Here is a 141,494-nt window from a genome sequence, read left to right on the forward strand (position 1 = left end):
CCCCTCACGCAGCCCGGGGGCGCCGAGAGCGCGGGGCGAGGCGGGGCCGTGCGCAGAGCCCGCCCCGAGCTCGCTGCCATTGGCCGCCGGTGCCGTCAGTCGCGGTTGCGGCGCGCTGATTGGTGGGAGCGGGGCGCGGCGCGGCCCCGGCGGCGGGCTGAGGGCGGCCGTGGCCGCGCAGCGCCGCCATTGGCCGAGCGGCTGCGCGGGCCCGGCAGCGGCGGCAGCGGCCGGAGCGCGGTGAGGCGGCGGCGGCGGAGCTCGGAGGCGGCCCCGGCGCAGGTGGGAGCCGCGCTGGGCTCTGCGGGGGCTCGGGGCTGGCTGCGGGCGGAGGGGGCGGCAGGGGGCTCCGGCGGCTCGCCGGTGCCGTGTCCGGCCCGTGCCGGCCCCGGGCTGAGGGCGCTGCGGGAGCGGCTGCCCGCGATCTCCTTCCCGCCGGGGCCGGGCAGGAGCCGCTGCCGGAGCAGCGCTGGCTCGGCCCGGCTGCTGTGGGTAGGACAGAGGGGCTGCCCCGCGGCCGGGAGCGGGCGGGGAAATTCCCGTCGCCGGAGGTTCGTGTGCCCGGGGCAGAGCGAGGAGTCCTGTCAAAGTGACTTTATTGCCGAGCAGGGGCAGAGGCCGTGGGGCATTTGCCGTGCGCTCTCTGCCGTGGCTGTAGCCCGCAGCCTCCTTTTTATCCTCATTTTCCCGGCCGCATCTCCCTCTGCCTTTGCCCACCGGCTGAGTTCCTTGGAAGGTTCCGACTTCCCGATGCGCCTGGAGCCTGTCCTCGTTAATGTGCACCCTCCTTTTGTATAACAGCCGGTATTCATGGCTCTGTTAAGTCTTTGTTCTCCTCCTCGAAGTTCGGGAATGTAGCGGGACTTTGAGCAGCGCTCTGGGTCAACTTGTAACATTTATTGGAACTGATGGTTTCTCCCCTTATCTACAAGTGCCTGGCCCTATCTCCAGGCAGATTCATTCCTTGACTCTGTTTTGTTCTTCCCGGGTCCTCTTTGGTTTTGGGATTATTCTCGGTGCCCTCATTCCCTGTCCTTTTGTAGCCGTTTGTGGATCAGGAGGCCTGGCTGCCACCTGCATGCCCTGGCTCACCTGCTGGATGAGCTGCACTGCCAAGGTGTGGAGCATGGTAAAAAGATGAGAGTTGCTGCAGCACAGAAGAGGAGAAGCAGCATTCCTTTATCCCCTGGTGTGCTGGGGAGCCAGGAAAGCGTGTCCCATTCCCATCCTTTCCATGTTTGGACCAATACATAAACTGCTCTCCTATTTCCTTTCTTATAATTTTTAGCAGTTTTCTCGTCATCTCTTTGCCAACAGCAGTTTGAGTCATTTAGTTTTCCACAAACTCCTCCTTTTTCTGTTCACAGATAATCTGATCCCGTCCCCTGGTGAAATGTTGTGTTCCTCATTTCAGTGGCTTGGTCGGCAGGAAGGTCAGGAGCTGGAGCTGTCTGGTTGATTCTTATTCCGAGGACAGCTTGTAATCAAACTATGCCATTCAAATGAAAAATGGGTTCTCTGTCTCCTGATATGAATTTGTGAGAAACGCCAATCACTTGGTTTTTAAAATGTTAGAAGTTTAATACTAGTAAAATGGTTATAGAAGTAGAAATACAATTAGACTAATAAAAATTTAGGGTTAGGACAATTGCAAGACATTAAAAAGCAAAGACTTACAGCTGTACAGATGCTCTCTTGGGCGCTTAAGCCACAACAAGCATACCTTGTGAATAAAGGAATCACCCCTAAAAAAATAAACTGTTGCATATTCTTATATCCTTCATGGTTATGCATACATTTTATTTAAAACAAGAAACTCTGTCTGTTGTATGTCAGCTGTTTTTTTTAATCCCCATGGCATCCTCCAGTCTGAGCATGGCTTGAAGAAATTAACTTCTTCTAGTAAGAAATCCATAAATTGCTCTTCTCTGGAGAATTTAGGTGTTCCTTGAGCGAATTTAGGTGTTCTCATTCCTTAACCACCCCCCCCCCCCCCCCCACACACATGCATATTTTCTCTTTTAACTACTAAAGCTTAATTTTATCTACAAAGCTACGTTTACCATACTATTAAGATGTTCATACAGCACAAGTTATCATTATAACATAATACATGTAGTAACTATCTGCACAGAGCCATATAACATGCATTTTTCACAAAATCATTTTGGTTCCCAGGGGCTGGTCCATGGTGTTGTAGGATTTGTTCTGGTGGCCGTTCATCTTTTCCCCATGTTGGGGCGCTCCCTCAAGCTGGGGCTGCATCAATTGACCATTTTTTTTCTTACTCCTTCATCATATACTTGAATTCCAACTGATTTTCCTGAACTTGTTCTAGCAAAACCCCCAGTGCTCTGATTCACCCTGTACAGCACAGTCAGGGACAGGAGATGTTGGAGTGGGCAGAGGGATGATCCCCCCCTTATTTTAGTGAAGTTTTCCCAACATTCTCCATTTGCTGTTTCCCTTTGCAGCTTCAGCCATTTCTGTTGCAGAGTCAGAGATCCTCAGCATGGGCTCTGCCTTCAGCTGTGCAGATTCCATCTGTGCAAGCAGGCAGAGCTTGGGGTGAGGGGCAGAGGGAATCAGCCAATTCCTGCCCCAGGCAAGAAGAGCCAGGTACATTGTCCCCAGTTTGCCCCAGCAGTGTTAATTTGCATTTCTGAAGCTTCTCCTGGGTGCCTGGAATGCAGCTTCTCTTCCACAGCAGCCTTCAGCAGCCTCAGTTGTGCCCCCCCCACAATCTGCTGCTTTTTTTTTTTCCCTTCAAATCATCTATTTATTGTTTATGAGTTAAAGCGTCACCTTTAAATCTCATCTAGTTTTGAAAATTTTGAAAAACTCTAATCACTTGGTTTTTAAAATTTTAAAAGTTTAATAATAATAAAATGGTTATAAAAATAATAATACAATTAGAGTTAGGACAATTACAAGACAAAAAGAGCAAAGAATTACGGACGTCCGGATGCTCTCGGACACTAAGTCAAGAAAAGCTTGACTTGTGAACAAAGGAATCACCCTTAAACCAAGACACTTGTTGCATAGTCATACATCCTTCATGGTTATGCATACATCCTATTCTAAACAAGAAACTCTGTTGTATGTCAACTGTTCCCTTTAATCCACTGGCATCTTCAAGTCTGAGCAAGGCCTGAAGAAATTAGCTTCTCCTGATAAGAAGCAATAAATTCCTCTCCTTTGGAAGATTTAGGTGTTCTTCGAAGGGAGCATCTCATTCCTAAAAAGAAACCTCCCCCCACATACATAATCTCTATTTTAACATAATGTTGTAACCTAAAACTACACTTAACACAATACGTAAGGGAATTAATACAGCATAACTTTCTAACATGACACATATAATATTCATTGTAACATTTGCGAAAAGCCAATCATAAATATGCGTTTTTCACAATCCCACCTCTTACTGCGCAAGCCAAATGATTTATAAAGAATATTTCCTGTCCTCTTGCATTCTTTGGACTCTGTTGGTAATCAAATAAAACATGGGATTAAACAAAGAAGAAATATCAAAACACTTGTAACACATAAAAGGAAGAATCCTAATTTCTTCCACCATCCCATTCTCAATACATTACCCCACCTGCTAGTTTTTAACATTATTTTCCCATTTTTGGACTGATACCTGGGTCATAATTTTTTTCTGATATCCTTTGTTTTTTCCAGGATGACATCCTCATTGCCATCTATTTTCAACAATCTGTACACCCCATTCTTTAGCCAATAAATAGTGTAAAGCCAACCTATTTTAATGCACTGCAGGTGATGTTTGGCTTTGCAGACTCAATATTAATTCCAATGCCTGAGCAGCTTTGTTTATTATCTTCTCTATAACTGCTTGGAGTCATTTAATGTGACTCAGGATATAATTTGGGGTTAACACAGAGCTAGACTGCTGTGCTTGTTTTACCTTTGTTTTTTACTAACTGTCTCTTTACCGAATCTTGGACTATATTTCTAAGATCAAATGTAAAACAAATCCATCTCTCTCCTTTTGGACATTCCATGCCCCAGGTATTACTACTTTTTCCTAAGTTCTTTGTAATGTGATAATTTTCCCCCTTTTTCCTGCAGGTACTTAATTTGGATGGGTTATAACAGTGCCTGTTGAGGTGGGTGTGTGTAAGAAAAAGGAACTTTGGTTTCTTTCCATGTGATACTTTCTGTAGCATTTGTGACACGATCTTGCTGCTATCTCAGAAGGGAAAAGACAACAAATGAGAGACAGAAACAGGAATGACAGAGGTCTGGCTTGGCTTATACCCCCACCTCCCCTGCCTGTGGGGCTGCTGCCCACAGCAGGTACGTGTGATCTTCTCGCTGCTGAGTACAGTGCTCAATCCAGGCTTGCCCTCTGTTTCCCTTGTCACTCCTTTTTTACTCATTTCCAGGCAAATTGTTTTTGACACCTTTTAACTGTGGTTTCCCACCATTGCTCAGGTATCTCTCAGTCCACAGGCACTGATAATTCCCATCTACAAAAACAATTTATTACTTCAGTTTTTGAGGTCGTTCTATATAGGGGATTGATTCAGTACTCAATACTTCTTGCCACGAGAACATAGATTTTGTGAGCTACAATGCCAATTATTCTCATAATTTAACCATTCACTTATAACCCAGCTGCCATGTCCAATATGGGGATGAATCAAATAAAGTATACAGCATAGTATTAATGGTAATTTCCCTTTTTGCCTGTACAAGCCACAGGCTAAGGCCAGACTATCAGAACTCTTTGACTCAAACACTCCCGATCCTCCTGTTTGAAGTGGCAGTGTTCCTCTGCCAAGGAGGTGTCGGAGGCGTCTCAGGGCTTATTCAGGCAGGGCTTAGAACCAGTGATGCAAGCTTTGCCTTATTTCTCAGTTAGGTGTTATTCTTTGTACCTGCCTTGGATCATTTGGGTCTTCCCAAACCATTACCACCCAGTCCTGGTTGAAAGTCAATTTGGTGTCACCCGGTTTAGATGTGATAGTCCATTCCTCACGTTTTTTCACAAATTCTTTTATTTTGCTGGCATGAATTCACCCTCTTTTCCATGGTTGGGATTGCTGCTTTAGTAGTACCTGGAAAGGACTTCTTAATAACACAGTGTTAAAAGAAAAACAATACTGCATTAACTTTCACCATTAGTTTTCTTCAAAACTTTCTGGGTTTAACTAAAAACTTTTTCTATAGCTGCTTCTTCTTCTTGTATCCAGCTGTGCTAATTACTGCAGAGGCCAATTCTTCTTCTTGTGAGCTATAATTAGTTAAATAAAAAAAGACTAGCCCAAATTTAACACAAGATGTATCACATCTCTTGGTTTTTTGCTTTTTAGGCAACATCCAACTGTTTTAGTCTTACAGACCCATTCTTCAGAACAAAAGCCTCCTTTCCTTAACAACAAAAATCAGAAGGAAAAAAAAGAAGTCTTGTTTAAAAAAATAAAGCACATTGTGAGAGTCAGCTATCTCTGCTTTGATCTTATCTCTATTGGTGGTCCAGCTCTCCCTCTTTTTCACAGCTTTGCCTTTGACTGTACTTCCTCACTCCCCTCCCCTTGTTGTCACTCTGTCTAGCAGGAATGGGGGAGAACTTACAAATAGCTACGGTATGGGGACTTTGGGGTGTATTTCGCTCTTTCTCTTTCCCTTTCTCTCTCTTTCTCTTTTTCTCTCTTCTTCTCTCTTCTCCCTTTCTCTCTGTTTCGCCCTCTTTTTCTCTTTTCACATTTCAACATCCACATTCCAATATCAGTCCACTTTCTAACATTAGTCCTACATCCTGGAGAGGTGAGTCTGCCAATCACCCCTCCCTCCTTTTTCAACTTCCTTACAAATTTAATTACTTTTGTTATGTATGTTCTGCAGGCCTTTAATTCACGGCACCCTCCACCAAGGGCTACCAGCTACCCACAGCTGACAGTGCTAAAACTAAAGACTTATTTTGCTGTCACAATTTTCCATTCACAAGCTTGAAAGGGTTGTAGGAACAAGGTAAACAAAAACTTACTTCTGAAGTGATCTTGCCTGCAATAAAAAATTTAAGGCAATCCTTGTTAGTGCAATATAATTTGCAAAGAAGCCAAGGTTTGATTTGGGAAGGGCATCTGAGGACACAGAGCATGAGTTTTACAAATCTATAATTTGAAGAGGGAATAGACAAAATGTGGATACAGTGGGGGAGACAGCAAGTAAGGAATTTATCTCTGCGATACTCTCTTTTTGACTGCCAGGAGACACTCTCTGAAGAGGTTCTTACGGTACAAACAATAACTGGATGGGAAGAGGCACTCCTGAATTTAAGCTTTGGTGTCAAAATAGGAAACTGCCCCTGAGCACTGCAGTGCTGGAGCACCTTGCCTGCAAACTCACCAGAGGCAAGCCACTGCTGCCACGCTGCAGGGCTGCCTGCAGCACAGAGGGAACCATGGCCAAGCCCTCCCTGCAGGCCTGGGTAATCCACACAAGGAATCACAGTTGCTTCATAGCTCTCTAACTCATTCAAGAAATAGGAAACTGTAGTAAACAGAGATCTCCCTCACCATCTTTTTCATATGTGTGTGTCACACACCCACTGTGACGCTGGAAGTAACAAACTGTTTACATTAGAAGATACTGAAACTTTTTCTTCATCTAGCTTTGTAGTTTCCCTTTTCTATATGTAGCCACCTCCCATTCTGGGAAAAAATGAGCCCTATGTTTTTTACAAGTGTTTTGTATGCACAATTTTAATTTCTGTTCTAGATACACTGCAAGTAGTTAGCACTTCCAGAAAAAACAGCAAACAAACAAAACAAAAAAACGAAGAAAGCAAAACACATTTGGGTACATGAAAAAGGACTGGTTGGAAGGAAAAATGTTTCTCATTGACCTACAAAGCAGCTGGTGTTACCTTTAGTTTAACTTTACACACTGAGAACACTTGATTGAACAGCCTGCATTGACTCAAATTAATAGCAGGTTTTGCTATGTCACAGCTGTAAACTAGTTTTTCAAAGTTAGTACAGTAAGATATGTATTTCAAGATAAAAATCACAATGCAAATTGGAAGAAATTTAGTACTGCATGAGGTGTGCACACAATTAATTTACCTCTAGAAGTCAGTTTATTACTTTCCTCTACCAGGATTGCAGTAGCTGCTGTAGCTTGAATACACACTGGCCAGCCTTGATTTACTGGATGCCACATCTTTGATAAATAAGCCATGGGTCTCTTTACTCCTCCCCACTCTTGAAACAAAACCCTATTTTGAGCTACCCCCTTTTCTTCATTTACATACAGATGAAAGGGTTTTGCTAGTGAAGGTAAGCTTAAAGTTGATATTGGGGCTAGTTTTAACTTCTTTTTTCTTAGTTTTTCATTATCCTTTTTGATCCATTTTATATCATCTCCCTCTGTCAGTTTTTTTTATTCAAAAATTTTACTGCCTGTGTATATCCTTCAATCCACAATCTATAATATCCCAATAATCTGAGTATCTTTCTGATTTCCCCCTTTGAAGAGGGAGGGGGAAGGGATAGAATCCCTGTGTTTCAGTCTGGGTTGAGCTTCCAACTACCCTTACTAAGCAAGTGTCCAAGATATTTTACCTCTGATTCTACAAATTGCAGCTTCCCTTTTGATACCCTTAATCCTTTTTCCCCAAGAAAATTCAAAAGCTTTATAGTAGCCTCTCTAACTTCAGCTTCAGCTTCCCCAGAAAGTAAAAGATTATCCACATATTGGATAATTTGTATTCCAGGGGGAGTGGGGAAAGTTTGTAGTATTGTTTCTAAAGCTTGTCCAAATAAGTTTGGGGACTCTGTAAGCCCCTGTGGTAGTTTTGTCCATCTTAATTGCTGTTTTCTCCCAGTTAGTGGGTCCTTCCATTCAAAAGCAAAGATAACTTGCTCTCCTGGGCTAATGGGCAAGCCCAAAAGGCATCTTTAAGGTCCACTACACTAAACCACTGATGCTGGGGAGGAACTTTACTTAAAAGAGTATAAGGATTTGGTACCACTGGATAGCGGGTCTGAGTTCCTTTGTTAACCTCCCTTAAGGCTTGTACCAGTCTATAGCTCCCATCAGGCTTCTTTACTGGGAGTATTGGGGTATTATGGGGAGACATACAAGGTTCTAATGTCCCATCCTTTGTTAGTCCTTCTATTACTGGCTTTAAACATTCCCGTCCTTCTAAAGATACAGGATACTGCCGTACATGTATGGGACAATTTTTTTTTCCTAAGTTGTAATCTTTATGGGGTCAATATTTAATCTTCCCCTATTTCCCTCCCCAGCCCAAACTTCCTTGTTAATTCTTCTTCCATCATCCTGGCCTAGTTTTAAAAGTCTAGCTGTCATCTTCCCATCTTCTGGAACAACCCCTATTCCTAATTTCACCTGTAAATCTTGTCCCAATAAATTGCTACCTGCCCCTGGGACCAAGAAAACATCCCTCATCCAAAATTTAGTTTCTCCCTCTATTACCACATTTTTAATAACGGGTACTGTGGAACTCTCTCCTTTTGCTCCTGTTACTATTACGGTATCTTTGCTTACACTATAACCTTTTGGAATATTTAACAGAAAGGTTCATTCTGCCCCTGTGTCTACCACAAATTCCAATTCTTCTTCTTGGGGACCCACTCTTAAAATTATCTCAGCATTCCCCACCTGGACCCCACCTGCACCCCCCCTCGGCCCCATGGCCCCGCGAGGGGAATTTGGGGAGGTGGGAGTGGGGCAGCGCCAAGGCCGGGCCCCCCCGCGCTGTCCTGGCGGGAGCGGCTGCAGTGGGGACCGAGTGCGGGCGGGAGCGGCCGAGAGCCCAGCGCTGCCCCAGCCCGACCTGCCCCAGCTCCATCCCTGCCCCTGCGCTGGGATGCTGTGGGGCTGGGGGGAAGAGGGAGCCGGCAGTGGGTGCTGGGCCTGGGGGCAGGAGGAGAAGGGAAGGAGAAGCAGGCTTGAGGAACAGAATGGTCAAAGGATGCAGGTGGCAGGAGAGGGTGGGATTGTGCAGGAGAAGGAGGAATAGCAGTAGGAAGAGGAGTGTGAGGAAGAGGAAAGACACAGGAGGAGGAGGAGAAGGAGCAGAAAGAGGAAGCAGCAGAAGGTTCCACCCCTCCCTGTGTCTGCAGCCTCCCCCCAGCCCCAGGAGCGCTGCTCCCCCCACATGCAGCAGGTGACTGTGGAGGGGGATCCACGATTTTCACAGGGTGAATCTTGGTGTTTCTGTGCTTTCTTGGGCTAAATGTTGGTGCTTTGGTTTTATGTGGCAGCTGAATCTTTATCTTTTGAAGGAGGTTTTTGCTGACTTGTGATGTTCGGGGAGTTTTTGATTTGTGTCTTGAAGTTTGTGGTGTGTTTGGTCTGAATCTTGGTGCTTTGGAGGTTCTTACAGACACAAGATTCCCAATGACTTCCTGAGATGAACTTGGGCAAGGAGGAACCTCCAGTCCAAGGAGCTCTTCTCTTGTTTTTCCCTCAAACCAGGATTTGTCTTTGCCAGGGCTTGGCTGGATGGAGGAGGAGGGAAAGCCCCGGAGATGCTGCAGGAGGAGGAGCTGCAAACCCAGCCCAGGGAGCTGCGGGGAGGAAAGAGCCCCCCTGAGCCAGGAAGGCGGGCAGAGATCCAGCCAGAGCTCAGAGCTGGTGGAGAAGCCTCATGACAGGGAGAAGCCCCACAAGTGCTTGGAATGTGGGAAGGGTTTCAGCCGGAGCTCCCACCTGATCGAGCACCAGAGGATCCACACTGGTGAGAGGCCCTACGAGTGTCCCCAGTGTGGGAAGAGGTTTCAGAGAAGCTCCCATCTCCTCGTACATGAGCGGATTCACACAGAGGAGAGGCCCTACCGCTGCCCTGACTGCGGGAAGGGCTTTCAGCACAACTCCAATCTCACTGTGCACCGGCGCATCCACACTGGGGAGAGGCCCTATGAGTGTGGGAAATGTGGGAAGGGCTTCAAAGACATGTCTGGCCTGATGGTGCACCAGGTGATCCACACCGGGGAACGGCCCTATGAGTGCTTGGAATGTGGGAAGAGCTTTGGGAGGAGCTCAGGCCTGAGAACACACCAGCGCATCCACACTGGGAAGAGGCCCTACGAGTGTCCCCAGTGTGGGAAGAGGTTTCGGACCAGCTCCAATCTCCTCAGTCATGAGCAGAGTCACACCGAGGAGAGGCCGTTCCACTGCCCTGACTGTGGGAAGGGCTTCAAGCACAACTCCAGCCTCACCGTGCACCGGCGCATCCACACCGGGGAGAGGCCCTACGAGTGTGGGAAGTGTGGGAAGAGCTTCTCCATGAGCTCAAAGTTGATCAGACACCAACGGAGGCATCACTAAAGGAAGTCCTGTGAGTGCCCCGAATGTGGGAAGAGCTTGGAGTGAGGGAAGAGAGTGAGGGAAGAGCTTGGAGTGAGGGGAGAGCTTGGTGTGCTGCTGCAGCTCCATCCCCCATGGGAGGATCTGGGCTGGATGATCCCCAGTGACCCGCGTTGGGCAGAGCCCTGGTGCCCCCATATGGGGAATAAAACAGAGAGTAAAGCAATGGAGCTGATCAAGGGGCCCGATATCTGAGGCCTGACTGAGCAGAAACTGTGGGAGACACAGACACAGTTTCAGTCTCCCTGGGCAAGAAGTGACCAGAAAAAATGGTGTGAGTCTTTGTGATAAGATAAATGTTCCCAGGTTACTGGATGTCTCGAAGAATGTGTAACCAATGGGAAATTGTTACCAAAAACAGAGCCCTCTATAAGCACCATACAAGGAAATCCCTGTATAAACACCTGGTACACTCAATAAAATTGGCTTTGGTCTAAACTCGTATGTCCCCGTCTCTCCATGGTGGATAACCCTGTTGTGGGTGATCCCCGTTGGGTGGGGGAAGGTGCTGGAGGGATTTCTTTCCCTTCTCCTGGTGCTGCCGTGGTTTGGTTGGTAATAAATTCCCTCCCTGTGCCCAGGCCGGGTCTGTTGTCCCCGTGCCGGTGCTCGGGGCGGGATCTCTCCCGTTCCTTCTCTGCACTGCCGGGCCTCTCCTCAGCCAATGAGAGAACGCGGTGGAGAAGAGTCAGCCAATCAGCGAGAGCGGGGCTGATGACTCACCAGTTGCCGGGCAGACCCGCAGCAGGCAGTGTTCCCCACCTGGACCCGCCCTCCCTGCCCAGGGCCGGCCCCGCCGTGGGGTCCCCCCAAGTCCCTCCCCAGTGCCCCCAGGAACTGGGCTGGGTTTAACTGGGAAGCTTTACTGGGAACACTGGGAGCAGGCGGGCAGGGGCAGAGGGACAGCAGGGCTGGGGGACACTCGACCCCCCCCCAAAATGAGCGTGGGGATGGAGCGGGGGTCCCGGCCGGGCCCAAGACCACAGGGAGTGGCTGCGGCCGCCGGCGGCTCAGGAGCTCTGTGGGCAGAGAAAAGGGGGTGACACCTGACTGGGGGCCCCAGGGGAGCACCCACACACTGGGGGAGGGAGGACACGACCCCCGGGACACCCCTGACTTTCCTGCACAGGTAGAAGCTGAGCACCAGAGCCAGGAAGACAAAGCCGAACTCGGAGTCTCCAGTTCCTGACAGCATCTTGCTGTGGCAGCATCCGGCAGCATCTCTGGTGCGTCCGCAGGGGTCAGGACCCCCCAAAAACTCTCACAGGTATCCAAGCCCCTTCAAGCACCCTCCTGGTCGCTTCCAGCCCACTCAGGATCCCCTGAAACCTCCCTCTTGATTCTGTCCTAACCTCCCCAGGACCCACTAAAGCCCCTCCTGTCCCTCTCAGGATCCCACAGCCTCCTTCCAGTCACCCCCCACTGCCCTAGGACCCCCAAACTCTCTCCCAGTCCCTTCTCAGCCCCACCAGAGTTCCCCCAGACCCCTCCCAGTCTCTTCCCAGCACAACCAACCTCATCCCAATCTCTGCTTTTCCATCCCCAATCTCCTTCCAGCTCCTCCAGGCTCACTCACATCACTCCCAGTCACACCCAGCACAACCAAACTCTCTCCCAGTGTCCACCAGGACCCCCAGAACCTCATCCCACCCTCCCCAGTATCCTTCAAACACCTTCTTAGCCCTTCCAAACCCCAACCTCCTTTCCCAGTTTAAACCAGGCTCTCTCCAACTCCTTCCCAGTTGCTCCCAGCACATCCCAGTTGCTGTCCCAGCACCCCGAATTCCTCCCCTGTACCACAGTTCCAGCTCAGGGAGTGCTCCAGGCTAACGTGCTCCACCTGGCAGCTGCAGGTGAACTCGCCCCGGGTTTGGGTTTTCAGCAGCACAAGGAGCTGGTGGGTCCAGTCCCCGTTGGGGACCACATCAGTGGCCACCACAGAGAGCTCCTGCTGGCCCTGGAACCACCTCAGCTGGGTGTGGGCAGGGTCGAAATCCACCAGGGAGCAGAGCAGGCGGCCGGAGCTGGGCTGGGAGCTCGAGGGCACCAGCGAGATGGACACGCTGGGGGTGACTGGGAGAGAGCGGGAACACACTGGGATCAGCTGGGAGAAAGGTGGAGAGAGAGAGGAGGGGTGTTGTGTCCATGGGGCAGAATGGGAATGGACTGGGAGGGACTGGGAATGAACTGGGCAAGACTGGGATGATACTTAGAGAGAGGGGAGGGGATGGGGGGCACTGGCAGAGAGGGTGGAGATCTCGGAGTGAACTGGGGAGGAATTGGGAATGGGCTGGGAAGGAGTGGGAGGGACTGGGGCGGCACTGGGAGAAACTGGGAATGGGCTGGGAAGGAGTGGGAAGGACTGGGGCGGCACTGGGAGGAACTGGGCATGGGCTGGGAAGGAGTGGGAGGGACTGGGGCGGCACTGGGAGGAACTGGGAATGGGCCGGGAAGGAGTGGGAGGGACTGGGGCGGCACTGGGAGGAACTGGGAATGGGCTGGGAAGGAGTGGGAGGGACTGGGGCAGCACTGGGAGGAACTGGGAATGAAGCGCGCGGCACTGGGAGGCCGAGTCCAGCGCGGGGCACGCGGCGCTGCGGGTCTGCCTGGCAACTGATGAGTCATCAGAGACTCGCGCTCTGATTGGCTGAGAGGCGGCAGCGCCACGCCAGGCTGAGATGGACAGCCGGGAGGCACTGGGAGAGACTGGGATGGACTGGGAGAGCCACGGGGGTCAGTAATTAGTTGGTTGGTCCGTCTTTGGGATGCTGCAGGCGAGGCTATAATTCTGGATGGCACTGAAGCGAGACATTTGGGATCCCTGTCACATGATCCTGTCATTGATCAAGGAATGATGAGGGGGGCTCACCCTCACAGCCTCTGGGCACGGGTTCTGGAAAGTGTAGCACAAAGATACCTGTGTGCAGATGATCTTTATATGCAGCAGACCCAGTGGGAGACTATAGAACACGGGATCCAACGTCTGAGAGAAATGGCAGTGGCAGAGATTATCTTCTCAGATTAAATAACAACTAGAAATCCAGGCTTGGTACCATGTACGTCTGTGATGTGGTGAAAACTTGTACGGCTTGGGCCACATGAATACGCTTCTGCTTTAGCAATAATGAAGCGGGAGGAGAGGGATGAGACCATGCTCAACATGGCAAGGAAACTCCGAGCATATGCAGATGCTGTATATGGTCCAACCCATGCCAGAATTGCAGCAGTGCAAACACGTCTGCAGAAATTAGAAGATAAGATAGAGGAGAATCATAAGAGACTCAGGGAGGAGATTAAGGAGGACCTTTTCCAAATCTCAGCAGTACAGATCAGAGGTTCTGGTATCCAACATAGACGTTCTTCAGATGGTGAGAGAAGGTACACCCCAAGAGCTGAGCTGTGGTTCTTCCTGCGCGACTGCAGAGAAAACATGAGGAGATGGGATGGAAAATCTACTGCTGCTCTGGCACAACGGGTGCATGAATTGAAGGAAGGCAAGACTCAGAGAGGAAGTGACACCAAAAGGAGAGCAGCTCCAGTTGCCCGTAGCCAAACTGCCAGGCATGATGATGATGATGACATGTCCGATCCTGTCACCCTGATTCTTAAGACTTCCTAAAGCCTTCTGAGTTTACATTCCTTTGGAGAACTTTCCCACACAATTTCTGTAAACAACGTATTGTTTACATTCTTTTATGGGGGTGGAGAAACACTTGATGTACTGGTGGTTTGTCCAATGTCTTTGGAGAGGTGGCCCGTTCACTCTCCAATCCAATGTCACCCTTGGGAAGGTATAAAAGACAGAGTCAGACAATAAACGTTCCTTTTTTACCTTGCAAGCAGCAGGTGGTCCGCGTGGTGCTTTCACGTGTCCCACAGCGACATCTGGTGACCGCCGACGTGTATTGCAGCTTAGGCTGAAAGCACGCGGGTGAGGTGTTTTTTCTCTCTCTGTCCAGCGCTCTGCCTGTCGCTATTGTTGGTAATGGAGAGTTTTGAGAGCATCAGGGAGGAGTCAGTGGCTTTGAGCGTTTGGAGGGAGGTGTTGAAGTGGAAACGCGTTCTTTTTTATTGGGATGATTTTGAGAGGCTGTTTTTATGGGCAAGGGAACAGGGATTCTTTCCCAGTCTTGCCGAGGCTCTGTCCTGGGAGAAATGGGCTCCTGTGGGAGAACGCCTCATGGATGCCCTGCTTGATAATCGTTTTGAAGGCATTGGGCCGCTGATGATGTTGTGGAAGAGATTGGATGCCATCTGGCAGGGCTCTGACACTGGTGGCTCTCGTGATTCTCTGAGAAATTTTTCTACCTCTGATGTTGGGGAGGCTGAGTCCCTGGGGCGTGGCCCGGATTCCCCTTGTGCCCAGGAGAGTGAGTCAGAGGACGGCTTCTCCTCTGGGGAGCCCCGGGCTCCCAGCCCGCTGGCTCCGAGCGTCCGGTCGGTGGAGCAGGTCCGACCGCCCCGCCCCGCCCCGCGCCGCCGGCGTGGTGGGACGAAGGGGAAAGCACTTCCTCTTTGTGCCTTCCCGGCGCTCGGGGGCGAACGGGGGCTTGTGGACCAGCCCTCGCCTCGGGTTGCATCTGGCTCAGTGAAGGTGAATTGCCCGAATTGCGGGGTCACATTCCCCTTGAAAGCGACCCAGGCGGATTCGCCCGGATCGGTTTCGGGTTCATCTTCCGAGGATGAGTCAGCTCCAATCCCTGAGCCTGCGCAGCCTGCTGGGCGTGCGCAGGCGGTGGGGGCCGCCAAGGACGGGGCGTTGGTCTCTGTTCCGTCGGGCTCCGCCCCAGCAGGCGGGCAGCCCGTCCGGTCCCGCCTGATGGGGGCGATGCCCGCCGGGCGGTTGCGGGTTGCGGGTCCGAAGCTCCTTGGGGGCGTGCCGGCCTCCGTTGTGTCGTCCCGCAGTGAAATGTCTCCGCGCTCCGCGTCTCCCTCTACATCCCGCCTTTCCCCTGCCCCGGGGGACAGGAGTGCTGAGCTGGGGTTGCGGTCCGCACCGCCGCCTGCGTCCGCCGCAGTGTCCTCTGCTGATGGTGCGGAGGGCACTGCTGGGACGCCGTCTGGGTCGGCTCCATCTTCCCCGCCTGCCGCAGGGGCTGGGACTGCTGACGTGGCTGGCGGGAGACCGGTGACTCCCCGTGGCCGTGGATCCTCCCCGTCGTCCTTGTGGACCCTCCCCCCTTGCCAGGTGACCGTGCGCCCGAGAGACCACGGGCGGTTCTGGCAGGAGGTCCTTGATAAGGCTGAGGAGATGTGTGACCTTGGTCCCTCGCAGAGCCTGCCGGATTACGGGGAAGGCTCCTCTGGCTCTGCTGATGCTGCAGGGGGTGTGGTGTCCAGTGATGTCGCACCGCCTTGCAGCCCAGGAGCTGCCACTGTCCCAGAGTCCACGGGACATGAAACAGTGGATGATGCAGCCTTGCCAGGGGGTCTTCAGGCTTTCCCTGTGCTCAGGGGTGTTACTCACAACACTCATCAGCCCTTTTCGTTTAAAGTGTTGAAGGAAATCCGAGACACTGTGGCACAATATGGTCTTGGGTCTGATGAGGTTATGCACACGATTCGGCTACTTGTTACTGACCTGCTGACGCCTTTTGATATTCGCGCTGTGGCACAGGCTCTTTTTAACCCTGTGCAGTTTGACCTGTTTGAGGACAAATGGGTTAGTCTAGTGGCCAGTGCAGTGCGGAAGAATGCTACATGGGGGCAGCAGGATCCTAGGCGTGTTGTTAACGCTGACATGTTGATGGGCACAGGAAATTATGTTGATCCTCGGGGGCAGGCTGGATACGATCCTCTTGTGCTTGATCAATGCCGGACGTTAGGCTTGGCAGCTATAATCCAGGCCCTAGAAATGGCTGCTCCAATGAAGCCCTTTCTGACTGTTGTTCAAAGGGCTGATGAGCCTTTCATAGACTTTGCATCGAGGTTGACTGCCTCTGTAGAGCGGCAGGTGGTAGAACCTGAGCTGAGGCGAATGGTCCTTGCAAGATTTGCTAGGATCCATTGTAACGCAGAATGCAAAAGAGTCATACAGGCTCTTCCTGAAGGGGCTACCATTTCACAGATGGCAGCAGCCTGTGTAGACATAGGCCCGTCGGTTCGGAAGGTGGATTCTTGGGCTGCTGCCGCACAGCCAGTCTGGAAGCAGCCGCAAGGGGCTGCTCAGACAAGCACCAAACGAGGGAAGAAAACACAGAAGGGAAAATTTCCCTTGTATGTGTGTGGCCGGTGCGGAAGGCCAGGCCATCTATCAGATGTTTGCAAGGCGACTCTTCATGCAAGTGGCCAGGCAATCCCGAGCTCGGGAAACGGGAAGCGGAGCGCGAAAGGGGGGCGCGCTCAGACACAAGTTCCTCTCCAGACCCCGGAGCCCATGGAGGTCTGCTCAGCCAGCTCGTAGCCAGCACCTGCGGGTCAGCAGGTGTGGATGTCTGCACAGCAGCAACAGTTGTTTTAGACTCTTGCAAGGTGCACAAGGTTCCCCTGGACGCCTTTGGTCCTTTTGGTGAGGGCATGAGTGCCTTCCTTATGGGGAGGTCTAGTGCCACCCTTCAGGGCATCATTGTGCATCTGGGTCTTATAGATGCAGACTTCACAGGGCAGATCTGTGCAATGATCTCCACGCCCACCCCCCCCGTTACAATCCCAAAAGGGACATGGCTTGCTCAACTTGTGCCTTTTAAGTCTTCTGTTCGCAGGACGGCTGACCAGTCATGAGGGGATGGTGGTTTTGGATCCACTGGACCGCCTCAAGTTCACTGGACCGCTGTCCTGACTAAAGACCGTCCCGAGATGCTGTGTACCCTGTCCATCCCTGGTGCGACGCCGTCAGATATCCGCCTGCGCGGGCTCCTTGACAGCGGCGCTGATGTCACGGTTCTCTCCCTTGCCGCCTGGCCTCCAGATTGGCCCCTGGATCCAGTGGAGACGTCTGTTGCGGGCCTGGGAGGAACAGAGCGATGTTATGTGAGCCAGCGGCCCGTGCTGGTCACAAACCCAGAGGGACAGACGGCTTGGATCAGGCCTCATGTTACTTCTTCTCCTGCTAACCTCTGGGGGAGGGATGTTTTGTCTGCATGGGGGGTGCGAATCGGGACGGGTTTTTGATGGGGGCCACTGCAGCGAAGGGCGAGGAGTGTCCTACGCCTCCTATACGGTGGCTGGTGGATACACCTGTTTGGGAAAACCAGTGGCCCCTCCCTCAAGATAAACTGACCACCCTTCAAAATTTAGTGCAGGAACAGTTGGACCAGGGTCGTCTGGAGCCTTCCAGGAGCCCCTGGAACACCCCTGTTTTCTGCATCAAAAAGAAGTCTGGGAAATGGAGGTTGTTACAGGACCTCCGGAAGGTCAATGCTGTCATGGAAGGCATGGGAACATTACAGGCGGGCATGCCATCGCCTACCATGCTTCCTGCAGGCTGGCCGATCTTCATCGTGGATTTGAAGGATTGCTTCTTTACAATTCCTTTGCATCCCGATGACAGACCAAAATTTGCCTTCACAGTACCAGCAGTTGACAATGATGAGCCCGCACAGCGATATCAATGGAGAGTTCTGCCACAGGGGATGCGCAACTCCCCAGTTATATGCCAATGGTATGTGGCTCGTGCCTTGTCTGGAGTTCGCAAGCAGTTCCCTGATGCACGTGTATCATTATATGGACGACATCCTGGTGGCTGCGTCCACTCAGGAGGAGCTGCTGAGGATTCAGCCTCGGTTGCTCGATGCTTTGCATGCTCATGGGTTGCAGGTGGCTCCAGAAAAGGTTCAGCAACAACCTCCTTGGAAGTATTTGGGGGTCAAAATTCTGGAACGGACAATCCAACACCAGGAGGTGCAATTTGTGCATTAGGTGAAGACACTGAATGATGTTCAAAAACTGATGGGTGTCATCACCTGGTTACGTCCATACTTGGGACTAACCGACGCACAACAGTCTCCTGTGTATGATCTGTTGAAAGGAGACCCTGATTTAAAATCACCTCGCACATTGACCCCTGAGGCACGTCAGGTGCTGGAGGAGGTTCAGCAGGCTGTTTCTGCCCGTCAGGTTTATTGCATTGATCTTTCCGTTGATGTCACTGTGTTCGTTACCACTCCAGATTCGCATCCCACAGGTATCATTGGTCAATGGAGTGACAAATGGTCTGATCCCTTGCACATTTTGGAATGGGTTTTCCTGCCCCATCAGCCGCAGAAGACGGCAACGACATTGGCTGAGTTGATTGCTCAGTTGATAATCAAATGCCGGCAACGGTGTTTGCAATTGATGGGTGCGGATCCTGCAAAGATCGTACTCCCAATATCCTGGGAGGACTTTGACTGGAGCTTTGCACACTGTATGTCCATGCAATGTGCTCTGGAAAACTTTTCAGGGCAAATCACTTATCATTTGCCCAGCCACAAGCTACTGCAGGTGGCGAAATCTACGCAGATCTCTTTGCGGCCCAAAAATAGTCAGGAACCCGTGCAAGGACCCACCGTCTTTACTGATGGTTCAGGGAAAACAGGAAAGGCCATTGTTACTTGGAAGGACGGATCTGAGTGGCAGGTTCTGAAAGCTCATCAGGAGGGGTCGGCCCAATTGGTTGAGTTGAGGGCTGCTGTTATGGCATTTGAGAGATTTTCCCAGGAACCTTTCAATTTGGTCACGGATTCTGCCTATGTGGCTGACATCGCACAGCGGTTGGGTCATTCAGTTTTGAAGGAGGTCAGTAACCCTGCCTTGTTTCATTTACTGAAGACCTTGTGGTGTGCTATTCAGGCCCGGGTTCATCCGTTTTATGTTCTGCATGTGAGAAGTCACACCAATTTACCAGGGTTTGTGGCAGAAGGTAATGCGAGGGCTGACAGGTTGGCTAATCCAGCGTGGGTAGCACCTCAGCCTGATACACTCGCGCAGGCCAAGGCATCGCATGGGTTTTTCCATCAGAATGCACATACTCTGCAGAAGCAGTTTCAGCTGACACCGACAGAGGCTCATGGCATTGTTGAGTCCTGTGACGACTGCCATGCACTTGCTCCACCTTTACCAGGGGTAAACCCTAGAGGCCTTAGGGCCCTGGAGCTTTGGCAGACCGATGTCACCCAGATTGCTGAGTTTGGCCGGCTCAAGTATGTGCATGTCACGGTGGACACGTTCTCTTCTGCAATGTGGGCTTCCGCTCACACTGGAGAAAAGGCCCGCGATGTCATTGCCCACTGGAGGCAGGCCTTTGCCGTTATAGGCATACCTTCAGCTGTGAAAACCGACAACGGTCCTGCTTACGCATCGCAGCAGGTGTGGCAGTTCCTGCAGTTGTGGGGGGTGTCACACAAGTTTGGTATCGCCCACTCTCCAACTGGCCAAGCTATTGTAGAACGTGCTCATGGTACTCTGAAGCAGGTTCTTCAAAAACAAAAACGGGGAATACAGGGTGAGACCCCACACAGTCGGTTGGAGAAAGCATTGTACACCATCAATCATCTTACGGTGCAGCAGAATTCAAATAACCCTGTCATTTTAAATCATCATCTCTTGTTGCAGGCTTCAGACGAGGCACATCAGCCTCGAGCAAAAGTTCGAGTGCGGAATTTAGTCACCAAACAATGGGAAGGTCCCTATGACCTTATCGCTTCGGGGCGCAGGTATGCTTGTGTATCCACAGATACTGGGGTGCGCTGGGTACCTTCGAAGTGTGTTCGTCCTGATCTGCAACCGCAGAGACAGAACCCGATCAACGGGCAACATGGAAACCGTGACCAAACTGAAAGGCATCCAATGGATGGATCGTCGAGTGATGACTCAGTTGAGGATGATGGCGGGTGATCACTCTGACGATTCCTCCGTGAATGGACATTGAACCTTATTTATTTATCTATTTATTTATTTATTTATTTATTTTTCTTTCTTTTCTTTTAAACTAAAAAGGGTGAGATGTCACCCTGATTCTTAAGACTTCCTAAAGCCTTCTGAGTTTACATTCCTTTGGAGAACTTTCCCACACAATTTCTGTAAACAACGTATTGTTTACATTCTTTTATGGGGGTGGAGAGCACTTGATGTACTGGTGGTTTGTCCAATGTCTTTGGAGAGGTGGCCCGTTCACTCTCCAATCCAATGTCACCCTTGGGAAGGTATAAAAGACAGAGTCAGATAATAAACGTTCCTTTTTTACCTTGCAAGCAGCAGGTGGTCCGCGTGGTGCTTTCACGTGTCCCACAGCGACATGTGGGCATTGGGATGTTCCAGCTTTAGGAGATCTCTCCAGGAGCTGCAGCTGCATTGTCCTGCAGCCAGAGGTTCCTGTGCCAAGGGCTGGCAGTGATTATGTCCCAGGCACTTCTCAGCCCCTTCCCAGCCCTGACTGATTGAAGCTCTCTGTGCCTCTGTGCTGTGCCCGGGCTGGCTGCAGGCAGTGCCCCAGCCCTGCTGGGCTGGCAGAAGAGCTGCTCAGCAAGAGAAATGTGCTTTTGAAGCTCTGCTTGGTTACCAGGATCACCCTCTGTGCCAGGAGCCCAGCCCAGCTCAGCAGCACAGACACAGCACAAGGACTTTAATGACCCTCTGGGGCTTTGTGCTCAGGCCCTGAACATCAGGCCCTGAGAGGGAGCTGCAGAAACCTCTTCAGAACTCCAAGTCAGAATCCAACTCCAAAGTTTCTTGGACTTTTAATGGGTCCCACTGAGGGACACGACTGAGAAAGTGTCCCCAGGCCCCAGGCAGAGCAGAGAACTAGAGGCACCGATGACAGGTGGGGACAAAGAGAAGCCAAGTCTTGGTGCCCTGGGGCACAGCAGGGTCTGTGCCACCAAGGGCTGTGAGGAGACACCTTGTCCTGAGGCCCTGGGGCCTCCTGGCACAGCCCCAGCCAGGCTGGGCACTGTCAGCCCCTGGTCCTGCCCTCAGCATCCCCCCCATGCCCACATCCCAGTGGCCTCAAGGATCTGCTGGAAGGAGTCCCTGGGGAGCCTTGGTCAGGAATGGCCCTGGGGGCTCCTTCATGCTCCCAGGGACTGCAGGTTTTTCAAAGGACTTTGGCTTTGGCTTTTGCCTTGCAGTCTCTGAGAGCTTTCTGCAATCATGGCCTCCAATATTCTGCTGTAATTAGTCCCTGGAGAGGCTTTGTCAGGAACAACACTCAGTGGGGCCCATTAATGCTTCAAGGTACTTCAGTTATTTTAATGTACTTGGTGTTTCCCTTTTGATACCAACTCTGTGAGAGGTTTGTGCAATCATGGCCCAAATTATCTGATTTAATGAGTTACTTGAGAACTTTTTACTGACACTTTGAGAAACTCAAGGTTTTTAAAATACTTTGGATTCTCCTTTCCACCCTGAGTGTATCTGAGAGGTTTTTGTGCCATCCTGGCCTCCAGTTCTCTCCTCCAAGGAGTCCATAAAGAGCCTGTGTTCGGTATGGACCTCAGTGGGTTCCATTAATGCCTTGAGACACATTTGGGTGTTTCCTCTTGACTCTGACTCCTGGAAAGTTTTGTGCAATCTCCTCTCAGGCCCCAAGATTCCAGGCCTCAGCTCCAAATGCACCATGGGGCTCATTAGGATCAAGCAAGTCCTGACAAACCATGGCTCTGCCTAGATTTCCCTCTGCTCTAGTGCAGTTCATCGGAAAGTTTCTGTAGTGGTTTTAGTTTTTCAATTTGAGATTTCTTGGCCAATGTATTAATTAGTGTGGCAGGTTCAGTGTTGCTTGATTACCAGTGCACACACTAGAATATACTTACTAATTTCCTGCTCTGAGATGGGATTAGGAAAAAAGGCAAAGTAGGCTCAGAAGTTTAAAAGAAAAGTTTAAACTTCTAACGAAAAGTTTATTAACAGTAACTAAAAGAAAGAGTAATAAGAATCAGAACAAAACTTTCAGAACACTTCCCATCTCCATACAACCTGACAATGTAAAGAGACCAAATGTAAAATTTTCTGTCAGCTAACAGGGAGAAAAGTTCCTCTTATTAATGTTATGGAAACTTATCCACAATGAAACAGTTATCTCATGGATTTTCATTTCCATGAATAGCAGCTGCCCAGAAAAATCTGCAATTGTGAAGTCCCTCCCATTTTTTCACAGCTTTTCCCACAGCTGTGTTTATAACCCATGTTAACTTATGGGATATTAGGTTAAAGATGAGCTGTTTAAGAGCAAAAGTTCTTTTCATCTATTTCTGAAATCATCTTCATTTCTGGGAACAGAGGTCATCTCTCCCTGAGGGCACAGGCTCTCATCAGTTTTCTCTATTTTTCTCTGTTCAAACTTCTCATGGGATCACAGCTACTGCAACATTTGCTCAATTGAGCATGGAGGCCTTTGCTGAAATAAGTCATCTCCCCATACTTTTCAATGCATTATAGGGAAAAAGAGAGTCTGATGTATCAATGACATCCTTCTCCACAGCTTTAGCAGAGGATTTCAGCCCCAAGATGATGGCATCTCCTCATCCCTCCCATCTGGGACTCAACTTCCTCTTCCCTGCCCTCGGTGTGTTCATGCTGCTCCTCTGTGTGCCTGCCCTGTGTCCTTTTCTCTCACTGGAGGGAGGATGGCAGCACTGGCAGAGTCAATATCTCCCCTTGGCCTGCAGATGGTTACACAACCCTGGCCAGACTCAGTGGCCAATTCTAATTTTGGCCATGGTCTCTGGACATGAAGACCAGTTCTTTTCCATAAGAATGAAGGAACAGAGCTCCACTGTTTTAGGGGCAGATGAGAGGTGACCACAAGAGAACAAGGCCAGCCAGAGCTGCCAGATCCTGTTCTTAGAGATACCTTTGAATACAGGAAATATTTTAAGCAGAATGTCAGTTTTGGCAATGGGCATCTGAAAAGACAGATGGTTCTTTTCCATACAAAGGAGAGCACAGAGCCCCAGTGCTCCAGGAGCTGATGAGAGGCAGCCCTTGACATCCAAAAATCAGCCAGACCTGTCAGGTGGCCCCTGGCAGGCCAAGCCAGCCAGACCTGGTCCATGTTCCCTCGCTTCCATGGGGTCCCACAGTGTCCCAATGGTCCCTGACTTCCAGGAGGCCCTGAGGTGTCACAATGCCCCCTTGGTGACACCAGGCCCTGAAGGGTCGGAATGGTCTCCATGGTTCCATCAGGCCCCACAGAGTCATAATGGTCTCTGGGTCCATGAAGCCCTGCGGTGTCACCATGGCCCCTTGGTTCCATGGGCTCCAGTGGTGCCACAATGATCCCCTTGGTTCCATGAGGTGCCCACAGTGTCACAGTGATCTCCATGGGAAGGAAAGAACCGAGCCCCAGTGTGGCAGGGGCAGCCACCAGAGGCCAAGGCCAGCCAGACTTGATGGTACTGGCAGATTTTGGTTGGGTGCAACCCTTGGATATAGGGAATTTTAGAGGTGGAATCCCAATTTCAGACATGGACATCCAGAGTAGAAGGACGGTTCTTTTCCAAAGGAAGAAAAGCATGGAACACCGGTGTTTCAGGGGCAGATGAAAGGTGGCTACCAGAGGCCCAGGCTAGCCAGACCTCTCTGAAAGCAACCCTTGGACATAGGGAATTTGGGAGTTTGTATTCCAGTTTCGCCCATTCCTGCATAAACAAGGATGGTTCTTTTCCATAGGAAGGAAAGCACAGAGCCCCAGTGTTTCAAAGGCAAAGAAGAAAGACGTCACTCCTGGGAGGCTCAGCCAAACAGACCTGTTCTTCCTGGCAGCTTTTGTCATGGAGAAACCCTTGGCAATATGGAATTTGGAAAGAGGAATCTCAGTTTTGACCATGAACACCTTAAGAAGTATGGTTCTTTTTCATTGGAAGGAAAGCACCACGCCCCAGTGTTTTGAAAGCAGATGAGAAGCAGTTCTCAAGAGGCCAAGGGTACCCAGACCTGTCTGTCCTGGCAGCTTTCACTTGGGAGCAATTCCTTGGATATACAGAGTTTTGGAGGAGGAATCCCAATTTTGGCCATTGGTGCCTGGTCAAGATGAGCGGTTTTTTTCCTATAGGAAGAAAAAGTACAAAAATCCAAGTGTTCTGGAAGAAGATGAGAGGTGGCCACCCTTAGGCCAAGCCACCCAGACCTGTCTCTCCCTGCACTTTTTGTCTAGGGTATATCTTTGGACACAGGAAATTTTGGAGGTGGAATCTCAATTTTGGCCATGGTTGCTGGGACAGGAAGATGAATTATTTTCATTAGGAAGAAAAGCACAGAGCTCCATGTTTCAGAGGCAGATGAGTGCCAGCCCTCAGGAAGCCAAGGCCAGCCAGACTTGTCAGTCCTGGCAGCTTCTGAGAGATATCCTTGGATATAGGGATTTCTGGAGGCAGATGCCGCATTGTGGCCACGGGTGCATAGTTGAGATGGGTGGTTTTTCACATAAGTAAGAAATACACATGGTCCCAGTGTTTGAAACGCAGATGAGAGGTGGCCACTGGGTGGTCAAGGCAGCTAGAGCTGTTTCTCCTGGCAGATTTCATCTGGGAACAATCCTTGCAATATAAGAAAATTTGGAGAACAAATCCCGGTTTTGGCCTCTGGAAGAGCAGGACAGTTCTCTCCCATAGGAAGGAAAGCCCAGAGCCCAGTGCTTCAGGGGCAGATGAGAAGCAGCCCTCGACATGCCAAGGTTAGCCAGACCTGTCCCCAGGTCCCTGGTCCCCAGGAGGCCCAGCCAGCCAGACCTGTTCCATGTTCCATTGGTTCCATGGGACCCCACAGTGTCACAATGGTCTCCTTGGTTCCATCAGGCCCTGGAGTGTCACAATGTTCCCCTTGCTTCTGCAGTGTCACAATGGCCCCGTGCTTCCATGAGGCCTTGCAGTGTCACAATGGCTTCGTGGTTCCACAGAGCCCTGATGTGTCACAATGGCCCCTCGGCTCCATGTGCCCTCGCTGTGTCACAACGGCTCCTCTGTGACACTGCGGCTGCACAAGGTCACCATGGACCCTTGGTTCCTTGGGGTCTGAGTTCCACAAAGGTCTCCTTGATTCCATGAGGCAGCACAGTGTCGTCATGGCCCCTTGGTTCCATGAGGTTCTGCAGTGTCACCGTGGTGTCCTTAGAACTGGACTGTCACAACTGACCTGTGGTAATCACATATCCTCTGAGCAGAGAGAGCTCTCCCAGAATTTTCCTGGGAAGCTGTGAGAAGCTGTGAGAAAGCTCAGAGGAAAGAATGAGAAACAATTCTTATCTTCACTTGCTGCACCTGTTGTGCACATGTGGAACGTATTATGGAGATTTGTTTACCAAAGGGTGATTTCTAAATTGGTCAATGGTAACGGTGTTCGGATTTCAATTAACCATTCTGGTCTGTCTGTATCTGTAGCAGTCAGAGGCCCTGCAAGGCCTCCCTGGTGATCAGTTACCTAAGATAAGAAATCCTGAGTCATGACTGGACCAAAGAAGCCCCTCTTCTGCATTTGGACCCTTGTTATCTCTCTGTAAGACCATGGGTCACACTCACCCTGACCCTGGCAACTGCACAATTTCCAACACTCCTGTACCCATTTCTGCCCAGTTCTGCAGAAGAGCTGTCACTGTCCCTTTGGCAGGAGCTGCCAATAAAGACACCACAGTGGAACCGCATACAGCCTTCTCTCTCTCTCATCTCTGCATCTGCTGAGGCAATTAGCGAGCAAAGAGCTGAAATCACTAAGAGCTGAATTCACCAAAGAGCTGAAATCACTCCAGAGCTGCTCGCTAAGTTTGCCCCTGGCTGGGAGCCTGCTGAGGGATCTGGACAGGCTGAGCCCATCAGCCCAGTGCTATCCGGGACACCCACGGCAGCCAGGGTTGGAAGAACCCCTGGGACCCCAGGTTGCATTACGTGGCCACCCAAAGGGAGCACTGGCATCCTGGCACCCCTGAGAGCAGCATTCCTCATGAATTGTTACTGTCTAGGCTGGCTATGACCACTTGAGGGTAACTGCTCCATTATAGAAGAAGTTATCTGAAGAGGTGTCCGATGAACCTGCACATCGCCGTCTGGGACGAGGTTCTCAGGAGCTGGATGGCAGACCACCCACCCAGCAGTTCCTTGACCCACACTGGGCTGAAGAAGTGTAAGTTTAAAATAGTGGTTTTTGCACACTTTTATCTTGAGTCACTTTTCGGTTTTTTCTTTTTCTTTTTTTTTTTCTTTTTACTGCTGGGGGAGAAAAGGGAACAATACTGAAATGGGATCAAAATCTAGTAAATTAAAAGTATCCCATAATGAGAGAGACTTATATTTACAAATCCTAGAAATCCTATCTGCTAACAGCTTTTCTTTCTCTAAAGGTAATCTTTCAAAAACTAACTTGAAAACAATTATAGAATAGATTATTTCCCAGTTTCCAGATACTAACACACACACTATTGGTTTAGGTTCTTTTTGGGACATAGTAGGGAAAAGAATATACGCTTTCCAAACTAATGAAAACTTTTCTGTAACTAAGTTTCTACCTCTATTTCACTCAATTACTAAAGCAGTCTAAAAGACAAATTCTCTGCAGCTTCCCTCTGCTGAGGAAATCCCACCCTTATCTTTCTCAACAGACACTGTCCCTTCAAATGCTGATTTGCCAGATAACATTCCTCTCTCAGTCCCCGGGACAGGGAACACGGAAATTGTCCCACCCCACCCACCTGCGGGGTCCGTGGAGCCCACCCATCCCCCGGCTCCCCCTCGGCCGCGGCAGGCGCGGATTCCGCTCCCGGTCCCGCAACACGCGGCGCGCTGCGCGCCCCGTGCCCCGCTCAGTGCTCGGCTGTAACTGCGTCGGTTTCCATCGGGAACGCCCTGCCTCGCTCCAAAACCTCCGCGCAGCCCCCGTGACTGCCCCAGCCCTGCAGCCGTGCCTCCCGGCCCCGCTGCGGCTCTCCCCAGCCCGCTCCCATCCCTGCCCGCCCAGCCCCGCCGGGATGGCAGCAGCTCCCCCAGCCCCACCGCCTCCTCTGCCCCGCTCCTCCCGTGCCCTCATCCCCAAGCGCTGCACCCACCCACCCACCCTCAGCGCCCCCCGAACGGCACCTCCGAGACCCCCACGGGGCACCCCGCTTCCCCACGCACCTCAGCCCTGCGCAGGCTGTGCCACAGCGGCGCTGCCATCGCCGCTCCACTGCTGCCTCCCTCTAGCCAAGCCCAGCCAGCTGCCCCCTCGCACTCTGTCCAGCCCCCACACCCCTGCAAACCCTTGTCCAACACGCTAAAAAAAGCGCAGTGCACCTCCTGCTCGCTCTCACTACTCATCTGAGCACAGTGAGTCCGACTCTGACACAGAGGACATTGATCCATGGGCTCTAATCAAAATGGAAGCGACGCAGGCAGGGGATTGGGAACTAGCTCAGAGAATTTCTGCCTTCCCAGCAATTTATATAAAGGGGAAAAGAGGTGGGGCCACCACTAAAACAACGTGGGAACCTAACACAAATAAAGAACTGATACAACTATTAAATATAGCCAAAGAACATGGTAGAAGTTCACATATTTTCAGAAATTTCCTGGAAGCTCTCTTTTCAGCACATATTTTGGTACCTCATGACTTTAAAAACATTTCCCACTGCCTTCTTTCCCTGGCAGAATATATGCTATTGGAAAGGCATTGGAAAAGACAATTAAAAACATTTCAGAGACTTATACTCAAGATGCAAATGGGCCAGATTTTACAGTCCAACAGCTGGCTGGAGAAGGGGATTTACAGAAACTCTATGAGCTGTGAGAACCTCAGCCTTGGTCAGGGGTCTTGTGTGGTGGTAAAGTCTCTCCTCCAACCCGTGCTTCCAAAGGAAAACTCCACAGTCTCTTGTTGTTCAGTCTCAAGGCAGTTTATTGCGAGTTATCTAAAAGATCGTCTTCTCTGGCTACTGCGGTTTGGTCAGCAGCCCAGGCAGAGGCACACACACCCCTAACATCCTCTCTGTCTGCTGTCTTCTTCTTCTCTCCCCCCGTCCCTGGCTGCTGCTATATTTTATATGATATATTACGTGTTATATGTTTACAGTTTTTCCTCAATACTTACTACCTATGTTACAAGGTGCTTTTCTACTCTAAACCAATCCATAAGTGCCAGCATCACCAAGAACATGGGGGCAAGGAAAAAGAAGGAGGAAGAACAGGATCAGCCCACTTTCCTCCATCTTAGAACTTCTGACCCCCATGTACAAAGTAAACCCCCCCCCGTACAGGTGCTAAAACGCCCCTGTGCAATGCTAAAAAATTTCCCCTCTACTTTATAACTACTTTTACTGTACTATCTAACACTTTGTGACTGTTTCTTCCACCTCCAAAGTTGGTAACTCATTCCATGTCTCAAACTCAAAATCAGAGCTGTTTGCAGCTGCCTGCTGGGGTCTAAAATGATTCTGACCAAGGCCTGGAACCTCTAAAAATGTCTGAGAGAAATTTTGAGTTCCAACACCTGCCCTTTGTCCTTTTCTTTCACTGGAGGGAGGATGGCAGCACTGGCAGAGTCAATATCTGCCCAGGGCCTGCAGATAGTTCTGTGACTCTGGCTGGGCTAAGTAGCCAATTCTAAATTTGGCCATGGTTCCTGGCCATGAAGACCAGTTTTTCTCCATAGGAATGAAGGAACAGAGTCCCACTATTTTAGGGGCAGATGAGAGGTGACCACAAAAGGACAAGGCCAGCCAGAGCTGCCAGATTTTGTTCTGAGAGAGACCCTTGAATATCAGAAATTTTTTGGCAGAGTGTCAGTTTTGGCAATGGGCATCTGAAATGACAGAGAGTTCTTTTCCATACAAAGGACAGCACAGAGCCCCAGTGCTCCAGGAGCTAAAGAGAGGCAGCCCTTGACATCCAAAATTCAGCCAGACCTGCCAGGTGACCCCTGGCAGGCCAAGCCAGCCAGACCTTGGCACCTTTCATCTAGGGGCTATCCTTGGACACAGGGCATTTTAGAGGGCAAATCTCAATTTTGGCTGTGGGTTCCTGGACAGGAAGAAGAGTTCTTTTCAAAAGGAAGGAAAGCACAGGGCCTCAGTGTTTCAGAGGCAGATGAGTGCCAGCCCTCAGAAGCCAAGGCCAGCCAGACATGTCTCTGACCTATCTTAGCTGCTTTTGTCTGGGAGCTATCCTTGGATATAGGAAATTCTGGAGGCAGATGCCAAATTTTGGCCATGGGTGCATAGTTGAGATGGATGATTTCTTCCCATAAGAAAGAAAAGCACATGGTCCAAGAGTTTCAAAGGCAGATAAGAGGTGGCCCCTGGGTGGCCAAGGCAGCCAAAGTTGTTTCTCCTGGCAGATTTCATCTGGGAACAATCCTTGAAATATAAGGAAATTTGGAGAAGGAATCCTGGTTTTGTCCTGGGGTCCCTGAAGGAGAAGAAGAATTCTCTCCAATAGAAAGGATAGCCCAGAGCCCCAGGGCTTCAGGGAAAGAGGAGAAGCAGCCCTCAACATGCCAAGGTCAGTGGCACCTGTCAGGTGGTCCCCAGGAGTACTGAATCAGGTACGGATTTTTTAATGGGAAACAACCCTTAAAAACAAAGGGGTCCAGGGAGGATGGACACAATTCAAGAGAGTAATCTTAAGGGGGAAGGAGCAGTGTGTCCCAGTGTGGCAAAGGATGAGCTGGTGAGGAAAATCACTGACCTGGTTGCTCATGGAGCTTTTGTGGGAACTCAAGGGAAGGAAGAAGGTGCATTAACTTATGACAGAAGGTCAGGCAGCTTAGGAATTGTTTAAGGATGTTGTTAGGTCATGCAGGAAAATAAAGGAAAGAGGTGAAATCTCAATAAGAGATTAACCTGGCCACTTCTGTGAAAAATAATAAAAAATGTGTCTATGAATAAATTCATAGCAAAATGTGGAATAAGGAGAAACTCTACCCTTTTTTGGATGCATTGGAGAATAGAGTAACTAAAGATAAGGAAAAGGTTGAGCTACTTAACACCTTGTTTGACTCAATTTTCAATATTAGGACAGGTTGTCCTCAGGACAAGAGTTCTCCTGAGCTGGTAGATGGGCACAGGGAGCAGAACAGCCCCCTGTAATCCAGGAGGAAGCAGCTGCTGACCTGCTGAGCCACTCCGATGCTCACAGGTGTATGGGATCAGATGGGATCCATCCTAGGGGGATGAGGGAGCTGGTGGATGAGCTCCCCAAGCTGCTCCCCATCATTTACCATCAGTCCTGGCTCACCAGGGAGGTCCCAGAGCACTGGAGGTGCCAGTGTGAGCCCATCCCCAAGAAGGGCTGGAAGGAGGATCTGGGGAGCTCCAGGCCTGTCAGCCTGACCTCGGTGTCTGGGACGGTTATGGAACAGATCACCTTGAGAGCCACCACAGGGCACCCACAGGATGGCCGAGGGGTCAGAGCCAGCCAGCGTGGATTTAAGAGGGGCAGGTCCTGCCTGAGCAACCTGATCTCCTTTTATAACCAGGTGACCCACCTGTGGATGTGGGAAAGGCTGTGGATGTGTCCATCTGGACTTCAGCAAAGCCTTGGACACTGTCTCTGACAGCATTCCCTGGAAAAGCTGCAGCCCACGGCTGGGGCAGGTTCCCTCCTGGCTGGGAGATGGAAGAGCTGGCTGGAGGCTGGGCCCAGAGAGGGGTGGGGATGGTGCTGCACCCAGCTGGTGTCCAGTCCCTGGTGCTGTCCCCAGGGATCTGTGTTGGGCCCAGTCCTGTTTAACATCTTCACCGATGATCTGGGTGAGGGGATCGAGCCCACCATCCCCAAATTTGCAGGTGACACCAAGCTGGGTGTGAGTGTGGATCTGCTGGAGGGCAGGACAAGAAGACACAGCCTCCAGCTGCACCAGGGGAGGTTTAGGCTGGACAAGAGGAAGAAGTTCTTCACAGAAAGGGTGAGTGGGCATTGGAATGGGCAGGCCAGGGGGAGGTGGCAGAGCCACTGTTCCTCTCCAGTGGCACACAGTGGCATGTCTGGGTGACAAGGCGGTATTAGGACATTGGTTGGACTTGATGATCCCAAAGGTCTTTTCCAGCCTATTTGATTCTGTTATTCTGTGATGATTGGGACACTCTGGGACCATTGTGACACTGCAGGGCCTCGTGGAACTAAGAGGACCATGGTGACCCTGTGCAGCCCCATAGAACCAGGGCTCCATTGTCGTGCTCTGGGGCCAAATGGAACCAGGGAGTCCCCGTGACACTGGGTCCTGGTGGAACCACAGAGGCCATGGTGACACTGCAGGGTCTCGTGTGACCGAGGGGTTTCACCACTGTGACACTGCCAAACCAAGGAGATCATTGGGAGAGTCCAGGGCCCAGTGGAACCAAGGGGACCTTCTGACACTGCGGGGCCTCATGGAACCAAGGGGACATTGTGACACTGCAGGACCTTGTGTAACCAAGGGGCCACTGTGACACTCTGGGGCCTCAGGGAATCTGGAAGGCCGTTGTGACACCGTGTGGCCTTGTGGAAACAAGGAGTCCATTGTGACACTGAGGGAACTTGTGAAGCACAGAGAGCATTGTGACAGTGTGGGACCTCATGTGACCATGGGGCCTTTGTGACACCCTGGGGCCCCATGGAACAAAGGGACCACTGTGAAACTGCAGCACCAACGAGAACATTGTGACACTGTGGAGCCCCATGGAACCAAGGAGTCCATTGTCAAATTTATGGGCCCCATAAAACCAAGGAGACCAGTGTGACAGTGCAGGGCCTGGTGTAACCCAAGGGATATTGTGACACTGAGGATATCCATGGAACCAAGGACAACTTTGTAGAAGTTCAGCAAGTGGGATGTGAGTGTTGACCTGCAGGAGCACATGAGGGTTCTTCAGAGGGATTTGGACAGGCTGGATCCTGGGCCCAAATCCAACAAGGTGAGGTTTAACAAGTCCAAGTTCCGGGTCCTGCACTTTGGCCACAACAACCCCTGCAGCGGTACAGGCTGGGGACAGAGGGGCTGGACAGCAGCCAGGCAGAAAGGGACCTGCAGGGACTGATGGACAGCAGGCTGGACATGAGCCAGCCGTGTGCCCAGGTGGCCAAGAAGGCCAATGGCTCCTGGCCTGGATCAGGAATGGTGTGGCCAGCAGGAGCAGAGCTGCTGTGCCAGCACTGATCTGCCTCAGCTCTGCACACAGACATTGCTGCTGCAGCTCCAGAGAAGGCAACAAAAGATCATCTCTGCAGAAAACTCTGCTGGGAGATCCTTTAGTTCTTTTAAATCCACTGAGATCACAGCCCCTAATTGACACAGTCTGTGGCCACAGGGAAGGTGAAGAGAATCAAAATGAGAAATGGCACAAACCATTACATTTTTTCTTGACAATATTAAAATATATAAAAAAAGGAAAAGAACCTCCAAAGGAAAGCCACAAGAAGTATCAAAGATGACTTTTATTACAAATGATTTGCCAAAATTGGCCAGCTTTTTAATGTTCTTGAAACCATCCAGTCATCAGGCTCTTCACTGCAGCCTTGAACTCCTGGTTCCTCAGGCTGTAGATGAGGGGGTTCAGGGCTGGAGGCACCACCGAGTACAGAACTGACAGGGCCAGATCCAGGGATGGGAAGGACATGGAGGGGGGCTTCAGGTGAGCAAACACTGCATTGCTGATAAACAGGAAGACCACAGCCAGGTGAGGGAGGCAGGTGGAAAAGGCTTTGTGCCGTCCCTGCTCTGAGGGGATCTTCAGCACAGCCCTGAAGATCTGCACATAGGAGAAAACAATGAACACAAAACAACCAAATACCAAACACACACTAACAGCAATGAGCCCCAGTTCCCTGAGATAGGATTTGGAACAGGAGAGTTTGAGGATCTGGGGCACCTCACAGAAGAACTGGCCCAGGACATTGCCATGGCACAGGGGCAGGGAAAATGTATTGGCTGTGTGCAGCAGTGAATAGAGAAAGGCACTGGCCCAGGCAGCTGCTGCCATGTGGGCACAAGCTCTGCTGCCCAGGAGGGTCCCATAGTGCGGGGGTTTGCAGATGGACACGTAGCGGTCGTAGCACATGATGGTCAGGAGGAAATACTCTGCTGAGATGAAGAAGAGAAAGAAAAAGAGCTGAGCAGCACATCCTGTGTAGGAGATGTTTCTGGTGTCCCAGAGGGAATTGTGCATGGCTTTGGGGACAGTGGTGCAGATGGAGCCCAGGTCGCTGAGGGCCAGGTTGAGCAGGAAGAAGAACATGGGCGTGTGCAGGTGGTGGCCGCAGGCTACGGCGCTGATGATGAGGCCGTTGCCCAGGAGGGCAGCCAGGGAGATGCCCAGGAAGAGGCAGAAGTGCAGGAGCTGCAGCTGCCGCGTGTCTGCCAGTGCCAGCAGGAGGAAGTGGCTGATGGAGCTGCTGTTGGACATTTGCTGTGGCTGCACATGAGCACCTGTTCATGGAGAAAGGACAGGGACAAGTCAGGAGAGGCTGCTTGGAGCCAAACCTGGGCCATTCCCTGCAGACTGTCCTGCTGGGACTCACCCACCCTTGTTCCTGCTCTGGGAAAACCTTCACCCAGGTCCCTGCCTGAGCTCCCGTTGTGCTGGCTGAGTGTGCCAGGAGCATCCAGGGCTGTGCTTGGGGGCTCTCGAGGAGCCATCCCTGCCCTGCTGCCCTGGGTTTGTGGCCATATGCCAGAGGGACAAGACTGGAAATTCAGGATTTGTCACAGGAATAACTCCTAATGCAGAAAAGCTTGGTACCATTTGCATGCACACTTCTAGGGGAAAAAGATGGCAGGAGTTGGTTTAAGGAATTATTATCCTACCCATAGATCATTCCTTTCTCTCTGAGGTCAGAAATCCCCAGCATTCCTGCTGCACTCAGAGTTTGCCACTGAGAGATGTGAGGCAAAGGATTCCCTGCGACTGAGGGAAGGTGAGGGGCTGGATGGGCTTGTTCCCCCAGCACTGCTCTGTTCAGCCCCCTCTGCTTCCCTGAGCATCTCCCTGGGCCTGGACATCCCCTCCTGAGAGGTGCCTTGTCCCTGCCAGCGCTCACAGAGCCCATCCCACCCTGTGTGCCCTCGGCCCAGCCCTACAGAAACCTGCCTGTGTGCAGGGCCCTGGCTGGGGCAGGCTCTGTGTGCAGCTGGGCAAGGGCAGCTCAGGAGAGCCCTGCTGGGCCCTGCAGAGGTGATGCTGCTGCTGCCCAGGGCTGAGGAGTGGCTGAAGGCCCTTTGGGAGGCTCCCAGCAGAGACACTGACCACCCAAAGTCACAGTTCTGGAGTCTGTAAATGTTCAAACGTGACTTTGATGATCCTGTGTGTCCGTTTCAACTCAGAATGTTCTGTGATTCTGGGATTACAATTCCTGTTCTGCTTCTTTCAACCCCCTGTTTTTCTATAATTAAAGGACAAAAAAAGCCCTTCCAACAGTATGAGAACAGTAAAGTAAAAACCAGACCTTTATTGGAAGCTTCCAGGTGTCCCAGTGGGGATGAGGCACACCCGGCCCCTGATTTTGAGAATTCATTAAGGTTGATTAAATAGGATATTTAACAAGGACATTTGAAAGGACATTCACTTGTCTCAGTTACACACCCCAGGCTCAACACATTGGAGTAGGTCCAAGGACTATTTTCCCCAGCTTTCGTTATCACTGCTGGCATACAAAAACCAAAATGTTCCTGTTGTAGGTCCTCATCCTGTTGAAAAGACTATATAATATTCAAAAATGTATTTATACAGTCAGTTTATTTTTCTAAATTCTAAGAGAAACCATAAGGAAATGTACTAGAGTTAATTAAATATTATAGATATAGAGGTATATAATAACACTTTAATAGTGTTCAGTAAGAGTTTAAGAGAGCTAATCCAGAGTTTAATAGCAATAATAAAGGATTATAGTTTTCTAAGTATATACGTATAATCCTAGGCTTACCTTCTTTGGGGAGTGTCCTCCGGAGCTGTGCCCAGGCTGGTCTGGAGCTGGGAGCAGCCCTGCCCCAGCCAGCCCCTCTCAGCAGCAGCACCTGCCCTGCTCAGGGTGGCTCCTTCCCCCCACAGCTCCTGGCCAGCGCTGGGAGCAGCTCCAGGGCCGGCTGAGAGCTGTCCCTGGCAGGCAGCAGAGTCCCTGGCCCAGCACAGCGCCCTGGGCTGCAGGACCCTGCTCTGCAGGACAGCCCTGGGCACCCCTGGCTGCTCTGCACAGGAGATGAGCAGAGAATGCACTCACAGGCTCTGTGGGCATTGGGATGTTCCAGCTTTAGGAGATCTCTCCAGGAGCTGCAGCTGCATTGTCCTGCAGCCAGAGGTTCCTGTGCCAAGGGCTGGCAGTGATTCTGCCCCAGGCACTTCTCAGCCCCTTCCCAGCCCTGACTGATTGAAGCTCTCTGTGCCTCTGTGCTGTGCCCGGGCTGGCTGCAGGCAGTGCCCCAGCCCTGCTGGGCTGGCAGAAGAGCTGCTCAGCAAGAGAAATGTGCTTTTGAAGCTCTCCTTGGTTACAAGCATCACCCTCTGTGCCAGGAGCCCGGCCCAGCTCAGCAGCACAGACACAGCACAAGGACTTTAATGACCCTCTGGGGCTTTGTGCTCAGGCCCTGAACATCAGGCCCTGAGAGGGAGCTGCAGAAACCTCTGCAGAACTCCAAGTCAGGATCCAACTCCAAAGTTTCTTGGACTTTTAATGGGTCCCACTGAGGGACACAACTGAGAAAGTGTCCCCAGGCCCCAGGCAGAGCAGAGAACTGGAGGCACTGATGCCAGGTGGCGACAAAGAGAAGCCAAGTCTTGGTGCCCTGGGGCACAGCAGGGTCTGTGCCACCAAGGGCTGTGAGGAGACACCTTGTCCTGAGGCCCTGGGGCCTCCTGGCACAGCCCCAGCCAGGCTGGGCACTGTCAGCCCCTGGTCCTGCCCTCAGCATCCCCCCCATGCCCTCATCCCAGTGGCCTCAAGGATCTGCTGGAAGGAGTCCCTGGGGAGCCTTGGTCAGGAATGGCCCTGGGGGCTCCTTCATGCTCCCAGGGATTGCAGGTTTTTTCAAAGGAATTTGGCTTTTGCTTTTGACTTGGAGTTACTGAGAGCTTTCTGCAATCATGGCCTCCAATTATCTGCTGTAATTAGTCCCTGGAGAGGCTTTGTCAGGAACAAGGCTCATTAATGCTTCAGGGTACTTCAGTTGTTTTAAGGTTCTTGGTGTTTCCCTTTTGATACAGACTCTGTGAGAGGTTTGTGCAATCATGGCCCCAATTATCTTCTTTAACGAGTCCCTTGAGAGCTTTGTACTGACACTCAGTGGGGCTCATGAATACTTTGAGATACTCAAGGTGTTTAAGGTACTTTGGATTTTTCTTCCCATACTGATTGTATCTGAGAGTTTTTTGTGCCATTCTGGCCTCCATGTCTCTCGTCCAAAGAGTCCATGAGGAGCCTGTGTTGGGGGTGGACCTCAGTGGGTCCCATTAATGCTTTGGGACACTTTGGGTGTTTCCTCTTTACTTTGACTCCTGGAAAGGTTTGTGCAATCTTCTCTCAGGTCCTGAGATTCCAGAGCTAACCTCCAAATGCACCACAGGGTTCATTAGGATCAAGGAAGTCGTGACAAACCATGACTCTGCCTTGATTTCCCTCTTGTCTGGGGAAGTTCATCAGGAAGTTTCTGTAGTGGTTTAGTTTCCCAGTTTGAAATTTCTTGGCCAATGCATCAATCAGTGTGGTGGTTTCAGTGCTGGCTAATTACCAGTGCACTCACTAGAATATACTTATTCATTTCCTGCTGTGAGATAGGATTAGGAGAAAGGCAAAGTAGGCTCGAATCTTTAAAGGGGTAAAAAGTTTAACAAAAACTAAAAGAGAGCATGATAAAGATCAGAACAAAACTTTGAGAACACTCCCCCTCTCCATTCAACCTGACAATGTAAAGAGACAAAACCTAAAATTTTCAGTGAGTTTTCCTCCTCTAGAATAGTCTTTCTTTAATTCACTTAGCAAGAGAAGCTCCTGTTCTTAATGTTATGGAGACTTCTCCACAAGAAAACAGTTATTTCATGGCTTTTCATTTCCGTGAATAACAGCTGACTGGAAAAATCTGCTGTTGTGAAGTCCCTCCCATTTTTTCACAGCTTTTCCACAACTGTGTTTATGGGCCATGTCAGCTTATGGGGTATTAGTTTCAAGATGAGCTGTTTAAGAGCAAAGGTTCTCTTCATCTCTTTCTGAAATCATCTTCATCTCTAGGAACAGAGATCTTCTCTCCCTGAGGGCACAAGGTCTCATCACTCTTCTCTCTTTCTCTTTCAAACTTCTCATGGGATCACAGCTACTGCAACATTTCCTTACTTTAGCATGGAGGTCTTTGCTGAACAAGTTATCTCCCCATATTTTTCAATGCCTTATAGGGAAAAAGAGAGTCTGATGTATCAATGACATCCTTCTCCATGGCTTTACCAGAGGATTCCAGCCCCAAGATCAAGGCATCTCCTCATCCCTCCCATCTGGGTCTCAACTTCCTCTTCCCTGACCTCGGTGTGTTCATGTTGCTCCTCTGTGTGCCTGCTCTGTGTCCTTTTCTCTCACGGGAAGGAGGATGGCAGCACTGGCAGAGTCAATATCTGCCCGGGGCTGCAGATGGTTCCGTGAGCCCATCTGGGCTCAGTGGCCAATTATAATTTTGGCCATGGTTCCTGGACATGAAAACCCCTTCTTTTCCATAGGAATGAAGGAACAGAATGCCACTGCTTTAGGGGCAGATGAGAGGTGACCACCAGAGGCAAAGGCCAGCCAGACCTGCCAGATTCTGTTCTTAGAGATACCCTTACAAATAGGAAATTTTTTAGGAAGGATACGAATTTTGGCAGTGGGCATCTGAAAAGACAGACGGTTCTTTTCCATACGAAGGAAAGCACTGAGCCCCAGTACTCCAGGAGCTGATGAGAGGCAGCCCTTGGCATTCCAAGATCAGCCAGACCTGTCAGGTGGCCCCTGGCAGGCCAAGCCAGCCAGACCTGTTCCATGTTCCCTCACTTCCATGGGGCCCCACAGTGTCCCAATGGTCCCTGGCTTCCAGGAGGCCCTGAGGTGTCACAATGCCCCCTTGGTGACACCAGGCCCTGAAGGGTCGGAATGGTCTCCATGGTTCCATCTGCCCCACAGAGTCATAATGGTCTCTGGGTCCATGAAGCCCCATGGTGTCACCATGGCCCCTTGGTTCCATGGGCTCCAGTGGTGCCACAAGGATCCCCTTGGTTCCATGAGGTGCCCACAGTGTCACAGTGATCTCCATGGGAAGGAAAGAACCGAGCCCCAGTGTGGCAGGGGCAGCCACCAGAGGCCAAGGCCAGCCAGACTTGACAGTACTGGCAGATTTTGGCTGGGAGCAACCCTTGGATATAGGGAATTTTAGAGGTGGGATCCCAGTTTCAGATATGGACACCTGGAGAAGTACAGGTTTTTCCATAGGAAGGTAAGCACAGAGCCCGAGTGTTTCAAAGGCAGAAGAAGAAAGGGGTGGCTCCTGGGAAGCTCAGCCAAACAGACCTGTTCTTCCTGGCATCATTTGTCATGGAGGAATCCTTGGATAGATGGAATTTGGGAGGAGGAATCTCAATTTTGATGACAGTCACCTTGAGATAAAGGACAGTTATTTCCACTGGAGGGAAATCACCAAGCCCCAGTGTTTCAAAAGCAGATGAGAGGCAGCTCCCAGGAGGCCAAGGGCAACCAGACCTGTCTGTCCTGGCAGCTTTCACTTGGGAGCAATCCTTGGATGTACAGAGTTTTGGAGGAGGAATACCAATTTTGGCCATGGCCCCTGGAGGAGAAGGAGAGTTCTCTCCCATAGGAAGGAAAGCCCAGAGCCCCAGTGCCTCAGGGCAGGTGAGAAGCAGCCCTCGACATGCCAAGGTGGTCAGGTGGTCCCCAGGAGGCCCAGCCAGCCAGACCTGGTCCATGTTCCCTTGGTTTGGTGGTGATGCCTTGAGAGGCTGCCTAGAACAGAGCTAGGCAGTGTTAAAGGAATAAAGCAGGTATTTATTAAAAGGCCTTCAAGGGATACATCTTGGGCAGTACAAGAGCCTGGCCCTGGCTCCATCCTAGATGGAGTCCAGGTCATGAGTTTTCACTGGGGCAAACAGGGGGATTTGGTCTGGCAGGATGTGTAAAACAATCTCCTGTGATATCTACTTGTTCTCACACAGAGCACTTGGCTGCAGGGACACATTCCCATCGTTCCTGCCCAGGTTTCAGGATTCAAACACTGCTGTCCTTCCCAGGAGCTGTTCTTCATCTGCCTCGGGAGTGCCTTTTGGCCTCTGGACCCACACTCTGGCTCCAATATTAGCACTGCTGGATCCAAAGCCTTTATCTCCACCAACAGCAGTGATTTGAGGTGGATCTCCTTTTTTCCCAATTGTTTTAAACACTGACAACATCAATAATTGTGCTACCCTGTCATGGGGTTGAATAATCCAATCTTGTTCACTATCCTTTAACCAAATTACTTCATTTTCCCCTTGATAATCTGCATCAGTTCCTCCTCCCATGACATGAGCACTTTGCAAGGCCAAGCTCCAGTGAGCAGTTACCAAACCAAAGTGTCCTGGAGGAATCTGGATTCCTGTTCCTGCATTGTTAACTCTCATTTGCTTCTGAATTATCCTGACTAATTCCAGTGCATGAAGGTCCAGTCCTGCAGCCTCTGGGCTGGCCCTGCCAGGGCCATCACACCCAGAACAATTTCCCAGGCAGTCCCAGTCTCACTGCCCAGGGCTGTATTTGCACATTGGGAGCAGCCGTGCACAGCCAGGGGGTTTCCATTTCCCCAGGGGCCATTGTTAAGGGCATGGAACACATCTGGAGATGGGTTCTCCATGGGGACAGGTTCCCAGCTCCTCATTCTTTAACTGCTCTTTTAACAACCCCTTCTCTGACTCCTCCTCCTCTTTATCCTCTTCATCTTCCTCCTTCTTGTTCCCATCTTTGTCCTCATCCTCGTCCTCATCCTCGTCCTCGTCCTCGTCCTCGTCCTCGTCCTCGTCCTCGTCGTCCTCGTCCTCCTGCTCCTCTTCCTCCTCCTCCTCCTTCTCCTCCTCCTCCTCCTCCTTGTCATCCTAGTCCTCCCCCTCCTCTTCCTCCTTGTCCTGCTCATCCTTATCCTCCTCCTCCTCCTCATTTTCCTCCACAGCCTCATTCTTATCCTCTTCCTCCTCCTATTCCTCCTCCTCCTCCTTGTCCTCCTCGTCTTCCTTGTCCTCCTCATCCTTGTCCTTTTCCTCATCTTTGTCCTCCTCCTCCTCCTCCTCATCCTCCTCCTCCTTATCCTCCTCATCCTTATCCCCTGCTCCTCATCGTCCTCCTCTTCATCCTCATTCTCCTCTTTCTCCTCCTCCTCATCTTCCTCCTCCTCTTCCTCCTAATTCTCCTACTTCTCCTCCTTCTCATCTTCCTCCTCCTTTTCCTCCTCGTCCTCCCCATCCTGCTCATCCTCATCCCCCCCATCTTTCTCCTCGTGGTCCTCCTCATCCTTGTCCTCCTCCTTTTCTTTAGTCTCCTCCTTGTCCTCCTCCTCCTCCTGTTCATCTTCCTTCTCCTCCTCATCCTCCTCATCCTCGTCCTCCTTGTCCTCCTCATCTTCATCCTTTTCCTCATCCTCATCCTCATCCTCCTCCTCCTCGTCCTCCTCATCCTTCTTCTCCTCCTCCTCCTCGTTCTCCTCCTCCTCCTCGTCCTCCTCATCATCCTCCTTGTCCTCGTTCTCTCTCTTCCTCCTCCTATTCCTCCTCCTCATCTTCCACCTCCTCTTCGTCCTCCTCCGCCTCCTCCTCCTCTTCCTCTTCCTTGTCCTCCTCCTCCTCCTCCTTATCCTCCTTGTCCTCATCCTCGTCCTCCTCGTCCTCCTCCTCCTCTGTGTGTGGTTCCCAGGATTCAATGACTCTAGGATTCCAGGAACCTGGAACTCTGGTATTCCATGGCTCTGTGACCCCATGGATGGATTCAGGACTGTCTCCAAGGCCACGAGGGAACGTTGGTGCCAGCGGGAGGGGCTGCAGTGCAGGGGTACCAACAGCTGAGAGGCGACTGCAGCTGCTGCTGCTGCTGCTGCTTCTGCTGCTGCTGCTGCTGCTGCTGCTGCTGCTGCTGCTGTTGGAGGTGCTGTTGGCATGGGCAGGGCCCTGGTGTGGCTGAGCATTGCCATCTCAGCCTGTGAGCTCCTGGGAGCTCAGGACAGAGCCAGGACTGACCCAGGTTGGCACTGCACTTGAGGACAGACACAGAGAATGGAAAGTGCCCATGGAGTGGTTCCAAGCAGGTCTGTGGGAAGGCTGAGGGAGGGAGGATGAATCCCCTGCCCAAGGCTGCCAAGGGAAGGCTTTGGGAGGTAAAGGAAGCCTTGACCTGACACTAAGTCCTTCAAGGGCTCAGTTGCCCACGCTGAGCAGGATTTCATTGGGCTTTGTCTCAAGGCAGTGGCAGGGTCAAAAGGGGTGGGAGCAGCTGGAAAGCAGGGCCGTGTATTCCCTCCCCCCAGCCCATTTGGGAACATCTGGGCAAGGTCTCCATTGTCTGCCTGCAGCCAGCTTGGGGGCCCTTCCTCTCCTCCTCCTGCTTGGGGGACTGGGCTTGGTTTCTTCTGCCATCTGCAATGCTGAGCTTCTCTCTCCTCAAACCTGGCTGCTCAGGTTTGTGTCCCTGTGTCTCGCACCTTCCTCCTCTTCCTCCTCACCACGTGCTCATGGAGCCTCTTTGGGCAGCTGGACTGGAACTGGCAGCAGCAGGCGAGCCCTGAGGAGCACCTCTGGCCTCCAGCCTTTCTGCAGGGCTGGCCAGAGCCTTCCTGCCAGGGGCGAGCCTCTTTCCTGTCTCTTCCTGAGGCAATAGAGTCTGGATCTTGGCTCTGTCCTCCTTTCTTTCTCTTTCAGGGAAGGATCAGCCATGGCTGAAGGAATCTTCCATAGGTACCTGGTGTTGATGGACATTGTCAGCATCAACCAGCCCCCTGGAAAGAATGGGATTTCTCCTGAGGATTATAAAGGAATTGTCCAGGGGATGAAGGAGCAGGAGGTAATCCTTTGGCAGCACCAGCTGCACTTGGAGAAGGAAACTGCAGACCTGGAAGCCAGACAGGAGTGTCTGGCATGGCCTCTGTGGGAACTGGAGGAAAGATCCAATGGCACACATGGACGGTGGTTTGCTTGGCTGTCCCTGACACGTTCATGATCTGGAGGCAGCATAAGAATGGAGCCAGAGGGGAGCACAGAGAAGAAAAGACTGACCTGGAGCTCCTGGGGAAAGCCTGGAAAGGATTGGCCTTCCTGACAAAGCCCTTGTGCTGCTCAGGGCCATTTGCATCTCCATGGGCAGAACTGGAGGATATCTTCCAGCATTTGTGGATAGACTTGTTGAATTACTTCTTCAATTGCTTCATTCCTGTAAGAAAAACTTGGTGCTTGAAATTCCATAAGTTCCTTAGGTTAAGAATGTCCTTATTTCTCTGTAATGATTGTTAAATATACTGTATTGATTGCTATAATCTCTGTATTGATTGTTAGAAATACTCTTTCTATTGATTATAAGAAATACTCTTTGTATTGATTGTTAGATATACCCTATATTGTTATAAATACTCTGTACTGATTGTTAAAAATACTCTGTTTTGATTGCTATCATCTCTGTATTGGCTGTTATACTCTGTATTGATTGTTAAAAATAGTTTCTGCATTGATTATTTGAAATGCTCTCTGTATTCATTGTTATAAATACTAGGCTTCCATAAATAAGATAGATTTAAGCAAAGGAATCAACTTTTCAGAATTGTTTGTTTGCAACCAGATGACTTCCTGTTATCTTTTGCCTCTGGCATTCTCCTTGCACCCTGTGCTCCCCTTACAGGCTGAAATGCAAACACCACAGAAACAGAGACCCTGTGTGCAAAGCACAGCCAGGGGTGTGTGCTCCTCTGAAGGGACAGACATTTAGGGGAGGATGTTTCAGAAGGAGGCTGTGGACATTGTGGCTGGAAAGCAGGGAAGGAACAGTTTGGCACGAGCTTTCCTTCAGCAGGAGGGGAGCACACAGAGGAGTTTGTGTCAAGTGAAGTCTGACACTGCCATCCAGTGCTGGCAAGAAGGGTGGAGCAGAGAAGCTGAGAAAAGGGCCTCAGCATGTTTAGTGATGATGTCTGGACTTCAGTGATGGGGACAAAACCTTCCTAAACTGAACATTAATTCTCAAACCCATAGCATTTTGGGAAGGAATGCCACTTTCTTAACTGGTATCAATATATTTTCCTACCCTCTTCAGGTAAGAAAGGATTTCACTCCTTGTCTGCATTAATGGATGCTGGAATTCCTAGTGCTTCCTTCAGACTTCCAGGGATTGGAAGGTGCACTGCGGGCTGTGAGGAAACACTTCCCAGGCATGGCCGAGGTTGTACATCTGTTCAAACAAAGGGGAACTGGAGAGGGTTCTTTCAAAGTGTGACTCCTCCCTATTCCATCAGCAATAGTCTCACAGGATTTATGGGTCAGGAACATGTACAACACATGGCAGGGAAGCTGGGCAAGCAGTGAGTGCTGTACCAGCACGGCCAGAACAGTGCAAGAGCCAGCGCCAAACAGGCTGAGGCAGCCAGGCCAATCCCATCTTTCCAGGGCTCTGGGCTGAACGCACAGCTTCAATAAAGTCAGGTGCGCTCCCCACAGAGCCTTCTGCAGAGCTCTGGGTTAGGACTGACAGCTTTCCTCTTTATTTCATACTAGAAAGGGAAATTTTTCTCTCATTTTGCCCATCTTACATATGCAGATGTGATGGGAGGCCATCTCCCTGTTTGTGTAGGTGTTGAACCTGGGAAAGACAGTCTGTAGTGTCAGCTGGATACCTGAGGGCTGTCACATAAGCAGTAAGGGTGAACTGTCAATTTAAATCATGATCAGGAATGTAGTATGTTCCAATCCTTCTTAACATTAAAATTCAGTGCCACCTGTGGCTCCAGTGGGATGTAGATCAGGCATGTGTCTTTACCAAAAATGTAATCGTTATTATAATACTTTTCAATTGGGATTGGGTACAAAAGCAGGAGGGTCTTGGTGCGAAATTAGTATTCAGCCTAATCATTGCAACTAATTAATTAGTTTTATTGAATAAATGCACATGTACAAATGTGCCAGCAGTTAGTCTCTGCGATGAGTAGGTTTGAGGTATTTTTTCATTTAGTCTGTAGTGTGAACTTCAGTGTCTGCAGACTTACATATTAAATTTCTCTCTTGGTCACCACATGATGATTATCATCACTAGAATTAAATTCCTAGTGTAGTGAGGAGGTGGGAAATAGATAAGAAAATCTGTTGGGTTTGCATGGCCAGGTTTTGGTAGATGAAGTAATGGTTTCTGTTAGAAGCTGTTGGAAGCTCCCCCATGTGCACAGAGCAAATGCCAGCTGGCTCCAGGAGCCCCAGGCTCAGAGCCAGTCAGAAAGCCAACCAAGTGAGAGCAGAGGGAGGGCACCTTCCAGTCTCTCTTGGGCATGGCCACAAAACAGCCCCTGCTGCTTCTTCCTCCGCCTGTGTTTGGGGTGTGCTGGTGGCAGAGCCAGCCAGGTTGTGCTCTGCCTTCCACAGCCGGTTGGGAGTGGGCATGAAAAGCGCTGCATGCACAGTGGAGAGGCCTGGAAGGTGCTGACAAGAGCATCCTGTGGGAGCAGGGCTCTGGGCTCTGGCCAGGAACAGCCTGGTTTTGCTGCCATGACCACAGGCTGGAGTTGAGGCAGGTGAAGAGGCAGTGGGCAGCTTGTGTTTGTAGAGGGCCTGGGGCTGTACCTCTGAACCTCCACCTGAAAACACACTCGGGGGAATAGGAGCTACAGCTGGAGTGCCTGTCCTGAAAGGACATGAAGGCCTTCAGCCTTGCCAGCATTTTTTAAGGGTGTGTTGGTGTTGGCCAGAAAAGCTGCACATTTGGGGAAATGCCTTTGGAGATCAGGGGCTTGCTTCTCAAGGAAAGTGCTTCCCAGGGAGCTCCCAGTGAGGCAGGTGCGAGTGTCCCCCTTTGGCTCTCTGTGCTCCTTTCAGTCCTTGAGGCCCGCTGCACTTGGCAGAGGGGCAGGGCAAGGGAGAAGCCTGTGAAGAGCTGGTTTGGCATCCACCTGTACCTGCAGGAACCAACCAAAGCACCTGCAGCAGCGTGTGTTACCCCCCTTTGGACAGAGGGGTGAGCAGAACCATCTCTGTCCAGCCACGAGCCCCAAAGCTCTCTGTGGGAGCTGTGAATTAACAGCCCTTTACACACACACTTTTCACATCTTCCCTGTCTGCTGTGTTGCAACTCTTGGCAAGATGCATTTGCCTCCTGCTTGCTGGGAGCTGCTGTGGCCCAGGGCCAGCACAGAGCTGGGCTGGGTGGGCCAGGCAGTGTGGTGGAGAGTCTTGGCTGATCTTGGTGTGTGCCTGGCCTTAGCAAAGGCTTGGAAGGTTTGCCTCCCAAGTGTCCTGCTCACTGGCTCTCCCTGTGCATCTTGGAGAGCACAAGGGAGGCATTTCTGGCAGCTGGGCATCAGCAGGCCTTCCAATGGGGGCGTGTTGTGGAGCGAGCCCAGCTGAGGTACCCTGAGAGGAGCCCAGGGCTCCTTGCTCCTCTCTGCTGGCCCGTGAGCGTCTGTCTGCTCTCGGGATGGCCCTGGCTGTGTCAGGGCTGCTGCGTGGGCACGAGACAGCCGGTCCTGTCCCGCTGGGTCCCAGCAGTGCCTGGCAGCCGTCCTGCATCCACGTCAGGATTCTGGCCAAGAGAGGCCCTGGGAGCTGAGGCAGCTGATTTGAAGCTTTTGCAGGTGCCAACAGGTCAAGGCCAACAGTGTTCCCTCAGGCTACAGCATTCCTGAGGGGCTTCCCCAGAGCTGCCTGATGCCACCCACTCCTTGTGGCAGCAGTTGCTTTCCTGTGGAAGGTTCTACTTTCCCCAGGAGCACAGAGGGAGCTGGAGAAAGAGCTTGCCAGGCTGCTCTCCATCCTTTACCAGGAGCCCTGGGTGAGCGGAGTAGTCCCAGCTGAGCGCAGATGTGCCAATGGAAGAGCCGTGCCAATGGAAGGCTCGGTGGGAAGGATGATCCAGGATCCATAGGCCTGGCAGCCTGAGCTTGCTGCTGGGGAAGGCCTTGGAGCAGATCCTCCTGAGTGCCATCCCATGGCACGTGCAGGGAACCAGGGCATCTGTGGGAAGGTGGGAAAGGGACAGGGACAAGGACAGGGACAGGGACAGGGACAGGGACAGGGACAGGGACAGGGACAGGGACAGGGACAGTTGCGGGTCCTTTAGGGATGTTGAGGGCTTCTGTGAGGTGTTTGCAGGGTGTTGGTGTTGGAGGTGTGTTGGGGAAGGAGTTGTCTGGGAGGTGAGAGGTCTAGGTTGGAATTTGGGTCCATTTGAAGGCAGCATCTGTGGTTTGGCACAGCTTTGCTAATGGGGCGCAGAAAGAATATCTGTGACTGTTTCTGTTCATGGTCCTGATTCTGCTGCAGGGAACAAGAGGGGAGAGCTGTACTCTATTGGCCACTTAGATCTCTACACCGGGGCAGGGGTAACCATTTTGCCATCTACTCATTGTTGCCAGCAGTTGCTCCAGGTGTTCCTGCCAACAGCCCCTGCAGGCAGGAGCACAGTCCCCAGTGCCCCTGGGCTTTGGCTCCCTCTGGCACAGAAGCCCCCGGGGGCACAGGTCTCTGGGGCAGGAGACGGCACCAGCCCTGCAAGGGCTTCGGGGGTGGCAGGTCTGCCTGGGCAGGGACTGCCTCACCTGCTGGTGTCAGCGCTCCCCGGGCCCCAGGGCTCAGAGCAGCATTCCTGCCCTGGCCCACAGTTCCTTGTCCGTGTCACACTCGCGGGTTTGGGATGACCATGAGCCGGGACGTGTCCTGAGGAGGCCGTGCCAGCTTCTGTTGAAGGCCCTGTGCCCTTCCCAGCGTGGCTGCGTCGGCAGCCCTGGGGGCTCCTTCTGCTGCCCTGAGCCCACAGAGCAGGGCAGCGTTTGCTGATGGTCTGAGCCGTTCCTAAAGATCCTGTTGGGCTGTCTCAGACACTTGAGACCAGGGATTCCTTCCAACCTGGACCACTTTGGGTGGGCAGGGTGTGGCCCCAGGGCAGGTGGCAGTGTTTCCAAGGGCCCTTTGTGACACATGCAGCATGGAATGGAGCTGGGTTTCCAAGGGCCCTTTGTGACACGTGCTGACATAGGAGCTGGAAGGGGCAAGAGCACGCCACAGTGCTCGGAGCAGGTGACGGGACAGGATGGGACAGAGCGGTGCTGTGAGGAGCCCCCACACAGCGCGCTCGTTCCTGCCCTACCCAGAGCTTTCCTGAGGCATTGTTCCTGCAGCTGACCTCAAGGCCAGACCACAGGACTCGGTGACCTGTGGCCTTCTGAGGCTTCAATTCTGCAGGTGCCCTCGAGGGCAGAGCATGGAACTTGATACCCCAGAGTTTTCCAAGTTATCTCTCCTGAGGGTAGCCAGAAATCCGGTCAGTGACATGGGGCAGGGAGCCCTGAGAGTGCCCAAGCTGACCTGGATGGAGGAGGAAGAAGGCAGCCCTGGAGCTGCCCCAGCCACAAGAGACTGAAGAGGTGGTGCTGTTCCATCCAGCACAGGAGGGTGAGTGGCAGAGCCAGGCTGCAAGGCCGGTGCCTTCAGCCAGCTTGGCCCCATCCCACCCCATCCCGTCCCATCCCATCCCATCCCATTCCGTCCCGTCCCGTCCCGTCCCGTCCCCTCCCCTCCCCTGGGACCGTGCCCATGGACAGGATGGAATAGGGGCCGGGCAGACACCCCACAGCCGTGCTCCGTGCCCTGGGCCGTCGCGGGGCTGTCCCTGCCTGGGCAGCGCAGGGCTGGGCTGTGTTCTCCGGCTTCTCCCGCAGCCCCTCAGCTCGGGCTGCGCTCGCTCTTTGCCAGGTGCAGCCGTGCAGCGCACACGAGAGCAGGAACGCACCCGTGGCCGCTTCCGCAGAACAGCGCAGGTACCTGCAGCCATCCCCACCTGGGCTGGGCCTGCTGGCACTGCTCAGCCCAGCAGCACGCCTGCAGCACTCCATGGCTTCTTGCCCTTCTCCTACAGCTCGTTTGCAAATTCATCAAGAGAATTCGGCGGGAAGAGACCAGCGCCATGGGCCCTGGGCTCAGAGCCTACTCAGAGCTCCTCGGACATGAGACCAGTGCTGCCCTGCTGGATTTGCTTGTGCAGAGGGGTGTTTCCAGAGCAGAGCAAGTAGGCAGCTGTGGCCAGGCTTCAATTCCCCCATGAGTCACACGGCTTCCCAAGCCACAGTGCTGGCCCCTGTGAGCCTTTGAGGCCATCGCAGTGCGGTGGGAAGGGAAGCACTTCTCTGGGGACCCTGGGAACACTGCTCCCTCTGGCAGCTTTCCAAGTCTCCCTCTGCCTTCTCCAGGTGCCCGCCATGGTGAGATACATCCACCAGTGGCTCATGGCCAATGATTCTGCAGAGCACAGGCTGGACAACGCCCTGCTGTATCTCACAGAAGCGCAGCCAAATGACGCAGTAATGACACTCCTGCGTGTGGCCCCATTGTGTGACAGGTACGGGGCCCACCTGCCCAGAGGGCTCAGGGCTCACCACAACCCATCGCCCTGCACAGCCTGTGCCAGGTGTCTGACCCACAGAGAGTCCCAGGGCCCTCTGGCTGCTCCCTCTGCCAGCCCTGGCACGTCAGCCCCCGAGCCTGCTGCCATGCTCCCTCGCTGCCCCACAGGGGCCTGTCCCCACAGGGCTGGGTTGCCTGGCTGCTGCTGGAGAGGGGCAGTGGGCAAAGGCAGAGCCGGCGGTCATCCCGGGCCCCTAGAGATGCCCAGGCCACGGTGCTGTGTCTGAGATCCCCTGAGACAGAGCTCTAACCCTGCAGAGCTGCCATGGCCATGTGGAAGACCATCATGTGCACGCCCTGGACTGCAGAGCTGGCACAGCAGATACTCCTGGATGTGCTGGGGAGCTGGCCAGAGCACAGCACGTGCACCTCCGACGGGGACAAAACGGGTGTCATTACCCTGGCTGTGAGTTTCTGCCTTTGCTGGCCCCAAGGCCACCACTCCAGCAGCTCTCCATCCTCCCTCCCCCAGGGCATCTCCCTGCCTCAGGCGCTGGGCTGAAACCTGGCCTCGGGGCAGCTGCAGGGCCACCAGGCCCAGTGCTCCCCCTGTGTCTCTCCGGGCCTCTTCCTGCCACGCTTGGGCCCTGCCACATGAACACCTTGGCACTGAGCGCTGTCTCAGGGGGCTTTGTCCTTTGCAGGCAACTGTGGTGATATGGAAGATCCTCCAGGAGCACTGTGTCCCAGATATAGTGGATGAGCATTTCCCGCAGTTATTTGTGCATCTGCTCTTCCAAGTGTTCTTCAGCACCAAAGAGATGCCAGAGGCGGTTGGTACCTTCTGGAAGGGATGCCAGGAAGAACACGGCCTTGCCACCAGCCCCAACAGGTGCTCCATTCCAGTCCTTCTGGCCCTGCCACACGGCCAGGGCAGGAGCCAGTGTTCCCAGTGTGACCAGGGCTTTGCTCTGCACTCAGGTTTGCAGTGAGGACCCTGAAGTCCCTGCTGTGCCAAATGGACTATGAGGATGTGGTGTTGTCAATGGAACGCAAGCGTGGCTGGGACACGCTGCTCTGTGCTGACACCCACCATTATGCCGTGGGTCTGCTGGCCAGGTGAGACCCCCTTCTCCCCACTGCTCCCAGCATTTGTGCTCTGTGTCTGGGGTATCCCACTCAGTCCCCATGGCTGTGGGCCAGAGGCACGAGGGATGGCCAAGCAGACTGGGAAAGGCTGGGAGAGGAGGGTGCCCAGTAGCAGCCACATCTCAAAGGGCCCAGGTCCCCCTGCAGGGTGGGGGGTAAAGACAAGAACTGCATCAGTCTGTCCTGGGAGGGGCTTCCCCCCCGGCTCAGGGTCTTAGTTTCGTAGGAGCAGGCCCTCAGCCAGGTAATCATTATCACTGACTCCATGTATTGCAGAATTCTGATCAATAATAATCTTTAGTAAGAAACCCATTGTTCTTATAGATAGTTATGATATAGGTTGATTTTAATTGCTTTTCTTGTCTAAACAGTATCACCATTAGTTAATTAAGAAAGTACCCTTTGGTAGACAAATCTCTGTAACATATTCCACATATTCACAATACCAGGTGCAGCATGTTAAGACAAGAATGTTTTTTCATGCTTTCCTCTGATCTTCTCAGACTTTCTCAGGCGATGCCTGGGAAGGTTGTCTGTTTCTCTCTGAGGCCAGAGAGCTGCTGCCACATCTTAGTGCCATTTTCCGCCTTCCAGGGAGATGCACAATGAATCCATCGATTTGTGTAAAAGCATCTCAGAGTGTCTCCTTCAGTTGCTCCACAAAGAGATGCCATACTGGAACTTCCCTGCCCTGGCATTCCTTGTGGAGGTGAGTCTGAAGGCCAGCGCTGCCTCCCAGCTCTCTGCCCTCTCGTAGCCGCATCTGCCTGGGACGGTGCCCACGCCCTGCGCTGCTGCCTGGTCCCCGCCCTGTGCGGTTCTGGGCTCCTGCCGGCCGGGTCCCCTGTCACTGCCCTGTGCCTTTCAGCTCCTGCATTGCCTGGACTTGGGTGCATGCAGTGACAGCATCATGGATCTCTTGTCGAGGCACTTGCTGAGTGAGCACACGGAGATGCGCCGCCAGGTTCTGAGGGCCCTCCTCTTGCTCAGGGATAATCCCTGGTAAGGAGGGGCAGCAGCTGAAGCCGTGCAGGCAGCGTGGGGCTGGGGAACACAGTCGCTGGAACTTGGCTGGGCTTCAGGCACTGGGGCAGCCGCTCCCAGCTCTCCTGCCTCCCACTTCAGCTGCCCGAGGTCTGCGGGACAGGCCTTTGGCCTCTGGGCCCTGTGGCAGCAGGGTGGCCTTTCACACACTTTTGTTCCAAACAGGCCAAAAGAATGTGGAGCCTGACCGAAAGCCTCGGGAGCTCCTGCAGGGAAATGATAGTGATGTGGTCAGGATGACCATTGTTCTACTTAACGATTTGTTCCTGGTTAATCACACCACAATACCCAGCCCCATCGCCCTGCAGCTGGCTAAGGTGCTCCTGCCACTCTTTGACCACGTAAGGCTCTGTGCCCTCAGCCACGGCCACTGGCTGCTGCCCAGACACTTGGTGCCCTGTGGAGATGCAGGCCTGCGCCAACGTGGGCCAGAATCAGCTGATGCCAAGGTCTTGTTTCCTTCCTGTTACACAGGATGACAGGCATGTGCAGTGGATCTCCATGTTTGTATTTCGAACCTTGCTGTCTACTGTAGAAGAAGAAGGAAAAAAGCTCCTGATGACACAAGTGTGTCAGAGCCTGCTCCCACTCTTCTTCCACTGCCATGAGGAGAATCAGTGTGTGGCAGAGGTGAGGACTCGCGGGCTGCTGCTGTCCCCCTGGGAGGGGGCTCGGCTGCCTCCTGCCCTGGCGCCTGGCGGGCTGCAGCCTCCTCCTGGCCCTGGCACAGGGATGCTGATCCTGGGCCCTGGGCTGTGGGGCCGTTTCTGTGTCTCTATTGCTCTCCAGTCTTCTCAGGAAACCCTGCTTTGTTTGGCCAAATTCCTGAACAGGAGAGATCTTGAAAAATCTGTAAAGAAAGAGAAACTGTGGAGGTTCATTGAGATCCTGGTAAGGAGGGCCGGGAAGCTGCAGCCCCAGCCTGGAGCAGCCCCTGAGCGCGGTGCTCAGTGTGCGGGCTGGCAGCTGTGCCCCTGCCCGCTGCTGCAGCCCGAGGCCGCGCGGGCTCTGCTCCAGGCTGTGCTGTCAGTGTCACATCACAGACATGTCAGTGTGACACCACAGAGATGACCGTGTGACACCACAGAGAGCTTCATGGTATCATAGAGATGTCAGTGTCACATCACAGAGAGCTGTGTGAAATCACAGAGATGTCTCTGTGACATCACAGGAGCTTGCATGACATCACAGAGATGTAAGTGTGACACCACAGACATGTCATTGTGACATCACAGAGATGACCGCGTGACATCACAGGAGGTTGTGTGACATCACTGAGATCTCAGTGTGACATAACAGAGATGACCGTGTGACATCACAGAGAGCTGTGTGACATCACAGTGGTCAATGTGATATCACAGAGATGTCCATGTGACGTCACAGATATCTGTGTGACATCAGAAAGAGCTGTGTGACATCATAGAGATCTCCGTGTGACATCACAGAAATGTCTCTGTGACATCACAGGAGGTTGTGTGACATCACTGAGATGTCCATGTGATGTCACAGAGAGCTATGTGACATCACAGATATGTCAGTGTGACCTCACAGATATGTCTCTGTGACATCACAGGAAGTTGTGTGACATAACAGAGATGTCAGTGTGACCTCACAAAGAGCTTTGTGACATCACAGGGTTAGTGTGACATCACAGAGAACTGTGCCACGTCACAAAGGTTTCAGTGTGACATCATAGAGATGTCATTGTGACATCATAGGAGGTTGTATGACATCACTGAGATGACCGTGTGACATCACAGAGAGCTGTGTGACATCACAGAGATGTCAGAGTGACCTTACACAGATGTCTATGTCACATCAAGTGGAGGTTGTGTGAAATCACAAAGATGACCTTGTGACATGACAGAGAGCAGTGTGACATCACAGAGATGTCCATGTGACATCACAAAAAGCTGTATGACATCACAGAGAGCTATGTGACATTAAAGACAGTTGTGTGACATCACAGAAATGTCAGTGTGACATCAAAGAGGGTTGTGTGACATCAGAGAGATGTCTGTGTGACCTCACAAAAAGCTGTGTGACATCACAGAGATGATTGTGTGACCTCACAGGAAATTGTGAGACATCACAGAGATCTCAGTGTGACATCACAGAGAGCTGTGTAACGTCACAGACATGTCAGTGTGACATCAAAGAGAGTTGTGTGATATTAGAGAGATGTCAGTGTGACATCACAAAAATGTCTCTGTGACATCAAAGGAGGATGTGTGAGAGCACAGCGATGTCCATGTGACATCACATAGAGCTTTGTGGCGTCACAGAGTTGTCCGTGTACATCACAAGAGATATTGTGACATCAGAAAGATGTCCCTGTGAAATCACAGAGAGCTGTGTGACATCACAGAGATGTCAGTGTGACATCACAGGAAGTTGTATGATATCACAGAAATGTTTGTGGGACATCACAGAGGGCTTTGTGACATCACATAGCTGTCACTGTGACATCACAAACAGCTATGTGACCTCACAGTTTCAGTGTGACATCACAGAGATGTCCGTGTGACATCACAGAGAGGCCGAAGGCCTTTCCCAAAGCACTGGGGCAGGTGAGGCAGGAGAGCTGGGAGCAGCTGCCTCAGCTCCTGAAGCCCTGCCAGCCCAAGGGGCTGCTTTGCCCAGCGCAGCTTCAGCCACTGCCCCCTTCTCACCATCCAAGGATCCTTGGTGAGCACTGCAATGCTTCGGTCAGGCTCCACATTCTTTTGGCCTGTGCGGAGCAAAGGAGTGTGAAAGGCCACCCTGCTGCCACAGTGCCCAGAGGCCAAAGGCCTGTCCCGCAGCACTCGGGCAGCCGAAGTGGGAGGCAGGAGAGCTGGGAGCGGCTGCCCCAGTGCCTGAAGCCCAGCCAAGTTCCAGCGACTGCGTTCCCCAGCCCCACGCTGCCTGCATGGCTTCAGCTGCTGCCCCTCCTTACCAGCGAGGGATTATCCCTGAGCAAGAGGAGGGCCCTCAGAACCTGGCGGCGCATCTCTGTGCACTCACTCAGCGAGTGCCTCGACAAGAGATCCATGATGCTGTCACTGCATGCTCTCAAGTCCAGGCAATGCAGGACCTGAAAGGCACAGGGCAGTGACAGGGGACCCGGCCGGCAGGAGCCCAGAACCGCACAGGGCAGGGACCAGGCAGCAGCACAGGGCGTGGGCACCGTCCCAGGCAGCTGCGGCTGCGAGAGGGCAGAGAGCTGGGAGGCAGCGCCGGCCTTCAGACTCACCTCCACAAGGAATGCCAGGGCAGGGAAGTTCCAGTATGGCATCTCTTTGCTGAGCAACTCAAGGAGACAGCCTGAGATGCTTTTGCACAAGCAGATGGATTCATTGTGCATCTCCCTGGAAGGTGGAAAATGGCACTAAGATGTGGCAGCATCTCTCTGACCCCAGAGAGAAACAGACAACTTTCCCAGGCATCGCCTGAGAAAGCCTAAGAAGATCAGAGGAAAGCATGAAAAAACATTCTTATCTTAACATGCTGCACCTGGTATTGTGAACATGTGGAATATGTTACGGAGATTTGTCAACCAAAGGGTACTTTCTTAATTAACTAATGGTGATACTGTTTAGACAAGAAAAGCAATTAAAATCAACCTATATCATAACTATCTATAAGAACAATGGGTTTCTTACTAAAGATTATTATTGATCAGACTTCTGCAATACATGGAGTCAGTGATAATGATTACCCAGCTGGGGGCCTGCTCCTATGACACTAAGACCCTGACCCGGGGGGGAAGCCCCTCCCAGGACAGACTGATGCAGTTCTTGTCTTTACCCCCCACCCTGCAGGGGGACCTGGGCCCTTTGAGATGTGGCTGCTACTGGGCACCCTCCTCTCCCAGCCTTTCCCAGTCTGCTTGGCCATCCCTCGTGCCTCTGGCCCACAGCCATGGGGACTGAGTGGAATACCCCAGACACAGAGCACAAATGCTGGGAGCAGTGGGGAGAAGGGGGTCTCACCTGGCCAGCAGACCCACGGCATAATGGTGGGTGTCAGCACAGAGCAGCGTGTCCCAGCCACGCTTGCGTTCCATTGACAACACCACATCCTCATAGTCCATTTGGCACAGCAGGGACTTCAGGGTCCTCACTGCAAACCTGAGTGCAGACCAAACCCGGGTCACACTGGGAACACTGGCTCCTGCCCTGGCCATGTGGCAGGGACAGAAGGACTGGGGTGGAGCACCTATTGGGGCTGGTGGCAAGGCCGTGTTCTTCTTGGCATCCCTTCCAGAAGGTATCAACCACCTCTGGAATCTCTTTGGTGCTGAAGATCACTTGGAAGAGCAGATGCACAAATAACTGCGGGAAATGCTCCATCACTATATCTGGGACACAGGGCTCCTGGAGGATCTTCCATATCACCACAGTTGCCTGCAAAGGACAAAGCCCCCTGAGACAGCGCTCAGTGCCAAGGTGTCCGTGTGACAGGGCCCGAGCACGGGAGGGAGAGGCCCGGAGAGACGCAGGGGGAGCAGCGGGCCTGGTGGCCCTGCAGCTGCCCCGAGGCCAGGTTTCAGCCCAGCGCCTGAGGCAGGGAGATGCAGTGGGGGAAGGAGGATGGAGAGCTGCTGGACAGGTGACCTTGGGGCCAGCAAAGGCCACTGGCAGAAACTCACAACCAGGACAAAGACACCCGTTTTGTCCCCATCGGAGGTGCACGTGCTGTGCTCTGGCCAGCTCCCCAGCACATCCAGGAGTATCTGCTGTGCCAGCTCTGCAGTCCAGGGCGTGCACATGATGCTCTTCCACATGGCCATGGCAGCTCTGCAGGGTTAGAGCTCTGTCTCAGGGGATCTCAGACACACACCGTGGCCTGGGCATCCCTAGGGGCCCAGGATGACCTCCGGCTCTGCCTTTGCCCACTGCCCCTCTCCAGCAGCAGCCAGGCAACCCAGCCCTGTGGGGACAGGCCCCTGTTGGGCAGCGAGGGAGCATGGCAGCAAGGTCGGGGCTGACATGCCAGGGCTGGCAGAGGGAGCAGCCAGAGGGCCCTGGGACTCTCTGTGGGTCAGACACCTGGCACAGGCTGTGCAGGGCGATGGGTTGGGGTGAGCCCTGAGCCCTCTGGGCAGGTGGGCCCCATACCTGTCACAGGATGGGGCCACACGCAGGAGTGTCATTACTCCGTCATTTGGCTGCGCTTCTGTGAGATACAGCAGGGCGTTGTCCAGCCTGTGCTCAGCAGAATCATTGGCCATGAGCCACTGGTGGATGTACCTCACCATGGCAGGCACCTGGAGAAGGCAGAGGGAGACTTGGAAAGCTGCCAGAGGGATCAGCGTTCCCAGTGTCCCCAGAGAAGTGCTTCCCTTCCCACCACAGTGCAATTGCCTCAAAGGCTCACAGGGCCCAGCACTGTGGCTTGGGAAGCCATGTGAGTCATGGGGGAATTGAAGCCTGGCCACAGCTGCCTACTTGCTCTGCTCTGGAAACACCCCTCTGCACAAGCAAATCCAGCAGGGCAGCACTGGTCTCATGTCCAAGGAGCTCTGAGTATGCTCTGAGCCCAGGGCCCATGGCGCTGGTCTCTTCCTGCCAAATTCTCTTGATGAATTTGCAAACGAGCTGTAGGAGAAGGGCAAGAAGCCATGGAGTGCTGCAGGCGTGCTGCTGGGCTGAGCAGTGCCAGCAGGCCCAGCCCAGGTGGGGATGGCTGCAGGTACCTGCGCTGTTCTGCGGAAGCGGCCACGGGTGCGTTCCTGCTCTCGTGTGCGCTGCACGGCTGCACCTGGCAAAGAGCGAGCGCAGCCCGAGCTGAGGGGCTGCGGGAGAGGCCGGAGAACACAGCCCAGCCCTGCGCTGCCCAGGCAGGGACAGCCCCGCGACGGCCCAGGGCACGGAGCACGGCTGTGGGGTGTCTGCCCGGCCCCTATTCCATCCTGTCCATGGGCATGGCCCCAGGGGATGGGATGGGATGGGATGGGATGGGATGGGATGGGATGGGATGGGATGGGATGGGATGGGATGGGACGGGATGGGATGCTCGCAGGTCTGAGCTCTACGTCACTGCCTGGATTCATGGCTACTTGTAGGAAAAGGTGGCTCGGAAAAGGTCCGAGTCAGGAAGTGCTGCAGTTGTGCCTTGAGGGCACCTGCAAGAGTGAAGTCTTGGCAAGGCTACAGGACAGCAAGTCCTGCACTCTGGTCCTGGGGGCTCCAGCCACAAGGACAGGAGACTCCTGTCAAGGACGGTGCTAAGCAAACACCACATTCTGCTCTCGAGGGCAGCTGCAGAAGAGATGCCTCAGGAAGGCCAGGGGTCACCAAGTGCTCTGGTCTGCCCAGGAGGTCACCCGCAGGAGTAATGCCTCGGGAAAGCCTCGGAGTTATCAAGGAACGAGTGGCTGTGCGAGGGCTCCTCACAGCACCGCTCTCTCCCGTCCTGTCCTGTCACGTGCACCGAGCACTGTGGCGTGGCCATGTCACTGCCAACACCTCTGCCACAGCGTGTCACAAAGGGCCCTTGGATACCCTGTCCCGTTCCATTCCACGGTGACCATGCTGCACCATGTCCCCAAGGGCCCTTGGATCCCCTGTCCCATTCCATTCCACAGTGACCATGCTGCACCGTGTCACCAAGGGCCCTTGGATCCCCTGTCCCGTTCCATTCCACGGTGACCATGCTGCACCGTGTCACCAAGGGCCCTTGGATCCCCTGTCCCGTTCCATTCCACGGTGACCATGCTGCACCGTGTCACAAAGGGCCCTTGCACGCACTGCCACCTGCCCTGGGGCCACCCCCAGCCCCCCAGAGTGGCCCAGGGTGGAAGGAATGCCTTGCCCCAGGTGTGTCAGACAGCCCAACAGGATCTTTAGGAAGGGCTCAGCCCATCAGCAAACGCTGCCCTGCTCTGCGGGCTCAGAGCAGCAGGAGCCCCCGCAGCTGCCGACGCAGCCGCGGCGGGAAGGGCACGGGGCCTCCACAGAAGCTGGCACGGCCTCCTCGGGACACGTCCCACACGGTGGCCATCCTAATCACGGCCGTGGGACACGGACCGGGAACGTGTGGTCCAGGGCAGGAATGCTGCTCTGAGCCCTGGGGCCCGGGCAGCGCTGACAGCAGCAGGTGAGGCACAGTCCCCGCCCAAGCAGAGTTCCCCCGAGCCCTGGCAGCACCGGTGCCCGTCTCCTGCCCCAGAAACCTGTGCCCCAAAAGGGCTTCTCTGCCAGAGGGCAGCCAAAGCTGGTTTCTGTTGGAGCAGTGGTCCTGTAGAAAAGGTGTAGTCGGTCCAGTGGAAAACCCCAGCTGTGTCCTCTTGGAAACCTGTGGGAAGGCTGCCTCTCTGTCTAGAAATCCCAGGATATATCTAGGTGGGAATGTTTAGCTCTTCCCCCTGGGTGGAGCACCTCACCATGGGCTGATTTCATTCTCAGTAACACAGTGGGTCCTTGATAAAAGCCAGGAACGTCATAAAACGGGAAAGCTGGCCGGACAGAACGCACATCCAACCAGTATTATTAATGCAACGTTCTCTGCTTATTTGAGGGAAGATGGCAGTTTTTATACACATCTACATAGTTTACAATTTACAAAGTCACTCTGATTGGCAAGCTAACATTGTTTATCTTTGTCTTAAGGTGACCGAAACCTTACATTGTAAACCTCTACTACTTCACACCCAGACAGCCCAGTGCTCCCCATCACACCTTAATACAATTTCTAACTGCGCCACAAACTCTTAATTTCTAACTGCGTCAGAGGCTGGAAGGCCTCACAAGGCCCAAATCTGAGGCCCAGACTGGAGTAGCTCAAATCTCATTCCAAACATAAATCATGACCTCTGTCTCTCAGAAATGCTGCAACACTTGATCCCCTGTTAAACAGAAATGGCTCTGGAGGGAGTTATCTCTGAGCCATGTGGGGAGACATTGATGGGCCCATTCACAGGAGATAAGGAAAACAGTCCAGAGGCAACTGCTACACAGATGGCAATAGAAAACATCTGGCCTCTCAATCTCAGACAACAAATGAACTGTAGATTTACTGATAAATGAAATTCGATATTGAAAAATGAAATAAACGATGGGGAAAAAACATAGATTCCATGAAAACTAAAATCTAAAAGTGAGGGTCATACATTAGAGGGGAATTTTTGGTATCAGGCATATCAGGAAGTCTGTACCTCTCAAGTATCTCATTCAGTGTGGAAAGAGAGAAGGAAAATGCAGCTGGGAAATTAGGATAAAAAGGAAGCTGTGTCCTCCAAAAATTGGCGAGAGCTCAAGGGAATGCCTCATAGCCTCTCCCTTTATTTGAATAAAATAAAAGGACTCCTCTGTCTCTGTTTAGGACATAAACCTGTGGCAGGCAGCTCTCTGGCCACAGAGAGAAACAACTTTCCCAGGCATTGTCCTGGGGGCAGGCTGTGAGAAGAACAGAGAAAAGAACGAGAAACAATTCTTATCTTCACTTGCTGCACATGGTGACATAAACATGTGGAATGTGTTATGAAGATTTGTTTTCCAAAGGCCACAGAGCGCAGTCCTTCAAGGACAGCCTGCTCCAGCTCGGGTCCTCCCAGGATCACACGTCCAACCAGGAAACTTCCTCTGGGGTGGGCTCCTCTCTCCACAGGTCTGCAGGTCCCTGCCAGCAATCTGTTCCAGCACAGGCCTCCCACGGGCTCACAGCCTCCTCTCAGGCATCCTCCTGCTGGAGCATGTGCTCCTGCAGGGCTGCAGGGCAATCTCAGCATCCCCGTGCCTGGAGCACCTCCTGCCCCTCCTGCACGGACCTGGCTGTCTGCAGGGCTGCTCCTCTCACACATCCTCACTCCTTTCTGGATACAATTCCTTTGCTGCAATTGCTTTTCCCTTCTTCAGTGAGTTTACATATTCACAGCAATAACAGAGGCATCAGCACCATCCCTGACAGGCCCAGCCCAGGCCAGTGGGCCTCTCCTGGAGCCGGCTGGCATTTGCTCTGTGGGCATGGGGGAGCTTCCAACAGCTTCTTACAGAAACCATTACTTCACCTACCAAAACCTGGCCATGCTAACCCAACAGACCTTCTTATCTATTTCCCACCTCCTCACTACAATTTAATTCTAGTGATGATAATCATCAAGTGGTGACCAAGAGAGAAATTTAATATGTAAGTCTTCAGGCACTGAAGTTCACACTACAGACTAAATGAAAAAATGCCTCAAACCTACTCATCACAGAGACTAGCTGCTGGCACATTTGTGCATGTGCATTTATTCAATAAAACTCAGAATTAGTTGTAATGATTAGGCTGGATACTAATTTCGCACCAAGACCCTCCTGCTTTTGAGACAATCCCAATTGAAAAGTATTTTAATAACCATTACATTTTTGGTAAAAACACATGCCTGATCCACATCCCACTGGAGCCACAGGTGGCACTGAATTTTAATGTTAAGGATTGGAACATACTACATTCCTTATAATGATTTAAATTGACAGCTCACACTTACTGCTTATGTGACCGCCCTTAGGTATCCATCTGACACTACAGACTGTCTTTCCCAAGTTCAACACCTACACAAACAGAGAGATGGCCTCCCATCACATCTGCATAGGTAAGATGGGCAAAACGAGAGAAAAATTCCCCTTTCTGTTATGAAATAAAGAGGAAAGCTGGCAGTCCTAACCCAGAGCTCTGCAGAAGGCTCTGTGGGGAAGCACCTGACGTTATTGAAGTTGTGTGTTTAGCCCCGAGCCCTGGAAAGATGGGATTGGCCTGGGTGCCTCAGCCTGTTTGGCGCTGGCACTTGCACCGTTCTGGCCCTGCTGGTACAGCACTTGCTGCTTGCCCAGCTTCCCTGCCATGTTTTGTACATGTTCCTGACCCATAAATCCTGTGAGACTATTGCTGATGGAATAGGGAGGAGTCACACTTTGAAAGAACCCTCTCCAGTTTCCCTTTGTTTGAAAAGATGTACAACCTCGACCATGCCTGGGAAGAGTTTCCTCAGAGCCTGCAGTGCACCCTCCAATCCCTGGAAGTCCGAAGGGAGCACTAGGAATTCCAGCATCCATTAATGCAGACAAGGATTGAAATCCTTTCTTACCTGAAAAGGGTAGGAAAATATATTGATACTGTGAAGAAAGTAACATTCCTTCCCAAAATGCTATGGGTTTGAGATTCAATGTTCAGTTTAGGAAAGCTTTGTCCCCATCACTGAAGTCCAGACATCATCACTAAACATGCTGAGGCCCTTTTCTCAGCTTCTCTGCTCCACCCTTCTTGCCAGCACTGGATGGCAGTGTCAGACTCCACTTGACACAAACTCCTCTGTGTGCTCCCCTCCTGCTGAAGGAAAGCTCGTGCCAAACTGTTCCTTCCCTGCTTTCCAGCCACAATGTCCACAGCCTCCTTCTGAAACATCCTCCCCTAAATGTCTGACCCTTCAGAGGAGCACACACCCCGGCTGTGCTTTGCACACAGGGTCTCTGGTTCTGTGGTGTTTGCATTTCAGCCTGTAAGGGGAGCACAGGGTGCAAGGAGAATGCCAGAGGCAAAAGATAACAGGAAGTCATCTGGTTGAAAACAAACAATTCTGAAAAGTTGATTCCTTTGCTTAAATCTATCTTATTTATGGAAGCCTAGTATTTATAACAATGAATACAGAGAGTATTTCTAATATCAATACAGAAACTATTTCTTACAATCAATACAGAGTATAACAGCCAATACAGAGATGATAGCAATCAAAAGAGAGTATTTCTAACAATCAGTACAGAGTATTTCTAACAATATAGGGTATATCTAACAATCAATAAAGAGAGTATTTCTAACAATCAATAGAAAGAGTATTTCTAACAATCAATACAAAGATTATAGCAATCAATACAGAATATTTAACAATCAATATACAGAAATAAGGATATTCTTAACCTAAGGAACTTAAAGAATTTCAAGCAGCAAGATTTTCTTACAGGAATGAAGTAATTTAAGAGGTAATTCAACAAATCTATCCACAAATGCTGGAAGATATCCTCCAGTTCTGCCCATGGAGATGCAAATGGCCCTGAGCAGTACAAGGGCTTTGTCAGGAAGGCCACTCCTTTCCAGGCTTTCCCCAGGAGCCCCAGGTCAATCTCTTCTTCTCTGTGCTCCCCTCTGGCTCCATTGCTACGCTGCCTCCAGATCATGAATGTGGCAGGGACAGCCAAGCAAACCACCGTCCATGTGTGCCATTGGATCTTTCTTCCAGTTCCCACAGAGGCCATGCCAGACACTCCTGTCTGGCTTCCAGGTCTGCAATTTCCTCCTACAAGTGCAGCTGGTGCTGCCAAAAGATTACCTCCTGCTCCTTCATCCTCTGGACAATTCCTTTATCATCCTCAGGAGAAACCCCATTCTTTCCAGAGGGCTGGTTGATGCTGACAATGGCCATCAGCACCAGGTACCTATGGAAGATTTCTTCAGCCATGGCTGATCCTTCCCTGAAAGAGAAAGAAAGGAGGACAGAGCCAAGATCCAGACTATATTGCCTCGGGAAGAGACAGGAAAGAGGCTCGCCCCTGGCAGGAAGGCTCTGGCCAGCCCTGCAGAAAGGCTGGAGGCCAGAGGTGCTCCTCAGGGCTCGCCTGCTGCTGCCAGTTCCAGTCCAGCTGCCCAAAGAGGCTCCATGAGCACGTGATGAGGAGGAAGAGGGGGAAGGTGCGAGACACATGGACACAAACCTGAGCAGCCAGGTTTGAGGAGAGAGAAGCTCAGCATTGCAGATGGCAGAAGAAACCAAGCCCAGTCCCCCAAGCAGGAGGAGGAGAGGAAGGGCCCCCCAAGCTGGCTGCAGGCAGACAATGGAGACCTTGCCCAGATGTTCCCAAATGGGCTGGGGGGAGGGAATACACAGCCCTGCTTTCCAGCTGCTCCCACCACTTCTGACCCTGCCACTGCTTTGAGACAAAGCCCAATGAAATCCTGCTCAGTGTGGGCAACTGGGCCCTTGAAGGGCTTCGTGCAGGTCAAGGCCTTCTTTCCCTCCCAAAGCCTTCCCTTGGCAGACTTGGGCAGGGGATTAATCCTCCCTCCTTCCTCCTTCCCACAGACCTGCTCGGAACCACTCCATGGGCACTTTCCATTCTCTGTGTCTGTCCTCAAGTGCAGTGCCAACCTGGGTCAGTCCTGGCTCTGTCCTGAGCTCCCAGGAGCTCACAGGCTGAGATAGCAATGCTCAGCCACACCAGGGCCCTGCCCCTGGCAGCAGCACCCCCACAAGCAGCAGCAGCAGCAGCAGCAGCAGCAGCAGCAGCAGCAGCAGCTGCAGTCACCTCTCATCTGTTGGTGCCCCTGCACTGCAGCCCCTCCCGTTGGCACCAACATTCCCTCATGGCCTTGGAGACAGTCATGAATCCATCCATGGGGTCACAGAGCCATGGAACCCCAGAGTTCCAGGTTCCTGGAATCCTAGAGTCATTGAATCCTGAGAACCACACTCAGAGGAGGAGGAGGAGGAGGAAGAGGAGGATGAGACAAGGAGGACGAAGAGGAGGTGGAAGATGAGGAGGAGGAATAGGAGGAGGAAGAGAGAGAACAAGGACAAGGAGGATGATGATGATGAGGAGAAGAATGCGGAGGAGGAGGAGAAGAAGGAAGAGGATGAGCACAAGGACGAGGAGAAGGAGGATGAGGAGGAGAAGGAAGATGAACAGGGGGAGGAATAGGACAAGGAGGAGAATAAAGAAAAGGAGGAGGAGGACAAGGATGAGGAGGACCAGGAGGAAAAGGACGAGGAGGATGAGGACGAGCAGGATGCGGAGGAGGAGGAGGAGGAAGAGGAAGATGAGGAGGAGGAGGAGAATGAGGATGAGGAGGAGGACGATGAGGAGGAGGAGGAGGATAAGGATGAGGAGGATAAGAAGGAGGAGGATGACGAGGAGGAGGAGGACGAGGATGAAGAAAAAGACAAGGAGGAGGAGGACCAGGAGGACAAGGAGGACAAGGAGGAGGAGGATGAGGAAGTCGAGGAGGAGGAGGAATAGGAGGAGGAAGAGGATGAGAATGAGGATGTGGAGGAGGATGATGAGGAGAAGGAGGATAAGGATGATCAGGACAAGGAGGAGGAGAAGGAGGGGGAGGACTAGGATGACAAGGAGGACAAGGAGGACGAGGAGGAGGAGGACAAGGAGGACGAGGAGTAGGAGGACAAGTAAATGGAGGAGGAGGACGAGGAGGAGGAACAGGACAAGGAGGACGAGGAAGACCAGTAGGAGGAGGAGGAGGAGGGGAGGAGGAGGAGGAGGACGAGGACGAGGATGAGGACGAGGATGAGGACAAGGATGGGGATGAGAAGTAGGAAGATGAGGAGGATGAGGAGGAGGATGAGGAGGAGGAGGTGGAGGAGGGGTTGTTCAAAGAGCAGTTAAAGAATGAGGAGATGGGAACCTGTGCCCATGGAGAACCCATCTCCCAGATGTGCTCCATGCCCTTAACAATGGCCCCTGGGGAAATGGAAACCCCCTGGCTGTGCACGGCTGCTCCCAATGTGCAAATACAGCCCTGGGCAGTGAGACTGGGACTGCCTGGGAAATTGTTCTGGGTGTGATGGCCCTGGCAGGGCCAGCCCAGAGGCTGCAGGGCTGGACCTTCATGCACTGGAATTAGTCAGGATAAATCAGAAGCAAAGGAGAGTTAACAATGCAGGAACAGGAATGCAGATTCCTCCAGGACACTTTGGTTTGGTAACTGCTCACTGGAGCTTGGCCTTGCAAAGTGCTCATGTCATGGGAGGAGGAACTGATTATCAAGGGAAAATTAAAGTAAATTAGTTAAACAATAGTGAACAAGATTGGATTATTCAAACCCAAGTCAGGGTAGCACAATTACTGACATTGTCAGTGTTTAAAACAATTTGGAAAAAAGGAGACCCACCTCAAATCACTGCTGTTGGTGGAGATAAAGGGTTTGGATCCAGCAGTGTTAATAATGGGGCCAGAGTGTGGGTCCAGAGGCCAAAAGGCCTCCCAAGGCAGCTGAAGGAACAGCTCCTGGGAAGGACAGCAGTGTTTGAATCCTGAAACCTGGGCAGGAGCGATGGGAATGTGTCCCTGCAGTCAAGTGCTCTGTGTGAGAACAAGTAGATATTACAGGAGATTGTTTTACACATCCTGCCAGACCAAATCCCCCTGTTTGCCCCAGTGAAAACTCATGACCTGGACTCCATCTAGGATGGAGCCAGGGCCAGGCTCTTGTACTGCCCAAGGTGTATCTCTTGAAGGCCTTTTAATAAATACCTGCTTTATTCCTTTAACACTGCCTAGCTCTGTTCTAGGCAGCCTCTCAAGGAATCACCACCAAACCAAGGGAACACGGACCAGGTCTGTCTGTCTGGGCCTCCTGGGGACTACCTGACCACCTTGGCCTGTCGAGGGCTGCTTCTCACCTGCCCTGAAGCCCTGGGGCTCTGGGATCTCCTTCCTATGGGAGAGAACTCTCCTTCTCCTCCATGGGCCATGGCCAAAACTGGGATTCCTCCTCCAAAACTCTGTACATCCAAGGATAGCTCCCAAGAAAAAGCTGCCAGGACAGACAGGTCTGGGTGCCCTTGGCCTCTTGGGAGCTGCCTCTCATCAGCTTTTGAAACCCTGGGGCTTGGTGCTTTCCTTCCAATGAAAAGATTTCTCCTTCTTCTCAAGGTGTCCGTGGTCAAAATTGAGATTCGTCCTCCCAAATTCTGTGTATGCAAGGATTCTTCCATGACAAAAGCTGCCAGGAAGAACAGGTCTGGCTGTATCAGCCTCCCAGGAGCCACCTCTTTCTTCTTCTGCCTTTGAAACACAGGGGCTTTGTGCTTTCCTTCCTATGGAAAAACCTGTACTTCTCCAGGTGTCCATATCTGAAACTGGGATCCCACGTCTAAAATTCCCTACATCCAAGGGTTGCTCCCAGCCAAAATCTGCCAGTACCATCAAGCCTGGCTGGCCTCGGCCTCTGGTGGCTGCCCCTGCCACACTGGGGCTCGGTTCTTTCCTTCCCATGGAGATCACTGTGACACTGTGGGCACCTCATGGAACCAAGGGGATCATTGTGGCACCACTGGAGCCCATGGAACCAAGGAGCCATGGTGACACCGTGGGGCTTCATGGACCCAGAGACCATTATGACTCTGTGGGGCCTGATGGAACCATGGAGACCATTGGGACCCTTCAGGGCCCCGTGTCACCAAGGGGGCATTGTGACACCTCAGGGCCTCCTGGAAGCAAGGGACCATTGGGACACTGTGGGGCCCCATGGAATAGGAGAACATGGAACAGGTGAGGCTGGCTTGGCCTCCCAGGGGCCACCTGACAGGTCTGGGTGATATTGGGATGTCAAGGGCTGCTTCTCATCAGCTCCTGGAGCAATGGGGCTCAGTGCTCTCCTCTGTATGGAAAAGAACTGTCTGTCTTTTCAGATGCCCATTGCCAAAACAGACAGTCTGCCTAAAATATTTCCTATATTCAGGGGTATCTCTAAGAACAAAATCTGGCAGCTCTGGCTGGCCTTGTCCTTAGGTGGTCACTTTTCATTTGCCCCTAAAAGAGTGGGACTCTGTTCCTTCATTCCTATGGAAAACAACTGGTCCTCATGTCCAGGAACCATGGCCAAAATAAGAATTGGCCATCAAGCCCAGCCGGAGTCAAATAGCCATCTGTAGACCCAGGGGGAGATATTGACTCTGCCAGTGCTGCCATCCTCCCTCCAGTGAGAGAAAAGGACACAGGGCAGGCACACAGAGGAGCAACATGAACACACCCAGGGCAGGGAAGGGGAAGTTGAGTCCCAGATGGGAGGGATGAGGAGATGCCTTGATCTTGGGGCTGGAATCCTCTGCTAAAGCTGTGGAGAAGAATGTCATTGATACATCAGACTCTCTTTTTCCCTGTAAGGCATTGAAAAATATGGGGAGATGACTTATTCAGCAAAGACCTCCATGCTAAATTAAGCAAATGTTGAAGTAGCTGTGATCCCATGAGAAGTCTGAACATTGAAAGAGAGAAGAGTTATGAGACCCTGTGGCCTCAGGGAGAGAAGAAGACCTCTGTTCCCAGAGCTGAAGATGATTTCAGAAATAGATGAAGAGATCCTTTGCTCTTAAACAGCTCATCTTGAAACTAATACCCCATAAGTTGGCATGGCTGCTAAACAGAGCTGTGGGAAAAGCTGTGAAAACATGGGAGGGACTTCACAATTGAAGATTTTTCCAGGCAGTGGTTTTTCGTGGAAATGAAAAGCCATGAGATAACTGTTTTCTTGTGGATAATTCTCCATAACATTAACAAGAGGTACTTCTCTCCTGATGTGAACAGAAGAAACATTTAAATATTCTAGAGGTGGTAAACTGACTGAAAATTTCAGGTTTTGTCTCTACATTGTCAGGTTGTATGGAGAGAGGATGTGTTCTGAAAGTTTTGTTCATATTCTTATTACTCTTTCATTTAGTTACTGTTAATAAACTTTTCTTTACACTCTTTTAAAGTTTTGAGCCCACTTTGCCTTTCTCCTAATCCTATCTCACAGCAGGAAATTAGTAAGTATATTCTAGTGTGTGCACTGGTAATTAGTCAGCACTGAACCCACCACACTAATTGATGTGTTGACCGAGAAATATCAAATAGGCAAACAAGAACCACCATAGAAATCTTCCTGATGAACTGCCCCAGACAAGAGGGAAATCGAGGCACAGCCATGGTTTGTCAGGACTTGCTTGATCCTAATGAGCCCCGTGGTGCATTTGGACCTGAGCCCTGGCACAAACCTTTCCAGGAGGCAAAAGTCAGAAAAAAACCCTAAAGTTTCTCGAGGTATTAATGGGACCCACTGAGGTCCATCCCCAACACAGGCTCCTCATGGATGCCTAGGAGGAGAGAATTGGAGGCCAGGATGGCACAAAAACCTTTCAGAGACTCCAAATGGCACAAAAACCTCTCCGTTTTGGAAGAAGAATTCAAAGAACCTCACAAAATTTGAGTATCTCAGAGTATTAATGAACCCCACTGAGTGTCAGTACAAAGCTCTCAAGGGACTCATTAAAGCAGATAATTGGGGCAATGATTGCACAAACCTCTCACAGAGTCTGTAACAAAAGTGAAACACCAAGTACCTTAAAAGAACTGAGTACCTTGAAGCATTAATGAGCCCCACTGAGTGCTGTGACTGACAAAGACTCTGCAGGGACTAATTACAGGAGATAATTGGAGGCCATGATTGCACAAAGCTCTAAGAGATTCCAAGGCAAAAGCAAAAGCCAAAGTCCTTTGAAAAATCTGTAGTTCCTGGGAGCATGAAGGAGCCCCCAGGGCCATTCCTGACCAAGGCTCCCCAGGGACTCCTTCCAGCAGATCCTTGAGGCCACTGGGATGTGGGCATGGGGGGGATGCTGAGGGCAGGACCAGGGGCTGACAGTGCCCAGCCTGGCTGGGGCTGTGCCAGGAGGCCCCAGGGCCTCAGGACAAGGTGTCTCCTCACAGCCCTTGGTGGCACAGACCCTGCTGTGCCCCAGGGCACCAAGACTTGGCTTCTCTTTGTCCTCTCCTTTCATCAGTGCCTCCAGTTCTCTGCTCTGCCTGGGGCCTGGGGACACTTTCTCAATCATGTCCCTCAGTGGAACCCATTAAAAGTCAGAGAAACTTTGGAGTTGGATTCTGACTTGGAGTTCTGCAGAGGTTTCTGCAGCTCCCTCTGAGGGCCTGATGTTCAGGCCTGAGCACAAAGCCCCAGAGGCTCATTAAAGTCCTTGTGCTGTGTCTGTGCTGCTGAGCTGGGCCGGGCTCCTGGCACAGAGGGTGATCCTGGTAACCAAGCAGAGCTTCAAAAGCACATTTCTCTTGCTGAGCAGCTCTTCTCTCAGCCCAGCAGGGCTGGGGCACTGCCTGCAGCCAGCCTGGGCACAGCACAGAGGCACAGAGAGCTTCAACCAGTCAGGGCTGGGAAGGGGCTGAGAAGTGCCTGGGGCAGAATCACTGCCAGCCCTTGGCACAGGAACCTCTGGCTGCAGGACAATGCAGCTGCAGCTCCTGGAGTGATCTCCTAAAGCTGGAACATGCCAATGCCCACAGACCCTGTGAGTGCATTCTCTGCTCATCTCCTGTGCAGAGCAGCCAGGGCTGCCCAGGGCTGTCCTGCAGAGCAGGGTCCTGCAGCCCAGGGCGCTGTGCTGGGCCAGGGACTCTGCTGCCTGCCAGGGACAGCTCTCAGCCGGCCCTGGAGCTGCTCCCAGCGCTGGCCAGGAGCTGTGGGGGGAAGGAACCACCCTGAGCAGGGCAGGTGCTGCTGCTGAGAGGGGCTGGCTGGGGCAGGGCTGCTCCAGCTCCAGACCAGCCTGGGCACCGCTCCGGAGGACTCTTCCCAAAGAAGGTAAGCCTGGGATTGCTGTAAAGGTCAGAAGCTTTCCTGAGAGTGTTTTCTATTTCCTGCTTGGAGCAATATGGGAAAGTTGGGGTGATGAAAAAAACATTTTTGTTTTATACCTTTTTCATATATTTGTACCTCTGTAAATTACTATTTTATAGTTATATACTATTATATAGTTATAAAATTATAATCCTTATTAACTATTAAACTCTAATTAACTCTACTGAAATACTATTATATAACTGTAATCCTTAAATAACTCTAGTACATTTCCTTACTTTTTTTTTAGATTTTAGAACAATAAACTGACTGCCTAAACACATTCCTGAAATACTGCATAGTCTTATTATCAGGAAGAGGACCTACGAGAACAACATTTTGGTTTTTAACCAAAATGTGAGCAGTCACAACAAAAAGTAAAGGCATAGAAACCCTTGGACCTACTCCAATGGTTTGAGCCTGGGAAGTGTAATTGGGGCAACTGAATCTCCTATTGGATGTTCCTATTAAATACCCTAATTAATTAACCTTAATAAATTGTTGAAATCAAGGACTGGGTGTCCCCTGGGGACACTTGGAAGCTTCCAATAAAGGTCTGTTTTTTACTGTAGTCTTCTAACACCGTTGCAAGGGGTTTTATTTTTTTTTTTTTCTCTTTTGATTATAGACAACAGGGGGATGAGAGAAGCAGAACAGGAATTGTAATCCCAGAATCACAGAACATTCTGAGTTGAAAGGGACACACAGGATCATCAAAGGAATGTTTGAACATTTACAGAGACTCCAGAGCTGTGACTTTGGGTGGTCAGTGTCTCTGCTGGGAGCCTCCCAAAGGGCCTTCAGCCACTCCTCAGCCCTGGGCAGCAGCAGCATCACCTCTGCAGGGCCCAGCAGGGCTCTCCTGAGCTGCCCTTGCCCAGCTGCACACAGAGCCTGCCCCAGCCAGGGCCCTGCACACAGGCAGGTTTCTGTAGGGCCGGGCCGAGGGCACACAGGGTGGGATGGGCTCTGTGAGCGCTGGCAGGGACAAGGCACCTCTCAGGAGGGGATGTCCAGGCCCAGGGAGATGCTCAGGGAAGCAGAGGGGGCTGAACAGAGCAGTGCTGGGGGAACAAGCCCATCCAGCCCCTCACCTTCCCTCAGCCACAGGGAATCCTTTGCCTCTCACATCTCTCTGTGGCAAACTCTGAGTGCAGCAGGAATGCTGGGGGTTTCTGACCTCAGAGAGCCAGGAATGATGTGTGGGTAGGAAAACAATTCCTTAAACCAAATCCTGCCATCCTTTAGATCTGGGAGTGCAGATGGTGTCAAGTCTTTCTTCAATAGGAGTGATTGCCCTGACAAATCCTGAATATCCAGATTCCTCTGCCACATGGCCACAAACCCAGGGCAGCAGGGCAGGGATGGCTCCTCGAGAGCCCCCATGCACAGCCCTGGCTGCTTCTGGCACATTCAGTCAGCACAACCGGAGCTCAGGCAGGGACCTGGGTGAAGGTTTTCCCAGAGCAGGAACAAGGGTGGCTGAGTCCCAGCAGGACAGTCTGCAGGGAATGGCCCAGGTTTGTCTCCAAGCAGCCTCTCCTGACTTGTCCCTGTCCTTTATCCATGAACAGGTGCCCATGCGCAGCCACAGCAAATGTCCAACAGCAGCTCCATCAGCCACTTCCTCCTGCTGGCACTGGCAGACACGCGGCAGCTGCAGCTCCTGCACTTCTGCCTCTTCCTGGGCATCTCCCTGGCTGCCCTCCTGGGCAACGGCCTCATCATCAGCGCCGTAGCCTGCGGCCACCACCTGCACACGCCCATGTTCTTCTTCCTGCTCAACCTGGCCCTCAGCGACCTGGGCTCCATCTGCACCACTGTCCCCAAAGCCATGCACAATTCCCTCTGGGACACCAGAAACATCTCCTAGTCAGGATGTGCTGCACAGCTCTTTTTCTTTCTGTTCTTCATCTCAGCAGAGTATTTCCTGCTGACCATCATGTGCTATGACTGCTACGTGTCCATCTGCAAACCCCTGCACTACGGGACTCTCCTGGGCAGCAGAGCTTGTGCCCACATGGCAGCAGCTGCCTGGGCCAGTGCCTTTCTCAATGCTCTGCTGCACACAGCCAATACATTTTCCCTGCCCTGGGCCAGTTCTTCTGTGAAATCCCACAGATCCTGAAACTCTCCTGCTCCAAATCCTATCGCAGGGAACTTGGGCTCATTGGTGTAGTGCCTGTTTGGTATTTGGTTGTTTTGTGTTCATTGTTTTCTCCGGTGTGCAAATCTTCAGGGCTGTGCTGAGGATCCCCTCTGAGCAGGGACGGCACAAACCTTTTTCCACCTGCCTCCCTCACCTGGCCGTGGTCTCCTTGTTCCTCAGCACTATTATGTTTGCTCATCTAAAGCCCCCCTTGATCTCCTCCCCATCCCTAGATCTGGCCCTGTCAGTTCTGTACTTGGTGGTGCCTCCAGCCCTGAACCCCCTCATCTACAGCCTGAGGAACCAGGAGCTCAAGGCTGCAGTGTGGACACTGATGACTGGATGCTTTCAGAAACATTAAAATGCTGGCCAATTTATAACAAATCACTTGTAATAAATGTCATCCTTGATACATCTTGTTGGTTTCATTTTGGAGGTTATTTTTCTTTGTTTTACTTTTTTAATCTTGCCCAAAACGAAAAGCCATTACTTTTGCCATTTCTCATTTTGTTTTTCTCCACCTTCCCTGTGACCACAGACTGTGTCAGTGATGGGCTGCACTCTTGGTGGATTTAAAGGAACTCAAGGATGTCCCAGCACAGTTTTCTGCAGAGATGCCCTTTTGTTGCCTTCTCTGGAGCTGCAGCAGCAATGTCTGTGTGCAGAGCTGGGGCAGATCAGGGCTGGCACAGCAGCTGTGCCCAGGAGCAGCAGCACTTGGTGCTGCCAGTGCTGCTCCCGTGGCCCTGCCCCGCTGCCCTGGTGGCCCTGGTGTTGCTGCAGGGCCTGAGTGCTCTCGGGGCCGGGCACAGTCCTGGGGGTGGCAGTGCCGGGGCTGCAGCAGGGACAGGCCATGGGCACTGCTGGGGCAGCGCTGACGCCTCAGGCCAGGGCCTGGGGGCTCCAGGCTCCTTGCCCAGGCTCTCTCAGGAACACGGCCAGGCCAATGCTCAGCACAGAAAACCCCCGTGAGCAGCCCCAGGCTGGCCGTGGGCAGGCTGGGGACAAACAGCATGGCTGGTGCTCTGCAAGGGCGCTGGGGGAGACGGGAAGGAGCAGCAGAGCAGGGGCTGATCCATCCCCAGTGCGCTGCACAGCCCAGGGCAGCGTCCCAGAGCATCCTCAGGGAGCTGCCAACAACATCCCCCCTCTGCAGCCCTGGCCTCTCCCCCAGCTCACAGAGGTGCCGCATCCTTGCAGGCACAGACACGGCAGCACTGGCTCAGCAGCCCCTGTTTGCATTGCACACAGCAGGCGGGAGCACCCCCATGCTGGTGATGTGGGGACATGAACCTGAGGCAGCACAAATGCCATCAGCCCCTGGGGCCAGGAAGGGCTGGGGGACACCAGGGAATCCACTCAGCTTTGTCCTGGCCTCTGCAGTCAGCCAGAAAGTTTGTTCCCATCAGCTGGGAGTTTCCTGTCCCACTGCAGACGCTGCTGCTCAGAGCCAGGGCTGCCTGGCAGCCACCCCCAAACTGCCCTGAGCATTTCCTTGGCTTCACCTTTGCTTTCTTTACTCTTCCTGCTACAAATTTCTTCCTGTTGTCCACCCCTGTTCCCTCCCCTGCAAACAGCCCATCCCTGTTTGCCCTTTCCTCTCTGGCCCCACTCCCCTTTGCAGTTCCTGACTTGGCACCATGGGAATGTCCCTTGGGGAGCAGGATCATCCCACAAGTGCTGCAGGAATTGTCTGCAGGCTCCTGCAGTGCCTGGTGCTGCTCCCTTGCCAGAGGCACCCCAGACCAGGGGGGCACATCTGGGCTGCTGTGTCTGGCTGTGGGGCTCCCTGTTCTGGGCAGTGAGGAGGAGCTGCAGAGGCTCTGCAGGACTGACAGGATGGGCTTTGGGGCTGTGAGGAGAAGCTGAGGGCCCTGGGCTGCTGGAGCTTCTGAAGAGGAGGCCTAGGGCTCCTCCTGCAACTGCTCCAAGAGTGGTTTTTGAGAATCGCAGAATCAGGAAGGTTGGAAAATACCTTGGAGGTCATCAAGCCCAACCTGTGCTCTGATACCACCTTGACTCCCATGGGCCTCCTTTTCTCCAGATCAACAACCCCAGCTCCCTCAGACGCTCCTCACAGGACTTGCGTTCCAGACCCTCCATCAGCCTTGTTGCCCTTCTCTGGACACACTCGAGCCCCTCCATGTCTTTCCTAAATTGAGGGTCCAGAACTGGACACAGCACTCAAGGTGCTGCCCAACCAGTGCCCAGCACAGGGGAAGAATCACTGCCCTGCTCCTGCTGGCCACACCATTCCTGACCCTGGCCAGGAGCCATTGGCCTTCTTGGCCACCTGGGCACACTGCTGGCTCATGTCCAGCCTGCTGTCCATCAGTCCCTGCAGGCCCCTTTCTGCCTGGCTGCTGTCCAGCCCCTCTGTCCCCAGTCTGTAGTGCTGCAGGGGTTGTTGTGGCCAAAGTGCAGGACCCGGCACTTGGACTTGTTAAACCTCACCTTGTTGCATTTGGGCCCTGGATCCAGCCTGTCCAGGGCCCTGTGCAGAGCCCTCCTACCCTCCAGCAGATCAAAACTCCCAGACAACTTGCTGTCACCAGGGTTCCATGAGGCCTCAGAGTGTCCCAATGGTCTCCATGATTCCATGATGCCTACCAGTGTCACAATGTCCCTTTGGTTCCATGGGACCCCTTGGTGTCACAAAGTCCCTTGGATCCTTGGGCCCTGCAGTGTCACAATGTCACCGTGGTCCCCCAAGGCCCTGCAGTGTCACAGTGGATCCTTGGTTCCATGAGGTCACACTGGGCAGCAATGCTCTCCTTGGTCCCACAGTGTCACAATGGCCTGTTGGTCCCAGGGGCATCACAGTGTCAAACATGTTTCCTTCATTCAGGAGTCCATGAGGAGCAGCTCAGGCCCCTTGGTTCCATGGAGCCCTGCAGGGTCACCATGGCCCCATCATGACATGAGGTCCTGCTCTGTCACAAAGCTCTGCATGGTTCAACACGGCCCTGCAGGGTCACAGTGGCCTCCTGGGTTCCATGAGGCCTCAGAATGCCACAATGAATTCCTTGGTGCTGCAGTGTCACAATGGAGCTCTGGTGACACAAGATCATGAAGTGTCACCATGGGTCTTTGGTTCCATGGGGCACCACAGAATAACAATATTTCCCTCCGTTCTTAGAATCATTGATTCCTGTGGGTCTCAGAAATGCCTCAGAATATTGTGGGGAGGGACTGGGGACAAAGTGTTATTGATTGTCAGACATGAAGAATCTTCATTTTCATATCTGTTCAGACTGCATTAGAAGATGCCTGGGGTCAATATCAATTGGACATTGCTGATATAAATCTATAAACAGGAAAAGAAAACAGGACAAAACTGCTCACTCTGCATTGTTTTCAATACAGTATATTCACTTTGAACACACTTCTGAAATCTCTTTCATTAACCACAGAAGTATTGAAAACTTAATATTTTCCCAGGAGCTTTTCTTTTTCGCGCATTTTGAACAAATATTTATGAGCTTTTCTCACTGAATTTCTGAAGAGCTCAAGAAAGAAGAGGCCTCTGGAGCAGTAAAATCCATCAGCAACCTCCAAATGTCTGAGGATCCATCCCCATCAGAGCAGCAATGAGCAGAAATGGGCACAGCTTTGTGGCTGCCCCAGCTCTGGGATGGGCCCTGGGCCTGGAGCAGGAGCAGCTCTGGAGGACCCCAGGGCCGGGGCTCTTGTGCTGGCCTGGGCAGATGGGATGGCAGGAGGGGCTGCAGAGCTCTCAGCACCTCAGGCAGAGGGGAGCAGGGCAGCCAGGGAGCTCCTTTGGCCTTGGCCAAGCCCCTTCCCCCATGGTGGGGCTGAGTCCTGGCTGAGCTGCAGCTGCTGCTGTGCCCTTGGCAGGGGCTGAGGCCGTGGGGCAGTGCCCAGAGCAGCCTGGGCTGAGCAGAGCTGTGGGGCCAGAGCCGGCTGGGCTGTGCTGGGGAGAGGCCCTTGGTGCTGCCCAGAGCTCAGGGCAGCTGGCAGAGCTGGCAGGGAGCTGGGCTGGGCTGGGAGAGCCTGGCACAGAAACCATCAGTGTCCATCTCAGCATGGCTGAGTGGGCAGGGGCAGGACTCAGCCCAGGCCTCGTGGGGCAGGGCCAGCGCCTGGGCAGGCATTGAAAACAGGCAGAGCCCGAGAGAGGAGGCTGCTCTGTGCCCTTGGGGCATGGACAGAGCAGGGAGGGGCCCAGGACATTTGTCAGCGCCAGCCTCTGTCTGTGCCAGCCCTGGGCAGCCCTGGCTGCTGAGCCCAGCTCTGCCCTGGGCTGAGTTTGGCTGTGGCCCAGCTCCATCCTCCTGCGGGGCTCAGGGCCTGTTCCCGGCCATGGCCAGCCCTGGCCGCCTCTCTGCTGGCCCCGAGGCCGGCAGAGCCCGGGCAGGGCTGTCTGTGCAGCCCCACAGGTGCCACGGGCTCGGCAGGAGCTGGCAGAGGCTGCCCAGCAGGGAGGCCATGGGGCACAGAGCCCCAAGGCTGCCCAGGGCCCCACGGCACAGGGGCCGTTCCCAGCCGCAATGCTCCTGTCCTGGGCTGGGCTGCACAGGGACTGTGGCACCATGGCTGGGCCAGCACAGGGCCACCGAGGGGCCACGCAGCCGCTGCCGGGGCTGGCAGCAAGGCCGGGCACAGACAAGGAATTGCTGAGCATGGCCTGCGCTGGCCAGGGCTGCCTGTGCCCAAGGCAGAGCTCAGCTGCCCTTGGGGGCTGCAGGAACACTCAGGAGCCCAAAGAGCCTCCATGGCTGTGCTGGAGACCAAGGCTGGAGCAGGGAAATGCAGGGCTGCTGCGCCATGGGGAGGGCATGGAATTCCAGCACACACCTCAGCTCTCTGATGTTCCTGGCACCGTGCTGGGCCCTGTTCCAGACTGGAGCAGAGCAGATGTTGATGGCACAGGAGCCCTGCGGGGCTGGCAGGGACCTGCAGCTTGCAAGGTGCTCTGCTCTCCCTCAGCTCCTCTCGGAGAGATCCAGTCCCAGCTCAGCACCTCAGGGCACAAGTGGCACTGCCTGTTCATGGGCACACAGCTGATGTCTGCCTGGAAAGGGGCATAGGTTTTAATACTTGTACATTTCATATTATACAAGGACATTCATTACAGGCAGCCCCGGATCGAGTCCCCCAGTGCAGTCCACTGCTGGCTGATCTACAGGTGCCTGGACAGCGTAATAAAATCTCCACCAAAAGACGGAAGGGCTCTTGAGCTGCTGCAGTCCACATGAGTTCATGGAGGGTAGAACGTGGACAAAAGAGATGCGAACGGGAGCGGGGAGACACCTGCACGCAGGGGAAGCAGGCTACAAGTGTGAGTGGGAAGGAGGGGCCAGAGTATAAAACTGGGAAAGGGAAGGGGTGGCTAGGGTACAAAAGCTCCAAAGGGAAGGGGTGTAAGGGAGGAGCAGGGGTAGAGTGACATAAACTGGGCCAATGAGGGAAAAAGGGAAGGAGTGGTTTACAGAGAGAACCACTGGGAATAACGAGAACAGAGAACTTTCTAGAACAGGGGGTATAGTACAGCCAATGACAGACATGAACTGGGGAGTGTACAGTGCATGACAGACATACATTCATCTGCATGGGGAAGGCAGCAATCCAGGGGCAATACTTTTCCTTATACCACTGTGGTTTCCCATGTCATTCCTGGAGAATCCTACCCAGGGCCACCTCCCACAATTAGTATTATCTGGGCCACTTGAGTACTTTTAAGAAACAGCAAAATTTCCCCTCCCAGAACAGGAATTTCCTGGAGGTGTACTGATGGCAGAAGCAGAAGAAAAACTGATCTTCCTGTCCACTTTGTGTCACCAATATTTAGTGCATTACTTCCTTTCCTGTACAGCCCCAGTGCCCCTCCAGTCCCTTCCAGTACAGCCCAGTTCATCCCCAGTACAGCCCAGTACAGCCCCAGTGCCCCTCCAGTCCCTCCCAGCACAGCCCAGTCCCTCCCAATACACCTGAGTTCATTCCCAGGCCCTCCCAGTCCCCCCAGTGCCATCCATATCCCGCTCCAGTGTCCCCCAGTCTTCCCCACAGCGTTCCTGCCCATTGCGGGGCAGCGGCGCAGACGGAATGTCCTGCGGCCCAAACCTCCTGCTCCTGCCACACAGCGCCAGCCTTCTCCCCTCCTCCTCCTCTCCCAGCACGGCACAAATTCCAGCTCGGAGGAGGCTTCCCCAGAGAGGGCTCCGGCTCCTGTCTCAGCCCGAGTGTCCCTGCAGAGGAACAGGGCATCCTTCAGGCACTTCCACAAGCTCAGGGTTCCCGTTTCATGGCGAATCTGGGATGCCGGGGAAGAACGCCGGGGCATGGCCGGCCCGGGGCGCTCGGGCGGCGCTCGGGGCCGCTCCTGGCCCGGGCCGAGCGCTGACAGCCGCGTCCCGCCCGCAGGGAAGGCGCAGGAGGCCCGGCAGGAGCGGCCCCGGCGGGTTCGCTGCTGGGCAGCGGCGGCTGCGGCGGCGGCTGCGCGGCCACGCGGCTCTCGGACGGCGCCCGGGGAGCGGCGGGGCCGGCGGCGGGCACGGAGGAGGGGAAGGAGGAGGAGGAGGGAGAGAAGGAGAAGGAGGAGAAGGATGGGGCTGTGCGGGGCAGGCGGCGAGCTCAGTCCGCTGCTGCCCTCGGCTCGCGGGTGGCCATCAAAAGGGTGCCAGGGAACCGCGTCCGGCACCGGGGCGAGCTGGTGATGAGCGGGGCCAGCGGCAGAAGCCGGGCCGTGCCGGGCGGGGCTGAGCCGGGGCCCGGCAGGGTGGGAGCTGCCAGGACGCCTGGAGGGAGAGCGGGCGTGGGGCCAGCGCAGGGCGCAGAGCATCCCGGGCTGGCCGAGGGGTTCCCGACCCCCGGCACGGCATCAGCCCCACTGACGGCATCGTGCTCCTCCCGCAGCCCCACGGCACCAGCGCAGCCCTGGAGATCGCGCTGCTGGACAAGGTCTCCTCTGGCTGTGCTGGTGTCATTCAGCTCCTGGAGTGGCTTCAGCTCCCCGACAGCTTTGTGCTGGTGCTGGAGCATCCGGAGCGGTGCCAGGACCTCTCGGGTTTCCTGGCGGAGCGGGGGTTCCTGCCGGAGGAGGAGGCGCGGGGGCTGCTCCTCCAGGTGCTGGAGGCTGCAGCATCCCCCTGATGAACTGTGTCTGTGTTCCACAGGAACCCTGTCCTACAGCCCACCAGAGTGGATCCACCAGCAACACTACCACGGCGAGGCAGCGACGATCTGCTCCCTGGACCTTCTGCTGCACCACCTGGTCATGGGGAAGCACCCGTTCAGGAGGGGCCAGGAGATATCTGGGGGCAGATCTTGTTCCCAGGATGGCTCTCTCAAGGTGGATCCTCATGTCTGGGCAGAGGGGCAAAGCCAGGGCTGGGAGACAGCAGCAGCTCATGGGCATTCTGCTCTGGCAGCTGCTGAGGAGGTGGCACATGTCCTGCTCTCCTGCTCTCCTCCAAAGAGAGAATCCATGGGGAAGTTTAGGCCCAGCTCTGGGCACACCCAGCATGGCCTGGGAGTTGCCGGGCAACTTCTCCAACTGACTGGTGATTGCTGGTTTCTCTCCCCAGAGTGCCAGGATGTCATTAAGAGGGGTTTGTCCATGGAGCCCTTGAACAGGCCATCCTTAGAAGAGCTTTTCCGTGATCCTTGGGTGCAGGGTGTTCCTCTGCCCTAGAAGGTGGGAGAGATCCATGTGCACAGTTGGATCCAGGAGCCTGGCAGGTAACAGCTCCACGTATCTCTTGGCACTCAGTGGCAAAGCCAACCAGACAGGTTTTGTCCTGCCTGTAGCTCTGAGCAGGGGTCAGCAGGAGGGAACACGCAGCTCTTGGGCTGGAGCTGAGCTGGAGACCTGGTGTGGCAAGCACTGGGGCCCACCATCCCCCTGGTTTTGCTTGCCATGGTTCATGGATGGCTGTGGCCCTGGGCAGAGCCATGACAGCCTGGTCTGGCCCAGGGAAGGAGAAAAAGCCCCTGGAGAAGCTGTACCAGGTGGGGCTGCTCCTGCTGGGGACAGTGAAGATGATGTCAAGGATGACAACCTCTTGCTCCACCTGGTCTCTGGCAGGCTGGAGATGGTGGACTTTGATTCTGACACCTTCTCCAAAGCCAGGTTCCACAGGGAGTTTGCAGATGAGTCCACATGCAGGGGGATGCTCCCAGATTTGGGCATTGCACAGCCTGGATGGGAACCAAAGGTTCCCCCTTTGCTGGGGCGGATGCAGCTGATCCTTCAGTCGGCTGCCAGGCTGCTTTTGGCAGGGCTGGGGGCATGGGCTGGGGTGGGTACGAAATGGGAGTGGGCTCCTGGCCCTGCCAACAGCCCCCAGCACCCACCGTGCCCCGGGCTGGGGCTGGGCTGGGGCAGCCAGCCTGACACAAACAAACCCCCATGGTGGGAGCAGAGGTGGGACTCCAGACCCTGTGCAGGGGCTGCTTTGCTTTGCAGGCAAAGGAGGGCTTGGGCTGCTCCACTGCCCTTGTCTGCTTTGGGATCACCACGGGGGCAGTGCAGGGGAAGGGAGAAAGCCTGGGATTCCCTCCCCCATGGTGGGTTTTTCCCTGGCATGCAGGGGTTGGGCCTTCCTTAAGGCCCTGACAGAGGTAAGATCTTTGACCTTTTTTCTTGTTCCCCCTTTTGTCTGTAACCTATTTTCCATAATTTGATGTTTGTCTTTCTAGAGGAAGTGTTCCAGGTGGGGCCCAGTCTGGATCAGGAAGTGCTTGGGAGCAGCTGTGGTGTGGATGGGCCGTGCCCTTGGAGAATGCTGAGGGCATCGTTTGGGACCAGCTTTTCTTCCAGCAGGGGCTGGCATGAGGTGGGTCCTGTCTGCTGGGGATGGTGGGATCAGAGCTCTGGGGAGATGGCAGCGAGCACAGGAGCGTCCTGCTCTGGGCAGCTGCTGAGGGCTGGAGGTGCCGTGGCTGGCTGCAGGCTGGGCACATGTCCTGCCCTCCTGCTCTGCTCCCAAAGGCAGCAGTGATGGGCAGCTCTGGGCACAGCTCTGGCACGGCCAGCATGGCCTGGGCACCGCGGGTGGCTGGGACAAGGGGACAGGAGCCTTCAGCTGACGGGGCTTTCTGGTTTCTCTCCTTGCAGCCGGGCTCTGCGGGTGCTGAGGCTGCTCTGGGCTCTGCCAGGGCCCTGCTGGAGCTCAGCTCGGGGCTGCAATCAGCCAAAGGAGAAATGGGGTGCCCTGCAGCACAGACTGGCTTGAGCATTTCAGCAACACAGCTCAAGAAAACATGCAGCCACCCAAAAAATAAACTTGTTCAATAACTTCTGAAATGAAATCAATCTGGGATGACCCCAAATGACTTTTTGCAGCTTGCTCAAGCAGTAGCTCAGCCCTTCTCTGAACTGTTCTCTCTTCTCCCTGCCTTTTACTCCCCAGCTGCTCCCTCTTTTCCCGCAGTGAGTTCCCAGCCCATTCCAGTCTCCATCACACTGTTGCCTTCCCTGGTGCCCCTCACCATGAGGAAGGCCAAGCCCCAGGCTTAGGGACTCATCCTGTCACTGGCTGAGGAGTAGCAATGTCTCAGAGGTCCGGTGGGATTTTAGTGTCATTGAGAGCTGCTCTCCAGCCCCCAGCTCTCCTCACTGCTGAGTTCCCGCTCCCTTTTCCTCATCCTTGCAGCAGGATGAGCTCTGTGAATCCCCTGGAGCCTCCCCACTCTTCCCAGCCCATGCACCCACCTCAGTTAGGCTGAAGCTGCAGCTTCTCTGTCTCCTCTGGCACACCAGTGCAGTCCCCTGTGCGGGGAGCCCCAGCCCCAGAGCACAGCACTCAGCAGTGCAGTTGGGGCTGGAGCAGCTGCCCTGCAGCCCTGCCTTGGCTCTTTGTGGCAGGGAATGCTCCCTGTTTGCAGCTGTCCCTGCAGGATGGCCCCAGGGCAGAGCCCAGCTGGGCTCCCACTGCAGCCCCTGAAGCTTGGGGCAGACAGTGGTCCCAGAGCTGAGGTTCACGGGGAGCTCCCGGAGCTGTGCCTCGCACTCTGTTGCCGTGTCACCGTGCAGGCTGGCTTGTACGGGGTGAATGTACCAGCCCTGGTTTGACTGACAGGGGCCTGGCCCATCACATCTCTCCCAAGCCTGCAGGCATTGCCAAGGGCCAGAATCTGAAGGGGCACAGAGATCAGAGCAGTGAAATCATCCAGATGGGATTTTCAAAGGCCCTTTAGGAGGAAGGGCTTGAGAATAAACGTGCTCTGTTTGCCACACAAACATCAGGGTGAGTGGTCTCTTTGGCTCCAACCCACTTTCCTCCCCGAGCCAACGTCACCCACTCCCTCACACGTGCCCCCCGTGCCTTCCCACTGCCTTGTCCTGTCAGGGCTCCCACAGCCCCTCATCCCTTTGTGGCCCCGTCTCCTCAGGTTCTCCCCAGCCCGGCCAACCTGCCCGGCAGCAGCGCCGCAGCCCCACAGGAGCTCCAGAGGAGCCCCACCAAGAGGCACCTGGGAGCCCTCAGCAATCCAGGCAGCAACACACAGGCAGGAGGACACGGATGGTGCTTCCTGCCTGGGACAGGGCTTGTGGCCATCTCCAGGCACCGCTCTCACAGAGATCCCCACAGCTCCAGCCCCTGCCCATCTGCTCTGTGGGCAGCACAAAGGCTTCAGCAGAGCCACCAAAGGCCAAGGGGCTTCTGGCCATTTTCCCTGCAACCCTGCAAGCCTGAGCAGCTTGCTGAGCCCAGGAACCCTTTTCTCCCTCTTCCCCTTGGCCCTGCAGTGCCTGGGCAGCCAAAGAAAGATCCTAGGAGTCTGTCTATAGCAACACATCCTATATTAACATGCTAAAGAAAAACAAAAAGAAAGAAAAGAACAATCTTAAAGAAACAAAACAGTCCTGCTGGCTCGGGTGGCCCTGCAGACAGAGCCTCTGGAATCAGCTCTGTGCAGAGCTCCAGCAGCGCAGCCAGCCGAGCCCCGACAGATGAGGCCGTCTCCTCCATGCCCTGCAGAGCCGATCACGCAGGTTGTCAAAGATGGAATATGGAGCTCTCTCTGCTTCCTGGACGATGTACGGTGTCTGAACTGCCAGGCTTGCGACGTCGACACTGATGTCATTTTCCAAGCCTTCAAGGGCTGAAAGAGAGAGGAACAGAGCCATGGTCAGTTCCCACATCTGACGGGACCCGAGGGGACTCTGTGCCAGGGCCATCCCAGCCGGCTCTGGCCATGGCCAGAGGGACCAGGGACCAGCTGGATCAGCCCGAAGCTGCTGGCCACGAATCCCCCAGGTGCTCTGAAAGCTCTGTGTGCTCTGCCCGCGCCGGCCCTGGTCCGCACAGGGAGCAGAGCCCTCCGCAGCCGGGGCAGGGCTCGCAGCTCCCCCGGCAGCCCCCGCAGAGAGGAGCTGGAGCTCTTCCTTCCTCCCCCTCAGGTGCCGCCCGGCCGTCCCTGGGAACACAGAGCCTGTCAGGCCCAGGGCACAGCTCCCTGCCAGCGGCGCCGCCAGCCCTGTGCCCACACGCCCTCCTGGCCCGGCTCGTGGCTCACCCATGAACCTGACGGCCGCCTCTCGCAGGGGCTCCTGTGGGCTCTGCAGGTAGGGCAGGGCCCGGCGCAGGTGCTCGGCCACGCTGCTGCTGTCCTCTGCCAGCTGGAGAGAGCGGCAGGAGGGAAGGGTTGGCCCCGCAGCCCCCCGGGCCGGGGCTCCATGGGCACCCGGCTGGGGCCGCAGGAGCCTGGAGCAGAGCCCGCGCGGCCTCGGGCTGCAGCAGCGGGCAGGGGCACAGCTGCCAGCCCGCACACCGAGCACCGCGCTCAGGGGCTGCTCCAGGCTGGGGCTGCGGCTTCCCGGCCCTCCTTACCAGGCACTCGGGGAACTGCCACAGCTTCTGGTTCTGCACCAGCTGTACAAGATCCCTCCTCTTGAGGAACTCGGCCGCACAAAGCAGTGTTTCCTGAGAAGCCTGGAGAGCAGCAGAGACGCGGAGATGGCCCCACAGCCCAGGGCGCAGGACCCCGTCCCTGTGCCAAGGCCAGCAGGAGCTGCAGCCTGCGAGGCGCCAGGGCAGGGCCAGCCCAGCCCCTGCCAGGGGCCAGCGGCAGCTGCCGAGTCCTCACCTCTGCCACTCGCTGGTTCTCATCGTGGCAGTGGAAGAAGAGTGGCACCAGGCTCTGGCGCACGTGTGCATCCAGGGTCTTTTTTTCCTCTTCTGGAAAAAAATCCATCATCTCCTTGAAGATAAACATGGAGCACAACTGCACCTCGCTGTCCTCCTGTATGGATGGGAGGAAGAAAGACCTCAGCATCAGCTGCTTCAGGCCCACCTAGGCACAGCCTGTGAGTGGACAGGGCACAAAGTGTGCGGGCAACACCCGCTGGCCGTGGCTGGAGGCGCAGAGCCTTACGTTGTCAAAGAGTGGCAGGAGCGCCTCAGCCAGCTGCAGGGCGAGGGCGCTGGTTATTGGGGCACCATTGCAGAGGAACAAAGCCCTGAGGAGAACCGTGGTCATCCTGAGCATGGTGCTGTCATCTTCCTTCAGGAGTTCCACGAGCCTCTCATGCAGGCTCCACATCCTTATGGCCATCTACTTGTGGAACACAAGTGTGTGAAACACCATCCTGCTGCCACAGGGCCCAGGGGCCACAGGCCTGTGCCAAAGCCCTGGGGCAGCTGCAGCAGGAGGCAGGAGAGCTGGCAGCAGCTGCCCCAGTGCCCCAAGGCCAGCCAAGCCCCAGGGACTGCCTTCCCCAGCCCCACGCTGGCAGCACGGCTTCAGCCCCTGCGCTCTTCTCACCGAGACACTGGTGGTGCCGAGCGCCACGAGGCCTCGGAGTGCCAAGCGACGCCTCCCCCTGCACTCGCTCTGCAGGTGCTTGGACAGGAACTGCAGGACGCTGTCCCGGCACTCACTCACGTTCAGGTGCTCCAGGATCTGAAAGGCACAGGCCGGTGACGGAGGAGCGGCCGGCGGGAGCCCAGAACTGCCCAGGGCCGGGCCCAGGCAGCAGCACAGGGCGCGGGCTCCGTCCCAGGCACTGCGGCCAAGAGAGGGCAGAGAGCCGGGAGGCAGCTCAGCGAGGCAGCGCCGGCCTTCAGGCTCACCTCCACAAGGAACGCCAGGGTGGCCAAATCCCGGCACGGCGTGTCCTTGCTGAGCAGCCCGAGCAGGTGGAACGCAATCCCAGAACACGCGGCTTCGGATGCGCGGTGCATTTCTCTGACAGGAGGAAACACGAGTCAAAGCCCTCAGCCAGCGGGGGCAAACCTCTCCCAGGACTGCCTCACAGAGCTCTGGCCTTTCTCCACCACCCTGCAAGGGGCAGCTGAGCCCTCTGGGAGGTTGCTGCTCTTGGGCACGCTCCTCTCTCAGCCTTTTGCAGCCTCCTTGGCCGTCCCTTGGTGACAAGGCCTTCTGGCCCACGGCCACGGGGACTGTGTGGGGCACCTCGGGCACAGGGCACACATGCCGGGGACAGCTGGGGAGCAGGGGGTCTCACCTGGCCAGCACGCCCACAGCACAGTGGTGGGTGTCAGCACAGAGCAGGGTGTCCCAGCCACGCTTGTCTTCCATGGCCACCACCACATCCTCATAGTGCATTTGGCAGAGCAGGGCCTTGAGGGTCTGCTCTGCAAAGCTGTGCACAGAGCAAAGCTGAGGTTACACTGGGAGCACTGGCCCCTGCCCTGGGCACATGGCAGGGACAGGAGGACTGGCATGGAGCACCTGCTGGGGCTGGTGGCAAGACCGTGTTGCTGCTGGCATCCCTTCCAGAAGGTATTGACCTCCTCTGGGACATCCAGAGTGCTGAAGAGCACTTGGAAGAGCAGATGCACAAAGAGGCCGGGGAAATGCATGGTGACTACATGTGGCACACAGGGCAGCTGGAGGATCTTCCACATCACCACGGTTGCCTGCAAAGGACAGAGCAACCTGAGACAGCGCTCAGTGCCGAGGTGTCCGTGTGGCAGGGCCCGAGCATGGGAGGGAGAGGCCCGGAGAGACGCAGGGGGAGCACCGGGCCTGGTGGCCCTGGAGCTGCCCCGAGGCCAGGTTTCAGCCCAGCGCCTGAGGCAGGGAGACGCCGTGGGGGAGGGAGGATGGAGAGCTGCTGGAGAGGTGGCCTTGGGGCCAGCAAAGGCAGAAACTCACAGCCAGGGCAAGGACAGCCGTGTGGTCCCCATCGGAGGTGCACGTGCTGTGCTCTGGCCAGCTCCCCAGCACATCGAGGAGCACGAGCATGGCCGGCTCTGCAGTCCTCAGCGAGCACATGATGCTCTTCCACATGGCCAGAGCAGCTCTGTGGGGTCAGAGCTCTGTCTCAGAGGAGTCTGGGACACAGCAGCGTGGCCTGGGCGGCAGCGGGGAGCTGAGCTGCTCTGCCAGCCCTGCCTCTGCCCACTGCCCCTCACTGGCAGCACGCAGGCAGCCCAGCCCTGTGGGCACTGGCCCCTGAGGGGCAGGGGGGAAGCATGGCAGCACGCTGGGGGGCTGGCAGGGGCCAGGGCTGGCAGAGGGAGCAGCCAGAGGGCCCTGGAATTCTCTGTGTCAGACACCTGGGACAGGCTGCACAGGGGGAAGGGCTGCTGAGCCCCGAGCCCTCTGGGCAGGTGGGCCCCGTACCTGTCACACAATGGGGCCACACGCAGGAGAGCCATCACCACGTCAGAGAGCTGTGCCTCTGTCAGATCCAGAAGGGGCCTGTACAGATTGTATTCAGGAAACTCATTGGCCACGAGCCACTGGTGGATGTACCTCACCATGGCGGGCACCTGGAGAAGGAAGGGGAGACTTGGAAAGCTGCTGGAGGAAGGAATGTGCCCAGCTGCCCCAGAGAAGTGCTTCCCTTGCCACCACACTGCTATGGCCTCAAAGGCTCCCAGGGAGCAGCAGGTGTGGCTTGGGAGGCCAAGCAATTGCTGGGAGAAGAATAGCCAGGCCACAGGCTGCTTACTTGCTTTGGGCTGGAAGGACCCTCCTCCACAAGCATATCCAGCAGGGCAGCGCTGGTCTTGGTTTTGAAGATGGGAGAGTACGCTCTGAGCACGGTGCCCATGGCGCTGCTCTCTTCCTCCCGAATCCTCTTCATGAATTTGCAAACCATCTGCAGCAGAAGGGCAAGAAGGCCGGGATGCTGCATGGAGTGCTCCGAGCACAGTGCTGGGCTGAGCAGTGCCAGCAAGCCCAGCCCAGGTGGGGATGGCTGCAGGTACCTGCGCTGTTCTGCGGAAGCGGCCACGGCTGCGTTCCTGCTCTCGTGTGCGCTGCACGGCTGCACCTGGCAAAGAGCGAGCGCAGCCCGAGCTGAGGGGCTGCGGGAGAGGCCGGAGAACACAGCCCAGCCCTGCGCTGCCCAGGCAGGGACAGCCCCGCGACGGCCCAGGGCACGGAGCACGGCTGTGGGGTGTCTGCCCGGCCCCTATTCCATCCTGTCCATGGGCATGGCCCCAGGGGCTGGCATGGCATGGCATGGCATGGCATGGCATGGCATGGCATGGCTTGGCATGGCATGGCATGGGGCCAAGCTGGCTGCAGGCACCAGCCCTGTGGCCCAGCTCTGCCACTCACCCTTCTGCCGTGGCTGGAACTGCTCCACCTCTTTAGGCTGCTCTGCTGGGGCAGATCCAGGGCCTTCTTTCTCCTCCTTCCCCCAGGCCAGCTTGGGCACGCTCGCAGGTCTGTGCTCTACGACACTGCCTGGATTCATGGCTGCTTGCAGAAGGTGAAAATGAAAAGGTCCAAGTCAGCAAGTGCTGCAGTCGTGCCTTGAGGGCACCTGCAAGAGTGAAGTCTTGGCAAGGCTACAGGACAGCAAGTCCTGCACTCTGCTCTTGGGGCTCCTGCCACAAGGACAGGAGACTCCTGTCAAGGATGGTGCAAATGCCACGGTCTGCCCTCAAGGGCAGCTGCAGAAGAGATGCCTCGGGAAGGCCAGGGGTCACCAAGTGCTCTGGTCTGGCCACGAGGTCACCTGCAGGAGTAATACCTTGGGAAAGCTCTGGGTCAGCAAGGAACAAGTAGCTGTGCGAGGGCTCCTCACAGCACCGCTCTCTCGCGTCCTCTCTCGTCGTGTGCACCGAGCACTGTGGAGTGTAACTGTAACTTGTAACTGCCAACACCTCTGCCAGAGCGTGTCATCAAGGGCCCTTGGAATCCTTGCCCCGTTCCATTCCACGGTGACCATGCTGCACCGTGTCACCAAGGGCCCTTGGATCCCCTGTCCCGTTCCATTCCACGGTGACCATGCTGCACCGTGTCACCAAGGGCCCTTGCACGCACTGCCACCTGCCCTGGGGCCACCCCCAGCCCCCCAGAGTGGCCCAGGGTGGAAGGAATGCCTTGCCCCAGGTGTGTCAGACAGCCCAACAGGATCTTTAGGAAGGGCTCAGCCCATCAGCAAACGCTGCCCTGCTCTGCGGGCTCAGAGCAGCAGGAGCCCCCGCAGCTGCTGACGCAGCCGCGGCGGGAAGGGCACGGGGCCTCCACAGAAGCTGGCACGGCCTCCTCGGGACACGTCCCACATGGTGGCCCATCCTGAGCACGGCCATGGGACACAGACCAGGAACGTGTGGGCCAGGGCAGGAATGCTGCTCTGAGCCCTGGGGCCCGGGCAGCGCTGACAGCAGCAGGTGAGGCACAGTCCCCGCCCAAGCAGAGTTCCCCCGAGCCCTGGCAGCACCGGTGCCCGTCTCCTGCCCAGAAATCTGTGCCCCAAAAGGGCTTCTCTGCCAGAGGGCAGCCAAAGCTGGTGTGCACTGGGGGCTGTGCTCCGTCCTACAGGGGCTGTTGGGAGCAGCACCTGGAGCAACTGGGGGCAACACTTGGTGCGTGTCAGATGTTGTTGCTCCTTCCTGGGATGATTTTTTCATGGAAGGGATTAGCAGCAGCACAGAAACACCAACAACTACTGAACTTCACAGGACAAAGAGACTCCACTGAAACACTGCCATGTTTCCTTGTGCTTTTGCGTCTTTCTTGCACTCTGAAAGAAGAAGAATTGGCCCAAGCCCTGCTATTCAAATCTCCAGCTGCTGTGTGTCTTCCTGTGGCAGCTCACTGCAAACACAACTGGCTGCCTGCTCAGCTGGGCAATGGACGGCCACAAATAGGGAGGGCCCTGGTGAACATCTCTTTGGTCTCATGGGGCAGCGAGGGCACAGGAGACAAAGACTGCTCCTCCCGAGTTCATGGGGCAACAGAGAGATTTTATTTCCCAAGCCCCCCCTTACAAAGGGCATTTGAAAGACCAGGCCTGGAAGCTCTCATTGGTTTGAGCTCCACGCCCCTTCAGGTTCTGGCCTGTGAGGTGCCTGCAGTTTTGGGAGATATTTGATTGGTCAAGACCCCTGTCAATCATGGGAACACCTCAACCTTCTTTTCTTTATCAAATTCTGTGTATTGTTCTCTGTCACCCATCTGCAAGGGCCCTTTGCAAACATGGGGACAGAGGACAGCATGCATCTAATTTACACTGGAGCTGCAGCATTCCCCTCCAGGAACTGTTAGGGGAGAACTCAGGCCACAGGCATAATGCTTCTTGGTTACAAATTGAACTTATCTCTAAAAGCAGAAAGTATTTAACCCTGAGCCCATTTAACCCTTAGAGAAAAACCCAATTTTATAAAACAACCTTTCAGCACTTGATCCCTTGGAAAAAAACCGAACTCCCAGAAAAGAGTCTGTAAACAGAAAAACTGTTTGCAAACATGAGAAATAATTTGTAAAGAAATCAAGTCCTTCTATGAACTGTCCATGAGGCAGGTGATCATTTTTAATGCTGTCTGTGGTTTCCAGTGTCCATATTTTAGGCAGCTGCATTGTACTGTTGTAGGATTTATTGTAAAACATGAGAACAGACTCAGAGGGGAGGAGGGTGTGCCCTCAATCCAACCCCTTTCCCCTTTTTTCTTTGTCTAAGAAATAATAATAGGAACAGCACATGTATTTTGAATACTATTAACTTATGCAAACTTTCATCTAGGTTTACTGATAATATTTTTCTTTACCAGCCAGGTTCAGGGCAAAGAACTTGATTGGGAGATGTTTTGATAAGGGCAAGGAACTCGGTTGGGAGATATTTTCTGTATTTATATTTTATCTAGTGCAAACCATATACTTTTTTCCCTTTGTTAGAAGTTAGAAATTTATTGACTGTAATAGCTGACTTTTAACTTTTAAAATGATGACAAGTGGCAGAATTCAGTGAAAAAACTTTACAACTGCACTTTGCTTATGAAAAATCCAATCTCTGTGTGTACCTCAGTGGATATTCCTTGAATCATACCAGTTTATCTTGAAGCAATGCAACAATAATTATTAGAATATTAAGAAAAGGCATGTTAATACACATACTAGGACTTCTTTAAGACAATGATTTACTAAAATATGAATATCAATCTAATATCGATATCCAACTGAGACAGACAAAAACTCTCTAAGAGTTTAAAGTTAGAAAGTGTATGTTTATTGAGACAGCTGGGCAGTACGTGGGATAATTCCCTAATGCACACTGCAAAAATCACAGGTATTACAAAGCTTTTTTATTTACATAGGTCTTGAATACACAAAATATGAATGCATATTCATATCCCTGTCACTTCCTCTGCTCCGCTTCATATGCTAATTGGCAAAAAGGCTATTAAGCATGTGTGGTTCTGTTCCCGGGGCCATTTTGGGGAGGAGTCTCCAAAATGAGGAAGTAAAATAAGTCTTCCTCGTTCTGACCTTTCTGCCTTTCCCATGGATACGTGACAAATGAAACCTTGCCGTTTTCCTGTGCTTAATGGATCCCTAAAGTATGGGAAGTCTGCAACTGTTTTTGTGTCCCTGAAATCTGTTTATCAGCGGGATTGGGGCTGGGATATGCCCTGGTGCCTGGGACATCACCAGGAGCGGGGCTGGGATGTGCTCTGGTGCCTGGGACATCACCAGGAGCGGGGCTGGGATGTGCCCTGGTGCCTGGGACATCACCAGGAGCGGGGCTGGCTCTGATGCTCTCCAGTGCCTGGGACATGACAAGGGGCGGTGCTGGCTGGGGTTTGTTTGGTGCCTGTGCAATCCCAAGGGCAGTGTCACAGCGGGGCAGCTCTCAGTGTCCCCAGCAGGTCACAGTGTCCAGGGCAGCCCGTGCCAGCGGTCACTGCGCACACAGGGCAGGCTGGGCTGGACAGGGGACGGGGCAGAAACACTGCCCCGGGACTGGGGTCTCCCCCTGCCTCTGGGGCCCAGCCCCTGCTGGGAGCGCCTTGGGCAGGGCACGGGGCTGCTGCTGGGCCAGGGGACAGGCTGTGCCCCTTGTCCCCTGCTGCTGGGCCAAGGGACAGGCCGTGCCCCCTGTCCCCTGCTGCTGGGCCAGGGGGACAGGCCGTGCCCCCTGTCCCCTGCTGCTGGGCCAGGGGGACAGGCCGTGCCCCCTGTCCCCTGCTGCTGGGCCAGGGGGACAGTCTGAGCCCCCTGTCCCCTGCTGCTGGGCCAGGGGGACAGGCCGTGCCCCCTGCCAGCTGCCCAGGCCCCTCTGATGCCTGTCCCTCGTCCCTGTGGCTCCTGTCCCCACCACTCCCCACCACCTTCACTCCCTCCTTCAAAGCCCCACTCAACCCCTTCACAGTGACCTCTGGAAAGAAAGAATGAATGAAGGAAAGGAAGTGTTGGCTGTTCACCCTGGCTGGATGTCAGGCACCCACCAAAGCTGCTCTCTCACTCCCCTCCAGAGATGGACAGCAGAGAGAAAACAGAATGAAGGCTTTATGGGTTGAGCTATGGACTGGGACAGATCACTCAGCAAATACCATTATGGGCAAAACATTTCCAAAATTGGAGATATTAATGGAATTTATTGCTATCTGGATCAGGGCAGGATAGTGAGGAGTAAAACCAAGCTTTAAAAACACCTTCTGCCCTTCCCTCCCTCCTTCCCAGCTCTACCTCCCCCCCAGTGGGTGCAGGGAGACAGGGAATGGGGGCTCTGGTCAGTTCATCCCCTGTTGTTTCTCCTGCTGCTCGGGGGGAGGAGTCGTTGCCCTGCTGTGCCAGGGGTCCCTTCTGGAGACACTTCTCCATGAACTTCTCCACGGTGAGTTCATCCCACGGACAGCAGTTCTCCACAAGCTGCTGCAGCGTGGCTCGCTCCTCCATGGGCTCACAAGTCCTGGCAGGGCCCTGCTCCAGCGTGGGCTCCTCTCCAGGGGTTTGCAGGTCCCTGCCAGGTCCCTGCTCCAGCACAGGTTTCTCATGGGGTCGCAGCCTCCGCTCAGGCATCCCCCTGCTCCAGCACGGGCTCCTCCAGGCGCTGCAGGTGCATCTCTGCCCTCCGTGCCCTCCATAGGCTGCAGGGCCAAGCTGCCTCCCCAGGGACTGACCAGGGAATCTCAGGGCAATCAGCTCCAGCAGCTGGAGCAGCTCCTGCCCCTCCTGCCCTGCCCTGCCCTGGGGGTGTGCAGAGCTGTTCCCCTCACAGGTCCTCACCCTGCTCCTCCCTGCTCACAGTCACAACTCCAGCATCACCCATTTCCTTAAATCTCTTATTCCAAAGGTGTTACCACCATTTCTAACTGGGCCAGCCTTGTCCAGCAGCCAGTCTGTCCTGGAGCCAGCTGGAATTGACTCTGTGGGACATGGAGGAGCAGCTGCTCTCACAGAAGCTGCTCCTAGAGCTCCTCCCTTACCAAAACCTGGCCATGCAAACCTGGTATAAGTATGGTAGAGCTTTTATTACCACTATTAATTCTTATTATTTCTATTACCTCTATTTTTGCTATTAATGGTACAGTTATTATTATTACTAGTATTTTTAGTCTTTTGGACTCTCTATATATTAATAGTGGCTAGATTAGAACTGGAAACAAAGGTACTTCATTGCAAGTAGCGGCTAGAGTTTTGTCAGCCTCTTGCCCTGCCCTGTTCTGTGTCATTGCTGTGTGTGAAGCTGCTGCTGCCAGGCCTCCCTATTTCCCTGGTTTGGGAAATTCCATGGCATTGCTCACATGTCAGAAAGAGAAAGCTCATTCCATTTAAACGCATGCCCTTAGCTCTTTGAGTCCCATTGTTGGAAGCTTGTTTTCTAACATTGTTGACTTTCTCAGCTTCTGTTAATATTTGTGATTTTATAACAAAATGTTCTTGGGTGTGATTGTGCAAGATTCTCTAATCAGCTTTCAGTTTGCTCTTGGGTTTCTTACCGGTGTGTCCGAGCTGAAGGCAGCATTTTGGGTGGAAGGCTTCAGTGGGAGCTGGGATTGCCTCGGCAGCAGCTGGTTTTGCAATGTGAGCAGCGCTGACAGAGATTCCGTGCGCTGAATATTCCGCCTGGTTGGAGCCGCAGTGCCCGGCTGGAGGGAGCCGTGCCGGGCGCTGCGGGTTGTGCCGGGCCGGGCAGCGGCCGCAGCCCCGGCAGGGCCCGGCCGTGGACACGGAGCCTTTGCTGGGCAGGGCTCGGCCCTGCGGCGCCGGGCGGGCGGTGCCGCTCCCGCCGGGAGCCTGCGGGAGCCGGGACAGCGAGAGAGCCCGGGCCGAGCATCAGCCCCGGGGCACGGCCCGGGAGGGGGCACAGCCCGGGGGTCCCGCAGAGCCTCCCTGCTCCAGAGCCGCGCCTGCCGCAGCGGGGCAGCTGCGGCACCTGCGGGGCACGGAGGAGCCGCAGGCGGCGTTCCGAGCGCTCCTTCGGGGCAGGATTTTGTCCCGCTGCGGGGAATTCCCGCGGGCCGGGCGGGCCGGGGCCGCTGCCGAGCGCCGCCGCCTTTCCCGGGAGCCGCCGGGCAGAGCTCTCTGCTCGGGGCTGGGAAAAACACCTTCACTGCCCTGGGAACATTTAAAAAGTTTCATACAGGACAAGAGGAGACAAGGGCCATAGAGCAAAGGTTGTTAGGGCCGGGTGCATCTCGGCACTGAGCCAAGAGCACACGGTTATCTCCGGAGATACCCCTTGAATACCTTTTCCCTTACACCAGCCTGTTGCATATTCATAGTCCCTTATGCATAGTAAACTTTTTCCCAAGCTAGTTTACATATTCCAACAACTGTTCAGCATGGCTCCTCCTCGGTTCCACCTTTTTAGGGCATGTGTATTCCTTGGTTGTGGTTTTGGTCCTTTTTTATCATCATCTTCAGTTTTGGCCCCGGCCCACACTGCCTTCAGACGGTGAGTGCTGATGGTTGGCAGATCTGTACAGGTGTCCTCATCCTGTGCTCACTGGATGTTTTCCCGTCCAAGCAGGAATTTTAACACAAGCATGCTTCTATCAGCTATGGCACTACTGTGTCTGAGCTTAATGAATGAACAGCAGAAATAAAAACTATATAACAAAGTTATTGTAACACCACACATATAAAATCCAATGGAATATTTGCAAAAAGCCAATATTATAATATGTATCTATAACAGGGCCAAGGGCCGGGTGCCTGCTCCGTGGCCCCGGGACAGCAGAATTTTGGGGTCCCGGTGCTGGCTGCCGGCAGAGCCCCGGCGCTGGGCCGGGGATGCGTGGGACCCTCCCGCAGAGGGGAGGGCTCTGCTGGGCAGCGGCGGCTGCGGCAGCGTTCACTGCGGGACCCGGCTCGCGGGCGGCGCCCCGGGAAGAGACGGGACCCGCTCGGAGGGGGCGGCGGGCGGCGGGCGGCGAGCTCAGCCCGGCGCTGGCCTTGGCTTGCAGGTGGCCATGAGCGAGTGTGCCGGGACCGCATCTCGGAGCGGGCGCGGCTGCTGAGTGAGCGGGGCCAGCAGGAGAAGCCGCGGGGGTGCCGGGCGGGGCTGAGGCCAGGCCCGGCAGGGCGGCAGCCGGAGCTGCGAGGGGAGAGAGCGGGGAGCGAGCGGGGCCCGCAGCGTCCCGGGCCGGGCAATGGGAGCGGGCTGGGGCCGGGCAGGGGTGCCCGAGGCGCGGCGCAGCACCGGCCCCGCTGAGGCATCGCGGTCCCCCCGCAGCACAACGGCGCCCTTGTGCCCCTGGAGCCGGCGCTGCTGTGGATGGCGTCGTGCCCTGGCTTCCACGGCGTCGTGCAGCTCCTGGACTGGTTCGAGCTGCCCGACGGCTCCGCGCTGGCCACGGAGCGTCCGCAGCGCTGTCAGGACCTCTGGTACTCGCTGGCCGAGCGGCGGTTCCTGACGGAGCCCGTGGCGCGGGGCTGTTCCGCCAGGTGCTGGAGGCCGTGCGGCGCTGCACCAGCTGCGGCTCCTGCACCGCGACATCAAGGCTGAGAAAGTCCTCGAAAACCTGGTCACGGGCGAGGCGAAGCTCATCGACTTCGGGTGCGGCACGATCCTCCAGGACATGATCGACACCAGGATGTCAGGTTGTTATGGACAAATTCAACTGGGGAGACTAATTATAGACAAATAAATTAACGAGAATTTATTAAGCAAGTGGTATTAAGCAAAAGAACAGCACTGGGCAGCTGGGGAGGCTCTGCTCTGCCATGGCGCACCTTCCCCCTTTGACCTTTTTGTTTTTATAGTCCCTTTTCTTTTCCGGCTGACGTATTTTCTCTCGATGCACTCTGCGCCGGTGCAATTGGTTGCTTGGGGGACTTTTTTTCTGCCCTTGGTGGTCATAAGAATGAAGACTCCTCATCTTCCTTGCAGATTGTCCTTGGCCTAAAAGTTAACTTGTATATAATTAGTTACACAGTCTTCTATGCTAGTTGCATTCCCTATTCAATTCAAATTCTTATCTCCTTTAACGCTCATTTTGATGAACAAAGACCTTTTTATTTATTACAATCCCCCCTTTTTCTCTTTACCAATTTGTTCATTAAAACGCTTTAACTCTTGGTAGCTTAAAACCAGCGTTTCATCTACTTCTAAGTCCCTGGGCAATGTTTCCTACCTATCTCTAATAAGCATTAGATGAGCTGCCTCTAGTCTTCCTTTTACAATGTCTATAATTTTATTAAAAATGTAAGGTCTGAAAGTTAAACTTAGTAAAAACAATATTATGGGACCTGCAATCCCCCTTATACAGAATTTCTCCTTGAGTGCCATACCCCGGAGTTTTGCACCCCTCAGGGTACCATGAGGTATTTAAACATTTATCTGGATGGGTGACTGCCCAGGCGGTTGCTATGGTTTCACAGCCCCAATCCTCACACAGACATTCCACAGGATAATGACAATATCCCCTCCCAGGATTGGAACTAGGACGCCAATAGGTAGCCCGGAGTTCAGGTTTACTCCATCTCCACATAGAGTTTGCCGAGTCTTTCTTAGTAACAAAAAAAATGGGAGCTACAGTGGTGGCATTATGCTTAACAACTTTCCCTTGGTCTGTTTTAGTCAGAGTCCAATTAAATGGCTGGTGTGCATAGTCCCCTTGACCAGGCCAGGTACATCATATAACTAATATGCACAGAATTTGCCAGCAAGGGTGGAGTCCAAACTGCCCCAGGATTTGATTATCATTATCTCCCCACTCCCAGTGTTTGTTTTGACATGTTATTGCCGGGCTCACCTTTACCCTGAAGCACTGGAAGGGTTAGTATCCCCCCAGGGCCTGCAGATGGTTCCGTGAGCCCAGCCGGGCTCAGTAGCCAATTCTAATTTTGGCCATGGTTCGTGAACATGAAGTCCAGTTCTTTTCCATAGGAATGAAGGAACAAATCCCCAGTGTTTTAGGGGTAGATGAGAGGTGACCACCAGAGGACGAGGCCAGCCAAAGCTGCCAGATTTTATTCTGAGAGATGCCCTTGAATATAGGGCAAGTTTTAGGCAGAATGTCAGTATTGGCTAAGGGCATCTGAAAAGATAGAGAGTTCTTTTACATAGCAAGGAATGTGCAGATCCCCAGTGCTCCAGGAGCTGATGAGAGGCAGCCCTTGGCATCCCAAGATCACCCAGACCTGTCAGGTGGCCCCTGGCAGGCCAAGCCAGCCAGATCTGGTCCATGTTTCCCTCGCTTCCATGGGGCCCCACAGTGTCCCAATGGTCCCTTGCTTCCAGGAGGCCCTGAGGTGTCACAATGCCCCCTTGGTGACACCAGGCCCTGAAGGGTCGGAATGGTCTCCATGGTTCCATCAGGCCCCACAGAGTCATAATGGTCTCTGGATCCATGAAGCCCCGCGGTGTCACCATGGCCCCTTGGTTCCATGGGCTCCAGTGGTGCCACAATGATCCCCTTGGTTCCATGAGGTGCCCACAGTGTCACAGTGATCTCCATGGGAAGGAAAGAACCGAGCCCCAGTGTGGCAGGGGCACCACCAGAGGCCAAGGCCAGCCAGGCTTGACAGTACTGGCAGATTTTGTCTGGGAGGAACCCTTGGATATAGGGAATTTCAGACATGGAATCCCAATTTCAGTCATGGACACCCAGAGGAGAAACACAATTCTTTTCCACAGGAAGGAAAGCACAGAACACTGGTGTTTCAGGGGCAGATGAAAGGCAGCCACCAGCGGCCTAAGCCAGCCAGACCTCTCTCTCCCAGTAGCTTTTGTCTGATGGCAACCCTTGGATATAGGGAATCTGGGAGGTGGAACCCCAACTTCGGCCATTTCTGCAAAGACAAGAAGGATGGTTCTTTTCCACAGGAAGGAAAGCACAGAGCCACAGTGTTTCAAAGGCAGAAGAGGAGAGAGTTGGCTGTTTGTCCTGGCAGCTTTTGTTATAGAGGAATTCTTGGATACATGGAATTTGGGAGGAGGAATCTCAATTTTGACCATGGTCACCTTGAGAAGGACAACTATTTACATTGGACAGAAAGTGCCAAGCCCCAGTGTTTCAAAAGCACATGAGATGCATTTCTCAAGAGGCCAAGGGCAGCCAGACCTGTCTGTCCTGGCTGATTACACTTGCGAGCAATTTGTGGATTTATGGAGTTTCGGAGGTGGAATCCCACTTTTGGCCATGAGTGCCTGGTCAAGATGAAAGGTTTTTTCCTATAAGAAAAGTGTGAAATCCAAGTGTTCTGAAAGAAGATGAGAGGTGGCCACCCTTAGGCCAAGCCAGCCAGAGCTGTTTCGCCTGGCACCTTTCGTCTAGGGGCTATCCTTGGACACAGGGCATTTTGGAGGTGGAATCTCAATTTTGGCTGTGGGTGCCTGGACAGGAAGATGAGTTCTTTCCATTAGGAAGGAAAGCACACAGCCCCAGTGTTTCAGAGGCACATGAGTGCCAATCCTCAGGAAGCCAAGGCCATCCATACTTGTCAGTCCTGGCATCATTTTTCTGGGAACTGTCACTGGATATAGGGAATTCTGGAGGCAGATGCCCAATTTTGGCTTTGGCTCCTGGTCAAAATGGATGATTTTTCCCATAAGAAAGAAAAGCACATGGTCCCAATGTTTCAAAGGCAGATGAGAGGTGGACCCTGGGTGGCCAAGGCAGCCAGACCTGTCTGTCCTGGCAGATTTCATCTGGGAACAATCTTGGCATATAAGGAAATTTGGAGGAATCCAAATTTTGGCCATAGGTCCTTGAAGGAGAAGGACAGTTCTCTCCCATAGGAAGGAAAGCCCAGAGTCCCAGTGCTTCAGGGGAACATGAGAAGCTGCCCTCAACTGCCAAGGTCAGCCGGACCTGTCAGGTGGTCCCCAGGAGGCCCAGCCAGCTAGACCTGTTCCATGTTCCCTTGATTCTGTGGGACCCCACAGTGTCACAATGGCCCCATGCTTCCATGAGGCCTTGCAGTGTCACAATGGCTTTGTGGTTCCACAAAGCCCTGATGTGTCACTATGTCCCCTCGGCTCCGTGTGCCCTCGCTGTGTCACAGCGGCTCCTCTGTGACACTGCGGCTGCACAAGGTCACCATGGACCCTTGGTTCCTTGGGGTCTCTGAGTTCACAATGGTCTCCTTGATTCCATGAGGCAGCACAGTGTCACCATGGCCCCTTGGTTCCATGAGGTTCCCCAGTGTCCCCGTGGTCGCTGTCAGAGGCTGGATGAGATCCATGTCCCGAGACACCTTGGGATGCTCGGAATGCCCGTGTGGGGCCGGGGCCGGGTCAGGCCTTGGTTTGTGGTGGGACAGAGCCCCGCCCCCAGCCTGGCCTGGCAGAGCTGTCAATCACACAGCAGGGGCAGTGCTGATTGGCTGAGCTGTCAACCAATCACACACCAGCAGCTGGTGCCTACCCTGACTCTGATTGGGCAATCACCTGGCAGTCCCACCCCAGGGGCGGGCCCATGGAGGCCCAGGGGGTTAAAAGCCAGAGCACGAGGCCAGCCCATGGTCTGGATCCTGCCTTCTCCTGGGGTTCCTCTGTTAGCAACGCTGGGACCTGAGCAGTTGGTGCCCATGTGTGTCTTTCTATAGATCTTCTGTCTTTCTGATGTTCTTTCTATAGATCTTCTGTCTTTCTGATGTTCTCTATTTCTTCTCCTTCTAATCCTGCTTACCTGGAACATTTTTTGGTAATGTAACATCTTGAGGGTTAAAGGTTTTTAGGTAAAGTGGGCAAAGTTAATGAAGTTAATGCTATGATAAGAGTTTTATGTTGAAGTGGATGTTGTATGAAACCCTTTGCTCAAGCTCCTTGATTGTCTATATTTTGCCAGTAAAAATTTGTGTCATTTTGACCTCTTAGCTCTGTTGGTTGGAGCATGGTGCTGGTATCGCCCAGGTTGTGGGTTTAATCCCAGTTTGGGTCATTCACTTAAGAGCTGAACTTGATGATCCTTGTGGGTCCCGTCCTACCAAAATATTCTTTGCATCTGGCCATGATGAGAATATCTGGCTGGTGTTTCTCTTGTGCAACAAAATCAAGTAAAGGAACCTTTGGTGACCCCAAAGTGTTCTGGGGTGTTACAGCCCTGCAGACTCACAATGGCCTCTTGTTTCCATGAGGCCCCACAGTGTCACAATGGCCACTTGGTTCCATGAGGATCTGCAGGGTCACACAGGTTTGTGACATTTGTCCCTGCTGCCCCTCATATCCCCCTGCCCCACAAATAGCCCCGAGCCACCCGTGAGGGACAGGCCCTGCTGTGCCAGGCTGGGCTCAGGGCTTGGCCTTTCTGCTTCCCCCAGCCAGCCCAGGCCTTGCTCAGCATTGCAGTTCCCTGCTCTGAGCCTTGGGCTCCCTGCAATCCTGGCCTCAAGGATCTGCTCTCACCAGTCCCTGGGGAGCCTTTGACAGTCCCTGTCCTCAGTGGGGCCCCGTGATGCTCCAAGGGACTTGGACTTTTGCTTCTGACTCCTTGAGCAGATTTTTCAGTCTTCTCTCAGTGCCTGAGTCTCCTGGACTCAGCTGAAGATCCATTGTAGGGCTCATTAAAGTACACAAAACCCTCATTGGGGCGGGCTTCCTCTTCCTGCAATTCTCTACAAGTTTTCAGGCCCTGTACAGCAGCTTGGAGTCAGTTTAAAGATCCTTTAAGAAGAGAGTTTTAATAAAACATTAATTATTTATTTTAACAGAGCATTTTTTATTTCCCAGTTCGGAGAAGAGCTGATAGAAGCATTCCCCAGGTGATCTTGACACAGAAGTTCTCCTTAGGAGGTCTGGGCATATAGAAGAATGAGCCCCCTGAGGGCTGACCCTGTTTGGACAAGCTGTTCCTCACCCCCAGCCTCACCATGTCTGACATTGCCCACCTGGCACTAACATCCCTGTGCCCTGCAGCAGAACCTTGTCCCTGAGCTCTGCAGCTCCATGTCCCAGCCCATTGCACCGTGTCCCACCTGCTCTCCTCAGGGCTCTGCCTGCACACAGGCCCAGGAGAAGTTTTCCTCGTGGGAAGGAAAGAATGGAAAAGCCTGAGCAGGTTTCCTGAACAACAAACCCTGTTGTAGTGCGGCAATGCACTCCCCTCGCCGCGATTCCCCGAGCGGTGCCGGGCTGGGCTGCGAGAGGGAAGAGAACGGGCGGCCGCTCCCCCTGCGAAGCTCTGCAGTCCCAGTCGGTGGTGCGGGAACAGATGGAGGCGACACGGGACTTGGGGGTGAACAGGATGGTTTTATTCAGTGAGCCCCAAGACCCCCTCAGGAGCGGGAGCAGAGGTTTTATACAAGAATTCAGGGAGATGGGTGTAGGAACAGCAACCAATGAGGGAACAGCAACCAATGAGGGAACAGCAGGGGAGGAGTTTAGGGCAGAACTAACATATCACAAAACTATCAGGGGGAGCACGGAAGTGAAATAACACAAAATAAGCAATAGGGTTTTGAGTCTCACTAAACAGACAGGGAATGCTCTGGAAGCAGAGGAGGGGGCTAGGATGAATGACAGGGAAGGTTCCAGGGAAAGGGGCAGGGAAAGGGAGGATTGACAACTTGGAGATGAGGGGGTTAGGGGAGAGCTAGGGAAGACTGACAACTGGGGAGAGGCGGAGATTAGGGATGGGGGCGGGGGGGGAAACAGATATTGAACAAAAATCAAATAAAGACACACCACCGCAAAACCCCACTCAGGAGCCACCTGCTCAGTACAGGCTGCCTGGAATTGTGTCACCTTTCTACAAGGGACAGTGTGGCCAGAAATGATCTCTGGAAGCAGAATTCTCTGAGTCTCCCAGCTGAATTCTCTGTCCCTGCCCTTTCCCTGGATCTCTGTTGCAGATGGAAGCTGCTGCTGCCATCCTCACCTTTAACCTATTTCTAGAATGCAGGCAGATATTCCCAGCTGTGTTAAGCAGGATTTCCTCAATGTTTCTATAAATCTTTTGTGTCCCCCATGGAACGAAGGGGACATTTTGGCACTGAGGGAGTGACATGGAAGCAAGGAGTCAATTGTGACCCTGGGGTCCCATGGAACCAAGGGGCCATGGTGACACAGAAGGGCCATGTGGATCCAGTGGTCCATTGTGACACTGTGGATCCAAGGAGACCATGGAGACAACCCCAGAACCTCATGGAACCAAGGAGTCCATGGTGACCCAGCGGGGCTGCATGGAGCCAATGGTCCATGGTGACACTGCCCATCCAAGGAGGGCATTCGGATACTGTGGAAGCTCATGGAGCGAGGTGGCCATTGTGACACTGAAGAACTTCATGACACCAAATATCCATGGGGGACACAGCAGGGTATCATGGAACCCAGGAACCACTCTTGACAGTGTGGAAACTCCTGGAACCAGGGGCTGTTGTGGCACTGCAGAACCAACACAGCTGCTGCACCTTGTCCCCTGCCCTGCACAGCTCCTTGGGAGGCACGGCAGGAGCAGCACCCTGAGAGCCTCGGGAATGCCCCTCTGGGATCCATGGCACACGCTCTCAGGGTCCAGTTCCCAGCCAGAAAAAGATGTTCCTGCCCTTGAAGGAAAAGCTCTTATGAAAGAGCCAAAAGCCAAGTGGAGCAGGATCCTACAGTGACATTTCACTGCCAGCCTTCCTAACTTCACCCATGGTTGTTGTAGCTCATGGATTGGGAATGAAATCAGGGCAGGGTCTTTGGTGAGAGCTTCCCTGGGTCAAAGGAGACACTGAGAGAGAAACAGAGCAGGCAAAGGAAGGCAGGAGAGAAAGGAGGTGTTTTAGTTTGGAAAGACAGCTGTCTTCTAAGGAAGGCAGGAGCCTCCCCTGAAATTTAAAAATGTAGACTCTTTCTGAATTGTTATAAATTTGAAATTAAGGGGGCTCTCAGGTAAAAATATGGAAGCAGGAATGACCGTTTTTTATTAGGGAAGAAAATTAAAAGATAAAATAAACAATGCAGTGAACTAAAACAACACTGACAGAGTCAGAATAAAACCTGACACCCTGTTGGACAGGGTGTCAGCCACAGTCCAATTGGAATTGTGGCTGCAGTCCTCCTGCAGTGTCAGGTGTGGTTCTGTTGGAGAAGTGATCCTGTAGGAATGGGAGTCTTCCTCTGAAGAGGAAGAGGAAGAGGCAGCTGTTCCTCTGGGAAAATCCAGCCCAGAAAAGTTGTCTTGGTGGGCCAGAATCTCAAGACTAGATGCAGGTAGGAATGCTTGGCTCCTCCCTCTGGGTGGAACATCTCACAATGGGATGTTACAGTTCTTATCAGTCATGCAGTGACATTCAATAGCCCATTATCAGCAGATGTCTCCCCTGAGGGAGGATTGATTGTGGAAGAGATAAGGGAAAACTGCCCACTTAACACAGGACAACTGCCATACAGATGGCAAATAGAACACATCTTGCTTTTCAGTCTTGGACAGGAGGTCACAAACACAATCAGCTGAGAAGGCGGCACTCTGAAAAGCAAATCAGAACTGACAGAAATTGAATGAGACAGAAATCAATAATTCTGAAAGTTTTATTTATTATCAAAATAAATCACACCCACCGGTCCCCACACAATCCTGATCCCACACCCTCATATCACACCCTTATATCTCACTTCTCCCGATCTCCTTCCAACCCCATCTCATCCTGGAGGCTGAGGAATTGAGCAATTTTGGCATGGGGCTGAGGTGGGAACCAGCCATTTTGAGATGGGATTGAGTCATTTTGGGGTAAGATTGAGGGGTTTTGAGTGGGATTGAGTCATTTTGAGGTGACAGACAAATCCACCTTGGCTTTTGGAGTGCAAAGATATGGAGAATACTCCCATATATCCCCCAAGAACCCACAAATCCTCCAGAATATGTTCCCAAACAGTAAATTCCACCTCAAATACCTCTAAAATGGTGGGACTTCTGACATCTCTGGTCAATACTCTTTTTAGTAATTTTTCAGGTGTTTTTAAGTGATAAAGACAAATCAGAAGAAAATTAGGTCCAAACCAAAACTAGAGACACCTTGAGCATCCCCTGGGCACTGGACAAAACAAACTCAGCAGCAATCAAATTTAACCCTTCATAAAATGCCTTGAGGAAGTTTTGCTCTTCCCACAAGTCACTTCTGATGGAAACACAAACAAATCCCAAACATTAATAGACCAACAACAGAAGCAATTCTGTGGTAATTCCAAATTTTATCAGTTTCTGCACAGCTGGCAGGTTCCAAAAAAAGAAATATGGAAATTTGACCTAATACAGATTATTAAAAGGAAGGGAAAGGTCTGTGTAGCTGTCACAAAGGTGACAGGGATGAAGAAAATAATGATTCTCCCCCCAAACATGTGAATTCAGAAGTTATTTGGGAATAACTTGAGCTGGGCTTCTTGTAGGACTTTAGTAGCCTTGTGTTTTCTCACCTTGGGGTGAATGATCCTTGTCAGTCTCGCTGGTATCATTTGGTTCCTTTCCTCCAGTGATTTTAACAGACTTTTCAAAGAAGGAAAACAAAATATTTTCTTTACACTGGCCACCCACAACTTCCACTTTTCTCATAAGGTCTCCTAAAAGTTGCTCAGAGGAAGCTGCATCCAAGTTTCCAAGAGTTCCTTGGGAAAGAGGCAGAACCTCCGCGAGGAGGAAACCAGGCTGTTGTCAAAGGAGCTTGGGGTCCGACAACAGTGCCCTGAACTCACTGTGCAAAATAATATTGCACTCTGGTTAATAAAATTGTTAGAGAGATGCCCCTGCCCCAATTCAGGTGCTAACAAGACCAAATCCTAAGTGGATGTTATTGAACAGTAAATGTGAGGTAGAGAGACATGGAAAGAAAAAGAAAAGGGGGGAGAGCAAGGGAGTGACAAGGACAGAGATCTCCCCTGGGGCAGGGCAAGTGTGACATTGTCCCCTGTGTGCGTGGCCTCCACAGGGTGGGGGTTTTACACCTGAGCCAGTTTGGGTAAGGGGGGTGGTGTTCACCCCCCACCCCGAGCAGGGATTGCCTCACTGTTTCAGGTTACAGTGTCAGATGTAACCAAAAGTGTTTTCAGTCCCCATCTCCATAAACTGTTATCAACAGGTGGGGCAGTGTTCTTTATCTCTTCCATGGCTCAGCCCTGATAACACCCTCCAGGGGCCATCTTCTGTTAATGGGCCATTGAGTGTCACTGCAGCACTGATAAAATTACATCATCCCATTGTGGGATGCTCCGCCCAGGGGGAGGAACCAAGCATTCCTGCCTGGATATAATCTCACCCTTGCAACACCACGATCACCTTGCCTACTGCATTCCTAGAGGCCAAGAGCTCCATAACCACCACTGGACTTTCCGAGCAAGACCATACTCTTCTACAGGATCACTGCTTTGACAGAATCACGTTTATCACTCCAGACGGACTGCAGTCACCATTTCATCAGCCTGCTACCACCACCCTGACCAACGGGGTGTCCGGTTACATCCTGACTCTGTGAGTTTAAACCAGTGTTTCTCTATTATTGCCGTGATCTTAGTTTTCTTATTCAATTGTCATTCTGGCTTAGACTCTCCCCCTGGTTTGCTTTGAAGCCAGTACAAAACTCACTGTGCTCATCACTTGTTTTCCTCCCAAAACAGGATTTCCCATACCCAAACGTTCACCAGATGGAGAAGGTTGCGAGGAAGAGGAAGATGCCCTGGGACACCGAGGCAGGTGAGGAGGAAGTCAGTGCCCCTTTTCCCCCTCTCTCCTGCTCCATCTCCCAGCCTGGCCCCCAGCTGCAGGACAGCCCCGCTGCTGGTGCCCTCCTGCTGGAGATGCGCTGGGGGGATCTCCTTGTCCTTCCCTGTGGCACGGAGGCAAATCCCACCTACTCCTTGTCATTTCCTCCCCCAGAGCAGGAGCTGAGGATGGAGACCAGGAAGGACAAATCCCTTCAGCAGAACCTTATGGAAGAGGCCGTTTTGAGCAACTCCACAGCGCAGGAATCCAACAGGGAGGAAAATCCCTGGAGGTCTCACAGGAGGAGGGGCTGCAAGCCCAGCCCAGGATGCTCTGAGGAGGAAAGACCCACCCTGGGCCAGGAAGGTGGACAGAGCTTCAGCCAGAGCTCGGAGCTGGTGGTCCCTGAGAAGCTTCCTGATGGGCAGAAGCCCTACAAGTGCTTGGAGTGTGGGAAGAGCTTCAGGCAGAGCAAGAGTCTGAAACGACACCTGATGATCCACACCGGGGAATGGGCCTACGAGTGTGGGGAGTGTGGGAAGGGATTCAGCTCCAACTCCCACCTTGTCAGCCACCAACACATCCACACCGGGGAATGGCCCTACGAGTGTGGGGAATGTGGGAAGGGCTTCAGACGGAGCTCCGAACTCATCATCCACCAACGCATCCACACTGGGGAGAGGCCCTACGAGTGTCCTGAGTGTCAGAAGAGGTTTCACAGCAGCTCTGGTCTCCTCAGACACCAGTGGATTCACGTGGATGAGAGGCCCTTCCGCTGCCCTGACTGCAGGAAGGGCTTCAAGCGCAACTCCACCCTCATCACACAGCAGCGCATCCACACCGGGGAGAGGCCCTACATGTGCCCCACTTGTGGGAAGATGTTTAACAGCAGCTCAAATCTCCTCCGGCATGAGCGGATTCACTCCGAGGAGAGTCATTTCCTCTGCCCTGACTGTGGCAAGGGCTTCAAGCAAAACTCCCATCTTGTCAGCCACCAATGCATCCACACTGGGGAGAGGCCCTACGAGTGTCCCCAGTGTGGGAAAAGCTTCACCTGGAGCTCTCACTTGACCAAACACCAACGGAGGCACCAGTAAGGGAAATCCTGAAAGTTCCCCAGCTGCAGGAAGAGCTTTGTGCACTGATCCAGCTTCATCCCCCATTGGAGGACCCTGTTGGGAAGAGCCCTGGTGATCCATGTTCCCTGTGATCCATGCTGGGAAGACACCTGTCCCTTTTCCTGCCCCTACCAATGGCCTGATATGGGATTGAAGGGCATGAGGGTCTGGCCATGGCCCTGTCACTACATTCACTCCCACCTCAGGTCATTGCCAGGGGCAGGAAAGGGACTCTCTCTCTCTTTCCCTGAGGAGACGGGTGTCCTTTCCTTGCAGGAGGAAACACGTGGCCAGGAAGATACAATTGATGGTGATGTAGTTTTCCCTGTAACTGGTTTTTCTTATCCCTTCTGTTGTTAATATTTTTTCTGTTTCTGTTTGTTCCTTATCTTGTTGCTGTTCCCAGTAAATTGTTCTTATCCCAGCCTGAGACCTTTCCCTTTTTTCCTTCAATGGAAGGTGGGAGGGCAATGAGTGCCAGCGGGGTTTTAGTGGGAGTAGGAAATTGGGGAATCCCATTCCTGAACCCAGCCCCTGGAAATGGAGCATCCCAGCTGGTGCCAGCCCTGGTGGCCATGGCAGCAGCCTTGGGAGCGGGTCCCTGGCTGGGGCTGAGGGAACCTCTTCACTCTGGTGCCCAGGGACAGGAGTGGAGGGAGCGGCTGCAGCTGAGTCGGGGCAGGCTGAGGTTGGATCTCAGGAAAAGGTTTTTGCCCAGAGGCTGCTGGGGCACTGCCCAGGCTCCCCAGGGAAGGGTCACAGCTCCAGGGCTCTCTGAGCTCCAGCAGCGTTTGGACAGCGCTGCCAGGCCCAGGCTGGCAGTGTTGGGGTGTCCTGTGCAGGGCCAGCAGTTGGACTCGAGGATCCTGATGGGTCCCTCCCAGCTCAGCCAATTCTGTGGTTCTGGATCCATGACCCTGCGGATGGGAGTGCCAATGGTTGCCATGGCAACGGGCTCCAGGCCTGAGCTGGTGTCCATGGCAACCACCCCTGGCATGGGGTCTCCATGGAGCTGCCCAGGGACTGACCATAGCAACAGGGGCTGGGGATGGTTGCCATGGAAACTGACCATAGCAACAGGGGCTGGGGATGATTGCCATGGAAACTGACCATAGCAACAGGGGCTGGGGATGGTTGCCATGGATACTGACCATAGAAACAGGAGCTGGGGATGGTTGCTATGGAAACTGACCATAGCAACAGGGGCTGGGGATGGTTGCCATGGAAACTGACCATAGCAACAGGGGTGGGGAGTGTTGCCCTGGAAACTGACCAGAGCAACAGGGGCTGGGGATGGTTGCCATGGATACTGACCATAGAAACAGGGTTTCCTGGTGATGGTTGCCTCCTTAGAATGAGATTTGTCACAGGATCTCAGAGGGGTTCCATGGGGACTTTCCAAGAGTCTCCAGGCTGTTCAAGAGCTGGAATGTCACACACAGAGACAGGGGCTCCATGGAGACCTCCCAAGGGTTTCTGGGGATGGCAAAGAGCCGTGTGGTCAGAGGCAGTCACAGCCATTCTGTGGCGACATCCCAGGGCACCTTGGGCTGCAAAGGCACCGATCTGTCACAGACACTCATGGGGGCTCCACAGTGACATCCCAGGAGTCCCCAGGCTGCCAAAGAGCCGGGATGTCACACACACTCCTGTCATGGGCAGAGTGGGAGCTTCAGGCAAAAGCTTTATTGCTTTATTAGAGAAACTCCTGCTGAGTCATGAGATGGAGACACCCAGCAGCCAGCATGGGTCCTAAAAGCCCTGCAGAGCCCCCAGAATTCTAAAATTCCTTTTAAGAGAGGAGACTTGGAGTGACTGGATCCAATCCCGGCCCCAGAATTTGTCAAAGGTTTATGTATAAACAATTGGACAGGTAGAATTGAACAATTTTTCAATGCAATTGCTCCCACAGGATTAATGATGGAATACCAGATATATTTACATAAATACAATCAGATCATGATTAGATAATAAGCTCTTAACCAGAGTTATTTACTTCACAGTCCAGAAGCTACAACACCTATAGGATATTCTGCTCTAGGAAGTAATTTTTAAGTCAAGAGGGCCTTGCTGGAGTTGTTTGAGCCCATTGCAGGCAGAGCCTCCTGCTCCAGCAGGAACTGCCTTTCCTGTGCCAGGAGCAGGACAGGTCCCGCTGCAGGAACAGCCCCAGGCCAGCCCCAGCACAGGGAAGGCCTCGGGCACAAGGGCAGAGTGCCGTGCTGGAAGCTGTGCCAGGACAGCTCGAGGCACCAAAGGCACCTTGGCAGCAGCAGCTGCTTGCAGGGCATGGCCAGAAGCCTCCCTTGGCACCCGGCCTGGTGGCCAGCGCTGCAGAGCTGCTGCCTCAGGGCTCATTTCTGGCTGGGCTCTGAAAAGCCACTTCTGCTCCAGGAGCCTGACTGGGAAGCCATTGGCCCAGCACCTTGGGGACAAGATATTATCAACAAAACTCTTCATTCCAGCAGAGACAAGGCAGGGGCAGAGGAAAGGGGAGAGCCAGGCCCAGGGGACAAGGCTGCCATGGTGATGGCTGTGAGGTCACTGCCCCTGCAGCAGCCTGGCTGCCCTCAGCAGACATTCTGGCCAGAAGTGTTGTGAGGGCACCCAGCACATCCAAGAACCCACACAACAGGAATTCCATCCTTGGGGAGGGGAGGGGATTTCACTGGGTCAGGTTGCACACACTCCCTGATTTTTGAGCATTCCTGGGATGGGAAATCCACTTCTCTGGAAAAACAGTTGCCATTTTGTGACACTCTCATCACTGTAAAATATTTCCTCCTTCTAACAAATTTAAATCCACTCTCATTCAGTTTAGAGATATTGACCATTGTTCTGTCACTGCTAGACTTGGGAAAAAATAACTTTGATAACTATTTTTCCATTTTCACAGATCTTGGGGAGGACCCAAATATCTCCCAAGATGGGTTTTGAAGGCTTCATCACGTAACCAGCAGGTAGAGGCTGCAGGCTCTGGGCTCAGTTGTGTGCAGACTGAGGACAGAACAGGAGTAGCCTGGGAAGGATTGAAGGGTGGTTCCACAGATGCTGGAGTTTCATTTCATTGTATAAAACAGCCAGAAAAGAAATAATGGCACCAAAGGTGTAGAGTGCCCCTGCCCAATGAGGTGGGAATTCTACCCAGACACTTCATCTGGCGAGAGCGTGACTTAAAGAAGTTTCCACCCCTCTACGCTGTGGGGTGTGCCCCTGAAAGCCTGGGAAAAGACACTCTACCCTATCTGATCAAATGAGGAATGGCCCCAGAATGTTCTTCTTTTTCTGTACCCTTATTGGCTTAAATTGTGCTGCAATGTCCCCACTGTAGTTTTTTCCATTTATTGTCCTCCTCGATCCACCCCTTTGCAGTCTCCTGCTCCTCTTAATATTGGACCTTGATCCTAAACTCCACCCCTACCCTGTAATATAAAAGTCTTGACTCTACAACCTTGTTTCTTGTGTATGTCCCTGGGAAAATGAAGAATCCTCAGTTTTCTAAAGCAAGATCTGTCCTGTTGCCATTCTTTCCCTGTTGGTCATTGGTGTCTGCCTGAGGTCTGAGACTCTGGGGCCTGGGGCAGTTGTTGTGTCCTTTGCTGTGGCAGAACACAAGAGTGCTTTCCTCCCTATGGAAAAAAGAACCATCCTTATCTATGCAGAAATGGCTGAAATTTGGCTTCCACCTCCCAAATTCCCTATATCCAATGGTTGCTTTCAGACAAAAGCTACCAGGACAGAGAGGTCTGGCTGCCCTTGGCCCCTGGTGGCCGCCTTTCATCTGCCCCTCAAACGCTGGTGTTCCATGCTTTCCTTCCTATGGAAAGAACCATCCTCCTCCAAGTGTCCATGACTGAAATTGGGATTCCACCTATAAAATTCCCTATATCCAAGGGTTGCTCCCAGCCAAAATCTGCCAGTATCATCAAGTCTGGCTGGCCTTGGCCTCTGGTGGCTGCCCCTGCCACACTGGGGCTCGGTTCATTCCTTCCCATGGAGATCACTGTGACACTGTGGCACCTCATGGAACCAAGGGGCCATGGTGACACCGCGGGGCATCATGGACCCAGAGACCATTATGACTCTGTGGGGCCTGATGGAACCATGGAGACCATTCCGACCCTTCAGGGCCTGGTGTCACCAAGGGGGCATTGTGACACCTCAGGGCCTCCTGGAAGCAAGGGACCATTGGGACACTGTGAGGCCCCATGAAAGCAAGGGAACATGGACTAGGTCTGGCTGGCTTGGCCTCCCAGGGGCCACCTGACAGGTCTGGCTGATCTTGGAATGCCAAGGGCTTCTTCTCATCAGCTCTGGGAGTACTGGGGCTCCGTGCTTTCCTTGCTTTGGAAAAGAACTGTCCCTCTCTTTACATACCCATTGTCAAAATTGGTACTCTCCATAAAAAATTTCCTATATGCAAGGTATCTTGCAGAAAAAAACCTGCCAGTTCTGGCTGGCCATGTCCTCTGGTGATCATCTCTCATCCACCCAGGGAAACACTAGGGCTCTGTTCCTTTATTCCTATGGAAAAGAACTGGTCTTCATCTCCAGGAACCATTGCCAAAATTAGAATTTGCCTCCCAAATTCCGTATATCCAAGGAGTGCTCCCAGACAAAAGTAGCCAGGACAGACAGGTCTGGCTGGCTTGTCCTCTGGTAATTTTCTTAGACTCTGAGCTGAATGTTTTCATTTGAAAACACCTTGGAGAGGGCCCAGAGATCTCCCAAGGAGGGGTTCTGAGGCCTCGGGCACATGGCCACTCCATATGGACAAAGGAGCTCTGTGCTCTGTGCTGCTGTGGTGATTTTGCATCACAGAAGTGATGTCCTGAGAGAAGCTGCTAGCAGTTTCCTCCATGTCCAACAAAAACCAATCAGTAATTAGCTCTGAGAGCTGACAGTCTGTTAAAGCACTAAGGAAGCTGCAGACGCCTCTGTGCAGACACAAGTTAGAGATGAGAAAGCCTGGCTGGGTCTCTCTCCCTTCTGGCCCCACAGAGGTGCCGAGGCCGGCCCAGCCCTGTCTCGGCCGTGGGGCCGGGCGGCTCCTGCCGTGGGGCCGGGCCCCTTCCCAGGGAGCCGCCAGGCGCCATCGGCTGCCGGGCAGGGCAGGGGAGGCCGCGGGGCCGAGGCCGGGCCGTGGCTGCGGGTGCTGACATCTGGCCCTGCCGAGCCCTGCCCCGCCGCCAGCCCGGGCCCGGCCAGGATCCGCCGGGCCCCAGGGAGGGATGAGGAGATGCCTTCATCTTGGGGCTGAAATCCTCTGCTAAAGCTGTGGAGAAGGATGTCATTGATACATCAGATTCTATTTTTCCCTATAACACATTGAAAACTATGGGGAGATGACTTGTTTCATTAATGGTCTCCATGCTAAATTAAGCAAATATTGCAATAGCTGTGATCTCATGAGATGTTTCAACAGAGAAAGAGAGCATAGTGATGAGACCCTGTGCCCCAGGGAGAGAAGACCTCTGTTCCCACAGATGAGGATGATTTCAGAAAGAGATTAAGAGAATTGTTGCTCTTAAACAGCTCATCTTTAAACCAATACCTCATACGCTGATACGACCCATAAACACAGCCTTGGGAAAAGCTGTGAAAAAATGTGAGGGACTTCGAAATTGCAGATTTCTCCAGGCAGCTGCTCTTTGTGGAAATTGAGAGCCGCAAGAGCACTGTTTTCTTGTGGAGAAGTCTCCATAGCAAGAAAGAGAGACTCCACTCCCTAAGTGAACTAAAGAAAGACTATTCTAGAGGTGGTAAAGTGATTGAAAATTTTTTGGTTTGTCTTTTTATATAATCAGTATGTAAGAAAAGGTTGTATGGAGAGGGCACGTGTTCTGAAAGTTTTGTTCTGATCCTTATCACTCTTTCTTTTAGTTTTTTTAACAAACTTTTCCTTATACTGTTAAAGTTTGAGCCTACTATGCCTTTCTCCTAATCCTATCTCATAGCAGGAAATTAGTAAGTATATTCCAGTGAGTGCACTGGTAATTAGCCAACACTGAACCCACTACACTAATTAATGCATTGGCCAAGAAATCTCAAATTGGTGGACCAAAACCACTACAGAAACTTCCTGATGAACTGCCCCAGACAAGAGGGATATCAAAGCAGAGCCATAGTTTGTCAGGACTTGCTTGATCTTAATGAGCCCCGTGGTGCCTTTGGAGCTGAGCCCTGGAACCTCAGGGCCTGAGAGGAGATTGCACAAACCTTTCCAGGAGTCCAAGTCAGAAGAAAACCCCAAAGTATCTCCAGCCATTAATGGGACCCACTGAGGTCCATCCCCAACACAGGCTCCTCATGGACTACTTGGAGGAGAGAATTAGAGTCCAGGATTGCACAAAAACCTCTCAGAGATTCAAAACGGCACAAAAACCTCTCAGTTTTGAAAGGACAATCCAAAATACCTTAAAAAAGTTGAGTATCTCAAACCATTAATGAGCCCCACTAAGTGTCAGTACAAAGCTCTCAAGGGACTTGTTAAAGCGGATAATTGGGCCCATGATTGCAAAGACCTCTCACAGAGTCTATATGAAATGGGAAATATCAATTACCTGCAAAGAACTGAAGTTCTGGGAGCATGAAGGAGCCATTCCTGACCAAGGTTCCCCAGGGACTCCTTCCAGCAGATCCTTGAGGCCACTGGGATGTGGGCATGGGGGGGATGCTGAGGGCAGGACCAGGGGCTGACAGTGCCCAGCCTGGCTGGGGCTGTGCCAGGAGGCCCCAGGGCCTCAGCACAAGGTGTCTCCTCACAGCCCTTGGTGGCACAGACCCTGCTGTGCCCCAGGGCACCAAGACTTGGCTTCTCTTTGTCCCCACCTGTCATCAGTGCCTCCAGTTCTCTGATCTGCCTGGGGCCTGGGGACACTTTCTCAGTCATGTCCCTCAGTGGGACCCATTAAAAGTCCAAGAAACTTTGGAGCTGGATTCTGACTTGGAGCTCTGGAGAGGTTTCTGCAGCTCCCTCTCAGGGCCTGATGTTCAGGGCCTGAGCACAAAGCCCCAGAGGGTCATTAAAGTCCTTGTGCTGTGTCTGTGCTGCTGAGCTGGGCCAGGCTCCTGGCACAGAGGGTGATCCTGGTAACCAAGGAGAGCTTCAAAAGCACATTTCTCTTGCTGAGCAGCTCTTCTGCCAGCCCAGCAGGGCTGGGGCACTGCCTGCAGCCAGCGCGGGCACAGCACAGAGGCACAGAGAGCTTCAATCAGTCAGGGCTGGGAAGGGGCTGAGAAGTGCCTGGGGCAGAATCACTGCCAGCCCTTGGCACAGGAACCTCTGGCTGCAGGACAATGCAGCTGCAGCTCCTGGAGAGATCTCCTAAAGCTGGAACATGCCAATGCCCACAGACCCTGTGAGTGCATTCTCTGCTCATCTCCTGTGCAGAGCAGCCAGGGGTGCCCAGGGCTGTCCTGCAGAGCAGGGTCCTGCAGCCCAGGGCGCTGTGCTGGGCCAGGGACTCTGCTGCCTGCCAGGGACAGCTCTCAGCCGGCCCTGGAGCTGCTCCCAGCGCTGGCCAGGAGCTGTGGGGGGAAGGAGCCACCCTGAGCAGGGCAGGTGCTGCTGCTGAGAGGGGCTGGCTGGGGCAGGGCTGCTCCAGCTTCTGACCAGCCTGGGCAAAGCTCTGGAGGACACTTCCCAAAGGAGGTAAGCCTGGGATTGCTGTAAAGGTCAGGAGCTTTCCTGAGAGTATTTTCTATTTCCTGCTTGGTGCAGGATGGGAATGTTGGAGTGGTGACATAAAGATTTTTGCTTTTTATACTTTTTTCATATACTGTAGCTCTGTAAGTTACTATTTTATAATTATAAAACTATAATCCTTACTTAGCTCCATTAAACTCTTAATTAGCTTTATCAAATTACTATTATGTACTTATGTAACTGTAATCTTTGCTGACACTAGTAAGTTTCCTACTTTTCTCTTAGATTTTAGTACAATAAATTGACTGTCTAAATACATTCCTGAAATACTGTATGGTCTTATTATCAGGAAGAGTGTCTACAAGAATAATATTTTGGTATTTGACCACAATATGAACAGTCATAACTAAAACTGGGGCAAAGAAGTCCTCGGACTTACTGGAATGTGTTGATCCAGGGGTGTGGAATTGGGGCAACTGAATCTCCTACTGGATGTTCCTGTTAAATATCCTAATTAATTAACCTTAATGAACTTTTGAAATCAGGGGCTGGGTGTTCCTCATCCTCACTGGGACACCTGGAAACTACCAATAAAGGTATGGTTTTTACTATACTGTTCTAACACTGTTGCAAGGGTTCTTTTTTTGTCTTTTGATTATAGGCAGCAGGGGGTTGAGAGAAGCAGAACAGAAATTGTAATCCCAGAATCACAGAACATTCTGAGTTGAAAGGGACACACAGGATCATCAAAGGAATGTTTGAACATTTACAGAGACTCCAGAGCTGTGACTTTGGGTGGTCAGTGTCTCTGCTGGGAGCCTCCCAAAGGGCCTTCAGCCACTCCTCAGCCCTGGGCAGCAGCAGCATCACCTCTGCAGGGCCCAGCAGGGCTCTCCTGAGCTGCCCTTGCCCAGCTGCACACAGAGCCTGCCCCAGCCAGGGCCCTGCACACAGGCAGGTTTCTGTAGGGCCGGGCCGAGGGCACACAGGGTGGGATGGGCTCTGTGAGCGCTGGCAGGGACAAGGCACCTCTCAGGAGGGGATGTCCAGGCCCAGGGAGATGTTCAGGGAAGCAGAGGGGGCTGAGCAGAGCAGTGCTGGGGGAACAAGCCCATCCAGCCCCTCACCTTCCCTCAGCCACAGGGAATCCTTTGCCTCTCACATCTCTCAGTGGCAAACTCTGAGTGCAGCAGGAATGCTGGGGATTTCTGACCTCAGAGAGCCAGCAATTGTGAGGGGGTAGGAACACAGTTCCTAAAACCATCTCCTTCCATTCTTTTGACCTGGGAGTGCAGATGGTACCAAGCCTTTCTGCAGTAGGAGTGATTCCCCTGACAGATCCTGAATATCCAGCCTTGTCCCTCTGCCACATGGCCCCAAACCCAGGGCAGCAGGGCAGGGATGGCTCCTCCAGAGCCCCCACGCACAGCCCTGACTGCTCCTGGCACACTCAGCCAGCACAACTGGAGCTCAGGCAGGGACCTGGGTGAAGGTTTTCCCAGAGCAGGAACAAGGGTGGGTGAGTCCCAGCAGGACAGTCTGCAGGGAATGGCCCAGGTTTGGCTCCAAGCAGCCTCTCCTGACTTCTCCCTGTCCTTTCTCCATGAACAGGTGCCCATGTGCAGCCACAGCAAATGTCCAACAGCAGCTCCATCAGCCACTTCCTCCTGCTGGCACTGGCAGACACGCGGCAGCTGCAGCTCCTGCACTTCTGCCTCTTCCTGGGCATCTCCCTGGCTGCCCTCCTGGGCAACGGCCTCATCATCAGCGCCGTAGCCTGTGGCCACCACCTGCACACGCCCATGTTCTTCTTCCTGCTCAACCTGGCCCTCAGCGACCTGGGCTCCATCTGCACCACTGTCCCCAAAGCCATGCACAATTCCCTCTGGGACACCAGGAACATCTCCTACACAGGATGTGCTGCACAAGTTTTTTTTTTTTTTCTCTTTTCTGTGCTGCAACAGAATATTTCCTGCTGACCATCATGTGCTACGACCGCTACGTGTCCATCTGCAAACCCCTGCACTACGGGACCCTCCTGGGCAGCAGAGCTTGTGCCCACATGGCAGCAGCTGCCTGGGCCAGTGCCTTTCTCAATGCTCTCATGCACACAGCCAATACATTTTCCCTGCCCCTGTGCCATGGCAATGCCCTGGGCCAGTTCTTCTGTGATATCCCACAGATCCTCAAGCTCTCCTGCTCCAATTCACAACTCAGGGAACTTGAGCTTCTTGTGGTTACTAGCAGTTTATCATTTTGTTCTTTTGTGTTCATTGTTTTCTCTTATGTACAGATCGTCAGGGCTGTGCTGAGGATCCCTTCTGAGCAGGGATGGCACAAAGCCTTTTCCACCTGCCTCCCTCACCTGGCTGTAGTCTCTCTCTTTGTTAGCACTGCGGAATTTGCTCACCTGAAGCCTGCCTCGATGTCCTCCCCATCCCTGGATCTGGCCCTGTCAGTTCTGCGCGATGAAATCCTGCTCAGCGTGGGCAACTGAGCCCTTGAAGGGCTTAGTGTCAGGTCAAGGCTTGCTTTCCCTCCCAAAGCCTTCCCTTGTCAGCCTTGAGCAGGGGATTCATCCTCCCTCCCTGCTCCTTCCCACAGACCTGCTCGAAACCACTCCGTGGGCACTTTCCATTCTCTGTGTCTGTCCTCAAGTGCATTGCCAACCTGGGTCAGTCCTGGCCCTGTCCTGAGCTCCCAGGAGCTCACAGGCTGAGATGGCAATGCTCAGCCACACCAGGGCCCTGCCCCTGCCAGCAGCACCCCCACAAGCAGCAGCAGCAGCAGCAGCAGCAGCAGCAGAAGCAGCAGCAGCAGCTGCAGTCGCCTCTCAGCTGATGGTGCCCCTGCACTGCAGACCCTCCCGCTGGCACCAACGTTCCCTTGGGGCCTTGGAGACAGTCCTGAATCCATCCATGGGGTCACAGAGCCATGGAATCCCAGAGTTCCAGGTTCCTGGAATCCTAGAGTCATTGAATCCTGAGAACCACACACAGACGAGGAAGAGGAGGAGGAGGAGGATGAGGAGGAGGAGGAGGAGGAGAGGGAGGAGGAAGAGGAGGAGGACAAGGAGGAGGAGGACGAGGGGGAGGAGGAGAAGGAGGACGAGGAGGAGGAGGATAAGGAGGAGGAGGAGGAGGAGGAAGAGGAGGAGGAAGAGGAGGAGGAGGAGGAGGAGAAGGAGGAGGAGGAGGAGGAGGAGGAGGAGGACAAGGAGGATGAGGAGGACGAGGAGGAGGACGAGGAAAACGACGAGGAGGAGGACGACGAGGAGGACGAGGAGGACGAGGACGAAGAGAAGGACGAGGATGAGGAGGACGAGGAGGAGGAGGAAGAGGAGGAGGCGGACGAGGACGAGTAGGACGAGGATGAGGAGGACGACTAGGTGGAGGTGGAGGAGGAGGAGGAGGACGAGGAGGAGGAGGAGGAGGAGGACGAGGAGGAGGAGGATGAGGATGACAAGGACGAGGAGGAGGAGGAGGAGGAGGAGGACGAGGAGGACGAAGAGGACGAAGAGGACGAGGAGGAGGACGAGGAGGATGAGGAGGAGGACGAGGAGGAGGACGAGGAGGAGAAAGAGGAGGAGGAGGATGACGACGACGACGACGACGAAGAGGAGGTGGAAGATGAGGAGGAGGAATAGGAGGAGGAAGAGAGAGAACAAAAACATGAGGATGATGAGGACGAGGAGGAGAACGAAGAGGAAGAGGAGAATGAGGATGAGGAGGAGGATGATGAGGAGGAGGACGAGGAGGACGACGAGGAGGACGACGACCACGACAATGACGACGAAGAGGAGGTGGAAGCTGAGAAGGAGGAATAGGAGGAGGAAAAGAGAGAACGAGGACAAGGAGGATGATGAGGAGGAGGAGGAGAACGAGGAGGAAGAGGAGAATGAGGACGAGGAGGAGGAGGAGAAGGAGGAAAATGACAAGGAGGATGAGGATGCGGAAAAGGATTAAGATGCAGAGGACAGGGAGGAGGAGGAGGAGGAGGAGGAGGAAAAGGAAGATGAACAGGAGGAGGAGGAGGACAAGGTGTGAAGAGAGCCTGACAGAGGAATGGTTGTACAACAGGGGACATGATACTGTAAAATTAATCCAAATAGGGAGGGCTAAGTGACTGCTGCAAAGTTCGCATGGCCCTGAAGAGTAGATGGTGTGCAGAAAGCAGGATATTGAAACTGCTTGGTATGTAGAAGTAGATAGAGAAGAACAAAGGGGTACTAAGCTGTTCTAACTGCAAGGCCAGCTGGACAGGCATGTATCGATCATAAAGATACTTTTAAGATAATAGTACAAGTCACATAGCAACCAATCATGAGCTTGGCTTTTGCAATATGTATGAGCTAATTAACGAACATATATAAACTGTGTAATCTGTCACAATAAACTGAGACTTGATGATCATGATATCATGAGTCTTGTCTCCCGCGGCATTCCCTCTAACAAAGGTGGAGAATAAAGAGGAGGAGGACAAGGATGAGGAGGACCAGGAGGAGAAGGACGAGGAGGATGAGGATGAGCAAGATGGGGAGGACAAGGAGGAGGAAGAGGAGGAAGATGAGGAGGAGGAGAAGGAGGAGAATGAGGATGAGGAGGACAATGAGGAGGATAAGGATGCGGAGGATAAGGAGGAGGAGGATGAGGAGGAGGACAAGGATGAGGAAAAGGACAAGGATGAGGAGGATAAGGAGGACGAGGAGCAAAAGGAGGACAAGGATGAGGAAAAGGACGAGGATGAGGAGGATAAGGAGGAGGAATAGGAGGATAAAGAGGATGAGAATGAGGATGTGGAGGAGGACAAGGAGGAGGAGGAGGAGGAAGAGGAGGAGGAGGAGGACGACGAGGAGGACGAGGAAGACGAGGAGGAGGACGAGGAGGATGAGGAGGAGGAGAAGGAGGATGACAAGGAGGAGGACGAGGAGGAGGACGACGATGACGATGACGTCGACGACGACAACGAAGAGGAGGTGGAAGATGAGGAGGAGGAATAGGAGGAGGAAGAGAGAGAACAAGGACAAGGAGGATGATGATGAGGAGGAGGAGAACGAGGAGGAAGAGGAGAATGAGGATGAGGAGGAGGAGGAGGACAATGGCAAGGAGGATGAGGAGGGGGAGGAGAAAGAGGAGGAGCAGGAGGAGGAAGAGGAGGAGGAGGAAGATGACAAGGACTAAGGCAAGCACAAGGACGATGAGGAGGAGGAGGAGGACAAGGAAGAGGAGGAGGCAGAGAAGCATGAAGAGGAGGAATAGGAGGAGGAAGAGAGAGGACAAGGACAAGGAGGATGATGAGGATGAGGAGGAGGAGGAGGAGGAGAAGAATGATGAGGATGAGGACGAGGAGGAGAAGGATGAGGATGAGGAAAAGGATGAAGATGCAGAGGACAAGGAGGACGAGGAGGTTGAGTAGGAGGAGGAGGAGGAGGAGTAGAAGGAAGAGAATAAAGAGGAGGAGGACAAGGATGAGGAGGACAAAGAGGAGAAGGACAAGGAGGATGAGGATGAGCAGGATGGGGAGGATGAGGAGGAGGAAGAGGAGGAAGATGAGGAGGAGAAGGAGGAGAATGAGGATGAGGCGGACAATGAGGAGGATGAGGAGGATAAGGATACAGAGGATAAGGAGGAGGATGATGAGGAGGAGGACAAGGATGAGGAAAAGGATGAGGATGAGGAGGACAAGGAGGACGAGGAGGAGGAGGAGGAATAGGAGGATAAAGAGGATGAGAAGGAGGATGTGGAGGAGGACAATGAGGAGGACGAGGAGGAGGAGGACGAGTAGGAGGAGGACGAGGACGAGGAGGACAAGGAGGATGAGGAGGACGAGGAGGAGGAGGAGGAAGAGTAGGAGAAAGAGGACAAGGATGAGGAGGAGGACAAGGATGAGCAGGAGGATGAGGAGGATGAGGAGGAGGACGAGGAGGAGGACGTCCTCCTTGTCCTCTGCATCTTCATCCTTTTCCTTATCCTCATCCTTCTCCTCCTCGTCCTCGTCCTCCTCCTCGTCCTCGTCCTCCTCCTCCTCTGCTTATCCTCCACATCCTTATCCTCCTCATCCTCCTCATTGTCCTCCTCATCCTCATTCTCCTCCTTCTCCTCCTCCTCATCTTCCTCCTCTTCCTCCTCCTCGTCCTCCCCATCCTGCTCATCCTCATCCTCCTCGTCCTTCTCCTGGTCCTCCTCATCCTTGTCCTCCTCTTTATTCTCCTCCTTGTCCTCCTCCTCCTCCTGTTCATCTTCCTTCTCCTTCTCTTCCTCCTCCTCCTCGTCCTCCTTGTCCTCTGCATCTTCATCATTCTCCTCATCCTCATCCTTCTCCTCCTCATCCTCATCCTCATCCTTCTTCTCCTCCTCCTCCTCCTCGTTGCCCTCCTCCTCCTCATCCCCATCATCCTCCTTGTCCTTGTCCTCTCTCTTCCTCCTCCGATTCCTCCTCTTCATGCTTCTCTGCTTCCTCCTCTTCCTTGTCCTCCTCCTCCTCATCTTCCTTGTGCTTGCCCTAGTCCTTGTCATCTTTCTCCTCCTCCTCTTCCTCCTCCTGCTCCTCCTCTTTCTCCTCCACATCCTCATCCTCTTTTTCATTGTCCTCCTCCTTCTCCTCCTCCTCATCCTCATTCTCCTCTTCCTCCTCGTTCTCCTCCTCCCCCTCATCATCCTCCTTATCCTCGTTCTCTCTCTTCCTCCTCCTATACCTCCTCCTCATATTCCACCTCCTCTTCGTCGTCGTCGTCGTCCTCCTCCTCCTCCTCCTGATCCTTGTCCTCGTCCTCGTAGTCCTCCTCCTCCTCCTCATTGTCCTCCTCCACATCCTCAATCTCATCCTCTTTATCCTCCTATTCCTCCTCCTCCTCCTCGTCTTCCTCGCCCTCCTCCTCATTGTCCTCCTTGTACTCCTCATCCTCATCCTTTTCCTCATCCTTGTCCTCCTCCTCATACTCCTCCTCCTTATCCTCCGCATCCTTATCCTCCTTATCCTCCTTATTGTCCTCCTCATCCCCATTCTCCTCCTTCTCCTCCTTCTCATCTTCCTCCTCCTCCTCCTCCTCGTTCTTCCCATCCTGCTCATCCTCATCCTCTTCATCATTCTCCTCCTTGTCCTCCTCCTCCTGTTCATCTTCCTTCTCCTCCTCCTCCTCCTCCTCCTCCTCCTCCTCCTCCTCCTCCTTGTCCTCTGCATCTTCATCCTTTTCCTCATCCTCATCCTTCTCCTCCTCGTCCTCGTCCTCATCCTTCTTCTCCTCATCCTCCTCCTCGTTGTCCTCCTCCTCCTCATCCTCATCATCCTCCTTATCCTTGTCCTGTCTCCTCCTCCTCCTATTCCTCCTCTTCATGTTTCTCTGCCTCCTCCTCTTCCTTGTCCTCGTCCTCCTCCTAATCTTCCTTATGCTTGCCCTAGTCCTTGTCATCATCCTCCTCCTCCTCTCCCTCCCCCTCTTTCTCCTCCACGTCCTCATCCTCCTTGTCATTCTCCTCCTCCTCCTCCTCCTCATCCTCATTCTCCTCTTCCTCCTCGTTCTCCTCTTCCTCCTCATCATCCACCTTGTCCTCCTTCCCTCTCTTCCTCCTCCTATTCCTCCTCCTCATCTTCCACCCACTCTTCGTCGTCGTCGTCGTTGTCATCGTCGTCGTTGTCCTCGTCCTCTTCCTCGTCCTCCTCCTCGTCCTCCTCCTCTTCTTCCTCCTTCTTCTCCTCCTCGTCCTCCTTGTCCTCCTCGTCCTCCTCCTCATCCTCCTCGTCCTCCTCGTCGGCCTCCTCCTTGTCCTCCCCCACATCATCATTCTCATCCTCTTTATCCTCCTATTCCTCCTCCTCCTCCTCGTCTTCCTCATCCTCCTCCTCCTTGTCCTCTTTTTCCTCCTCGTCCTCCTTATCCTCCTCATCCTCGTCCTTTTCCTCATCCTTGTCCTCCTCCTCATCCTCCTCCTCCTTATCCTCTGCATCCTTATCCTCCTCATCCTCCTCATTGTCCGCCTCATCCTCATTCTCCTCATTCTCCTCCTCCTCTTCCTCCTCCTCGTCCTCCCCATCCTGCTCATCCTCATCCTCCTCCTCGTCCTCCTCCTGGTCCTCCTCATCCTTGTCCTCCTCCTCTTTATTCTCCACCTTGTCTTCCTCCTCCTCCTGTTCATCTTCCTTCTCCTTCTCTTCCTCCTCCTCCTCGTCCTCCTTGTCCTCCGCATCATCATCTTTTTCCTCATCCTCATCCTTCTCCCCCTCGTCCTCTTCCTCATCCTTCTTCTCCTCCTCCTCCTCGTCTATGTCCTCCTCCTCCTTCTCATCTTCCTTGTGCTTGCCCTAGTCCTTGTCGTCCTCCTCCTCCTCCTCTTCCTCCTCCTGCGCCTCCTCGTTCTCCTCCTCCTCCTCCTCATCCTCCTTGTCCTTGTTCTCTCTCTTCCTCCTCCTATTCCTCCTCGTCATCTTCCACCTCCTCTTCGTCGTCGTCTTTGTGGTCGTCGTCCTCGTCCTCGTCCTCGTCCTCGTCCTCGTTCTCCTCCTCCTCCTCCTCCTCCTCCTCCTACTCAACCTCCTCATCCTCCTTGTCTTCTGCATCTTCATCCTTTTCCTCATCTTCATCCTTCTCCTCCTTGTCCTAGTCCTCATCCTTCTTATCCTCCTCCTCCTCCTCGTTGTCCTCCTCCTCCTCATCCTAATCATCCTTCTTGTCCTTGTCCTCTCTCTTCCTCCTCCTATTCCTCCTCTTCATGCTTCTCTGCCTCCTCCTATTCCTTGTTCTCCTCCTCCTCCTATTCCTCCTCCTGCTCCTCCTCTTTCTCCTCCCCATCCTCACCCTCCTTGTCATTGTCCTCCTCCTCCTCCTCTTCCTCATCCTCATTCTCCTCTTACTCCTCGTTCTCCTTCTCCTCATCATCCTCCTTGTCCTCGTTCTCTCTCTTCCTCCTCCTATTCCTCCTCCTCATCTTCAAACTCCTCTTGGTCATCGTCGTCGTCGTCCTCCTCCTCCTCCTCCTCCTCCTCCTCCTCGTCCTCCTCCTTCGTCCTCCTCCTCGTCCTCCTCATTGTCCTCCTCGTCCTCTTCGTCCTCCTCGTCCTCCTCGTCCTCGTCCTCATCATCCTCCTCGTCCTTGTCCTTCTCGTCCTCATCCTCCTCCTCCTCCTCGTCCTCCACCTCCTCCTCATCCTCATCCTCCTCCTCCTCTTCCTCCTCCTCTTTGACCTCCTCCTCCTCATCCTTCTCATTGTCCTCCTCCTCCTCGTCCTCCTCCTCGTCCTCCTCCTCCTCGTCCTCCTCCTCGTCCTCCGCCTCGTCCTTTTCCTCGTCCTCCTCCTCCTCCTCCTCTTCTTTCTCCTCTTCCTCCTCCTCTTCCTCCTCCTCTTCTTCCTCCTCCTTTTCCTCCTCCTTATCCTCCTCCTCTTTGTCCTCCTCCTCCTCGTCCTCATCGTCCTCCTCGCCCCTGTCGTCCTCGTCCTCATCCTCCTCCTCCTTGTCCTCCTCCTACTCGTCATCCACCTACTCCTCCTCCTCATCCTCGTCCTCCTCCTCCTCGTCCTCCTCCTCCTCCTCTTCCTCATCCTCTTCCTCCTCTTCCTCCTCCTCCTCGTCGTCTTCCTCAGCCTCCTCCTCCTCCTCGTCCTCATCCTCCTTGTCCTCCTCCTCGCACTTTTCCTTGTCCTCGTCCTCGTCCTCCTCCTCCTCCTCCTCCTCCTCCTCCTCCTCCTCGTCCTCCTCCTCCTCTTCCTCGTCCTCCTCGTCCTCCTTCTATTCCTCCTCCCTCTCCTCTTTCTCCTCCTCCTCTTCCTCCTCCTCATCCTCCGCCTCCTCGTCCTCCTTCTATTCCTCCTCCCTCTCCTCTTCCTCCTCCTCCTCTTCCTCCTCCTCCTCCTCGTCTGTGTGTGGTTCTCAAGATTCAATGACTCTAGAATTCCAGGAACCTGGAACTCTGGCGTTCCATGGCTCTGTGACCCCATGGATGGATTCAGGACTGTCTCCAAGGCCACAAGGGAACGTTGGTGCCAGCGGGACGTGCTGCAGTGCAGGGGCACCATCAGCTGAGAGGCGACTGTAGCTGCTGCTGCTGCTGCTGCTGCTGCTGCTGTTCTTAGAGGTGCTGTTGGCAGGGGCAGGGCCCTGGTGTGGCTGAGCGTTGCCATCTCAGCCTGTGAGCTCCTGGGAGCTCAGGACAGGGCCAGGACTGACCCAGGTTGGCAATGCACTTGAGGACAGACACAGAGAATGGAACGTGCCCACAGAGTGGTTCCGAGGAGGTCTGTGGGAAGGAGGAGGGAGGGAGGATGAATCCCTTGCCCAAGGCTGACAAGGGAAGGCTTTGGGAGGGAAAGCAAGCCTTGAGCTGACACTAAGCCCTTCAAGGGCTCAGTTGCTCACGCTGAGCAGGATTTCGTCGCGCAGAACTGACAGGGCCAGATCCAGGGATGGGGAGGACATCGAGGCAGGCTTCAGGTGAGCAAATTCTGCAGTGCTAACAAAGAGAGAGACTACAGCCAGGTGAGGGAGGGAGGTGGGAAAGGCTTTGTGCTGTCCCTGCTCAGAAGGGATCCTCAGCACAGCCCTGACGATCTGTACATAGGAGAAAACAATGAACACAAAAGAACAAAATGATAAACTGCTAGTAACCACAAGAAGCCCAAGTTCCCTGAGGTGGGATTTGGAGCAGGAGAGCTTGAGGATCTGTGGGATTTCACAGAAGAACTGGCCCAGGGCATTGCCATGGCACAGGGTCATGGAAAATGTATTGGCTGTGTGCAGCAGAGCATTGAGAAAGGCACTGGCCCAGGCAGCTGCTGCCATGTGGGCACAAGCTCTGCTGCCCAGGAGGGTCCCGTAGTGCAGGGGTTTGCAGATGGACAGGTAGTGGTCGTAGCACATGATGGTCAGCAGGAAATATTCTGTTGCAGCACAGAAAAGAAAAAAAAATCTTGTGCAGCACATCCTGTGTAGGAGATGGTGCTGGTGTCCCAGAGGGAATTGTGCATGGCTTTGGGGACAGTGGTGCAGATGGAGCCCAGGTCGCTGAGGGCCAGGTTGAGCAGGAAGAAGAACATGGGCGTGTGCAGGTGGTGGCCGCAGGCTACGGCGCTGATGATGAGGCCGTTGCCCAGGAGGGCAGCCAGGGAGATGCCCAGGAAGAGGCAGAAGTGCAGGAGCTGCAGCTGCCGCGTGTCTGCCAGTGCCAGCAGGAGGAAGTGGCTGATGGAGCTGCTGTTGGACATTTGCTGTGGCTGCACATGGGCACCTGTTCATGGAGAAAGGACAGGGACAAGTCAGGAGAGGTTGCTTGGAGCCAAACCTGGGCCATTCCCTGCCGACTGTCCTGCTGGGACTCACCCACCCTTGTTCCTGCTCTGGGAAAACCTTCACCCAGGTCCCTGCCTGAGCTCCAGTTGTGCTGGCTGAGTGTGCCAGGAGCAGCCAGGCCTGTGTGTGGGGGCTCTCGAGGAGCCATCCCTGCCCTGCTGCCCTGGGTTTGTGGCCATGTGGCAGAGGGACAAGGCTGGATATTCAGGATCTGTCAGGGGAATCACTCCTACTGCAGAAAGGCTTGGTACCATCTGCACTTACACTTCTAAGAGAAGTTGATGGCAGGGGTTGGATTTAGGAATTGATTTCCTACCCACACACGATTCCTGTCTCTCTGAGGTCAGAAATCCCCAGCATTCCTGCTGCACTCAGAGTTTGCCACTGAGAGATGTGAGAGGCAAAGGATTCCCTGTGGCTGAGGGCAGGTGAGGGGCTGGATGGGTTTGTTCCCCCAGCACTGCTCTGTTCAGCCCCCTCTGCTTCCCTGAGCATCTCCCTGGGCCTGGACATCCCCTCCTGAGAGGTGCCTTGTCCCTGCCAGCGCTCACAGAGCCCATCCCACCCTGTGTGCCCTCAGCCCGGCCCTACAGAAACCTGCCTGTGTGCAGGGCCCTGGCTGGGGCAGGCTCTGTGTGCAGCTGGGCAAGGGCAGCTCAGGAGAGCCCTGCTGGGCCCTGCAGAGGTGATGCTGCTGCTGCCCAGGGCTGAGGAGTGGCTGAAGGCCCTTTGGGAGGCTCCCAGCAGAAACACTGACCAGCCAAAGTCACAGTTCTGGAGTCTCTGTACATGTTCAAACATTCCTTTGATGATTCTGTGTGTTCCTGTTCTGCTCAGAATGTTCTGTGATTCTGGGATTACAATTCCTGTTCTGCTTCTCTCATCCCCCTGTTGTCTATAATCAAAAGAGAAAAAAAAGAACCCTTGCAACAGTGTTAGATCAGTGAAGTTAAAACCAGACCTTTATAGGAAGCTTCCAGGTGTCCCAGTGGGGATGGGGCACACCCAGCCCCTGATTTCAACAATTTGTTAATGTTGATTATTTAGGATATTTAACAGGAACATCCAATGGGAGATTCAGTACCCAGTTACACACCAGACAGGAATCTGCGAAGGAGGGCTAAAGCCTCCTGTGCAATGGAGAAGGTAAAAGGTAAACCCCCTCCCTCTGAATTACTAGGAGTTTTAAATCAAAAGGCTCTCAGGCAAAGATATGGGAATGGGAGTAACAATTCTTTACTAGGAGAAAACTAGACAACAATTTAAAAGGCAAATGCAATCGGTACAAACAAAACCAGTGAAAAAGTCCAGAACCTGAGGATTCGGGGTGCCAGTAGCAGTCCTGCTGGGATAATTGCTCCCCTTGCAGTGGTTGATGAACTGCAGCTGCAGTGGTGATCTTTAGAAGGGTATAGTTTTCCTCTGAAGATCTGGTGGCAGTGGGGCCGGTCTTCCTCTGCGCCGGGGTTGCCTCCGAGCTCCGCCGCTGCCGCCTCCCCGGCTGTTTCGCTGCGAGATCCCGCGAAGAAGAGAGAGAGAGCCGCTTCTCTGGGAATCCCACGAAGAGAGAGAGCGAGCTGCTTCTCTCGGAGTTCCGCCCAGAGAGCTGCCTCCTCTCCCCAAAAAGCTACCCCCTTTAAACAATAATAGAGTGCTTGGCTTCCCCCTCTGGGTGGGACCCCTCACGGTGTTACATTTACCAGCCCGGCAGTGAGTCAGTCAATAGTGTATAAACAAACCATTGCCTCTACGGGGCAAAACATTGTCTTTGGGAGAGATAACAAAACCTGCCCAACCTTTCAACAGATGGCAAATAGAATACAAGCTTATCTTACAACCCAGGACAGGACACAACCGAGAAAGTGTCCCCAGGCCCCAGGCAGAGCAGAGAACTGGAGGCACTGATGCCAGGTGGAGACAAAGAGAAGCCAAGTCTTGGTGCCCTGGGGCACAGCAGGGTCTGTGCCACCAAGGGCTGTGAGGAGACACCTTGTCCTGAGGCCCTGGGGCCTCCTGGCACAGCCCCAGCCAGGCTGGGCACTGTCAGCCCCTGCTCCTGCCCTCAGCATCCCCCCCATGCCCACATCCCAGTGGCCTCAAGGATCTGCTGGAAGGAGTCCCTGGGGAGCCTTGGTCAGGAATGGCCCTGGGGGCTCCTTCATGCTCCCAGGGACTGCAGGTTTTTCAAAGGATTTTGGCTTTTCCTTTTGCCTTGGAGTCTCTCTTAGGTTTCTGCAATCGTGGCCTCCAATTACCTGCTGTAATTAGTCCCTGGAGAGGCTTTGTCAGGAACAACACTCATTAATGCTTCAAGGTACTTCAGTTCTTTTAAGGTACTTGGTGTTTCCCTTTTGATACAGACTCTCTGGGAGGTTTGTGCAATCATGGCCCCAATAATCTGCTTTAAGGAGTCCCTTGAGAGCTTGGCACTGACACTCAGAGGAGCTCTTTAATGCTTTGAGATACTTAACTTTTGTAAGCTACTTTGGAATTTTCATTTCCAGACTGAGAAGTTTTTGTGCCATCCTGGCCTCCAGTTCTCTCCTCCAAGGAGTCCATGAGGAGCCTGTGTTGGGGATGGACCTAAGTAAGTCCCATTAGTACCTCGTGACACTTTGGGTTTTTCCTCTTGATTTTAACTTCGGGAAGGTTTTTTGCAATCTCCTCTCAGGCCCTGAGGTTCCAAGGCTCAGCTCCAAGTGCACCACGGGGCTCATTAGTACCAAGCAAGTCCTGACAAACCATGCTTCTGCCTTGATTTGCCACTGTTGTAATGCAGTTCATCATGAACATTCCTTTACTGGTTTTGCTTCACCAATTTGAGATTTCTTGGCTAATGCATCTACTAGTGTAGTGGGTTCAGTGTTGGCTAATTATCAGTGCACACACTAGAATATACTTACTCAATTCCTGCTGTGAGGTAGGATTAGGAGAAAGGCAAAGGTCAAACTTTTAGAGTAAAAAGAAAAGTTTACTAACAGTAAATAAAAGAAGGAGCATTAAGGACCAGAACAAACCTTTCAGAACACTTCCTCTCTCCTGACAACCTGAAAATGTAAAGAGAAAAAAACAAATATTTTCAGTCAGTTTACCATCTCTAGAATTGTCTTTCTTCTGTTCACTTAGGGAGAGAAGTTCCTCTTGTTTATGTTATGGAGGCATCTCCACAAGAATACAGTTATCGCATGACTTTTAGCTTCCACAAATAGCAGCTGCTCAGAAAAATCTGCAATTGTGAAGTCCCTCCAATTTTCTCACAGCCTTTCTCACAGCTGTGTTTATGGGCCATGTCAGTTTATGGGGTATTAGTTTAAAGAAGAGCTGTTAAAAGCAAAAGTTCTCTCCTTCTATTTCTAAAATCATCTTCATCTCTGGGAACAGAGGTCTTCTTCTCTCCCTGAGGGCACAGGGTCCCATCACTCTTCTCTCTGTCTCTGTCTCTGTTCAAACTTCTCATGGGATCACAGCTACTGCAACATTTGCTCACTTTAGCATGGAGGCCTTTGCTGAAACAAGTCATCTCCTCATAATTTTCAATGCCTTATAGGCAAAAAGAGAGTGTGATGTATCAATGACATCCTTCTCCACAGCTTTAGCAGATGATTTCAGCCCCAAGATCAAGGCATCTCCTCATCCCTCCCACCTGGGACTCAACTTCCTCTTCCCTGCCCTCGGTGTGCTCATGTTGCTCCTCTGTGTGCCTGCCCTGTGTCCTTTTCTCTCACTGGAGGGAGGATGGCAGCACTGGAAGAGTCAATATCTCCCCTCGGCCTGCAGATGGTTCCATGAGCCCGGCTGGGATTGGTGGCCTATTCTAATTTTGGCCATGGACCCTGGACATGAGGACCAGTTCTTTTCCATAGGAATGAAGGAACAGAGACCCACTATTTTATGGGCAGATGAGAGGTCACCACAAGAGGACAAGGCCAGCCAGAGCTGCCAGATTTTGTTCTAAGAGAGACCCTTGAATATCAGAAATTATTTTGGCAGAATGTCAGTTTTGGGAATGGGCATCTGAAAAGACAGATGTTTCTTTTCCATACAAAGGAGACCACAGAGACCCATTGCTCCAGGAGCTGATGAGAGGCAGGCCTTGGCATCCCAACATCAGCCAGACCTGTCAGGTGGCCCCTGGCAGGCCAAGCCAGCCAGACCTGGTCCATGTTCCCTCTCTTCCATGGGGTCCCACAGTGTCCCAATGGTCCCTGGCTTCCAGGAGGCCCTGAGGTGTCACAACGCCCCCTTGGTGACACCAGGCCCTGAAGGGTCGGAATGGTCTCCATGGTTCCATCAGGCCCCACAGAGTCATAATGGTCTCTGGGTCCATGATGCCCCGCGGTGTCACCATGGCCCCTTGGTTCCATGGGCTCCAGTGGTGCCACAATGATCCCCTTGGTTCCATGAGGTGCCCACAGTGTCACAGTGATCTCCATGGGAAGGAAAGAACTGAGCCCCAGTGTGGCAGGGGCAGCCACCAGAGGCCAAGGCCAGGGAGACTTGACGGTACTGGCAGATTTTGCCTGGGAGCAACCCTTGGATATTGGGGACTTTAGAGGCAGAATCCCAATTTCACACATGGACATCCGGAGGAGAAGGAGGGATCTTTTCCATAAGAAGGAAAGGACAGAACATTAGTGTTTGAGGGGCAGATAAATGGCGGCCACCAGAGGCCAAAGGCAGCCAGACCTCTCTGTCCTGGTAACTTTTGTCTGAAAACAACCCTTGGATATAGGGAATCTGGGAGGTAGAATCCCAGTTTCTACCATTTTTCCATACATAAGGATGGGGTTTTTTTTTTATAAGAAGGAAAGCACAGAAGCAAAGTGTTTCTAGGGAGGGGAGGGGAGGGGAGGGGAGGGAGAGGGAGAGGGAGAGGGAGAGGGAGAGGGAGAGGGAGAGGGAGAGGGAGAGGGAGAGGGAGAGGGAGAGGGAGAGGGAGAGGGAGAGGGAGAGGGAGAGGGAGAGGGAGAGGGAGAGGGAGAGGGAGAGGAGAGGAGAGGAGAGGAGAGGAGAGGAGAGGAGAGGAGAGGAGAGGAGAGGAGAGGAGAGAGGAATGGCTCCTCTGAGGATAAGCCAGCCAGACCTGTTTCTCCTGGAAGCTCCTGTCATGGAGTAATCCATGAATATATGGCATTTGGAATGAAGAATCTCAGTTTTTACCATGGACACCTTGAGAAGAAAGAAGGTTCTTGTATTCCTTCCAAAACAGGATTTTCCATTCCCAGACTTTGGCTGGATGGAGGAGGAGGCTGCGAGGAAGATGCCCTGGGACACCGAGGCAGGTGAGGAGGAAGTCAGTGCCCCTTTCCCCCTCTCTCCTGCTCCATCTCCCAGCCCAGCCTGGCCCCCAGCTGCAGGACAGCCCCGCTGCCAGTGCCCTCCTGCTGGGGACACACTGGGGGGATCTGCTTGCCCTTCCCTCTGGCACAGAGGCAAATCCCATCCTCTCCTTGTCCTTCTTCCCCCAGAGCAGGAGCTGAGGATGGAGACCAGGAAGGACAAATCCCTGCAGCAGAACCTCATGGAAGAAGTGATTTTGAGCAACTCCACAGTGCAGGAATCCAACAGGGAGGAAAATCCTTGGAGATCTCACAGGAGGAGGGGCTGCAAGCCCAGCCCAGGATGCTCTGAGGAGGAAAGACCCACTCTGGGCCAGGAAGGTGGACAGAGCTTCAGCCAGAGCTCGGAGCTGGTGGTCCCTGAGAAGCTTCCAGATGGGGAGAAGCCCTACAAGTGTGGGGAGTGTGGGAAGAGCTTCAGGCAGAGCAACAATCTGAAATTACACCAGATGATCCACACCCGGGAATGGCCCTACGAGTGTGGGGAGTGTGGGAAGGGATTCAGCTGCAAATCCCACCTTGTCAGGCACTTACACATCCACACTGGGGAGAGGCCCTACAAGTGTGGGGAGTGTGGGAAGGGATACAGCTCCAGCTCTCACCTTGTCAGACTCCAATGCAGCCACACCGGGGAATGGCTCTATGAGTGTGGGGAATGTGGGAAGGGCTTCAGCTGGAGCTCCGACCTCATCATCCACCAATGCATCCACCCTGGGGACAGGCCCTACGAGTGTCCTGAGTGTCAGAAGAGGTTTCACAGCAGCTCCGGTCTCCTCAGACACCAGCGGATTCACACAGATGAGAGGCCTTTCCGCTGCCCTGACTGCAGGAACTCTTCAAGCAAAACTCCCACCTCATCAGGCACCAGCGCATCCACACTGGGGAGAGGCCCTACATGTGCCCCACCTGTGGGAAGACGTATCACAGCAGCTCAAATCTCCTCCTGCATGAACGGATTCACACCGAGGAGAGGCGCTTCCTCTGCCCCGACTGTGGCAAGGGCTTCAAGCACAACTGCAACCTTGTCAGGCACCAGCGCATCCACACTGGGGAGAGGCCATACGGGTGTCCCCAGTGTGGGAAGAGCTTCACCCGGAGCTCTCACTTGACCAAACACCAATGGAGCCACCAGTAAGGGAAATCCTGAAAGTTCCCCAGCTGCACGAAGAGCTTTGTGCACTGCTCCAGCTTCATCCCCCATTGGAGGAGACCCTGTTGGGAAGAGCCCTGGTGATCCATGTTCCCTGTGATCCATGCTGGGAAGACACCTGTCCCTTTTCCTGCCCCTGCCAGTGACCTTATGTGGGATTGAAGGACATGAGGGTCTGGCCATGGCCCTGTCACTACATTCACTCCCACCTCAGGTCATTGCCAGGGGCAGGAAAGGGACTCTGTCTTTCCCTGAGGAGAAGGGTGTCCTTTCCATGCAGGAGGAAACACGTGGCCAGGAATATACAAGTGATGGTGATGTAGTTTTCCCTGTAACTAGTTTTTCTTATCCCTTCTGTTGTCAATATTTTTTCTGTTCCTGTTTGTTCTTCATCTTGTTGCTGTTCCCAGTAAATTGTTCTTATTCCAGCCTGGAATCTTTGCCTTTTGTGCATGGTAAGTGGGAGGGCAACAAATGGCAGGGCGGTTTTAGCAGGAGCAGGAAATTGAGGAATCCCATTCCTGAACCCCGACCTGTGGAAACCGAGCATCCCAGCTGGTGCCAGCCCTGGTGGCCATGGCAGCAGCCTTGGGAGCGGGTCCCTGGCTGGGGCTGAGGGAACCTCTTCACTCTGGTGCCCAGGGACAGGAGTGGAGGGAGCGGCTGCAGCTGAGTCGGGGCAGGCTGAGGTTGGATCTCAGGAAAAGGTTTTTGCCCAGAGGCTGCTGGGGCACTGCCCAGGCTCCCCAGGGAAGGGTCCCAGCTCCAGGGCTCTCTGAGCTCCAGCAGCGTTTGGACAGCGCTGCCAGGCCCAGGCTGGCAGTGTTGGGGTGTCCTGTGCAGGGCCAGCAGTTGGACTCGAGGATCCTGATGGGTCCCTCCCAGCTCAGCCAATTCTGTGGTTCTGGGATCCATGACCCTGGAGATGAGAGTGCCAATTGTTGCCATGGCAACGGGTTCCAGGTCTGAGCTGGTGTCCATGGCAACCACCCCTGGCATGGGGTCTCCATGGAGCTGCCCAGGGACTGACCATAGCAACAGGGGCTGGGGATGGTTGCCATGGAAACTGGCCATAGCAACAGGGGCTGGGGATGGTTGCCATGGAAACTGACCATAGAAAAATGTTTCCTGGAGATGGTTGCCATGGAAACTGACCATAGCAACAGGGGCTGGGGATGGTTGCCATGGAAACTGACCATAGCAACAGGGGCTGGGGATGGTTTCCATGGGAACTGACCATAGCAACAGGGTTTCCTGGTGATGGTTGCCTTCTAAGGATGAGATTTGTCACAGGCCCTCAGAGGGGTTCCATGGGGACTTTCCAAGAGTCTCCAGGCTGTTCAAGAGCTGGAATGTCACACACAGAGACAGGGGCTCCATGGAGCCCTCCCAAGGGTTTCTGGGGATGGCAAAGAGCCGTGTGGTCAGAGGCAGTCACAGCCATTCCATGGTGACATCCCAGGGCACCTTGGGCTGCAAAGGCACTGATCTGTCACAGGCACTCACGGGGGCTCCACAGTGACATCCCAGGAGTCCCCAGGCTGCCAAAGAGCCAGGATGTCACACACACTCCTGTCATGTGCAGTGGGAGCTTCAGGCAAAAGCTTTATTTCATTATTGGAGAAACTCCTGCTGAGTCATGAGATGGAAAAATGACACCCAACAGCCACCATGGATCCTCAAACCCCTGCAGGGCCTCCAGACTTCTAAAATTCCTTTTAAGAGAAGAGACTGGGAGTGACTGGATCCACACCCAGCCCCAGAATTTTTCAAAGGTTTATGTATAAATGATTGGACAGGTAGAATTGAACAATTTGTCAATGCAATTTTTCATACAGGATTAATGATGGAATACCAGATATATTTATATAAATACAATCTGATAATGACTAGACAGTAAGCTCTTAACCAGAGTTATTTACTCCCCAGTCCAGAATCTATAACAATTATAGGATATTCTTCTCTAGGAAGCAATTTTGAAGTCAGCAGGGCCTTGCTGGAGTGGTTTGAGCCCATTGCAGGCAGAGCCTCCTGCTCCAGCAGGAACTGCCTTTCCTGTGCCAGGAGCAGGGCAGGTCCCGCTGCAGGAACAGCCCCAGGCCAGCCCCAGCACAGGGAAGGCCTCGGGCACAGGGGCAGAGTGCCGTGCTGGGAGCTGTGCCAGGGACAGCCGAGGCACCAAAGGCACCTTGGCAGCAGCAGCTGCTTGCAGGGCATGGCCAGAAGCCTCCCTTGGCACCCGGCCTGGTGGCCAGCGCTGCAGAGCTGCTGCCTCAGGGCTCATTTCTGGCTGGGCTCTGAAAAGCCACTTCTGCTCCAGGAGCCTGACTGGGAAGCCATTGGCCCAGCACCTTGGGGACAAGATATTATCAACAAAAATCTTCATTCCAGCAGAGACAAGGCAGGGGCAGAGGAAAGGGGAGAGCCAGGCCCAGGGGACAGGGCTGCCATGGTGATGGCTGTGAGGTCACTGGCCTGCAGCAGCCTGGCTGCCCTCAGCAGACATTCTGGCCAGAAGTGTTGTGAGGGCACCCAGCACATCCAAGAACCCACACAACAGGAATTCCATCCTTGGGGAGGGGAGGGGATTTCACTGGGTCAGGTTGCACACACTCCCTGATTTTTGAGCATTCCTGGGATGGGAAATCCACTTCTCTGGAAAAACATTTGCCATTTTGTGCCACTCTCATCACTGTAAGTATTTCCTCCTTCTAACAAATTTAAATCCACTCTCATTCAGTTTAGAGATATTTACCATTGTTCTGTCACTGCTAGACTTGGGAGAAAATAACTTTGATAACTATTTTTCCATTTTCACAGACCTTGGGGAGGACCCAAATATCTCCCAAGATGGGGTTTGAAGGCTTCATCACATAACGAGCACGTAGAGGCTGCAGGCTCTGGGCTCAGTTGTGTGCAGACTGAGGACAGAACAGGAGTAGCCTGGGAAGGATTGAAGGGTGGTTCCACAGATGCTGGAGTTTTATTTCATTGTATAAAACAGCCAGAAAAGAAATAATGGCACCAAAGGTGTAGAGTGCCCCTGCCCAATGAGGTGGGAATTTTACCCAGACACAGCATCTGGCGAGAGCGTGACTTAAAGAAGATTCCACCCCTCCACGCTGTGGGGTGTGCCCCTGAAAGCCTGGGAAAAGACACTCTACCCTATATGATCAAATGAGGAATGGCCCCAGAATGTTCTTCTTTTTCTGTACCCTTATTGGCTTAAATTGTGCTGCAATGTCCCCAGTGTAGTTTTTTCCATTGATTGTCCTCCTCAATCCACCCCTTTGCAGTCTCCTGCTGCTCTTAATATTGGACTTTGATCCTAAACTCCACCCCACCCTGTAACATAAAAGTCTTGACCCTACCACCTCGTTTCTTGTGTATGTCCCTGGGAAAATGAAGAATCCTCAGTTTTCTAAAGCAAGACCTGTCCTGTTGCCTTCCTTTCCCTGTTGGTCATTGGTGTCTGCCTGAGGTCTGAGACTCTGGGGCCTGGGGCAGTTGTTGCGCCCTTTGCAGCGGCGGAACACAACAGTGCTTTCCTCCCTATGGAAAAAAGAACCGTCCTTATCTATGCAGAAATTGTGGGAATTGGGCTTCCAACTCCCAAATTCCCTATATCCAAGGGTTGCTTTCAGACAAAAGCTACCAGGAAAGAGAGGTCTGGTTGCCCTTGGCCTCTGATGTCTGCCTTTCATCTGCCCCTCAAACGCTGGTGTTCCGTGCTTTCCTTCCTATGGAAAGAACCATCCTCCTCCAAGTGTCCATGTCTAAAATTGGGATTCCACCTATAAAATTCCCTATATTCAAGGGTTGCTCCCAGCCAAAATCTGCCAGTACCATCAAGTCTGGCTGGCCTTGGCCTCTGGTGGCTGCCCCTGCCACACTGGGGCTCAGTTCTTTCCTTCCCATGGAGATCACTGTGACACTGTGGGCACCTCATGGAATCAAGGGGATCATTGTGGCACCACTGGAGCCCATGGAACCAAGGGGCCATGGTGACACCGCGGGGCTTCATGGACCCAGAGACCATTATGACTCTGTGGGGCCTGATGGAACCATGGAGACCATTCCGACCCTTCAGGGCCCCGTGTCACCAATAGGACATTGTGACACCTCAGGGCTACCTGGAAGCAAGGGACCATTGGGACACTGTGGGGCTGTGGGAGGGGACTTGGGAAACTGTCCCCCCGAATTACCCTGGGAGGTGACAGGTGTGTAGTTCCCCGCCTCCCCTGTTATCAATCAGTATGTCTGTCATCCCTTGGTTCTAGAAAATTCTTTGTTCTTTATACCTCCATTGGTTCCTTCCCTGAAGCCGCTCTTTCCCCTTACCCTCATTGGTTATAACCCTGCCACTCGACCCTGACTCTGCCCCCGAAGCCTTCCTTCACTGAACGCTTCATGCCTGGACCCTCCCTCTCTTGTCCCCGTTATAATCCCGATTCCGCCCCCTGTTCGAGGCTCTCAGAGCGAGCTCCCTCCCGGAGTGGTTGTTTTCCCTTCGCTCCCTGAATTGCTGTTCCTCAATAAACGCTTCTGGAATTAAAGCCGCCTGTGAGCCGTCCCGCCTTCATAGAGGAAGATTTCATTACGCTATCCGGCTTTCGAGGACTCGGCTCTCTGACAAGCAGAGTGGTCAGAGACCCAGAAGCCTCAACTGGCACCCGAACAGACTGGCCCCTCTCAGGAGTCAGCCGCAGAGCGTCTCCTCGGCTGCCTCGGCTCTGTGATCCGGCTGCCCGAGGACGAAAAGCACCGTTCGCCGCCAGTTCCACGAGCGGCTGCTCTTCGTTGAAGAAGATCGCCTACCTCGCGGGCTGCAGACACCTCGTCCTGGTTCGACTTCGAGTTTGGGAGCAGACTCCGAACGGGACGAGATCTGCAGCGCTTCCTCTCCCCTCAGAGGCTTTTTCGTTTTGACAGCGGTCTTCTTTGTGGTGAGTTCCTGGTGCCCTGTCTGGCACCCGACCCTGTCTCTTTTCCTTTTCATTTCTCGCTTTGTCTCTTTGGGGATTTCCTTTTTTCTGCAGTGAGAATGGGCAATCGCCTGTCTCCTGCCCGGCGGGATTTTTACCTCCACGTTAAATCCTCCCTTGTTTCGGGGAACATTTCTTTTAAAAAGAGGGACCTTAAGGCTTTTGTTAATCTTATTTTCGATAACTTCCCTGACACCTCCAGGGATGATTTTTCTTCTCTTATTTTCTGGGGAAATATTGGGAAACTGTTATACGCATTACAAGTAAAGGGGAATTTTTCTGTGGGGCATTTTTTTCCACTTTTTCATTCTATTTACACTTTATTTAAACAAAAGGGTGAGAGTTGGGTCCCCGGTTCTCCTAACCTTCATCCCGCCCCCCCCACTCCTAACTCGGTTTCCCCTAAGGGTGGGTCGGGCAGCAGATCCTGCCATAACCAGGCACAGGGCTGCCACCGTCTCCCTGCTGCTCCCCGCCCCACTCTGTCCTCTCCTCGTCCTGGGACTGGCCATCCCAGTGCGACTCTTTCCTCTCCCCAAAGCCCTCAAACCCCTGTACCCAGTTTAAAACCATGTTATTCGATTCCTGATCTCTGTCACCACACCTCACAAAATGGCGCCGGCCACATGGCCGAGCAGCCCGCCACCGAGGGACAAAATGGCGCCTCCTCTCCACCTCCTCACTCCCTTCGGGCCCCTGCCAGTCCCCCTCAGGTTCCACCCCCGTCGGGTGCCGCCCCTGCGTCGGGTCCCGCCCCTACCACCGCGTCGATTGTTACGTCGTCGGGACCCGCCCCTCCAGCCCCCATGGCCACACCCCTGGGTGGGCCCCCGGCGGGAGGGACCGGCCTGCAGGAAGGCCACGCCCCTGTGGGAGGGAACCCCCTGCCGGAAGGCCACGCCTCCCCTCAGGCCTCTTCTGGTTCCCACGCCACCGGAACCGGAAGTCGGCCTGGCCGGAAGCAGGCCATCTTGGCCTGCCGGGCTTCATGCCACCGAAGCCCACCGGCCAAGGGGAAGGTCCGAGCCCTTGCTCGTCCTGCCTCATCCTCCGATGAGGATGAGGACAGCGACAGCCCCCGGCCCACACCTAGGCCGGGAGGTGGGTGGGCCCGGATCAGGGCAGAGGCAATTAAGGATGGGGATTTGGAATTCGCAAGAGATCTGGGGCCGTTCGCAGCACCTGTGGTGAGGACCAGGGGGCAGCGGCCACACTGGGAGCAACTCCCATATGTGGAGATTAAAGAACTGAGGAAGGCTGCCAAAGACTATGGTCGAGACTCTCCTTTCTTTAAGAATGTATTGGACCTCGCTTTCTCGGGCCATACATTGGTCCAGCATGACGTTAAATATATTGCCAAGTCCCTGCTCACTCCCACCGAGCTTTTATTGTGGGACATTCAATGGAGAAAGCTCCTCAAGCCTCTTCTGAAAAAACACAATTTAGCAGAGGCAATTGGAGAGGGAGAGGAAGCGATAGAAGCCCTGGCAGGGGAGGGGGAGTTCAGCCAGCCAGAGGACCAAATACTGTTACCCACGGAGGTCCTAGATGACATCAAGGAGGCTGGCCGAGCGGCACTGTTAAAAATCCCCGATGGGAAAACCCCGCTCCAGAACTTTTCAGCTATTACCCAGGGCCCAGAGGAATCTTTCATAAAATTCGTGGACCGGCTGAGGGAGGCCATCGACCGGCAGATAGACCATCCTGCAGCGAGGGAAGAGCTCCTGAGAAAGATGGCCATGACCAACGCGACAGCCGAGACAAAGAAGATATTAAGGACTTTACCTCAGGACCCCGAACCCACCATCGCACAGATGGTGGAGGCCTGCACGAAAGCCGCCTCCACCGAGACCACTGTCGCCCTTGCAGTAAGTAAGGGGATTGGAGAGGCGATGTTGACGATGAACACCATCCGGTGCTTCGGGTGTGGCCAGATGGGCCACATACAAGCCAACTGCCCATACTGGCCCCCGGAGCAACCACACTACTCGTACACACCCTCCCCAAGACCAATACCCAGGAACCCGATGCCCTACCATCAGCAGGCGGGAAACGGGTCGCGGAGCGCGGGGAGGGGCCGCGCAAGGACAACAAGTGGCCCCTCACAGCGCCCAGGCCTCCCCACCATCCGGGAGGACCGGTGGCCCAGCGGACAGTTCCGGAGGGTTGGCGGAGCCACGACGACGGGCTCCGCCTCTTCCGTAGAACCCGCAACTTAAATTCAGACACTCACCGGGTCCTCAAAAGCTCCATCACTGTGACTCTCCAGGATGAGGACCTGGTGAGAGTTCCCGCTGGGTTCCTGGAACCCCCTTACCGTAATTGTGAGGTAACAGTGTTAATACTCGGAGATTGCAGGCTCACACCAGACCGTGTTACCGTCGTTCCTGAAGTGGTGTGTTTTCAGCCGGGGTCCGAGGTCACCGTCTCGGTCATCTGCCATCAACCACCTTGCACCATCACCAAGGGGCTCCCCTTCGCTGCCATGTACCTCCTCGACGTGGCCGACCTCACCGATCCACCAGTACAGGACTATTTCGCTGGACATGACTCCGGGGAAGACAATTTTGTCTTCCTCACACAAAATGTTTGCAAATCCAGACCAATGATTGAGACTGTTTTATCGCTTCAGGGAAAGTCCATCAAACTGGACCTGATGGCAGACACCGGGGCAGACGTCACCATCATACCCCGGTCAAAGTGGCCCCGCGACTGGGAGTTGGTGCCCCCTTGTGGCACAATCTCCGGAGTGGGAGGAGCTGTCAACTCCATGCGCAGCAAACACCTGGTAAGTGTGGAGGGCCCTGAGGGACAGGTTGCCACCATTCGGCCTTTTGTTGTTTCATCTAACATCATGTTATTAGGCAGGGACGTTTTGTCCCAATGGGGTGCCCGCCTCGATATCCCTAGCCCTGCATGGGATTTTTAGTATGGGCCACTGCGGAGCGCACCTCCCCACCGCTGAATTGGAAGACCGATGTTCCAGTGTGGGTGGACCAGTGGCCCCTTGTGGAGGAGAAATTAAAAGCGCTCCATGAATTAGTAGAGGAGCAGGTTCGCCTGGGGCATTTAATACCCTCCACTAGCCCCTGGAACACTCCTGTCTTTGTTATTAAAAAACCTGGCAAAGACAAATGGCGCCTGCTCCAAGACCTGCGCAGGGTCAATGAGGTAATCGAGGACATGGGCCCCCTGCAGCCTGGCCTTCCCTCACCCTCCATGCTTCCCCGGGATTGGCAGCTCGCAGTCATTGACATCAAGGACTGCTTTTTCAACATCCCATTGTATCCCGGAGATGCCCCCAGATTCGCGTTCTCCGTTCCTTCCATCAATAGGGCGGAGCCTTATAAGAGATACCAATGGGCCACTTTGCCCCAGGGAATGAAAAATTCTCCAGTGCTCTGCCAAACTTTTGTGGCCCAGGTGCTTTCGCCGATCAGGAAGCTGTTCCCTGAAGCGATCATCCTGCATTATATGGATGATGTCTTGATCTGTGCTGAAACACAAGCTTATCTGCAGATCACACTTTCCAAAACTGTTAAAGCCATTAAAGCTGCAGGGTTTGAAATTGCTGAAGAAAAGATCCAGCTGTCAGCGCCATGGAAGTATTTGGGCTTTCACATTACGGGAAGGACTGTCGCGCCCCAATCTGTCACCGTCAAAGACGACCCACGGACCCTGCGGGATCTCCAGCAGATCTGCGGTACCATCACGTGGATCCGACCTCTCCTGGGACTCACCACGGAGGAGCTGGCGCCGCTCTTCAACCTGCTACGAGGAGATGGCGACCTAGCTTCCCCTCGCGAGCTAACACCTGCCGCCAAAGGAGCCCTGGAGAGAGTCGCTGAGGCCATACGATCCCGTCAGGCCCACCGTGTGGATCGGCTCCTTCCCGTCACCCTTGCCATACTGGGTAAGTGCCCAAACTTCCATGGTCTGCTTTTTCAATGGGACGCTGGGCGGAAGGACCCACTCCTTATCATTGAGTGGCTGTTTCTCCCGCACCAGCCAGCGAAAACTATATCAACTCCTGCAGAGTTGATGGCTAGAATAATAATAAAGGCCAGACAACGCCTCCGGACCCTCGCAGGGTGTGACCCGGCGTGCATTTACCTACTTCTTAATTTGGAACAATTGGAATCCCTGCTTCAGACAAACGAAAGTTTGCAAATTGCTTTAGACAGTTACCCTGGACAGATTTCCATTCATTACCCTAAACATAAAATATTCAAAGACACGTTATATTTGGCCCCAAAGTCATTCAAAAATAAAACACCTATCAAAGGTGCTCTCACGGTGTTCACCGATGGGTCGGGAAAATCCCACAAATCGGTGATCACTTGGAAGGACCCGGAGAGTCAGAAGTGGGAGTCTGACATCCAACTGGTTGAGGGTTCCCCCCAGATCGCAGAACTTGCTGCGGTCGTGAGAGCATTCAAAAAATTTCAGCAACCTTTCAATCTGGTAACAGATTCGGCTTATGTTGCCGGAGTAGCAGAACGGGCAGAACACGCCCTGCTCAAAGAAGTTCAAAACAAACAGTTATTCGATTTGCTCACGGAATTAATCTGGCTGATCTCCCACCGAGAGCAACTCTATTATATTATGCACGTCCGGGCTCACACAGACCTGCCAGGAGCTATTGCAGAGGGGAACCGGATGGCCGACCTCCTTGCAATGACATCTCATTACTCTGCACCTGCACTTTCATTAACCTTACCAGACATCTTTGCACAGGCAAGGCTCAGCCATGCGTTTTTCCATCAAAATGCACCTGCCCTTGCCCGACAATTTAAAATATCAAAAGAACAAGCCAAAGCCATACTAGCCACATGCCCCAGCTGTCAGTCCTTCGCCCTTCCACCGCTGCCAACGGGGATAAACCCCCGAGGGTTGGCAGCATTGGAGCTGTGGCAAACAGACATCACTCACTATAATCCTTTTGGCCGCCTGAAATACCTGCATGTGTCCATAGACACATTTTCTGGGGCCGTGTTCGCGTCACTCCACACTGGTGAGAAAACAAAAGATATCATCAAACATCTATTCATGGCATTTGCCACATTAGGAGTCCCAAAAGCCATCAAAACGGACAATGGGCCTGGATTCACCTCGACAAGATTCGCACAATTTCTACAACAATGGGGAATTGCCCATTCCACCGGCATTCCCCATAACCCCACAGGACAGGCAATAGTGGAACGCTCCCACAAAGAGTTAAAAAGGCTGCTAGAACAACAACACGATTCGGCTC

The 141,494-nt window shown here is 53.4% G+C and overlaps 2 protein-coding genes and 1 pseudogene across 2 annotated transcripts; 2 read left to right on the plus strand and 1 right to left on the minus strand.

Moving 5' to 3' along the window:
• Nucleotides 1-6,414: 6,414 nt before the first annotated feature.
• LOC146767121 (uncharacterized) lies at nt 6,415-105,904 on the plus strand. The gene is made up of 3 exons (XM_085581106.1): nt 6,415-10,298; nt 105,201-105,477; nt 105,553-105,904. Exons 1-3 carry the CDS (start codon nt 9,505-9,507, stop codon nt 105,817-105,819), a joined length of 1,338 nt encoding a protein of 445 aa, XP_085437232.1. The 5' UTR covers nt 6,415-9,504; the 3' UTR covers nt 105,820-105,904.
• Nucleotides 32,469-33,625, minus strand: LOC146767122 (olfactory receptor 14A16-like). Its single transcript, XM_085581122.1, has one exon. The coding sequence runs from the start codon at nt 33,623-33,625 to the stop codon at nt 32,693-32,695; it is 933 nt and encodes a 310-aa protein (XP_085437248.1). The 3' UTR covers nt 32,469-32,692.
• Nucleotides 105,905-130,248: 24,344 nt separating the features above from the next.
• LOC146767123 (uncharacterized) lies at nt 130,249-131,415 on the plus strand (annotated as a pseudogene).
• Nucleotides 131,416-141,494: the final 10,079 nt, after the last annotated feature.

This window comes from Lonchura striata, chromosome 5, assembly GCF_050655825.1.
Source record: "Lonchura striata isolate lonStrDom1 chromosome 5, ASM5065582v1, whole genome shotgun sequence".
Classification (NCBI taxonomy): Eukaryota; Metazoa; Chordata; class Aves; order Passeriformes; family Estrildidae; genus Lonchura; species Lonchura striata.

Bases quoted from the DNA above. Each gene is read 5' to 3' on its own strand.
- LOC146767122 (XM_085581122.1), bottom strand. From the start codon at position 33,625: ATGTCCAACAGCAGCTCCATCAGCCACTTCCTCCTGCTGGCACTGGCA.
- LOC146767121 (XM_085581106.1), top strand. From the start codon at position 9,505: ATGGAGGAGGAGGGAAAGCCCCGGAGATGCTGCAGGAGGAGGAGCTGC. The intron at 10,299-105,200 runs GTTGATCAGACA...GCAGAGCAAGAG, and splicing joins AGCTTCTCCATGAGCTCAAA to TCTGAAACGACACCTGATGA. The intron at 105,478-105,552 runs GTGGATGAGAGG...ATCACACAGCAG, and splicing joins TCAGACACCAGTGGATTCAC to CGCATCCACACCGGGGAGAG.